This window comes from Plecotus auritus (assembly GCF_963455305.1).
Source record: "Plecotus auritus genome assembly, chromosome: X".
Lineage (NCBI taxonomy): Eukaryota > Metazoa > Chordata > Mammalia > Chiroptera > Vespertilionidae > Plecotus > Plecotus auritus.
In genome coordinates, this window is record NC_137784.1 from 98,987,529 (window position 1) to 99,131,707 (window position 144,179).

At 42.8% G+C, this 144,179-nt stretch overlaps 2 protein-coding genes and 1 long non-coding RNA gene across 4 annotated transcripts; 1 reads left to right on the forward strand and 2 right to left on the reverse strand.

Annotated features, from left to right (window-relative positions):
• Positions 1 to 34,930: 34,930 nt before the first annotated feature.
• On the reverse strand, positions 34,931 to 50,738 carry LOC308239622. Its single transcript, XR_013959752.1, has 4 exons — positions 50,387 to 50,738; positions 49,562 to 49,848; positions 37,694 to 37,819; positions 34,931 to 36,211 (listed from the first exon to the last, which is right to left on the reverse strand). It is a non-coding gene; the product is annotated as an uncharacterized lncRNA (long non-coding RNA).
• Positions 49,562 to 57,067, forward strand: ZBTB33 (zinc finger and BTB domain containing 33). Its single transcript, XM_080652376.1, has 2 exons — positions 49,562 to 49,881; positions 53,575 to 57,067. Exon 2 carries the CDS (start codon positions 53,577 to 53,579, stop codon positions 55,590 to 55,592), a length of 2,016 nt encoding a protein of 671 aa, XP_080508502.1. The 5' UTR covers positions 49,562 to 49,881; positions 53,575 to 53,576; the 3' UTR covers positions 55,593 to 57,067.
• A 1,840-nt stretch (positions 57,068 to 58,907) lies between these two features.
• Positions 58,908 to 119,280, reverse strand: TMEM255A (transmembrane protein 255A). Of its 2 annotated transcripts, XM_080652377.1 has the most exons (10): positions 119,032 to 119,274; positions 112,471 to 112,613; positions 98,665 to 98,727; positions 96,455 to 96,544; positions 91,329 to 91,397; positions 89,817 to 89,888; positions 89,327 to 89,415; positions 78,327 to 78,489; positions 70,691 to 70,834; positions 58,908 to 61,296 (listed from the first exon to the last, which is right to left on the reverse strand). In XM_080652377.1, the coding sequence occupies exons 1-10, from the start codon at positions 119,087 to 119,089 to the stop codon at positions 61,138 to 61,140; spliced, it is 1,050 nt and encodes a 349-aa protein (XP_080508503.1). In that variant the 5' UTR covers positions 119,090 to 119,274; the 3' UTR covers positions 58,908 to 61,137. The 2 variants fall into 2 exon arrangements, with proteins under 2 accessions (XP_080508503.1, XP_080508504.1); XM_080652378.1 differs by lacking the exon at positions 89,817 to 89,888 and having other exon boundaries at positions 58,909 to 61,296; positions 119,032 to 119,280.
• Positions 119,281 to 144,179: the final 24,899 nt, after the last annotated feature.

Here is a 144,179-nt window from a genome sequence, read left to right on the forward strand (position 1 = left end):
GCCAGCCCCAACAGCCACCGATTTTTCTAGGCACAGATTTCCCTGGTCCTCCAGCTCCCGCAAAACGCGCGTTCCTCTCTCCTGCCAGGACCAGAGACCTCACCTTATCGCAGGCGAAATCTGACCTTTCCGTGGTGGAGTGTAGAGCTCCTCTGAATCCACTTGTTTGCGCCAACTGGGGACCGGTGTTCTGGGGCTCGCAGCTGTTCAGTGGGTGCCGCAGTTGTGGATTTTCAGGCTTCCAATAAGCTGCACTTTCCCTTTCAAGATGGCGCAGTCTCTGCGTCCGAGCCCGTAGCTCCAGGAGGGGACCCAGCTGCAGTGAGGGCTGCCCGGTCAGGGGAACCCCGTCTAGCAGTCCCCCACCTTCTCCTGGAGTTTAGCTGTCCCTTAACTTGCCAACAAACACTCCTCATGCGACCCTCAGCTGTTCTTTCTTTCTGCTCCAGGACAAGGCTCAGGACACGTCTGTCTATTCCGCCACCATTTTTTTTTCTCCCCTCTTTATCTACTTTTGTTCATCGGTTTATAATGTTCTTTATATTCCACAAATGAATGAGATCATGTAGTATTTATCTTTCACTGACTGACTTATTTTGCTTAGCATAATGCTCTCCAGTTCCATCTATGCTGTTGCAAATGGTAAGAATTCCTTCTTTTTTACAGCAGCGTAGTATTCCACTGTGTAGATGTACCACAGTTTTCTAATCCACTCATCTGCTGATGGGCATTTAAGCTGTTTCCAAATCTTAACTATTGTAAATTGTGCTGCTATGAACATAGGGGTGCATATATCCCTTCTGACTGGTGTTTCTGGTTTCTTGGGATATAGTCCTAGAAGTGGTATTATTGGGTCAAATGGCAGTTCCATTTTTAATTTTTCGAGGAAACGCCATACTGTTTTCCACAGTGGCTGCACCAGTCTGCGTTCCCACCAGCAGTGAAGGAGGGTGCCTTTTTCTCTGCATCTTCTCCAGCACTGTCGTTTGTTGATTTGTTGATGATAGCCATTCTGACAGGTGTGAGATGGCATCTCATTGTGGTTTTGATTTGCATATCTCAGATGATTAGTGACTTTGAGCACGTTTTCATATGTCTCTTGGCTTTCTGTATGTTCTCTTTTGAAAAGTATCTATTGAGGTCCTTTGCTCATATTTTGATTGGATTGTTTATCTTCCTTTTGTTAAGTTGTATGAGTTCCCTGTAAATTTTGGAGATTAAACCCTTATTGGAGATAACATTGTCAAATATGTTCTCCCATGCAGTGGGCTTTCTTGTTGTTTTGTTGATGGCTTCTTTTGCTGTGCAGGAGCTTTTTCTTTTGGTGTAGTCTCATTTGTTTATTTTATCCTTAGTTTCCATTGTCCTAGGAGCTGTATCAGTAAAGATATTGCTACAACAAATGTCTGCTATTTTGCTGCCTATGGCTTCTTCTAAGATTTTTATGGTTTCCTGTCTTACACTTAAGTCCTTTATCCATTCTGAGTTTATTTTTGTGTATGGTGTAAGTTTGTGTTCTAGTTTCATTTTTTGCATGTATTTGTCCAACTTTCCCAATACCATTTATTGAAGAGACTGTCTTGACTCATTGTATGCTCTTGCCTCCTTTGTCAGATATTAATTGAGCATAATGGCTTTGGTCAATTTCTGGGTTCTCTGTTCTGTTCCACTGGTGTATATGTCTGTTCTTGTGCCAGTACCAGGCAATTTTGAGAACAGTGGCTTTGTAGTATAGCTTGACATCTGGTATTGTGATCCCTCCAACATTGTTCTTATTTCTCAAGATTGCTGCAGCTATTCAGGGTCTTTTTTTTATTCCATATGAATTTTTGGAGAATTTGTTCTAGGTCTTTGAATTATGTCATTGGTATTTTAATGGGGATTGCATTGAATCCATAGATTGGTTTGGATAGTATGGACATTTTAATGATGTTGATTCTACCAATCCATGAACATGGTATATTCTTCCATTTGTTCATGTCTTCCTCTCTCGCTTTTTTCAGTGTCCTGAAATTTTCCGAGTAAAGGTCCTTTATCTCCTTTGTTAAATTTGTTCCTAGGTATCTTAATTTTTTTGTTGCCGTTTTAAATGGGATTGTTTTTTTAGTTTCTCTTTCTGTGAGTTCATTATTGGTATATAGAAATACCATAGAATTCTGAGTGTTAATTTTGTATCCTACATTGCCGAATTCCTTTAAGTCTAGTAGTTTTTTGATGGAGTCTTTGAGGTTTTCTATGTACAATATCATGTCATCTGCTTTACTTCTTCTTTTCCAATTTGGATGCCTTTTATTTCTTCTTCTCTGATCACAATGGCTAGTACTTCCAGTACTATGTGGAACAGGAGTGGTGAAAGTGGGCATCCCTGTCTTGTTCCTGTTCTTAGGGGAAATGGTTTTAGTGTTTGCCCATTGAGTATGATGTTGGCTCTAGGTTTGTCATATATGGCCATTATCATGTTGAGATATTCTTCCTCTATTCCCACTTTTCTGGGAGTTTTTATCAATAAAGGGTGTTGGACCTTGTCAAATGCTTTTTCTGCATCAGTGGCTATGATTATATGGTTTTTATCTCTCAGTTTATTTATGTGGTGTATCATGTTTATTGGTTTGTGGATCTTGTACCATCCTTGCATCCCGGGAATAAATCCCACTTGGTCATGGTGTATGATCTCTCTAATGTAATGCTGGATTCTGTTTTAGAATTTTGTTGAGAATTTTGGTGTCTCTGTTCATGAGGGATACTGGCCTGTAATTCTCTTTCTTTGTATTGTCTTTATCTGGTTTTGGGATTAGGGTAATGCTGGCTTCATAGAAAGAGCTTGGAAGTGTTCCTTCATCTTGAATTTTTTGGAATAGCCTGAGGAAGATATGTTTTATTTGTTCTTTGAATGTTTGATAAAACTCCCCTGTAAAGCCGTCTGGTCCAGGGCTTTTGTTTGTTCGAAGTTTTTTGATTGTTGCTTCAATTTCCTCCATAGTTATTGGCCTACTCAGATTTTTTTTATTCCTCCTGGTTGAGTTTTGGAAGATCATATTTTTCTAGGAATATGTCCATTTCTTTTAGGTTGACCAGTTTGTTGGAATAGAGTTGCTCATAGTATTTTATTTTAGTTTAGTTTATGATTCTTCATATTTCTGTGAGGTCTGATGTTATTTCACCTCTTTCATTTCTGATTTTGTTTATTTGGGTCCTCTCTCTTTGTTTCTTGGTGAACCTGACTAGAGGTTCATCAATATTGTTTATCCTTTCAAAGAACCAGCTCTTGGTTTCATTGATCTTTGGTCTCTATGTCATTTATTTCTCCTCTGACCTTTATTATTTCCTTCCTTCTGTTCACTCTGGGTTTTTCTTGTTGCTCTCTTTCCAATTCTTCAAGTTGCAGAGTTAGATGGTTTATTTCCAGTTTTTCTTGTTTTTGAGGTAGGCCTGTAATGCTATGAACTTCCCTCTCAGGAGGCTTTCACTGTGTCCCAAAGATTTTGGATTGTTGTGTTTTCATTGTTGTTTGTTTTCAGGATGTTTTTAATTTCTTCTTTGATCTCTTTGGTAACCCACTTATTGTTTAATTGTATGCTATTCAACCTCCAAGTGTTTGAATTTTTGTGATTGTTTTTATTGTAGTTGATTTCTAATTTTATGCCATTGTGACCTGAGAAGATGCTTGATATGATTTCAATCATCTTGAATTTGTGGAGACTTTGGCTGTGTCCCAATATGTGGTCTATCTTTGAAAATGTCCCATGTGTGCTTGAACAGAATGTATATTCTGTAGTTTTGGGGGTGGAATGTTCTAAAGATGTCGATTAAATCCATCTGATCTAGTGAGTCATTTAGGATTTCTATTTCTTTGCTAATTTTTTTGTCTAGAGGACTTATCCAGTGAAGTTAATGGGGTATTAAAGTCTCCTACTATGATTGTATTGCTGTCGATCTCTCCCCTGATATCTTCCAGATGTTTTTTTAATGTATTTGGGTGCTCCTGAATTGGGTGCATATATGTTTACCAGAGTTATATCTTCTTCTTGTATCGATTGCTTTAAAATTATGAAGTGGCCTTCTTTGTCTCTTGTTATAGTCTTCACTTTGAGATCTATTTTGTCATATGTAAGTATTGCTACCCCAGTTTTTTTTTTTCATTTCCATTTGCCTGAAAGATATTTTTCCATGCCTTCACTTTCATTGTGTGTGAGTCCCTTGTTCTGAGTTGGGTGTCCCGTAGACAGCATATATATGGGCCATGTTTTCTTATGCATTCAGTCTCTCAATATCTTTTTTTAAAAATATATATTTTATTAATTTTTTACGGAGAGGAAGGGAGAGGGATAGAGAGCCAGAAACATCGATGAGAGAGAAACATACATCAGCTGCCTCCTACACACCCCCTACTGGGGATGTGCCCGCAACCAAGGTACATGCCCTTGACCAGAATCGAACCTGGGACCCTTCAGTCTGCAGGCTGACGCTTTATCCACTGAGCCAAACTGGTTAGGGCTCAATATCTTTTGATTGAAGAATTTAATCCATTTACATTTAATGTTATTATTGACTAGAGACCTGGTGCACAAAATTCGTGCAGAGGCAGGGGGTGCAGGGAGGGGTCCCTCATCCTGGCCAGCACCCTCTTGCAATCCAGGAACCTTGAGGGATGTCCGACTGCCGGTTCAGGCCTGATCCTGCAGGGATCCCTGTGGATCGGGCCTAAACCGGCAGTTGGACACCCCTCTTGCAATCCAGGACCGCTGGCTCCTAACTACTCACCTGCCTGCCTGATTTCCCTTAAACACTTGCCTGCATGCCTGATCACCCCTAACCACTCGCCTGTCTGCCTGTTTGCCCCTAACCACTTGCCTGCCTTCCTGATCACCGCTAACCACTCGCTTGCCTGCCTGATTGCCCCTAACCACTCACCTGCCTGATCACCCCTAACCACTTGCCTGCCAGCCTGATCGCCCCTAACCACTCTCCTGCCTGCCTGATTTCCCTTAATGACTCTGCTTTTTTGCCTGATGGCCCTTAACCACTCACCTGCCTGCTTGATTGCTCCTAACCACTCACCTGCCTGCTTGATTGCTCCTAACCACTCGCCTGCCTGCCTGATTGCCCCTAACCACTTGCCTGCCTGCCTGACTGCCCCTAACCACTCTTCATGACTGCCTGATCACCTTAACCACTCACCTGTCTGCCTGATCGCCCCTATCACCTCTGCCTGCTTCCCTGACCACCCCTAACCACTTGCCTACCTGCCTGATCGCCCCTAACCACCTCTGCCTGCCTGCCTGATCACCCCTAACCAATTACCTGCCTGCCTGATTGCCCCTAACCGCTCCCTAGGGGGCAGGGCCAGCTGGGGCGAGAGGCTGTGGTCGTTCTGGTCTCTGGTCATTCTGGTCATTCTACCATTTCAGTCACTGGGCTTTTATTATATAGGATAGGTACTTGTTTGTAGCCATTTCTGTACTTTATGGCTGTGTTCCTTCTTCCCTTTCTATTTCTTCTTTTTACAGCATTCCCTTCAGAATTTCTTGCATTGCTGGCTTGGTAATGATAAACTCCCTTAGCCTTTTTTTGTCTGCGAAGCTCCTGATTTCCCCTTCAATTTTGATTGATTGTCTTGCTGGATAGAGTATTTTTGGATTTAGTCCTTTGCTTTGCATCACTTTGTATACTTCATTCCATTCCCTTCTAGCCTGATGTGTTTCTGTTGAGAAATCATTTCATAATCTGATGGGAGATCCTTTGTAGGTAACTCTGTGTCTCTCTCATGCAGACTTTAAGATTCTCTCTTTGTCATTAACATTTGCCATTTAATTATGATGTGTCTTGGTGTGGGTCTTTTGGGATTCATCTTGCTTGGAACTCTCTGTACTTGTGTGACTTTTTTCTTCCCCAAATCAGGGAAGTTTTCTGTAATTATTTCTTCAAATAGATTCTCTAATCCTTGCTGTTCTTCTTGTCCTTCTGGCACCCCTATTATATGTATGTTACTTCATTTCATGTTGACCCTTAGCTCCCTTAGGCTGTCCTCCTGCTTTCAAATTTTTCTCTCCAGTTGCTGTTCAGATTGGGCTTGTTTCTCTACCTTATCTTCTAATTCACTAATTCGGTCCTCTGCTTCTAGTCTACTGTTGAAACCTTCCATGACGTTTTTGATTGTAGCTATATCACTTTTGATTTCTTCCTGATTTTTGCATAGGTTGTTGATTTTCTTGTCTATCTGGTTTATGAACTGTATGACGATTACTCTGAATTCTTTTTCTGTCATATTGCATGCCTCCATTTCATTTATTTCCTTTCTTGGTCATTCCTCCTTTTCTTTCCTCTGGGGATTGTTTTGTTGTGTCTCCATTCTAGCTATCACCAGAAGGTCCAAACACCGAGTTGTGGGGGCCTGAGCCATCTGCAGTGGGAGTGTCAAGCCACCCAAGCATCACTGAAGAGCTCCCGACACCTAGACGTGTGGCTCCCGTGGGTCGGTGGGAGCCACGCACACCGAGAATCAGAGTCACCTTTACTCAGTGTGGCCTCGTATGTGCACCTAGAATCAAGGACCCCGCATGTGCTGCGCTGAGCAAGCGTCCTCACAGGCGTGCGCTGAAAATCATAGTCCCCTAGCGCATGCCTGTAGTCAGAGTCCCTGTGTGCATGCACTGAGAATTGAGTGTCGGAGTCTCTGTCACTCAGTGTGGCCTTGCACAGAGAATCAGGGTCCCTGTGTGCATGTGCACTGAGAATTGGAGTCATTGGTGCTCAGTGTGCACACACTGAGAATCAGGGATCCCATGCATGTATGAGAAACAGAGTCCCCGTGTGTGCTCACCAGGAGTCAAGTCACTGATGCTCAGTGCAGTCTCTCACGCGGAGAATCAGGGTCCCCATTCTGCTTGGGGAGCTGGCCACCTGTGTCAGTGGTGAGGCCCAGTCCCAAGCTGCAGGAAACAGACTCCTGTTTGTGCATGCCCAGAGTCAAAGTCAGGTAGCACAGCCACCCTATGCCAGTGGCAGGCCTGGTCATGTGCAACAGACTCCCTGTGTCCACGTGCCCAGAGTCCAAGTCAGGTAGCACAGCCGGGCAGGGGGGAGGCCTGGTCACGGGCTGCGGGAAATAGACTCCCAGTGTGTGCACATCCAGAGTCAAAGTCAGGTAGGCGGGAGGCCCACTCCTGCGCCGCGGGAAACAGACTCCTGTGTGCACACACCCAGAGTCAAAGTCAGGTAGCACAGCCCACACAGGGCGGGAGGCCTGGTCACATGCTGTGGGAAACAGACTCCCAGTGTGTGGACATCCAGGGTCAAAGTCAGGTAGCACAGCTGCCCTGTGTTGGTGGGAGGCCTGGTTGCGCACACGCTGCGGGAAACAGACTTCCTGTGTCTGCACAGGCCCAAAGTCAAAAGTTGCACAGCCACCCTGTGTCAGCAGGAGGCCTGCTCACGTGGAGCAGGTCTAGCAGGTCCTATGCCACTGCAGGGGGCCGACGGGGAGAGGGATGGGCTCTGTGACTCACAGAAATCTGCAGCCGGGATGTCTGGAGTCTTGGTGTCTGTGGGTCTGCAGCTGTGGTAGCAGGTCTTGAAAGACCTGCAGGATCTAACTGTCACTAGCTTACACACACACATACCATACATGTCCATAAACTCCTCTATTGCTCCCTTACTCTCTCACACAATCTCCCTCCCTGCCTTCTTGCTGGCCGCCATCTTCTCCACCAATCCCTAATTGTTATTTTTAATCACTTACGTGGCCTCAGGGCAAGGTGTTTTCCAATAGGGTATGTCTACTGTTTTCCCCCCAGGCAAGGCAAATGTCTATGTGGAAAAGAAGACCTCTGCTGCAAGAGGGAATGACTCAGCACAGAAAATTTGGGATGTCTGCCTTCTGGGCTCTATCCCCCAAGTCCCAATTCTTGGCTTCTGCCCTCACAGCTCCAGTTCACTTCACCCTCCCTCTGCCAGAGCACAAGGTGGGTGGCGCCACAGGGAATTTAATGTGTAGACCCTTTAAGAGAGTGCCTGAATTTTCAGCCGTTACTCCCTGGCAAACAGCACTCCACTGCTTTTCACAGCCAGATGATATGTGGGTACCCTCCTTAGTTCTGGTGCTCTCTGCTGGGGAACCCAGCTTGGGGATGAAATCCCAGAGTTCTCAGTGGCAACCCCCACAGCTGAGATATCTCTCTGGAACTTCAGTTGCTGTCTGTGGGCATCCAGCCAGACCTTTCCTGCCTCCGCCCTCCTACCAGTCTCTATGTGGTCTCCACTTTCGGGCCTCAAGGTATCAGGGTTCTCTGCTGCGAGTTTTCCATTGATTATTCAGGAAGTTTTTCTGTATTTTAGGTGTAATACCAGTTTGTTCCTGGGAGCATGTCCATGCAGCATCCGCTTACTATGCCGCCATTTTTGATTTTTCACATTTTGATGATACTCCTTTAAAAATACTAGATAGAAGGAATAGGTTTGCTGATGGGGGGGGGCACATTTCAGAGAGATCCATAGCTGTGTTAATTTCAAATACTTTTTTCGATCTTGCAGGCTGTGATGACTAACTGGTAGGTCCTGGGATCAAAAGTTGTATCAAAGTGATGTTTGCACAAAGCAAAGGGAAGAAAATCAGGATGGGTTCATGAGCTTTGCTACAGATGCATGTGTGAGTGCAGTGATGGAAATGGGCTGCAGCCCAACCAAGCAGACCCCTGAGATCTGGCATCCTGACACCACAGACTGGGCTCACAGGCCTGGCTCAGGTTGGAAAGTTCTGGAGGAGGTTGGGAGCACTTTCTCAGGCTGGCAAGGCATATGCGGAAGAAAACAAAGAACTTAAGGTTCTGTGACCTGCTTTTCCCCTTCCCTGGGCTAACATCGTGCTCTCTCAGTGGCATGGAGAAGGGAATAGGAGCCTCAAGAAACAAACCAGGGGAAAACGTACTGTTCTCTTCCATTTCCAAACCCTACAGATGAATTTCCACAAGAAGCTTACTACAGGGGTTTCCTCCTTTCTTTTGCTAATGGGACCATTTTGTGAAACAAGTACTGGGAATACAGACCCACTATGAGCCCATGCCACAGCTAGCTGTGGGCTTTGTTTACGTTCATGGAGATGTGACCACTGGTGTATTTGAATCCTCCTAAAGCTTGTTTACACTACATATTTCTGCAGCACAAAGACCACTATTCCTAATAGGGGAGGGAAAAAACAAGGTCTCAGGCAAGAGAGATGGCCCATTGTGTCATTTAACATGTAGATTTTGGAAACTGAAAAGGATTTATATACAATATAAAACCCCTTAACTAGGACATAGAGAAGATAGTCAAATGTTCCCAACAGTTTTCTTTGCGGGAAGAGTTAGCAGATATTCGGAGAGGAAAATGTTCATGATCTCTTACCATGGTAGTTGATTATCTTCGTGAAATGCCTGTTCCACCTCCTGCCTTATGAATGAGGGATGGGCTTGGGACTCCTGGAAGAGTAGCAGTACCTAGGATAACCTGCCATAGTGGACAGCAGCGGCTCCTGTTCAGCGTCCTGACACTGTAGGCAGAGCAGAGTGAGCTGACGTGGTGCTGAGCCCAGGAGGGTTTGTAGGGTGGGTAGGTGTTGTGTGAAGAATTAAGAATGGTTTTGCTCTGGCTGGTGGCTCAGTTGCTTAGAGTGTCTTCTCTGCATCAAAAGAGTTGTGGTTTTGACTCACCGTCATGACACATAACCAGGTTGTAGGTCCCATCATGGTCAAGGCAGGTACAATCTCTCTCTCTCTCTCTCTCTCTCTCTCTCTCTCTCTCTCTCTCTCTCTCTCTCTCTCTCTCTCTCCTGGCACATACTAGTAAGAGGTGTGCACCAAGTGTCAGCTGAAGAGGGGGGGTGGTGTGTTAACTTTGCAGAGGTATTTTAGGAATACGTAAATAGCTTCTGATGCAGTTGAAGTCTCAATGGCATATACTGTTGCATGTGTTGATTTTTTTCTGTGATGACACTGTTCACTATACCAAACCCATCCCTTTCCCTGTCATTGTAGGCTTGGTTTCAGAATAGGAGGGCCAAGTGTTCAATGAGTCAAAGATTATCAATGCTGAGGAATGCACCACCTGCTACTCTGAACCACCTCTACTTTATGGTGTTGCAGAAGCCCTAGAATGCCATCCTTGTCCAGGATCCTGAGTGGAGATCTGTTTGTCTGGTGCCACTGACCCTTATGGCACCCATACCTCCCTCACCTCCTCGGCAGTTGTGTTATTAATAAAAAGGCAAATTCTCAGCTTGTGTTTGTTTGTGTGCCATATGGGACTAGTAGGCTATGTATGGAAATTGTGAAGGGAGTGTCATTTTAACTCAATGACAAGGAGGCCTCCTTTCATAAGATGACCTCCTGAATCATTTTCAGTAAGCCCTGCACATGGCGGAAATTTCCCATGTGCCCAGGGTGAGTTTGCACTGACCCATACCTTCTCCCCAGTTCCCACCATCTTCCCAACTCATCACCACCTGCCCCTTTGGGACCACAGATATGTGCAAATTTGGATGGGGTGTGCCTCCAGTGAGATAAGAAGGTGTTTCCAGACAGGGTGAGCTCCATTCATGCTGACAAGTTCAGGCTGAACACTGGACTCAAAGGGAATCAGCCGAGAAGGCTACTCACAGGGCGTTATGGGAACGTGACCATCAAACCTCCATCCAGTGTGCGCCACAACCCGTTCACCTCCTTCCCTTTTGTGGAGGAGATTGGAAATATTCTGGCCCACGGGTTCTGCTGGCTCAAAAGAAAAGTGAGAAGAGATTCCACCAAGAGGCCCTTCTCCCTTTTCTCCCCTCCCCCCACCAGCCCAGGAAAGCCTATTATCTATCATTCCTTCCTCAGCTCAGAAGCTGCCCATCACGCCTTCAAATGGACCTTGCCCCCCTGCACATCCTGGAGAGAATTCCAGATTCTGCTGCTGAGCACTAAAGGGGAACGTTGGGTTTGGTGCTGCTCAAACCCAGTGTAAGGAGATGGTCTCCTGAGCCGTGTTGCAGAAGACTCACTCATTGGAAGGAAGCAGTTGTACCTTTGCTTTGCTCCCGCTGGCCTCCTTGTGTGGACCTGCCAGGGAGAGGAAAACGGGGTTGGGGGAGTGAAGAGGCCAGGCCCACTTTTTAAAAAGCATTAAGTTCTTCCCAGATGAACTTTTGATTTGGAGTAATAGTTAGCAAACGAGGGTCCTTTAATGGGGTTTTATATTACAAGAGACTAATTATGGCCCAGCCAGTGTAGATCAGTGGATTGAGAGTCCTCCTATAGAAGAAGAGGTCACTGATTGAGGAGCCTGGCAGTAAAAGGGTGAAAATGGTGGGGAACAAGTATCATCATTTTATGGGGCTCTTTCATGCAAAGTACCTTTTTTTCTTCTGGGGGATGCCCGGTCTAAAAGAAAGAAACACCATTGTCTGTCTGCACTGTGGGGATTTTTGCCGGTATGCAGTCCTTTCCCTTTACATTATAGATGAGGAACACAAGCCCAGGGCAGTGGGTTGGCCTGCAAGAAAGAGCATACGCGTTTCCTTCCAGAGAAGTCTAGCCTCTAGTTGGCCGCACCCTCCCCTGGCCCAGTCTGGGTATGTGCAGTGCATACCCAGGCTCAGTCATTCAACACTTACTATCCCCATCCTGCACAGAACTCATTCCTTCAAAGGGCTGAAAACTGAAGTTTTCTCCTCAAGCCTCAGTATTAAGCTTCTGCCCTACCCCCACCCCCACCATCACCATCACCACCACCACACCCCTCAGGCACTCAGTGTCCTGGTGTTCCCTCTTGCACAGCAAACTGCAGAGCCTTGGGAGAGTGATGCAGTTGGTACTCTTCCCACAAAAGGCTGCGTGTGACTCCACTACCACAGCCATCATTTCCTCCCATGTCCCTGCACAGCTAGGCCTGCCACCTGGCAGCACAGTTAAAGAACAGCAGCCTGCTCTGCACACATGATGGAATAACTTTTCTAGGGAAGCAGGCTGATGGCCTGGAAACCTTCATTATGCCAATAGGAATGCAAAAGACTTTCTGGACGCACCTTCCTTTGTGTCTCACAAGCAAGGGGAGACAAGTGATTTAAATGCTGGTATTCAACCATGGGTACCTATTGGCACACCTGGCTCTCCCCAAAGCTCAGAACCCCACCCCCTGCCCCAAAACTGGGGCCTATATGAGAACTGAGGAGTTGGAACATAATTTTCTATTTCTAGCACTAGAACTTAGGTTTTCGGTGGATGAGGGAGTAGGCAAGTAGAGACTGAGAAACAGTCCCTGTTCCATTCTTTGGAACATTGTAGAAAAAGGAGAGTAGCAAAGGATATTTTGAAATCTGAAGTGGGAAAGAAGCAGTGGAGACATAGGGGAAGAACAAAATCCTTGTGGATGGCTGTGCACAGAGTTGTTGGAGGGAGAGGGGGAGGAGGGCCACGTGCAGGGATATGGGTGCTAACTGGAGAGAGATAAAGGAATACCTCAGGTTCATACTTAAGTCCTTCACATCTTTCATAGATCCCATCACAAAGTTAAGCAACAGAGCTGTATTTTCTCTCTGGCTTGCTTTAAGGGTTTTCACCAGGATTGAAATACTCACAAGGAAGGAAGGAAAGTTAAGACAGGCAGTTGGTCTCAAAATGAGACTGTTTCTGGCCTAGTCCCCAGTCCCAACACCCCACATAACGTCCAGGTTCTATTTCGTCGTTCTGACCAGGAGAAATTTGTAAGAATGTCACATGAGTTCCACAGACCCACCCAGTTACACCAAAACCTCAACTCCAACAGGTATTCAGACAGAAGTATTGTAGGTTACTAAATGAGTTCTTAAACATTCTGTTTAATTAAGGATTCACTTTAGCCAAATGCAATATTTTGGGATAGAATCAAACAGGTTAAACTATAGCATACTGATCAGGGATGTTTTATGTTTTCTTCTACCTGAACCATTAGTGGATTCCCTTTCCTCTGCATTGTGTCCTTTTCTATTTGGTTCATTCATGCATCCGTTTATTCTGTCTTAGAATCTGAGGCCATATATAACATGGCAGGAATAGGCACTGCAATATGAAAAAGACAAGTTAACTGTGGATTAAGGTGTCCCTTTTTCAAAGAGAAAGTGATCTTTTCCCTGGGTGAATGTTAAGCAGTCTTTAAACACAATCGCATAAGAATCTGGAAGTCTTGTACTTTAAAAAGCAAGAGAAGTGCACAGCATTAATATGGTCAGAATATCTGTGGGTTTCAATCCAAAGTTTTCAGACTGCCCATCTTTGGTGTGTGTGTGTGTGTGTGTGTGTGTGTGTGTGTGTGTGTGTGTGTTTGTGTTTAGTATATTGGTAAGGTTTATTTATGCTAAATGTATTTTTATATAAAGGTATTTTGTGGAGTGTTTCTTGCAATTTCACAGATCTGCCTTCAGAGGAAGTTCAATTATTTCCTATTTAAAGAAAACTTAAACACAAAAGAAGGCCCGAGTGCTTCTAATGTAAGAGTTCCACAATTAAAATGTCAGTATAGCCCTAACCATTTTGGCTCAATGGATATAGCGTGGACCTGCAGACTCAAGGGTCCCAGGTTTGATTCTGGTCAAGGGCATGTACCTTGGTTGCAGGCACATACCCAGTAGAGCATGTGCAGGAGGCAGCTGATTAATGTTTCTCTTTCATCGATGTTTCTAACTCTCTATCCCTCTCCATTCCTCTAAAAAAATCAATAAGTTATATTTTATAAAATGTCAATATACCCTAAAAGAAATAGTGAATTAAAAAAATTGAAAAAAAGAAAGGAAAAAAAGAAATATTAAATGTGAACCATTTGTCTTTGAATATCACTTGTACCTTAAATGCTGCAAAAAAAGGGAATTCCAGTGAAATGGAGTTAAGCAATGCAAGACCAAGGGGCTATATCTTACTTAGCTCTGTAATCCACTCCTTTTTTCCCGTTTCACACATAGGTGAGAAGTCATAGTTGTTCAATTGTTTGTGGATTCTGTGAAACCAGGAGCCATTGGCTGTGCTTCTAGATGTGGCTTGTTGGCCAACTTTTCCTCACTGTCAGTCTCTCTCACATTCTGCGGATGAAGGTCACAAGACTCAGCAATCATCTCTAGCATAGTCAGCCAACATCCTTAGGGCAGAGTGGGCAGCAGAGCATTCCAGTTCTCCATCAAATCATGAGCTGGTCTCTGCATTATTACCTGTTCCCTCTCTCTTTCACACACACACAGGACCCCCCCCCCCACACACACACACATGCACTGTGAATGTGTCAATCACCATCTCCTAGCTGCTTTCCGAGCCATCCTCCACAATACAGGCAGGGGGCACTTATTCCTTAGGTACAGTCTGTGAAGTTTCCGAGCCCCATACCTTTGAGGATGCACAAAATGGTTTAAATGATGCTGAGGACAGTGATGCTGGTGATGGTAACAAGAGGGTAAATCATGTATGATACCAAGCCTAGGGCCCATTATTAGAAGCTATTTTTCATATCTAGGATATTAATGCCTCCTGGAGCTTGTACAAAGCACATCTTGAAGGGAGAACCATAGAGCCCTCAGTCTGGCTTGGATTTCCTTTTCTTGACAATAATACAATTTTATCCTTTTCCTGAGCAAGCAGTCACGATATATTTCTAGAAAAAGTGAGGAAAGTGGTAAGAACGAGGCAGCAGGGGGAACAGTTGGAAACACATCTGGCTTCACAGCCAGAGCCCAGCACCGGGAGCCCTGAACTTGCTTGGGGGACCTGCAACCAGAGACTTTGGACTGGCAGGAAGAAGAGGACACGGACTCCACTGTGGTGTCCAGAGACCCTGAAGTGAAAGTGCTCTTGGACGCACTAAGCAATGGGCTGGGGTCTAGGCTTGCCCTCAGGCAAGAACTGGTGACTACAACTCTGGAGTCCTTGAACTTTCTCAAGGGGTGCATCGGGTTTCCTGCAGAGGGCATCTGGCCCAGAATACTGTGCACACCCAGCCGCAAGATCCACCTCCTGGCGACCCAGAGAGCATAGCCTCCTCTGCCTTCAGGGTCCTCGCAGAAACCCAGGGCAATAAGTACCCTTGTTTGATCATTTCAGCTTAATTACTAGCCCGTGGTCTGCAAGGACCCAATGTTGGTTCCTGGGACATTCTCCCATCTTTTCTATAAGGGGTCCAGTGGTTCTGTGAGGTCACACCTGGCATTATCCATCTCTCGATGCCCCACACCCGAAATCAGCTTGCACAATAAAGCACAGCCCCTTCCTCGGGGCAGGCACTCTGCTAAAGCCGGGAGAAGTAAGTGGAGATATAAATTAGAACCCTGATTCCATACACCCATGCCGACTACCAGCAGCCTTCTTTCCCATAGTGTCCCTGTTTTTGGCCACGCCCCTGAGGTTTTCCCGCCTAAGCAAGTCCCACCCACCAAGATTCTCCTGGAAGGCGGGGGAGGGGATAAGCCAATAGCAATGGAGTAAATCCGATAGCATAGGCATTGAACTTGCTACAATCCGGTTATAACCGGTGCCAAAGAGAAACAGCTCCTGCAGGCAGCTGGGTTCTCAGGACCAGCACAGTTCCAGGGGGCGCTCTACCTCGGCTGCATTGCAGCCATGGAGGCTCCGCCCTGGGACTACTATGACCTCGGTTTGTGGAGCCCAGGCGAAACTTTCCCCGAAGTGCAAATAAGATCCGATTCTGTGCAGGATGCGGGCCCAGAAGCCGACGAAGAAGCCCATGCTGAGGAAAGAGAGCTGTGCCTCATGAATAACGTCTACCAAGAAGGCGACATCAACTACGAGGCCGACCAGGAAGATGACAACGGCCACGAAGGTAACAGCGGCCACGAAGGTGACATCGGCCACGAAGGCGGCAGAGGCGACCAGGAGCCCGGGCAGCAGCCGGCTGCCATGGCCCAGCTGGCGCCTGCTGCGGGTCTTCAGCACGAAAACCCGAAGCCACGAATCCAACGCCGTAAGTTCACGCAGGTCCAAGTGGAGGAGCTGGAAAGCATGTACAGACACACTCCATACCCGGACAGGATCACAAGGTAAGTGGCATTCTCCAAGAGGCGCCATTTTCTCGGCACATTTTTCTCTGCCCTGCGCCTTCTCCCTTTCTAAGCTCAAAAAGCCACCTGTGCTCCAGGGTTGGGGGAGGGGAATGCCTTCTGCGCATCGGGGAAATATTTTCATACAGTCGTCACGTGCATCAAGTCTGGTTTCTGGTCAGTGGTCATTTTTAAAAATTGTGGTAATGTATACATAATGATAAATTTCGCTATCTTGACCATTTCTCAGTGAGCAGTTCAGTCGCGTTAAGTACATTCATGCTGTGCGACCAAGCCCCAGAATACTTTTCCTTCTGTTTAACGAAAACTGTACACAGTAAACAACTCTGCTGCCCAGGTGCCTCCTAGAAGTGGCATCATACAGTCGTTTTCTTTTTGTGACTGGACTGTTTCACTTAGTATAATGCCCTCAAGTTTCTTCCAAGTTGTCGCATGTGATAGGATGTCCTTCCTTTTTAAGGCTGAATGATATTCCATTGTGTGGAAATACATATTTTGTTTATCTATTTATTTATTAATGGGCACTTGTGTTGCTTCTATGTTTCGGTGAATAATGCTGTGAACACGGGTGTGCAAAATCACTAGGGAGTCACTGTTTTCAAGTATTTTGTGTAGACCCTCAAGTGGAATTGCTGGATCATATGGTGATCCTGTTTTAATTTTTTTGAGCAACTGCTCTACTCTTTTCCATGGTAGCTGCACCATTTTGCGTTTCCTCTAGCAGTCACAAGGATGGCAATTTCTCCACATTATTCCCAACACTTGTTACTTTCTGCCCTTTGATATTAGCCATCTCAGTGGATGTGAAGTGGCATCTTAGGGTTTTGATTTGCATGTTTCTATTGATACATGATGTTCAGCATCTTTTCATGTGCTTCCTCAAGTCCTTTTCCCATTTTAAGTTTTTATAAGAGCAATTTATTGTTACTAATTTTTATTACGATAACAGACTGATAATGTAAAATGTACCATCTTAACCATTTTATGTGGACAGTTCAGTGTTATTAAGTACATTATTCTTACTGTGCAACCATCACTGCCATACATCTCCAGAACTCTTCCTCCTGTAAAACTGTAACTCTATTATGTTATACCCACACAAGTACCTCATGCAAGTGGAATCATGAATTCTGAGTAGCAGTGCACAAAGGTCAAATATTGCCATGTCATCCACAACATTTGTTATTTTCAGATTTAATTTTTTATAGCAGCCATGCTAATGGGATGAGGTGGTATCAGTGTGGTTTCAATTGCATTTATTTTTATGATTAGTGATGTGGAGCACCTTTTCGTGTGCTTAGTAACCATTTGTATATCATCTTTGGAGAAATGTATATTCAAGTCCATGCCCATTTTTTCACCTGGGTGTTTTCTTAGAGTTGTGTTATAGGGGTCTTGACATATCCCGCATATAAACTCCTTATCAGATATATGACTTGCAAATATTTTCTCCCATCCCATGCGTTGCCTTTTCACTCCACTGGTTGTGCCCTTTGGGTGCACAGAAGTTTTTAATTTTGATGTGGTTCAATTTATGTATTTTTTTCTTTTATTGCCTGGCCTGTGTTTGTAAATAAGATTTTTGCAATCAAGGTAAGGAGAATGAGGTTCTCTCAAACAACTGCAATGCCGGATCCTTATTGTATTTCAAATTTTTATACTTGGTTCATCATAGATTTTTGCCTAAATTAAAATAAATGTTTATATTTTTAAATAGCCCATTGAAATTATTTATTATGACTGCTGAGTAGTTGATGCCACCTTACATGTTGTGGGGCAACCACCTATAAAGCAAGCCTGGTGCTGGGAATGACAGAAAAATTTACTTGTGGAGTTCTTGAAAGGAGAATGCAAATTTTAAACAAGCATGAAATGTATATGCATGCATTTCATTTTATTTACCATGCCAAATACTGAGCATCTCTTATTTTCTCCCCTTAGAAGGGACCTTGCGAGACGAATCGGTGATACTGAAGCCAGAGTGAAGGTCAGTAAACCTGAAAAAGTCGTTTGCCAGAGAGCCATCCTAAAGCCTGTTTCAGAACTTGGACACCTTTTTTCTAGATATTCTCACGTTGGTGTCTTTTTCTGTTGACAAATAAGTTTTGCTCTCAGGAATCTTTATGGAGGGAAATGGGATATGTAAACTACAACTTACGGTTATTTCCCATTACCAGACAGAACACAATCTCTTTTATTAAATATCTTTATTGTTGAAAGAATTATAGATGTCTCCTTTGTTTTTTAGAACATAATTTCTTAAAGGGTGAAAAAACATTTCACCAAGTCTGGGTAGAGAATTAAAGATATATTGTTTATAAAAGTATAGATATTTATGTCTATAACCATATACACATATATACATGAATAAATGTATCATTGGGGAGAGGGGAAATTTTCCCCCTTCCCTTCTTAATTCTTCTGGTTGGTCTAACAAGTGCAGTGACACAAGACAGATTAACAGGAGAAAAAAAGGAAGCTATATGTACATAGGGTGATCTCACAAAAAGGCGACATAAGGAAAGGTCCCAAGCAGGCAGCTTTTGTACTGCTTAGAGAAAGAAACAATATATTTGTGAGGAATGGACAAGACAAAGGGACTTGGGTGCTTAATCAGTGAAGATTCCAAGCAGAGTTTGGCTTAGGGGAGTAAATTAGTAAATAATTATTAAAGACTTGTCCGTGTAGGCCTCTGGGTCCTGAATTCCCTATCTCTGGCGATGAGGATGTCTCTTTAGCTCCCGGTGCAGGGATGGTACCTTTCATATGGGGAGATTTATTCCTGCTTTTAGGGGGACAGAGAGAGGAGAGTCAGAGTTTTTTGTTCTTCTTGCACCAGCTCTTTTTCAAGTAACTTTCACAAAAAACAATCAGTATGCCACATCCACATATTTTGGGGCGGCCTGCCTTGATCTCTGTCAGTACATTCAATCAACTTCAATTCTTATCACTGGTGTCCCTTAAGGAGCACTTCCCTGTGTGTGGAGTCATGTTGGGGCTCAGCCTGACTTTGGAAATAGTCAGATTAATGCACAGAGGAGCAGCTTATAAGAATGTCAAATTGTACTAAATTATTTAGAGCCAAGATTAAGCTCTTAGCTAAATCCATGTGTTTATAAATATTGGGGTGATGGAGTAACTTATCCACAGGACGCTCTTTATCGGTTATGTTCAACCTGTGTGCCACAATAATTTTTAAAACATGCAGTACGTCAATATTTAGTCAGGGTCTCTGACCTCCTTTCCCTTACATTGTCATATACAAAACTGACAGCAGCCAGCACAACAGTAGTCGTCTGGTGTGAATGAATCAAAATTATACCTATTTTTCTTTGAGAGATCGGCAAAATATAAAATTTTTTGATGTGCCACAGAATTTTAGTACTTGGTTTATGTGTGCCATGAGATCCAAAAGGTTGAAAATCGCTGCTCGATACCAGCAACTTATGTTTAATTAAGCTGATAGGGTAAGATAGCTTACATGTTTCATCACCTGGTTCAGTTCCTTTTGTTTTTAAGTGTTTAATAAGGCACTGTAAAAAGTCACAGACCCATGTTTCAAATTTCTGAAACCCACTGGTATATCAACCTGAAAACATTGCTAGAATAATGGGGGTGAGAATGGGGGAAATGTACAAGCTTTGGAATGCTGTGTGTAGAATGAAACAAATGAGCTAAAAGTAATATGAATTGAGCTAAGAAGGGTGAAAAGGTTAGAGAAAAGTTACATACAGTCCAAATAGGCCTGGCAGAATCTACACAAGTTCAACTTTATGAATCTATGTAATGCATAAGTGAATATTCTCATGAGGAATTTCTAAGATCTAAGGATTTTTTTCTCCATGTTGGTGTTACTGTTTTGAAGAGGCAAGTTTTGTGGAGGTTGTTTGGTGGTGAGGGGTGTGGTGGGGTGGCCCCATTTCAGAGAGATCCATAGCTGTGTTAATTTCAAATACTTTTTTCGGTCTTGCAGGCTGTGATGACTAACTGGTAGGTCCTGGGATCAAAAGTTGTATCAAAGTGATGTTTGCACAAAGCAAAGGGAAGAAAATCAGGATGGGTTCATGAGCTTTGCTACAGATGCATGTGTGAGTGCAGTGATGGAAATGGGCTGCAGCCCAACCAAGCAGACCCCTGAGATCTGGCATCCTGACACCACAGACTGGGCTCACAGGCCTGGCTCAGGTTGGAAAGTTCTGGAGGAGGTTGGGAGCACTTTCTCAGGCTGGCAAGGCATATGCGGAAGAAAACAAAGAACTTAAGGTTCTGTGACCTGCTTTTCCCCTTCCCTGGGCTAACATCGTGCTCTCTCAGTGGCATGGAGAAGGGAATAGGAGCCTCAAGAAACAAACCAGGGGAAAACGTACTGTTCTCTTCCATTTCCAAACCCTACAGATGAATTTCCACAAGAAGCTTACTACAGGGGTTTCCTCCTTTCTTTTGCTAATGGAACCGTTTTGTGAAACAAGTACTGGGAATACAGACCCACTATGAGCCCATGCCACAGCTAGCTGTGGGCTTTGTTTACGTTCATGGAGATGTGACCACTGGTATATCTGGATGCCCCCAAAGCTTGTTTAGACTACATATTTCTGCAGCACAAAGACCACTATTCCTAATAGGGGAGGGAAAAAACAAGGTCTCAGGCAGGAGAGATGCTCTTTTATGTCAGTTGACATGTGCAGTTTAGGAACTTAAAAGGATTTAATTACAACATAAACCCCATTAACTAGAACAGTGAGAAGATAGTCTAAATCTGACAATTTTGTTTGTTTTCTAAGAGTTGGTAGATATTCAGGGAGGAAAATACTTATGATCCTTACTCTGGTACTTGATTCTCTTTATGAAATGCCTGTTCCACCTCCTGCCTTATGAATGAGGGATGGGATTGGGACTCCTGGTCAAGTAGCAGCGCCTAGGATAACCTGCCATAGTGGACAACAGCAGCTCTGCTGGAGGGTCCTGGAACTGTAGCCAGAGCAGAGAGCTGACCTGGTCCTGACCCCAGGAGGGTTTGCAGGATGGGGCAGGGTGGGTGTAAAGAATTAAGAATGGTTTTCCCCAGCCAGTGGCTCAGTTGGTTGGAAGGTCATCCCCTGCACCGAAAGGGTTGTGGGTTTGACTCACCCTCAGGACACATACCTAAGTTGTGGGTTTCATCATGGCTGGTGTACATACGATATTTTTCTCTCTCTCCCTTCTTCTCTCTCTGCAAATCAATAGAAACGTATCCTTGGGTGGGGATTTAAGAAAAAAAAAGAAGGAAAGAAATTACAGTGGTTACAATGATATGCCTCTTACCTCTAAACTTTTGGTTGGCCAAAGATGTTTTTGAGAGTTTTAGTCAATTGGCATCTGGTTGAGCTGGACTCAACAGTGCTTATCACTACAGGCTAAAATGTCAAGGCTGTGTCCGGGGGTTTCAGCAACTCCCATGGCCCAGTAGACAAGCCACAGACTCCATGACTAGCCTTCCTTGCTGGAGCACCTTTCTAACTCTCAAGAGGTTTCAGAGGACTAATGACCCCTTAGACATCCCTGAAGGAAACCTTCCATCTAAAAAGCCCATAGGTTGCTTCCAATTAATTATGTACTTTGCACAGAAGATGGGAATTTCAAATAGGGAGCCTTTAAACTCATTATGATTTAAAATAGGGCCCACTGTTTACCATGACTAAATTCTCACATGCACAAAGTGACACTATTCCTAGTGAGGAGGGTGCAGAAGCCTGCTGAACCGCTGACAGCTCTCAGGACACACACCTTTCTTTATCCTGCCACCAAGGAATGGTGCAACTATTCCTTGCAGCCCAACCAAGCAGACCCCTGAGATCTAGACCTGCATCCAACACGTGGCAAAAGCCATTAGAAAATTAAAAGTGGGAGTAATGAGCCTATTGCAGCACCTGGCACATACTAGTAAGGGGTGTGCACCAAGTGTCAGCTGAAGGGGTGTGGTGGTATGTTAACTTTGCTGAGGTATTTTGGGAATACGGAAATAGCTTCTGATGCAGTTGAAGTCTCAATGGCATATAATGTTGCATGTGTTGATTTTTTTCTATGATGACACTGACTGTTCACTATACCAAACCCATCCCTTTTCCCTCTCATTGTAGGCTTGGTTTAAGAATAGGAGGGCCAGGGATTCGAGGAATGAGAGATTAGCAATGCCGAGGAATGCACCACCTGCTACTCTGAACCACCTCTACTTTATGGTGTTGCAGAAGCCCTAGAATGCCATCCTTGTCCAGGATCCTGAGTGGAGATCTGTTTGTCTGGTGCCACTGACCCTTATGGCACCCATAACTCCCTCACCTCCTCGGCAGTTGTGTTATTAATAAAGAGGCAAATTCAAAGCATGTGTTTGTTTGTGTGTCATATGGGACTAGTAGGCTATGTATGGAAATTGTGAAGGAAGTGTCATTTTAACTCAATGACAAGGAGGCCTCCTTTCATAAGATGACCTCCTGAATCATTTTCAGTAAGCCCTGCACATGGCGGAAATTTCCCATGTGCCCAGGGTGAGTTTGCACTGACCCATACCTTCTCCCCAGTTCCCACCATCTTCCCACCTCATCACCACCCTGCCCCTTTGGGACCACAGATATGTGCAAATTTGGATGGGGTGTGCCTCCAGTGAGATAAGAAGGTGTTTACAGACAGGGTGAGCTCCATTCATGCTGACAAGTTCAGGCTGAACACTGGACTCAAAGGGAATCAGCCGAGAAGGCTACTCACAGGGCGTTATGGGAACGTGACCATCAAACCTCCATCCAGTGTGCGCCACATCCCGTTTACCTCCTTCCCTTTTGTGGAGGAGATTGGGAAATATTCTGGCCCACGGGTTCTGCTGGCTCAAAAGAAAAGTGAGAAGATATTCCACCAAGGCTACAAAGAGGCTCTTCTCCCTTTTCTCCCCTCCCCCCACCAGCCCAGGAAAGCCTATTATTTATCATTTCTTCCTCAGCTCAGAAGCTGCCCATCACGCCTTCAAATGGACCTTGCCCACCTGCACATCCTGGAGAGAATTCCAGATTCTGCTGCTGAGCACTAAAGGGGAACGTTGGGTTTGGTGCTGCTCAAACCCAGTGTAAGGAGATGGTCTCCTGAGCCGTGTTGCAGAAGACTCACTCATTGGAAGGAAGCAGTTGTACCTTTGCTTTGCTCCCGCTGGCCTCCTTGTGTGGACCTGCCAGGGAGAGGAAAATGGGGTTGGGGGAGTGAAGAGGCCAGGCCCACTTTTTAAAAAGCATTAAATTTTCCCAGATGAACCTTTGTTTTGCAGTAATCTTTAGTAATGTGAGGCTCTTTTAGTGGGGTTTTATGTTAAAAGTGACCAATTGTGGACACCACAGTCACCCTAGGGAGTGACTGCAATGACTGAAGAGAAGGTACAGTGGTGTCATCAGACTTTCCTCTCTGCTGGGAGTTAACCAAAGGTCAGTGTCTCGGTGCTTCTGCGCTCCCAGGGTGAAGGGCGGCTCCGTTTTCTTGGGAAGGCATCCACTCTTTGCCATGGTGCTCACTAATTTTTATCCCTTTCTTCTTCCAACCTGCTCGATTGTGGGTGTCCGATGTCACTAAAGTGGTGTGTGTGTTTTTTCGGGCTTCGGCAGAAAGATGATATTACTAGTGAGAGACCTCAAGCCTTGTGGGGGTATGGTAAATTTGAGAACACCCCACGTATACTCATTTCCATTTCCATTAGATGATTTTGAAGTCAAACTTTCTTAATTCCTAGTGCTGACCAACTTTCCTTCTCTTTTAAACATGAGGTTTCTTGATGCTTTAAGTACTCACCGAACTGCAGGACCTGTACACATATAAACTCTAGGACACCGTCAGACCCAGTCCTGATTTCTTCTCTCTCTGGCCACAGCTGAAAGGACCACATTCAGCCTTCCCAACCTGAGACTGAAAGGTGGGAATAGTCAGCACAAATCCCTCCTTGAACCGTCACCCCCAGTCTGACACACACTCACAAAGAACATTCTTTGGTCATGCTCCGGCTGCCCGAAAGAGAAGAAAACGTGAATCTATTTCCTGTAAGTGGATGGTGTCTTTGTCACATACACGACTTTTTAAACATGACTCTACTTCTTTCCGGTGCCAGACGTATTAAGGTGGTATGGTAGCATGAGACATAAACAATATGCAAAGCATTGCTACATATAATAATTTACCCCTTGCCCTGACCAGTTTGGCTCAGTGGATAGAGCGTCGGCCTGCGGACTGAAGGATCCCAGGTTCAATTCCGGTCAAGGGCATGTACCTTGGTTGCGGGCACATCCCCGGTGGCGGGTGTGCAGGAGGCAGCTGATCGATGTTTCTCTCTCATCGATGTTTCCAACTCTCTATCCCTCTCCCTTCCTCTCTGTAAAATATCAATAAAATATATTTTTAAAAAATAATTTACCCTTGCCTAGGTTTGCAAAGAGAGATGTCTTCTCAAATTAATCCCCCAAATTAACTAATGCCCCAAAGATAATTTATCTCAAAGTAAACTTCAAATATGGCAAAAGCGTAGATTAGAAATTCACTATGCTAATATGAGGAAATAACTTTGACTTTAGAATCTGGCTTCCTGAAAGTACGTTGGCCCTATCCAGGTTGTCCTTGAACATGTTTATTGTGGCTGAGGATTTATAAGCACGATCTTGTAAGGAGTTCAGTAGGTTCAGCATGGAATAGTTGTGTAATAGCTCTGGATGCACTCTTGCTTTCCAAAGTGTTTCACAATAAAGAACACCTGCCAGTGAACTTTCCAAATATTAAGGTGGGAGGTCAAAATAAGTAGGAAGAAGGTGTGAGCTAACTTGTTTTAAAAACTACATTTATGAAAGCTGGATCAAAATTCAGACAAATGTAATGTAATCAGAACCTTGGAGATCTGCCTTGGAAATGCCTGTCAATCAAAAATCCAAGCAACCATTTTATCTACAAGTACATAGAACAAAGGGCAGGGGAAACAAAGGGCCCAGAAACAATTCTTTATGGGGCGATACAGGAGTGTGGTCCTCCAAATAGATGTGAAAAGGGACTTTTTAAAGGAAGAGAAGAGTTACCGTGAATGTATACACAACAGGGGAGTGAAGACCTGAGTTGTTTCAAACAGGAACAGATATACATTTGCCTGAATTCTCATCATGGGCTGTTGTGATGGCCACGGGGCTTGCTCTGAGCACACATGGAACTACCATCTTACCATGCAGTCATTCGGTGCTCATGGGACACCTCTAGGAAATGCTGGGTTTCTGGGAGAGAAATAATGGAGACAACATAGAGCACTTCCCTGGACTTGCTTATTGAGAAGTGCATCTGGGTCTCATTTGACTTCCCATAGCCCAGAGCCTGGACTGGCGTTCTCCAAACCTTGAGTGGGCACCTCTGGGGTCAGTTGCTGTGATAACATAACCTTCATCCTAAGAATGCTGAATGCCATAACTTTTATTTTTATTTTTATTTTTCATTGAAGACTTGCCTTATGCCCCCTCCTCCCATTAAGCCAAGGCAGCAGGGTGTTCCCATGAGAAGGAATCCTTGCCTCAGCCACCTCCTCTTAGCAGACACATACTTATTTTCTTTTGTGGAGCTCTCACACAAGATCACCTTCATTTGGCACATGAGACAAATGGTGAGGGGCCTGGCAGGAAAAGGGTGAATATGGTGGAGCAGTAGTGCAATCATTTTATGGGGCTCTCCCAAGCAAAGTACCTCTTTTTCTTCTGGGGGACGCCCTGGCTAAAGGAAGAAACGACAGTAGTCTGTCTGCACTGTGGGGACGTTTTCGGGTATCCAGTCCATTCCCTTCACAGGTACAGGTGAGGGTTCACAAGCCCAGGCAGTGGGATGGCCTGCAAGACAGAGCATGCAGGCATCCTTCAGAGAAGGCTAGCCTCTGGTGGCCATGCTCTGCCCTCGCCCAGAGTCATCTACATATGTACTGTGCACACCCAGGTGAAGCCCTTCAACACTTATCAGCTCCATCCTGCATAGAGCTGCTTCTTTCAAAGAACCGTTAACAAAAGTTTTCTCCCTAAGCTTCAGCACTAAGTGTCTGTGCCCCTCCCCCCAGGCACTCAGTGTCCTGGTGTTCCCTCTTGCACAGCAAACTGCAGAGCCTTGGGAGAGTGATGCAGTTGGTACTCTTCCCACAAAAGGCTGCGTGTGACTCCACTACCACAGCCATCATTTCCTCCCATCTTCCTGCACAGCTAGGCCTGCCACCTGGCAGCACAGCTAAGGAACAGCAGCCTGCTCTGCACACATGATGGAATAACTTTTCTAGGGAAGCAGGCTGATGGCCTGGAAACCTTCATTATGCCAATAGGAATGCAAAATACTTTCTGGACGCATCTTTCTTTGTGTCTCACAAGCAAGGGGACACAAGTGCTTTAAATGCTGGTATTCAACCATGGGTACCTATTGGCACACCTGGCTCTCTCCAAAGCTCAGCACCCCCCCCCCCGCCCCAAAACTGGGGCCTATATGAGAACTGAAGATTTGGAACATGATAATTTATTTCAGGCCCAAAATATTGGTTTGGGTTGGGTGGGGTTGGAAGCAAGCAGAAACCAAGGAAGAGTCCCTGTTCCATTCCCTGTGAACACTGAAGATAAAGGAGTGAGGCAAAGGATGATTTGAAATCTGAAGTGGGAAAGATGACCTAGTGGCAGAAAGAAATCCATGTCACTGGCTGTGCACAGAGCTTATGGTGGGGGCATGTGCAGGGAATGGGTGCTAACTGGGCACATAAAAAGGACAACCTCTGGTTCATATTCAAATGGGTCCTTCACATCTTCCACAGATCCTATCATGAGGTCATGCAACAAAACTGTCTTTTTCTCTCTGGCTTGCCCTCCTATTACCTGAAATGCTCACTTTAAGGCAAGCATGTCTAACATGGGCCAAATAAACAAGGTTTAAGTTTATGTGTGCCGCAAGAAACCAAAAGCTTCAATTTTCATAGAAACGTAGGTTTATTTTGATAGAAACATGCTGAATACAAAGGGCTGAAATAAATGAGTCATCTATATATATAAAACCCTAATATGCAAATAGACCGAACAGCAGAACAACTGAACAACCAGTTGCTATGATGTGTGCTGACCACCAGCGGGCGTGCGCGGAACCTGGCGGGCATAGGCAGCAGGCAGCAGAGCGTGGAACATGGCGGGTGTTGGCTGCAGCAGGATGGTGGAGCAGATGAGCAGGGGTGCCAGACCAAGGCAGGGCACTGGTTGCTGTCATCAGGGCAAGTGTCTGGTGATTACTGAAAATTCTTTGCTCCTGTGCGCCATGGTCCTGCCCAGCATTTGCACCTGTTGCCAGTGCCCAGCACTGGTCCAAATCGCTCAGTGTCATCAGTGCGTGTAAGTGGCAGCTGCAGGGCCTAATAGCCCCTGAAGACTTCTCCATCTCCTCCTGCTCCTGAGGGGCGATAAGGGCAGCAGCTGCCACTCACACCCACTGATGGCACTGGCCCCGCTCACACCTGCTGCTGGAGCCGGCCCCAATTGCTCCGCGCCATTAGGAGACCGGGGGCTGTGGCAGGAGGGGCTCGGTGGGGGTGCAGAGGATGGGCTGAGATCCATCCCTGTGCCCACTGCAGCCTCATGGCCCACAGTTCCTTTCAAGGTGCACAAATTTGTGCACTGGGCCCCTAGTTGTTAACATAAAATTATAGAACATTTTAATAAAAATATTTTTCTTGAACATTAAATTACCAGATACTGAATAACTGCACAAATTAATAAGAGTAACTCAAATGAACCTATTTTTCTTATTCTCTGAAAGCGAAATATTTCCTGTTGTGCACACCAAACAAGTCAGTCCAAGACTAATGATGTGGCAATAGGCTGCTAAAATATTCGCTGCTAGTATTAGTGGAGAGAAATGGTGCATCTCTGCAGGTAAGCCGAGTAAGGGAAATGAATGCAACACCAGTATAGTAATCAGTCATTAGTGAACATTGTAGTTCATTATTTATAATTATGTATAACAGGATATTGTAAAAATTAAGTTATGAAATTTTTATTAAAACGTTTCTTACATACCCTTACGTTGGCTGGGCTGCAAAAATATTCATTGTGGGCTGCATGCGGCCCATGGGCCATGAGTTTGACATCTTGATGTAGAGTCATAAGCTATGGGAAAGATATCCACTGTGGACATTATGCAGAAGCTTGTTCTTTGTATAATTTGAACTAATGCTAGAGTCTTGGCACTCACAGGTGGAAGTTCAACTTCTAGGACACCAAAAATTCACAAGAAGTAACTATCCCCAACATTTAGCTCAATAGCTGGTGGTACACAGGTTTCTCAAGTGCTGGGCAACAATTATATGAATGTTGATGCAAACAAATATTAAGAAGGCATACAAACAGTGCACCTTTTAAAATTTATCCTTAAAGAATTGACAACAGTGGAGAAAAGTATGGAGTTTCCTTAAAAAACTAAAAATGGAACTCCCATTTGATACAGTGATCCCACTTCTAGGAATATATCCCAAGAAACTAGAAACACCAATCAGAAAGGATATATGCACCCCTATGTTCATAGCAGCGCAATTCACCATAGCTAAGATTTGGAAACAGCCTAAATGCCCATCATCAGATGAGTGGATTAAGAAACTGTGGTACATCTACACAATGGAATACTATGCTGCTGTAAAAAAGAAGGAATTCTTACCATTTGCAACAGCATGGATGGAACTGGAGAGCATTATGCTAAGCGAAATAAGCCAGTTGGAGAAACATAAATATCACATGATCTCACTCATTTATGGAATATAATGAACAGCATAAACTGATAAACAAAAACAGATCCAGAGACAGAGAAACATCAATCAGACCATTAAACCTCAGAGGGAAGGTAGGGGAGGGTGGGGTAAGGGGGAGAGCTCAACCAAAGGACTTGTATGCATGCATATAAGCCTAACCAAGGGACACAGACACCAGGGGGTGAGGGAATGAGTGGGGGGTGGGGGACAATGGGGGGATAAGGACACATGTAATACCTTAATCAATAAAGAAAAAATATTTAAAAAAAGAATTGACAACATATGTGCTTGGGTAGACAGAACTATTTTTCATTTCTGGCAAAAAATAATTGGAAATGCCTGAACTGGAGTTCTGTTTAATGTTTTGGTAATGGTGGTGGTAGTGGTGTTTAGGAACAGTAGGGTGGGGTGGAAATAAGGATCTTAACTCATTTTAGTGGCATTCTTACTTACACAAAGGGGAAATATCTGGGCATTATGCAATGATATGGAAAGATGGTTCTGCTAAGGAGTCATCAGAACAATGAGCCAAGGTGTACTAGTATAGGTAATCACAGGGAAAATAAAACACAGGCTTAAGAACTTAAAAGTATGTTCTCTGGTATATTCCAAATCCCACATTTTTTCAGTTGTAAGCATTTAATAATGTTCCCAACTCCAGGAGACTTCTCTAGTGGTAGGAGGGAACCTGCTCTAGGCTGAGGTATACTAGGGTTGGGCGGAACTTCCTGAGTCACTAGGAGAGTGCAGCAGTGTTCTCTGGAGCATGCATATCATGCCTGTCAGAACTAATAGAATGGGTCAACCTGGATGGATGATGATGGATTTTTTAACGGAAGGGGAGCCAAATTTGCCACCACCAGATATGCTACTTTGGCATATTTACTATTTTGAATTAGCTACTTGAGAAACAATCATTACAAGAAGGACACTCTGACCCTCCTCTGACCCCTGAAAGGAGGAAATAAAGCTCCCATATGAAAGGTACCTTCCCTGCACCAGGAGGTTAGATCCCCAGAGATAGGGAATTTAGGGCTGAGAACTGTACAGCTTTTCTAAAACACTGTTTTTATCAGCTGATGAAAGGCACATCAATGTAGAAAAACCTTTCAGAGGCAAGTGCACAACTCACAACTGTGTGGACCCCTAGCTATCCCATTGGATGGAGCTAACTGCTTAGAAGTCTGGCTTGAACTTGTGGCTGGTGTACTGTTAGGTCTGATTTCCTTGCCTGACACCTGTGGCACTCCTTCTCCAGCACCCACTCATGGCTCTTCCTCACTACCCCTTGGCTTGCAGTCCTGTAAGGGACCCTGTGCAGGAGACACGGCTGTGGGCTTATGAGTGGAGCTGCCTGGCTGGCACCCAAGTTAATCCAGGCAGGGAAAAATGGTGAAGTTCTTCTGAGTTTGGTGTCCTCAGATGCCCCTTGAATAATAGAAGTCCCCAATTTTGGACATTTTCCTTCCTGGTAACATTTACATGCAGGCATCTTTGTGGTAGGTGACCACTTACTTGGATTGGCATATATCCTGCTAATGGGGCAGGCAGAAGGCTACACTACTTTTGGAGCAACCTAGACAATATCAGCTCACAAGAGCCTGGAAGTAACCAAGGAAAGCCAGAAGCCTTATGCCCACTGTGACCACTTAAGGCTGTAGCCTGGTATAGATAAAGTAAGGGTTCCCAGCAACTACAAATGTCTGAGGTAGGAAAACAACACTGTATTACACTGGCCTTCTTTAGACTACAATGTAGGGCAAAGGTAGGTTTACAGTTGTTCATATGGAAAGACATGCAGGTTATGCCTGGCCTTCGTGGCTCAGTGGTTGAGCATTGACCTATGAACCAGGAAGTCACGGTTCAATTCCCAGTCAGGCCACATGCCCAAGTTGCAGGCTTGATCCCCTTTGTGGGGTGTGCAGGAAGCAGCTGATCAAGGATTCTCTCTCATTATTGATGTTTCTATCTCTCTCTCCTTCTTCCTTCCTCTCTGAAATCAATAAAAATATACTTTTAAAAAATGCAGGTTATGATTATTACAATAGCTTCATTAACTCAAAATGCAACTGTATACATATTTTTGCCCCTCTATATATACTCACGTAGAGAAAGGATTTTAAAACCTAAAATTGGTGAGCAAAAATGAGGAATCAGGCAGGGAGAGGAGGCCCACAGAGTCTCAGTCCATAGATTGTGAACTTCTAAAAGGACTAAATATAATGTAAATTCCATTACTAGGATGCTGAATACACTGTGAGGTGTGTTTTATTTTTATTTTCTAAAAAATATGTTTTTATTGATTTCAGAGAGAGGAAGGGAGAGGGAGAGATAGAAACATCAATTATGAGAATCATTGATTAGCCTGCAACCTGGGCACATGCCCTGACTGGGAATCCAATAGTGACCTCCTGGTTCATAGGTCAATGCTCAACCACTGAGCAACACTGGCCAGGCTGGACTGTGAGGTTTAATTTACTCTTTTTTAAAAAAAATAATTGCCAGGCACTTAGGGAAAAGCCTTTTTTTGTGTGACCCCCACCTCCACATTGTTGCTGTTTTTTTAATTAATTCATTTTTATTGAGGTATAATTGACATATCAATATATATAAAAGCCTAAATGACCGAATGACCAAACAACTAAATGACCAAATGACTGGTCAACTGGTCGCTATGATGTGCACTGACCACCAGAGGGCAGACGCTCAACGCAGGAGCTGCCCCCTGGTGGTCAGTGCACTCCCTCAGTGGGAGTGCCGCTCAGCTGACTGACCCGTCCAGGCAGCCCACCAACCCAGTGGCAGCCACTCCCTCCCTCAGGAGTCCTGCAGGTCCAATCTCCGGAGAACAGGCCAGGCACCAACGGACCAGCACCGCTGTCATGATCCCGACAGTGCCACCATCCTCCTGAAAGTTGGCCTCGGGCACTGTGGCTGCTTCCCCTCTCTAGACGCTCCGCAAGGAAGAAACAATATAAAAGCGGCTGCCAGGTGGCTCCCAACAACAAGCGCTAACATCATTGGGACAGATCTGGATCTCGGGTGGGCAAGGGTGTCCTGGCTCACCCCACCCCCCTCAGGACGGGCACCAGACATAGGGCTCATGGCTGGCGAGCACTGCTGCAGTGGTGCGAGCCTCTCCCAATCAGGACTCACTGGGCAGGAGCCCGCAGCAGGCGCAGCAGGACTGGAAGGGGGGGAGCGGCAGGCAGGAGCAGCAGGCAGCGTTGGGCTGTGGGTTTTGGCCCAATCCCCACAGGCCACGCCGAGGGACCCCACCAATGCACGAAATGTGCACCAGGCCTCTAGTAACATTATATTAGTTTCAACATTGATTTGATATTTGTATGTATTATAAAATGATCCACCACTGCAATTCATTAGTCACCATACAGTTCCAGAAGTTTTTCTTGTGATGAGAACTTTTAACAACTTTCAAATATGCAATAATTTAATTAACTGTAGTTCCCATGCTGTATATTACATCTCCATGACATTTATTTTATAACTGGAAGTTTGTATGTTTTGACCTCTGTCACTCATTTCTCCCACCCCCAAGCCCCCACCTCTGGCAACCACCAACCTGTTCTCTATATCTATGAGCTTGGTTCCTTTGTTTTTTAGATTCCACGTGAGATCATATAGTAATTATCTTTCTCTGACATTTCATTTAGCATAAAGTCCTCAAGATCCATCCATGTTGTTACGCCAAGATTTCATAATTTTTTTATGGCTGAATTATATCTATACTAGAGGCCCGGTGCACAAAATTCATGCACGATGGGTAGGTCCCTCAGCCCGACCTGCACCCTTTCCAATCTGGGAGCCCTCTCCAATCCAGGAGCCCTGACGGCTTAGGCCCACTCCCCGTGGTTCTCTGCTCTCTGCGGGGCCTGGCTGCTCCACGCCCACTGCACAGAGGCTCTCTGCGGCCGGGGCAGGACGCTTGCCTCGTTGTGGGCTTGATCCCCAGTTGGGGGCGGGCAGGAGGCAGCCGACTGGTGATTCTCTCTCACCAATGATGTTTCTGTCTCTCTTTCCCGCTCCCTTCCTCTCGGAAATCAATGAAAATATATTAAATTTTTAAAAAAGAAGAAAAATGAATTTTAAAAAAAGCGAAAAACAGCCATTCTCCAGATCATTGTCCCAACCCCTTGAGATTCTGCCTCCTGGCAAGTGTGGACAATTTGGCTCAAGTAAACTCGTAAAAGTTCTCTACAGGTTTGAATGTTTTTACATGAACATGACGTATACACCTGCTGGTTTCTGAGGGCGAGGCAACAGAATCAGTCCAGGAGGTCTGCTGTGAAACTGTAGAGGAGTCTGTTTTTGCTGTCAAAAGCCAGGTCACCCTTAGAAAGAATGTAGAAAACCGGAAATGGGATTTACAAAGAGAAAACAGACAGAAACAAACAGAGGGATGCTCCCGCACTCTTTTCCACCCAGACAGGCCAGTTTCTCAAACATCCTCCCTCCCTGAAGTTGGTGAGCTGCAGCCTAAGGGTGGGGGAGTCAGAGAAGCCTGAGGTGAGGTCCGAGGTTCTGACATCACTGGAGAGCTTTCTGCATTTGAATGAATCCTTGGAGTGAGATCCATTGGAATGAATTGCCCTGACCTCCTCTCTTCCCGCTTGCTCCCTAGGCAACCCCTTACTCCCGGAGCCCAGGATCTGTCTGCTCCTAGCTGCCTCCCCTGAACATGCTGGGCACAGGTGGATCCAAGAGAGTGGGCACTGCTCCCCACAGCGGTCCAAGGGACAGTAACACCCAGCAACGGCGGGTCCTCAGCCTCCCTCCAGACACAGGAGGAAAGACAACCTATGCAGCAAGCCTAAGGGATGCCCAGGAGGGACTTGCTTGCCGAGCTTCCATGTAGAAGGCCATGCATGCACACTACCCAGAGGCCCTCCGGGGCCGGGGCGGGACGCTTGCCTCGTCACCATGGTGATGAAGCAAGCGTCCGGCCCCGATCGCTCCGTGCTCACGGCCCAGAGGACTGGGGGACTCCAGCGGGGCTGAGGTGACTGGGCACCGCTATCTTGTGGCTATGGGCGCCACCATCTTTGTGACAGAGTGATGGTTAATTTGCATATTACCCTTTTATTAGATAGGATATATAAAAGCCTAAGCGACCATTACAACAGAACAATCAGAATGACCAGAACGACTGTTGCTATGAGGCGCACTGACCACCAGGGGGCAGACGCTCAATGCAGGAGCTGCCCCCTGGTGGTCAGTGAGCTCCCACAGCGGGAACGCTGCTCAGCCAGAAGCCGGGCTCATGGCTAGTGAGCACAGTGGCGGTGGCAGGAGCCTCTCCCACCTCTGTGACAGTGGTAAGGAGCAGTGAGCACAGCAAGAGCAGCAGGAGCAGCAAGAGTGGCAAGAGTGCGGCGAGAGAGTGGTGCTTGGGCTCCTCTCCAGCCACCTGCCGCTTCACACACTGCTACATCCCTCGGGGGATGTCTGACTGCCGGGATCAGGCGTAAACCCCCAAGGGGTCCTGCATTGCAAGAGGGCGCAGGCCAGGCTGAGGGACACCACCCCCCCCGCCCCCTACAGGAATCTGTGCACCGGGCCTCTAGTATATATAGAATGTGAATATTAACCTTGTTCTAAAATGCCTAGTTCCACTCCCTTGCCTTAGGAATTGGTGATGGAATTGGGATCTCCTAGTTGGGGAGTAAGGATGGCAGGGACCTAGGGTACGCCTCCATCCCAGGCAACATCACCTTCCATCTGGAATCCTGAACCTGCAGCTAGACTCAGGTTAGCTAACAGTGTCCTGAATCCAGGGTAGGCACATGCAAAATTGACAATGGTATGCCTCTTTCCCTCCTGGCTGGGCAGAAATTGAGTTTTAATAAATTTGAACCTAGTTTGGCTAAACTTTTCTTAGCATTAAAGGCTAAAATACCAAAGCAGTGTTCAGAGCTTCAGCTACTCTCATGTCCCAGCAAGACAAGTGATAAACATACTTGGCCCCCTTGCCAGACCACCATTTTAACTCCCAAGAACAAGCATGTCAAACTCAAAGGCTAACATGGGCCAAATAACAAGGTTTAAGTTTATGTGGGCTGCAAAAATACAAAAGCTTCAATTTTCATAGAAACATATGTTTATTTCGATAGAGACATGCTGAATACAAAGGGTTGAAATAAATGAGTAATCATTAACATAAAATAATAGAACATTTTAATAAAAAATTAATATTTTTTCCTTGAACATTAACTTATCAGACACTGAATAACTGCACAAATAAGCATAACACAAATAAACCTATTTTTCTTGTTCTCTGAAAGCAAAATATTTCCTATTGTGCACACTACACAAGTCAGTCCAAGACTAATTGGCTGCTAAAATATTCGCTGCTAGTATTAGTGGAAATGGTGCGCTTGCGTGTAAGCCATGTAAGGGAAATGAATGCAACACAATTATAGTAATTAGTCATTAGTGAACGTTGTAGTTTGTTATTAGTAATTATGTATAACAGGATATTGTAAAAATTAAGTTATGAAATTTTTATTAAAATGTTTTTTACATACCATTACATGGGCTGGGCCACAAAAATATTTGTTGTGGGATGCAACTTTGACATGCAGCCCCTGAACAACAGATGAACAGATTACTCAGACACAGTTTGACTATGAAAGAGAGGGCTAAGGGGCTCCTGGCTCTAGTGGCCAGGGCAGCCTCTATTGCCTGCCTCGTTAGGCCTTTATTGGAATTTTTATCTTTAGCAATAATCAGTAGGGTGAGTAATCTTGGGAGGACACATGTGTTTACATTGTACTCTAGGCAAGGGCATCCAGGGATTAAACATAAGGATTCCAGTAAACACCCGGGGGTCTGCACATACACAGACTTGTTTGGAAAGGTCAAGGAGTTATTAGAGGTGCCAGCTTTGACATTCCCCAAAATCTCCCCTAAGTTGGAATTCTCATAAGTAGGGCAGAATGTCCTATTTTATCAGAATGTCCTCCTTACAACTTTCCAACCAAGTCTCTTGTGCTCCCACATCTCTCCCTTTTTTGTTTTGCTGAATGTAGAAGACAGAGGGAGGTGGTAAACTTTCTGCTTTGGAATGCCAGGGTCCTCAAGGAGCATTTACTGTTGGCGTTCCAATTTTACAGACTATAAAAAAAGAGCAATGGTTAGTTATCTGGAATGCATGGAGTGTGAGTACGCTCCAATAATTGCTCAGCCTCTGCTGTCAGCTTCTTCATTATCCCCCATGTTATTCCAGGGGCTGTGTGGGTCTGGGAAAGGCACATCGTTCGTGGTTGCAGAGTCCCCAGGCTCAGACTCTTCATTTCTAGAAGAGGATCGATCCCATGCTATGCCATGGCAGGGTTTAATCAGGCGAGGTGGAATCTACAGTGGCCCTGTGGGAGTAGAAACACACGCATATCCTATCCCCCATGTTAATAGTTCATTGGTCCTATCCAGTTATTAGTGTCCACATCTTGCCACAAGACTTGTGGTTTCTGAGATGGGGTTATTGAGATAAAGTACCATTCTACAGAGGATTGAAAATGATAATTCCGATTTTAAAAAATTAAAGTCCTTGGTTTAAGGAAGATAGGATTTACTAGATGGCTCCAAATTGCTATTCAACCCTCTCAATTTCCCTATTCTACTTGTCTTGGCTTACTGGTCTGTCATTTATACAATTTCCTTTCTGTATTTCTCTTCACAAAATTCTACAACTTTCACAAATCTTTCTTCAGAAACCTTACAACTTCCAGAAATAACCAGCTTTAGAATCCACTTTCTTTTTCCTTCAAAATGTATCTCCATGCCTCATGCTTTATTATACCAAAGCTATAATTTCTTTCTAATTAGTTAGAATTCTTAACCCTTAGAAACCTTAAGTTTTAGGTGACATGTAAGTAATGAACATTCCTCAGATTAGCAATACATTCACATTTTAAGAGATATTTCAAATAAAATACAAGATATTCATTAATAGATTCAAATCCATCCTCTAGATTCTCCATATGAGGCAAATCAGATGAATTAATATTTCAGTATACTGTTATTAAAAAATACCTAGATATTTAATAATTTTTACTATTTAATTAAGCAAACTCTAAAGTTTTAAGTTACCAAACACTTTGGAAAACTATGTTTAGGCATATATAATTACCACTGAAAAAGCTTTATCATATATCCTTCATTTTAGTTATATTTATTTTGCCTTAACAACTTTGAGATTTTAAAGCCAATTACTATTACCTAAGGCATTTTCTTGGCAAATTTTGTAACAGGGATAACTCATTGGCTTTCAGTGGCTTTAATGTTAAAGTATAATTTTTTTTTTATAAAAATGGGAGTGCCCCCCATGCTATTTCTGCAGCCTGCTGGAGGGCATTTATACAAGTCTAATCCTCCTAGGAAAAAGACTTGAGGGGTTCAAATGATTATTTCCCATATTTTTTCTTTTTGAGCCTTCCCACACAGGAGATGGAGGATTAGGGGCCTTAGGTACTACAGGCTTTACAGGCTCTACTTCAGGAGGAGGGGGCAGTGGTAAATCCTCCTAGCATTCTCTAGGCCTTTGATCCTCAATATGAAGTGGGCATAGTGCAGCTCAAAGAGCCCACATAGTTAAAGATGACAAAGGCACTCCTTTTCCCTGAGCCTGATTTCTCTTTAAATTCCTGCTTACTTGTTCCCAGAGATCAACATTTAATGTTCCATCATCAGGGAACCAAGGATTATAAATTATAGGCACCATTTGCTTTTAATAATTTTTTAAGTAACAGAGATGTTACTCAGTGGACAGTTGCTGTCCCACCGTGAAATCTTAGCTGAAAAACAATGCCCTCGAACTTGAAAATCCCAAGCGGGCTCCAATGACTTACTGTGCAGTTACTTTCGTTTCCTTCCTCTTCATTTTTGAGGGTTCTGCCATGTCTTGTTGCATTCCTTGGTCCTCACTTTCATTTCCTCACACAGGCCACCACCTTGCTGGGGCTGACCAGGAGCCCCTGAATGACAGATGAACGGATTAATCAGACACAGTTTGACTGTGAAAGAGAGGGCTAAGGGGAACCTGGCTCTAGTGGCCAGGGCAGCCTCTATTGCCTGCCTCTTTAGGCCTTTATTGGAATTTTTATCTTTAGGTGCAATCAGTAGGGTGAGTAATCTTGGGAGGACACACGTGTTTACATTGTACTCTAGGCAAGGGCATCCAGGGATTAAACATAAGGATTCCAGTAAACACCTGGGGGTCTGCACATACACAGACTTGTTTGGAAAGGTCAAGGAGTAATTAGGGGCGCCACCTTCAACACTCCCCTAAGTTGGAATTCTGATAACAGGGCAGGTGGCCTTCCATATACTTCCCTTTTATCAGAATGTCCTCCTTACAACTTTCCAACCAAGTCTCTTGTGCTCCCCAACAAGGATGAAAATGGCCTTTTCAAAGAGGGGACTGGTTCTCTCAGTATGACTTTGAAAGGGGTTGAGGTTTTACCATGCCCAGCTCCCCCTGTCACCAGAGTGACACTTTCTCTAGTGAGGAGGTAGCGGAACAGCTGGAAAGCTGATAGGCTGCTTTCAGGATGCTAATATTTCTTTATCCTGCCTGCTACCAGGCAAAGTATTAACAGTAAAGACACAGTGCAATTCACTAGTTAGTCTTGCATCTAAAACCTGGAAAATAATTAAAGAATATTAAAAGTGGGAGGATAGAAACAAAGCAATAAGCCTAGTCCAGAACTTGGCACATAGTTCACTCTCACAAAGGGTGAGCTGAAATTAGAGAGCACAGTATTAACTTTCCTAAGATATTTTAGCAATAAAGAAATAGCTTCTCCCATTGCGATTTAAAATCTCAATAGCATATAGATTTGCATGCTGTGTTTTTTTATATTAATCGTTCAATATACTAAATCAATCCCCTTTTTCCCTCTGATTGAAGATTCAGTTTAAGTATAGAAGGGCCAAGTGTTGGGAGACATCAGAGATGTTCTCAAAAATATGTCTCATTTACTATGGGTCACTCTGTCATCATAATCTTGGATGGACCCTATAATGACATTTTTATTCTGGATCCCAATTGGAGTTAGGTACTCTGGTGCCATTGCTGCCTAGAATACCCATGTCTCCCATGCCATTCATGCCTTGTCTGTCCTTGCCTCCTCATCCGTGCTTTCCTTTGGCTTGACTTTGACCTAGCATGGGTCCCTGTCTCAGCATTCATTTTGGAGTCCTTATCTTCCAAGGTATGTGTATTCTGACAGTTTTCCAAAGTATTTTTCTGCCAGATTCAGATTCTTCATAGCACATCATCAAGAGAAGTTTACCAATTCCCTATTAAATGAATTGAATAAATGAAAAAATCCATGCATTGTGTTTTATAGGGCATGTTTTTGTATTTTCAATAAAGATGTGAATTCTTTGCATACATGTTTTTGCGTACCAAGTGGGGCTGGTAGTGTATAAATAGGAATTGCTGAAGGATAAGATGAGGCCTCTTCTTGAGGTGAGATCCCTGAGTCACTACAAATAAGCCCTGCACTTCTTGGATACATACATGTGCAAAACGAGGCTGGGTAAATCTCTACTGACAGAGCATTGTGTTGCAAGTAGAGGCAGAGCTCCACTCATGCTAAAGAGGTTAGATACAATCCTGGACTCTAAAGGAATTTTCCTAAGAAACTACTCATAGATATTTATGGTAAAGTGACATCCAGACATTCATCTAGTATGCTCCAAATTCTGTTCACTGCCATCCATTTTTGTGAAGACCAGAGGGGAACCATTCTGATCCAAAGGTCCTGCTGCTTCAAGAAACTCAAGAGGAAATTCCACAGGGCTAGAAAGACAGTCTTCTCCCTTCCCCCACCACAGGAGCAATATTGTTGCGCCTTCCCCAGCTCTGAAGTGACCATGACACCTTCAAATGTGTATTTGTTTCATTCAACATCCTTGAGAGGACCCTGGTTCTTGATGATTACACTAAAAGTGAACCTTTTAGTGCTGCTGGAAGCAAAAGGAAGGAGATGGTCCCCTGATTAATATTCCAGCTTAATGGATCATTGAAAAGAAGCAGTCAAACCTGGTTTTCTTCATGTTGTCTATATCATGTGAAACTGCCAGGCTAGAAAACAACAAAAATAAAAATGGAGTGAGATAAGAATTGAAGAATTACTGTTACCATTTTTAAGGCACTGTAATGGTATTGTGGTTATGTTTTAAGAAGAAAGAATATCTTTTAAAGGAACATGCTGAATTGTTTTAAATGCAATGATATCTGAGATTTGTTTCAAAATTAATTGGGCCATGGCAACTTCCCACAAGTTGATAATTTTTCAAGCAGGGTGACGTGTACATGGGTGATCATTACACTATGCTCTGTACGTTTATATATATTTTATATTTCCCATTACAATTAAAGATAAAATCTTGGCCATCTGTGTTTCTTCCTTTCCTTCTTTTTGGCTCTTTAAAAATTTCCTTTTGGCCCTGGCTGGTGTTGCTCTATGGGTAGAGCATTGGCCCGGGCATCAAAGGGTTCCAGGTTCAATTCCTGATCAAAAGCATGTATCTGGGTTGCAGGTTCAATTCCCTAGCCCCGGTCAGGGCAGGTGCGTGAGGCAAGCGATCAATGTGTCTCTCTTGCATTGATGTTTCTCTCTCTCTTTCTCCCCCTTCCCCTCTTCCCTTCCACTCTCTCTAAAAATCACTGGAAAAATATCCTCGGGTGAGGATTAACAAAAAAATTCCTTTTGTATCTTAATCTGCAAATTAAAACACGTTATGATTTTTTAAAATTTACCTCTAAACATAATACCTTTGAGCAGATACATATGCTTTTGCTGTACCATTTGTTGTTACAAATAAATTCATTCATTCAAACACTTATGTCAGGAACCATGATAGGCACTGGGAACAAAGAACCTAAAGGCATACTAAGTAAAACAATCAAACTATTCCCAAAAATTCAAGAGGAGGGAAGACTCCCAAGCTCATTTTATGAGGCCAGCATTATCCTAATTCCAAAACAAGATAGCTACTACAAAGAAAGAAAATTATAGACTAATATCCCTGATGAACATAGATGCTAAAATCCTCAACAAAATATTAACAACACATAAAGATCATACACCATGATCAGGTGGATTTTTTCAGGAGATAAAAAGTTGGTACAATATCTGCAAATTAATAAACATGATGCACCACATTTAAAAGAGGATAAAAGCCATATGACTGAACACTACATCAAGAAGACATAATACTTCTCAATATATATGTACCTAATCAGGGAGCACCAAAATATATAAAGTAACTACTTAACAGAACTAAAGGGAGAAACAGACCAAAACACAATCATAGTTGGGGACCTTAAGACTCCATTGACAGCTCTAGACAGATCATCCAAATGAAAATCAATAAAGATTGATCAACACATTAGATCAAATGGACATAACTGACATTTACAGAACCTTTCATCCCAGAAAATCATATACACTCTTCTCCAGTGTACATGGAACATTCTCAAGATAGACCATATTTTGGGTCACAAAACTACCTTCAACAAATTCAAGAAAACTTAAAATATAGCAAGCATATTCTCTGACCACAATGCTTTGAAATTACAAATCAATTGCAAAAGGGAAGTAAAGAAACCAACAAACATGTGGAGATTAAACAACATACTACTAAAAATGACTGGGTCAAAGAAGAAATAAAAGGTGAGATCAAAAGCTACATAGAGATAAACAAGAATGACAATATGACATATCATAACTTCTGGGATGCAACAAAAACAGTAATAAGAGGAAAGTTTATATAATTACAGGCCTATCTCAAGAAACACACACAAAAAAAAACCAAGTAAACAACCTAACATTACATCTTAAAGAACTAGAGAAAGAAAGAAAAAAGCAACCCAAAGTCAGCAGAAGAAATGAAATAATAAAAATTAGAGCAGAATTAAATGCAATAGAGAAAAAAAACTATACAAAAATTAATACAACAAAGAGCTATTTCTTTGAAAAGATTAATAAAATGGACAAATCCCTGGGTAGACTCACTAAGGAAAAAAGAGAAGAGACCATATAAACAAAATTAGAAATGAGAGAAAAGTCACCACAGATATCATCCATACTAATAAAAGCCTAGGTGGTCCTCACACCCTCATGTGACGCCCTCACGTCATCACAAGATGGCTGCCACAAGTTGGCCATCACAAGATGGCCACCACAAGATGGCCGGCAGGGGAGGACAGTTGGGGGCAATCAGGCAGGCAGGGGAGGGCAGTTGCAGGTGATCGGGCTGGCAGGGGAGGGCAGTTGGGGGCGATTGGGCCAGCAAGGGAAGGCAGTTGGGGGCCATCAGGCTGGCAGGGGAGGGCAGTTGGGGGCAAGATCAGGCTGGTAGGGGAGGGCAGTTGGCGGCCATCAGAATGTCAGGGGACAGCAATTGGGGGCGAGCAGGCCAGAAGGGGAGGGCAGTTGGGGGCAACCAGGCCTGCAGGGGAGGGCAGTTGGGGGCGATCAGGCCCCAGGGGAGGGCAGTTGGGGGTGAGATCAGGCCAGCAGGGGAGGGCAGTTGGGGGCCATCACGCCGGCAGGGGAGGGCAGTTGGGTGCAATTAAGCCAGCAGGGGAGCAGTTAGGTGTCAATCAGGCTGGCAGGGGAGCAGTTAGGGGGCAATCAGGCCGGCAGGCAGAAGCGGTTAGGGGCAATCAGGCAGAGACAGGCAATCAAGCCGTTAGGAGTCAGCAGTCCTGGATTGTGAGAGGGATGTCTGACTGCTGATTTAAACCAGCAGTCAGACATCCCCTGAGGGGTCCCAGATTGGAGAGGGTGCAGGCCAGGCTGAGGGACACCCCCATGCACGAATTTCATGCACAGAGCCTCTAGTTGATATATAAAGGATCATATTAGAATATTATGAAAGACTATATGCCACCAAATTCAATAACCTAGAAGAAATGGATAAGTTCCTAGAAATATATAACCTTCCTAGACTGAATCATGAAGAAGTGAAAAATCTAAATAGACTGATCAGCAGTGAGGAAATAGAAACAACCATCAAAAATCTCCCAAAAAGTAAAAGTCCAGGACCAGGTGGCTTCATTCTACTAAACATTCAAAGAAGAGTTGAAACCTATCCTTCTCAAACTCTTCCAAAAAACTGAAGAAGAGGCAATGCTTCCTAACACATTTTATGAGGCCAAGATAACCCTGATACCAAAACCTGGTAGATAAGACAAAAAAAGAAAACTACAGACCAATATCTCTGATGAATACAGATGCAAAATATCCTAAACAAAATATTAGCAAATTGAATACAACACTACTTACAAAATAATACATCACAATCAAGTGGGGTTCATTCCAGGGCCACAAGGATGGTTCAACATATGTAAATCAATTAATGTATAGACATTAACAAAAGAAAGGATAAAAATCATATGATCTTATCACTAGAAGCAGAAAAAGCATTTGATAGGATGCAACATCCATTTATGATTAAAACACTCAATAAAATAGGTATAGAAGTAAGTACCTCAACATAATAAAGGTTATATATGACAAACCTTAAGCCAACATCATACTCAATGGTGAAAAACTGAAAGCTTTTCCTCTAAAATCAGGAATAAGACAAGGATGCCCACTCTCACCACTCTTATTCAACATAGTTTTGGAAGTCCTAGCCAGAGCAATAAGGTAAGAGAAAAAAATAAAAGGCATCGAAATTGGGAAGGAAGAAGTAAAAGTGTCATTTTTTGCAGATGACATGATTCTGTACATAGAAAACCTAAAGACTCCACCAAAAATCTATTAGAAGTAATAAACAAATCCAGTAAAGTTGCAGGTTACAAAATCAATGTACAAAAATCCACTGCTTTCCTGTATACTAAGAAAGAAACTTCAGAAAAAGAAATGAAAAATTCCTTTCTCCATTGCAATCAAAAGAATAAAATACCTAGGAATAAACCTAACAAAGGAGTGAAATACCTATATACTGAAAACTACAAAGCATTATTAAAAGAGATTGAAAAAGACACATGAAATAGAAAGATATTCCGTATTCATGGACTGGAAGAATAAACAGTTAAAATGGCCATATTACCCAAAGCAATATACAGATTTAATGCAATCCCCAACAAAATCCCAGTGTCATTTTTTAAAGGAATAGAACAAAAAAAATCATCAGATTTGTATGGAACCATAAGAGACCCTTAATAGCAAAGCAATCCTAAGGAAAAAAGAACAAAGCCGGAGGTATCACACTACCTGACTTCAAATTATACTATAGAACTACAATAATCAAAACAGCATGGTATTGGCAGAAAACCAGGCACACAGCTCAATGGAACAGAATTAAGAGCCCAGAAATAAAACCACATGTATATGGGAAGATAATTTTCAACAAAGGAGCCAGAAACACACACTGGAGAAAAGAAAGCCTCTTCAATAAATGGCGCTGGGAAATTGGAAAGCTACCCACAAAAGAATAAAACTAGATTACAGTTTGTCCCGTGTACAAAAGTTAACTCAAAATGGATTAAAAAGGGCATGTACCTTGGTTGTGGGCACATCCCCAGTAGGAGGTGTGCAGGAGGCAGCTGATCGATGTTTCTCTATCACCGATGTTTCTAACTCTCTATCCCTCTCTCTTCCTCTCTGTAAAAAATCAATAAAATATATTTTAAAAAAATTATAAAGAACTTATAAAACTCACCCTGGACAGTCAGTCTGGATCAGTTATTTGAGCAACGTCCCATGCACAGAAGGGTCTCTGGTTTGATTCCCAGTCAGGACACATGCCCAGTTTTTGGGCTCAAGCCACAGTAGGGAGCGTACAGGTAGGTATTTCTCACATGGATGTTTCTCTCTCTCTCTCTCTCTCTCTCTCTCTCTCTCTCTCTCTCTCTCCCCCTCCCTCCCTTCTTCCCTCCCTCTCTCCTTCCCTCCCTCCCTCCCTCCTTCCCTCTCTCCCTTCTTCCTTCCCTTCCTCTCCCTGTTCCTTTCCCTCTTCCTCCCCCCTCTCCCTTTCTCTGTCTCTCCAAAATCATCCTAATACCAAAACTAGATAAAGACAACACAATGAAAGAGAATTGCAGGCCAATATCCCTCATGAACATAGATGCCAAAATCCTCAACAAAATCCTAGCAAATCGGATCCAGCACTACATCAGAAAGATCATACACCATGACCAAGTAGGATTTATCCCAGGGATGCAAGGATGGTACAATATCTGCAAATCAATAAACGTGATACATCACATAAACAAATTGAGAGATAAAAATCACATAGTCATATCAATTGATGCAGAAAAAGCATTTGACAAAATCCAACACCCTTTCTTGATAAAAACTCTCAACAAGGTGGGAATAGAAGGATCAGACCTCAATATAATAAAAGCCATATATGATAAACCCACAGGTAACATCATACTCAATGGGCAAAAACTAAAACCATTTCCCCTAAGAACAGGAACAAGACAGGGATGCCCACTCTCACCACTCCTGTTTGACATAGTACTGGAAGTATTAGCCATTGCAATTAGACAAGAAGAAGAAATAAAAGGCATCCAAATTGGAAAAGAAGAAGTAAAGCTGTCCTTATTTGCAGATGACATGATATTGTACATAAAAGACCTGAAAGACTCCATCAAAAAATTAATAGACTTAATAAATGAATTTGGCAATGTAGCAGGATACAAAATTAACACCAAGAAATCTATGGCATTTCTATACACCAATAGTGAACTTACAGAAAGAGAGACTAAAATAGCAATCCCACTTACCATTGCACCAAAAAAAATTAAAATACCTAGGAATAAACTTAACTAAGGAGGTAAAAGACCTATACGTGGAAAACTATAGGACACTGAAAAAAGAGATAGAGGAAGACGTAAACAGATGGAAGAACATACCATGTTCATGGATTGGTAGAATCAACATCATTAAAATGTCCATACTACCCAAAGCAATCTATAGATTCAATGCACTCCCCATTAAAATACCAACAGCATATTTCACAGACCTAGAAAGAACTCTCCAAAAATTCATCTGGAATAAAAAGAGACCGCCAATAGCTGCAGCAATCCTGAGAAAGAAGAATAAAGTAGGTGGGATCTCAATACCAGATTTCTAGCTGTATTACAAAGCCATTGTTCTCAAAACAGTCTGGTACTGGCACAAGAACAGACATATAGATCAATGAAATAGAATAGAGAATCCAGATATCGATCCAAACCACTATGCTCAATTAATATTTGACAAAGGAGGCATGAACATACAATGGAGTCAAGACAGTCTCTTCAATAAATGGTGTTGGGAAAATTGGACAGATACATGCAAAAAATGAAACTAGACCACCAACTTACACCATACACAAAAATAAACTCAAAATGGATACAGGACTTAAACATAAGACGGGAAACCATAAAAATACTAGAGGAATCCACAGGCAGAGAAATCTTAGACATATGCTGAAGCAATTTCTTCACCCATACCACTCCTAGGGCAATGGAAGCTAAAGAGAAAATAAACAAATGGGACTACATCAAAATAAAAAGCTTTAGCACAGCAAAAGAAGCCATCAACAAAACAACAAGAAAGACCACTGTATGGGAGAACATATTTGCAAATGTTATCACTGATAAAGGTTAAATCTCCAACATCTACAGGGAACTTATACAACTTAATAAAAGGAAGATAAATGATCCATTAAAAAAAAATGGACAACAGACCTAAATAGAATCTTATCGAAAGAAGACAGAAGGAAGGCTAAGAGACATAAGAAAACATGCTCAAAGTCACTAATCACCAGAGAGATGCAAATCAAAACGACAATGCAGTACCATCTCACACCTGTTAGAATGGCAACATCAACAAATCAACAAACGACAAGTGCTGGCGAGGATGCAGCGAAAAAGGAACCCTCATGCACTGCTGGTGGGAATGCAGACCGGTGCAGCCACTGTGGAGAACAGTATGGAGTTTCCTCAAAAAACTAAAAATGGCGCTCCCATTTGACCCAGTAATCCCACTTCTATGATTATATCCCAAGAAACTAGAAACACCAATCAGAAAGGATATATGCACCCCTATGTTCATAGCAGCACAATTCACCATAGCTAAGATTTGGAAACAGCCTAAATGCCCAACAGCAGATGAGTGGATTCGAAAACTATGGTACATCTACACTAAGCTGCTATAAAAAAGAAGGAATTCTTACCATTTGTAGCAGCACGGATGGAGATGGAGAGTATTATGTTAAGTGAAATAAGCCAGGCAATGAAAGAAAAATACCACATGATCTCACTCATTTATGGAAAATAAAGAACATTATAACCTGATGAATAAAAAGATAGATACAGAGGCAGTAAAGCACTGAACAGACTGTCAAATTATAGCGGGAAGGCTGGGGAGTGTTAGGAAGGGGCACAAATAGATCAAAGGACTTGTATGTATGCATATAAGCACACCAATGGACAAAAGACACTGGGGGGTGGGATGAGGACATGCGACAGGGGTAGGGGAGGCTGGGGCAAGGTCAATGGGGGAAAAATGAGATATATGTACTAATATATGTAATACTTTAAACAATAAAAAATATTAAAAAATAAAATTAAAAAATGGTTATTAATCTGCTAACTAATTTTGTTAAGTACTCAGTTGCCAGGAAAATACTATCTGTTTTACTTTCTTTTATAACAACACACTCCTACTTCCCATGAAATTTATTTATATTAAACATTGAAACTTTTATAATTTTAAGTCCTAGTTTAACAAAACCAGTCTATATATATAAAAGGCTAATATGCTAAGTGTCCAACCGTTCGACCTTTTGCTATGATGCACACTGACCACCAGGGGTCAGGTGCTCAATGCACAGGCATGGAAACATGGAACAGACTAATGAATCTCAGAGGGAAGGGGGAGGGGGGAGGGGGGATAAAATTAACCAAAGATCTTACATGCATACTAGAGGCCCAGTGCACAGATTTGTGCACCAGTGGGGTCCCTCAGCCTGGCCTGCGCCCACTCACAATCCAGGACCCCTCGGGGGATGTTGGATTGCTGGTTTCAGCCTGATCCCCACAGGCCAGGCCGAGAGACCCCACTGGTGCATGAATCCATGCACCAGGCCTCTAGTGATGTAGTAAGTCCCACATAGTTTGTTTTCCTACAATATAAAATCTTGGAGAAGTAATGGAGTAATTTCATGTGACTTTCTTATTTCCATGTGAAAATACAACTGTATTACACTACTTTGATGCTTTACTATGTGGCTTTACTTTATTGAGGAGAATGTAGAATAGATTGGGGATGGATAGATGGTGATATTCTTGTCTGATTTCATGTTGAAGAAAATTAGATATAGTTAGATCTGTTTTAGCCTGATGGATATTTTCAGTAAGGTTTTTGTAGGAAAGAAGCACAGAGATTCCGACTGAAAGATAAATAGGTGCAAATTCAAGTTTTTGGAAACAGATGCAATACTATCCTATACATATTTTTTAAAAAGAAAATTATACCCATGAGTCCTTTCATTGTCAAAGAAAAAAAAACTACTATTTTGGTTCCTTAGTTGAATATGATCATTAACCAACCTAAAGGGAAATATTTTACTCTCCAAACACCAGTCCTGTTGCTTCCTTCATCATGGTACTCAGTTGGAAGTGTATTATGAGAGGATTTTTTAAAAATTACCACAACTATCCGTAGCCGGTTTGGCTCAGTGGATAGAGCATCAGCCTGTGGACTGAAGGGCCCCCCCCGGGTTCAATTCCAGTCAAGGACATGTATCTTGGTTGCAGGCTCCTCTCTGGCCCAGGGCCCTGGTTGAGGTGTGTGCAGGAGGCAACCAATTGATGTATCTCTCTCACATCGATGTTTTTCTCTCTGTCTCTCCCCCTCCCACTCTCTCTATAAACCAATGGAAAAATATCCTCGGGTGAGGATTAAAAAAAAATTACCACGACTCATTTATTCATTCATTAAACAATTACTGAACACCTACTATGCAACTGACACTAAAGCCCTCTGAGGAGGAAATGCTATGTAAATAAAAATAATAAATTAATAATGCAAGTGTTATTATTCATCATTCAAGGTACAGCTCAGCTCAAATGTTAGCATTCAATATGCTATTCCCTTCTCTGTGTTCTATACCTTGTACAAACACTTTGGTCCACGTTTGGTGTCTATCTACTGAGCTCTTTGAAAAGATAGAGACTTGGCTTATTCCTGTTTGTATTCCACAGAACCTAGCATAAGATTTGGTACAGATAAAACAATGTGGTCAGTAAACGACAGTTGAAATGAAGGAATTACAAGTACTGCATCATTTAGTAGTCAATTAAGAAGCTAGTACTTGTCCTGACACTAGATTTATTTCTTAAGAATAGTTACTGTAATGTAGTTATTACCCTACAACTTGAATTATCATTAAGTTGATGAAATCTATTTAATTTTATTTATTCAGATTATATTTCAAGGTGGTTTTTATTATCTAAGAAACAGGCTAATAGAGCAGTTCCAAACTTGCTGAAGAAATGAAACCCGGATAGCCTCTCAAAGTTTTTACGCCCTAGATGATTAAACTGAATTTAGATGAAAGCTTCTAGCTTCCCTTGCATGCTTAAGGCTCCTCAAGACTACATTACCCTATCTTTCCCTTTCCTTTTTCCCACCCTTTCGCCCTCCGGAAAGGGCCGAACCTTCCAAGGACTTCCCAGGCTTCCTCTGCCCACTTACGGAAGGAGCCGAAGACAGAGAGAGGAGCCAGAGCCGCCCGCCTGGAGCCGGGACCCTTCCGGAAAGACCCGAGTGCACTCGGAGGTGGAAGGCGCCTTCGACTCCAGCGCTTCGCCTACGCGCGGTGCCCTCTGTCGGCGGACCTGGGGCAGCGGTTGCAGCGGTGGCGGCAGGAGGCGGCAGCCGCGTCGACGTCGCCCAAGACTGGAGCGACGTTTAAAGAAGGAGCGGAATCGCCGCGGAGTCTGGCCTCTTGTTGTTGGAGGACTCCCACCCGTCGGCGCGGCCTGAGGAGAAGAAGTAGCGACGCGGAAAAGCAGGTAAAGAGCCGGCCTGGCCGGGGAGCGGCTAGGGCCGCTCTGCTTCCTCCGTCCCCGGCCGCGCCTGCGTCTGCTTCCTCCTCACTTGAACCAGGAAGCGGCCGAGTTGGAGGCTTCGCTCCTCCGGCCCTTTCTTTGTGTGGGCCCTGGAGTGAAGGAGGGGGCGACCCGGGAAGGCCGCGGTGCGGTCCTCTTCGCCGTCAGGGGCCCGAGGGCTGCGGGTGCCGCGGGTAGGCCCGGAGCGTGGGAAGCCTTCCACAGAGGCCCACTTGGCGTTTTCCTTGCCCCATAACCTGCCTTTTTGTGCCTCTTTTTCTGCTCCTTGTCCCTACTTTGTTTTAGAGCCTTTCTGCCGGGCCCATCCTCCCCTTCTGTCCCCTTCCCAGGGCATAACAATGCCGCCTGCTCGGCCTTATCCCCTCCCAGCACCCCCACCCTCCTCTTCGCCACCTTCTACTTTCCCCAGCTAGCCTTATTACCCCCGCTTTCACTGTGCTGATCCTACCTCTGTCTGTATTTGCGAAACGCTGCCCTTTCGCGTGAAAGGGGGTTAAAAACCTTGGTTGCAGCCAGCTGGGTGCAAATGGAGAAGGGGGGGTGGAGGAAGGAAGATGGGGTTCAGCTGCTGTTGGGAGCCGCGTGTCGGTTTGTTTCACTCCCTTGCGGCAGATGTCGTTTCTCGCTTTTCCACCATCACTTGCCCTCCCCTCCACCCCCCCGCCCCCAGTCAGGGATTTCTCTCCCAGTGGTCGGAATGGCTTTTCCACAGTCAGATCGCAAATCAGACCGGTTTGTGCTGTTCCTGGGCCCACCCTAACGGGGAGGAGAGAAAACCTAAACAAAATGAAACCAAGTCCCAGTGTCATCGGGACATGCCCACTTCACGCATTCCTCCATTGGAAAAAAAACCATTTGCAAATGACAAAAATTGTGGGACCCTATTCAGAAAACCCATCTATCCACTGAAAAGTGACTTCTTTCGAAATCCCCATATTCTGAAGCCCTGGTTGCTGGCTCGCTGTCCAAAGGTCACCCTTTCTGATGAATGCCTAACCTGGAATTCCTTGGTACTGTTAACAAGCAATGCTTTGTTACTGATGATGATGATTTAAGTCCTTGATCTCTAGACTCTTCACTTACTTTTTTTAAGCTATAATTTTGAAATATTGAGAAGATATTTGAGATGCCTCTGTCTTCCATGTGTCCAGGGTGTCCCAAAAAATGTATACACATTTTAACAGCTGCTAGCTATTTTGGTAATTCTAAAGGGAAAGAATATTAGCAATAAAAGTATTTCTTTACCAAAAGTACTTATCAGCTAATCTATACTAATAAAAGGATAACATGCTAATTAGACCTGGAGACCTTCTGGACGTCCTTTTGGTCAAAGCCATGGTGGTGGGGCCCAGGCAGAGGTGGTTAGGGGCAGGAGGGGAGGGCAGTTGGGGATGATCAGGCTGGCAAGGGGGGGAAGTTGGGGGTGAGAAGGCCGGCAGGGGGGGCAGTTGGGGGCAAGCAGGCCAGCAGGCAGAGTGATTAGGGGTGATCAGGCTGGCAGGCAGGTGAGCGGTTAGGAGCCAGCGGTCCTGGATTGCCAGAGAGATGTCCGACTGCTGGACGGACATCCCTGGAGGGGTCCCAGATTGGAGAGGGTGCAGGCTGGACTGAGGGACACCCCCCCATGCATGAATTTTGTGCAACGGGCCACTAGTTTATATATATTTATACTAGAGGCCCGATGCATGAAATTTCGTGCAAGAGTGGGCCTTCCCCCCCCCACCCCCCCCCCCCCGCCGGCTGCCTCTGGCACCCGGGTCCTGGGCTTCCCTCGTAGCCCTGGCTTCATCAGGAAGTTCGTCTGGAAGGACGTCTGGTCTAATTAGCATATTATGCTTTTATAATTATAGATACTAGAGGCCCAATTCATGAGATTTGTGCACTGGGGTGGGGAGGGTCCCTCAGCCCTGCCTGCATCCTCTTGCAGTCCAGGAGCCCTTGAGGGATGTCTGACTGACGTGGAGGCAGGAGAGGCTCCTGCCACCGCTGCTTTGCTTGCCAGCTTTGAGCCAGCTTCTGGCTGTGCGGCACTCCCCCTGTGGGAGCACAGTGAGCATCTGCCCCCTGGTGGTCACTGCGCGTCATAACAACTGGTCATTCCGCCATTCGGTCAATTTGCATATTAGCCTTTTATTATAGGATTAGAGGCCCGGTGCATGAATTCGTGCATGGGTGGGATCCAGCTGCCCCGCCCTGATTGGGGCTGGCTGGGGGGAGGGCCCACGGGAGGTTGGCCAGCCCTGCCCCCAATCATGGTCAGGGGGGCGATCGGGGGTGGGGTTGGTTTGGGGGAGGGGCCACAGGAGGTTGGCCAGCTGGCCAGCCCCGCCCCCGTTCGGGCTGGTTGGCCGGCCACAGTGCACGTCATAGTGACTGGTTGTTCCAGTCATTCTGGTCACTTGGCTTTTGTATATCTAGATTTTATTATATAGGATAGGATAGGGTGTCCCTGAAATATGTATATATAATTTAACAGCTGATAGCTCAATTTTGAAAATGAAATGTATTTTAATAACCATTGCCTTTATAATTATTCAAAGTGTTCATATACATTTTGGGGGGACACCCTATGTATTTTAACAACTCAGCATCATTGTGACTGGGAATATCTATTAAGATGTGCAAAAATGTTTTTTACTGACGCTATTTACTGACATCCCCCCATTTTTTCTTGAGCAATATCCACTGTTCCAATAAGCTTATTTTCATTTTCACTAACTCATTTGATGTGAGAATGTTCTCATACCAATGCACATAGTTCTTTACTAACAAAATGTTTTTGTACAAATAGGCATTAAGAAATGGTAAACTTTTCCTTTATCTTACTTTTTATAGTAGCATCTGTTGATTTCATTTGGCACTCTTTGTAACATTCCACCTCTGGAGATTGTAAGAGAGGTGAGGGGAAGGAGGAAGGGAATGAAGAAAGGAAAGGATAAGAAAGGTGTTTACTGGTTTATCCTGATGAGGCATCACAATTTAAATAAGAATAGAAGAATAGTGGGACGTTTAGAGGTAATAATTGTCAGTGCTTGTAAATGCTGATTTAGTCATTGGCTGCAGGGAGTAGTTTTTGAATATGTTCTTAAAGATAAGTTAAAATTTAGGAAGAGTATATATTGCAGACTTGGTTTTGTATACACCAAGCTTATCAAACTTGTGGCCTGCGGGCCGCAAGCTTTTCTGACATTTAAATCATTCATTTACAGGTGAAATAACTTTTATGTGTTCATGATGAAGATTTTTCTTTAAAAAGTTTTAAGATAGCTAAAAATTAATTCTTGACTCTTCTTGAGAAAACAAAATTGGAACTAAGAAAATTAATTCTAATATTTAAAAATTGCTTAGTGGTGATGCATGTATTTGAGATGCAAAGGAAGAGATTACTGTTCACATCTGCAGATCAGTTTAAAACTTGCTTGTCTCTTCTCAGGGGGAAGTCATGAGATCTGACACATGGTCCAAAACCCAACCCATATGAACAATTTATATAAAAGCCAAAAAGTTATGCCAAACTTTGGTTAAAACTTGAACAAAGTATTTAATGATGCTGTAGCTAAAATTCTGAATGGTAAAATACTTTTGCTTTTCTTTCCTAATCTTCTTTCATCCCTACCTTCTCCCTTTCTCTAATAGGCATGGAGAGTAGAAAACTGATTTCTGCTACAGACATTCAATACTCTGGCAGTCTGCTGAACTCCTTGAATGAGCAACGTGGCCATGGACTCTTCTGTGATGTTACCGTTATTGTGGAAGACCGAAAATTCCGGGCCCACAGGAATATTCTTTCTGCTTCTAGTACTTACTTCCATCAGCTCTTCTCAGTTGCTGGGCAAGTTGTTGAACTAAGCTTTATAAGAGCAGAGATCTTTGCAGAAATTCTCAATTATATCTATAGTTCTAAAATTGTTCGAGTTAGATCAGATTTACTTGATGAGTTAATTAAATCAGGGCAGTTGTTAGGAGTTAAGTTTATAGCAGAGCTTGGTGTCCCATTGTCACAGGTTAAAAGCATCTCACGTACAGCTCAGGATGGTAATTCAGAAACCTTACCTCCTGGTTCTAGTGACAAGAACCTTGAAGTACAAAAATCAAAAGACGAAACCCAAGATAATGGGGCAACTATAATGCCTATTATAACAGAGTCTTTTTCCTTATCTGCTGAAGATTATGAGACAAAAAAGATTATTGTTACTGATTCAGATGATGATGATGACGACGTTATTTTCTGCTCTGAGATTCTGCCTGCAAAGGAGACTTTGCCAAGTACCAGTGCAGTGGCACAGGCCCAGCCTAATTCAGGCTCTGTTGCTATTTCAGATGTTGCACCTTGTGCTAGCAATAACTCCCCCCCTTTAACAAATAACACACCTCCTCAGAAACTTCCTACTCCTGTGAATCAGGCAACTCTGAGCCAAACACAAGGAAGTGAAAAAGTGCTGGTATCTTCCGCCCAGACACATCTGACTCCTAACATCATTTTGTTAAATCAGGCACCACATACTACGCCACCAAATGTCAGTCCTTCACTTCCAAATCATATGTCTCCTTCAATCAATTTACTTGTGCAGAATCAGCAGACAAACAGTACTGTTTTGAAAGGAAACAAGGCCAATGACGACGAGGAGGAGGAAATTATAGATGATGATGACGACACTATTAGCTCCAGTCCAGATTCGGCTGTCAGTAATACATCTTTGGTCCCACAGGCTGATACTCCCAAAAATACCACTTTTGACGGATCACTGGTACAGAAGATGCAGATCCCTACACTTCTGCAAGAGCCACTTTCCAATTCTTTAAAAGTTTCAGATATAATTACTAGAAACACTAATGATCCAGGTTTAGAATCAAAACATCTAATGGAGGGTCAGAAGATCATTACTTTAGATACAGCTACTGAAATTGAAGGCTTGTCAACTGGTTGCAAGGTTTATGCAAATATTGGTGAAGATACTTATGACATAGTGATCCCTGTCAAAGATGACCCTGATGAAGGGGAAGCCAGACTTGAGAATGAGATACCAAAAACAATTAGCAGTGAGCCAGCAAACAAACGTATGAAAGTAAAACATGATGATCACTATGAGTTAATAGTAGATGGAAGGGTCTATTATATCTGTATTGTATGCAAAAGGTCATATGTCTGTCTGACAAGCTTGCGGAGACATTTTAACATTCATTCTTGGGAAAAGAAGTATCCTTGCCATTACTGTGAGAAGGTATTTCCTCTTGCAGAGTATCGCACAAAGCATGAAATTCACCACACAGGGGAGCGAAGATATCAATGTTTGGCTTGTGGCAAATCTTTCATCAACTATCAATTTATGTCTTCACACATAAAGTCAGTTCATAGTCAAGATCCTTCTGGAGACTCAAAGCTTTATCGTTTACATCCATGCAGGTCTTTACAGATCAGACAATATGCATACCTCTCTGATAGGTCAGGCACTGTGCCTGTAATGAAGGATGATGGTATTGGATATAAGGTTGATGCTGGGAAAGAACCTCCAGTAGGGACCACATCCACTCCTCAGAACAAGCCAATGACTTGGGAAGATATTTTTATTCAGCAGGAAAATGATTCAATTTTTAAACAGAATGTAACAGATGGCAGTACTGAGTTTGAATTTATAATACCAGAATCTTATTGAACTCCTTTGAAATATCAAAGTTTTGGTTTGGATTAAGGGGCAGGGCTTTCAGAAGACCTATAAAACAAATTAAGAAATTTTATGTGACACGTCATCTGAAGGTAGTTTAGTTGGATTATTTGTTGATAATTTTTAGAAGCAAATTATTCTGAAAGTTTGTAGAGATTGAGAAGTCCCACCCCCAAGTATCTGTTTATATAGTTAGCTATCAGCTCATTTAAAAGGGGCAAAAAAAGCTTGGAGAGATAGTTTCCAGAATAGAATTTGAAGCAGTCTGAATGTTTTTTGAAGATAACTGGAGTTCTTAGCATACCCTAGTATATCTTAAACTTTCCCCTTCTATGTTAGCACTTTACTGCTCAATTCTCAATTTTCTTAATATTGAGACTATAAATGTGTGTTGTGTTTTGTATATGGCATAAAAAGTAAACAAGAACTTCTGAAGTTGTTCTGGAAATTTTTGAAACAAGGTTCCGCGTGGTTGTGTGTTCTGCTAGTCCAAATGGATAGCAACCTCCTGCCTCCTTCCATGAAAATGGCCATGCAGTCAAGTCTCATCTGAAGAATTAGTTTTAGCTAATTAGATTTAAATCTTGCTTTTATTGCCATAGTGAAAAAGACTTTGGTGGCTGGACCTTTGCTATGTGGTAAAAAAAAAATACTAATCTCTAATGCATACAGGAGGCGATGAAAAGTTCTGTTGCATTATTTTTGAATTTTTACTCTTACATGTTAGAGGCAGAGTAGAAGTGATTGGAGATTGCCTTTTTGCTCATTATGGTTAAAAACAGTCCCATGAAAATTTTCAAATTTTGAATATGCAAGCCACCAAAATAAATCTTTAATTCTATATAAATCTTTATACATGATAGGTTCCAGAAATGAGACTCCTACATATTTTGGGTAGGAGGCTACTGGCATATATTTTTCAATGTTCATATTACTTAGAATCTCTAATAGGAAGTTTTCATTTGAAATAGCTGAATCAGTGATCTAGTACTTTCTTATCAGCAGGACCTTTTAGGTTTTTACCCTTTCGAAAATAAGTTCCATTCCATCTGCAAATTGCTGCAATGTTATAGCAATCAGAAACTATATATGGAATGTAATATAGGCTTGTTGATCCCCATTTATCTTGAGACCAGTAAATACCACCTTTCTTCCTTTTTAAATGACACATATTTAAACATTTAGAAAATAAAGTCAAACTTATTGAAGTGCTAAAACTAAAAGGAAGCAGGTTGGAAAATATAGCCTAGCATTTACAACAAGATTAACTTGTTGAACTTCTGTAAATGACTTTGCAAAGAAAAAATTTTAATAGATACTGAAAAAGATTGTTGTGCATAGTTATTAGTCATGTGTAACTTTGCTTAAGTATTTCTTAATTCAACATATTTTCTTTCTCCTTAACAATGTATTTTTAAAAATAGTCTATTTCTTGACTTCAAACTTAAATAAAGCTTTAATCGTAATTTCTCATGTATACATCATTCTTCCAATGGTAAACTAGATTTAAAGATAATGGTTTCAGTGTTTCTAAAGTTAGTAGCTGAGGGTATCAGGCATCAGTATTTGCAATAATACAAGGAGAAAGAAAAAGTAATCTGTTGCTTACCGAGGCTTAGAATGACGTACATCTGTTTTCTGTTCTGTGAGTCTATACTGTCAAAAACCATTTTGTAAACTAATCTTTGGAAAATTTTAAATTACCTTATAACTCAAGACTCGGCGATCTCTGGATTCACAATATTTACTTCCTTTCTGTGTAGATGTTGATAGCATTACTCTTTGGCTATAGGTGTATTCTGAAATATTTCACCAGTTAGACATAATTACTCTACAAGTATGAGTGATACTGATGCCAGCAGGGCTTCCAGACTTTTTAGACTTAAGTGCTCGGTAAATTAGTTTGTCATCATAAAACTTGGTATTTTCTACAGGCTATTATGTCAAACCAGGAATTCTATAATGGAACACTATCCATTCTGAGTAATATGGATATTATTTTTTGCTTCTGCTGTGCTTTATGTAAATTCTGAGTCTGAGATTTAAACTGTGCCTACTGAAGGTATTTTCCAGAGTTTGGGGGGAGGAGGAAAACCAGAAAATTAAATTGTATTTTTGCCAGAAGACTCTTACTTGCATGTATATCAGAGTCTTCAGTTTTTTTAGAAATTTATTTGAAGTTTGGAATTCATGTGGAATATTCTAGTAAAGGGTTAAAACCCTTTACTCCCAGTATTTATTAGGTTGGAAATCTGCAGCAAGACATTATATAAAACTTATTGTGGGTTTTCTTATTTTATACTTAGTTTTCTGGCTATTGAACACTTTTTCTTTCAAGTTGGCTTCAAATTTGGTTCTGGGATAAATTACCCATAAATATTCTAGATGGGAACTATTTGAAATAGCAATTTGTTAAGATGTCAGAAAGTGGAACTGCTCAAACTAAGCAAAAATGTTTAAATGATCATTATCATTTTGGTGGTAATTATTCCCCACATGCAACTACTATGAGGAATTAATGCTGCATTGTTTCCTATTGTACCAAAAAAGATAAAACAAATGGTAAAAATGACCCAAGGTATTTTGTATGGTCAAGGCATGCATATTCTAAAAAATTAATTGCTATTCAACAGCATTGGCTTCCTCACCTCTGTCAATCATATGAAACCTTGTTCATTTTCACCTAATGCTGTAATATTCATACTTGTACAATCTTCCCTATCATGACTTTTAAGTTCTACATTTCAACTGTTATCTGATATTAGTTCGTAGATTCATATGGCAAAAATAAAACGTTTTGTGATTTTTGAGTGCATTTTTTTACAAGACTATCTTTCAGAAGTTATATAGACCTTTATATTCTGTTGTTTTTTCAATTTTTTGTAGCAGGAGATTGGAGCTATATATCTGATGACAGCAAGACAGAATTCTTCATTAGGTTTTATACATTGGTTATTTGCATGCCCAATGTATCTTGAACCCTGAGAGTCAAAAGTGAGTCGGTTGCTGTCTGTCACTTTAGAGCAACAATTTTCAACCTTTTTCATCTCATGCCACACATAAACTAATTATTAAAATTCTGTGCCAATCTGACAAAAAAATAGGTATAATTTTGGTTCATTCACACTGGACAGGTAGTGTGTTAGCTGTTGTCAGTTTTTTTATTTGACAATCTAAGGGAAAAGAGGTCAGTGTCCCTGACTAAATAGGTACTGCATGTTTTAAAAATTCTTGTGGCACATGGGTTGAAAATCACTGCTTTAGAACATTTGTGACACCCTTTGTAGATTCCATGAGGACGTATGTAAGTGGATAAGGAGGAGGATAATTTTATTAATTTGAAACATCACAAAAGCAGTCAGGATTTCCAACATGGCAGTGATAAAGATTTTAAGCAGCATCCAGTTTATAGGTTCTGGATTAATATTTTAATATTTCATGCCCAGTTCAATACTTTAAAGCAGAATTAGGAATAAAGCAGTAAAGATTACAAAATGCAGTTAAGGTACATATTGGAAATACAAATTCCTTCATTACAGCAAATGTTTTGCAAAAGAGTAAAGCAGCAAATATTAATCTTTTAAGGTAACATGCACTTCATGTAATTTGATGTAATAAAAAAGAAGCTGCTCAAATTAAGTGTTACAAAATCTGTACTGTTTCAAGTTATTTTGTAAAGTAAGAAAAATACATAGAAATGAGTCATAGAATCTTAACACTAAGAAATGTGATAAATGTAGGATATACTGTGTAATGATGCCTTTAAAAAATTAAATACATATTCACTAAAGCAAAAGGTAAAGTGTAATAGCAAAATATTTCATTGAATATTACAAGTTGATACTTGCATTGTAAGTCAATTGGTTATTAGTTCCTTTTTGAAATCCAATAGAATTTTAATGTGCTCAGAATTATAGAAAATAATAGTAATTTTATATAACAAAAAGATTATAGTTTTTCAGATTTGAAATCTGGATGAGACATCATTCATGGTGCTGAAAATTAAACTGAATGTCTTGCAAACATTTACTGTGGACAGTGAGTGCACTTGTTGTGCCTTGATAATTCTTGATGGCTAGGTGTCTGCAAGGTAGATGGGAGCACCAGCATTTGCCTGCTACCTCTAATCCATCAAGTCAGGAGGTAGCTAAATTGGCTGGAAAAATTTCCAGTATGTGTTCTGTTTGCAGAACTGTCTAATTAGGTACCCTCCTATAGCCCCTGTATTTTTACATGATACAAGTCTAGGGTTATCGATCTTTTTTTAAATCAATCCTCAGGTTAACATAAGATTGCAATGAAAGTGTTTGTTTTGAAGTGAAGGCATGAGTGCCAAAGTGTTAAATCCATCAGGTTGATGGTTTAAAGCTATGCCTAATTAAAAGAACTGTACAAATACCTACCACAATGTGCCAGATGGATTTTTAATCTACAATAACACAATAATTTGTCAAGTTGGCTACATTTGAGGTTTTGCAGATTTAAAGCGGCATTGTAACACTTTCATAATCTTGAACACTGTCATAATTGGTCTCAACAGAAACGGGACCAATAAGAGCAGTAGCATTAAAACAGATGATCTTTTGGGGTAGGGTGCAGGATACGTGCGGTTTGCTAGGGTTGAAGCACAATATTTGAAGATTAAATAGTCACAAAGATTAGTAACAATTCATGTCACGACCCAAGAACCTAATCTAGCATTTTAATTCTGAATTTAACCATAAGATTTATATTTGTAGCAAATGTATTTTGTGATACTGCAACATGTAGTAGAACCACTGTCTCCTAAGTTATCAGATGTATAACAGATCTCCTTAAAATATCTCACATGTTGCTCTCTATGTATTTCAGTGCTTCTAGAACTATCAACCCTGTTCCCCACTACTTGAATGGATATTGCACTTTTCCCTTTGGGAGGTACCAATAACAAAAGCTGAGCTGAATGATCACGACAGCCATTTTTACAATACTCATAGAGAAGGAAAAGATATGGGCAGCTTTTTACAACATCCAGACACAAGTAAACTAAATCCTAGTCAGAACTCTCTGTATTGGAACTACTGTGTAGCCCCATCATCTGGGAAATTTTCCTTAGGAACTGACTTTAGTAGTAGGGAAAGATAGGGCCTATAAGCCAGGTACTTCAACCGAGGTACTAGGGTGGCAATCTGCCAAGGGCTTGAGGACAACACTCCATTTACATAAAATGAAACAGATGACAACCACACTTTAGCTGAATACAGAGGCAGAGCCATAGGGTAATACAGGTCCAAACATGACAAGCTTCTTGCTGGGCTGGCTTCCCAGCCTTGCTTAGAGCATGTGCACTGTTCTTCATGGAAGTCCTGGGTTCAGCCTAGCCACCCCTGTTCGGCACTGATAACAAGCTTCATTCCTATCTTTCCCTAGCCTGGCAGGCTGTTGTAAAACTTGAAACTATGCATAAGAATCACACTTGAAATTGTGTACCCTATACACTTCCACTAAAGCAGAAATACAAAAGCCACAATAATCCCAATAGCCAGCAGACATTCCTCTAGGGGCTGTAAGGTGGTGGCTTTTCAAAAGGCGGGTAGTAGGGTGGAGAGTAACGGGGTGGTGCACTGGAGGACCACATGTAGCTGGGTGAAGGAGAGGCAGACTGGGGCTCATCAGAAAGTCCAGAGGGAGGCGAGGGTGGAAAGATACCAGAATGCTGTGTAACGAAAATAAAACAACATCAGTTTGGGCAGTGAGGTTTAATTCCCCAAAGTCAGTTATTTAAAAATGAAATTTGTTTCTGTTTGGAACAACAAAGAGCTAAAACCACAAAGTTAATGAGGGGCATGAAGCTGGGCTGGTCTCACTTTCTCTTGGTCACTCAAGCTGTGAAGCTCATGCAGAGATATCTTGGACTGCTCCTACCCCTCTTGTTGAACCCCTTTTCCATGTTTGTAACTCAAGCCTTCAATACCTCTCTCTGAGCTATGCATCAATAGCTATCTTCAATAGCATCCCAACTAGTCTTCAAAAAGGTAGTTTGGGCCTTAAGAACATTTGATGTTGTCACTAATACAAGGGGAAGACTTTGCTATAAGAATATATCACAGAGCCTATCTCATAAAACAAAAAGTAAGGTCAGAGAGGTTAAATGGCTTTCTTGGATCTGTAGTCTTTTTTTTTTTAATCCTCACCCACGGATATGTTTTATTGAGTTTTAGAGAGAAAGGAAGGGAGAGAGAGAAACATTGATATGAGAGAAACATCGATCAGTTGCCTCCCGTATGCACCCTGACCAAGGATCAAAAACCCGCAACTCAGGTATGTGCCCTGACTGGGAATTGAACCCGCAACCTTTTGGTGTATGGGATGATGCTTCAACCAACTGAGCCACCCAGCCAGGGCTGGATCTGGAGTCCTAATCTAAGTCCAATAATTTCAATTTCATCTTAACTGTGACCCACCCCGCCCCAAGAACAGGGTAGGTGGGAGAGAAAAGAACAAAGGCATGAATAAGAGGGTGGAGCAATATGTCAAGTTGCAGAGACACTGAGGATTCCATTTTACTTTGTGTTGTCTAACTGGTGGTCTTTGAGAAAGGAGATTTGGATTTAAGAAATACCAAATGAATTAGCATGTTAGGTGTCATTTGCCCCTTCTCTTTCCCTGGATCCTAATGATTTTCCTGCTCTAAAAGAGTTGGCCTGTTTTGTTCATTGCTATATCCCCCAGAGCTCAGAACAGAGCTTGGCAAGTAGTAGGTACTCAATAAATATTGAATGAGTGACTTATAACGTCAGGAGTATATAAGATGAACTTGGCATGTTTTTTAAAAAATGATATCTATTTTCAAAGAATATGGTCACATCTCTTGGGGATCATTGCCTTGCTCCAATGGTGGAGCATGGCTGAGACCTGAAGGCTAGAGGAGGCTATAGGGATGGCAAGAGGCAAGAGGTTAGTTTTAGGCTCTCCAGAAGAGCAAACATAAGCCAACACACAGGGCTGGAGAATGGTCTCAACTCTAGGAGGAGCCATTATACTTTTTTAAAAAACCCACTTACACCAAAATTTCTCAAGAGTTCAAGTACTGTTTGGAGAGGTCACACCTTTACTTTGTTCAGCTGGCCAGACTCTGAGTAGATCATGTCTTTTTTCCAGGCCTGGAACAATCTAGAGTCAGCCTGAGACCAGTTGGCTGATTCTCCTCATCCCCAGTCCTGACCACTGCCCAGGTTCCTAGGCTTTACTTGAGACACTGAAATATCTGTCCCTTACCACTTAATATTAGGACTGAGAAGAGACTAGCTGCAATCTTCCTCCTTCCTCTCCCACCCCACCCCTTACCAGTATTTCATCTTGAATGAAGGAATGACAAGTTCATACAACCTGCAAAGCTGTTCAAGGCAAAACAACTTGAGGCAGTGGACTCAAGCCAGATTCCTTTCTAAAATCTCATTTTTTTCCTCCCTCCAAGAGAATATGTATCAGTATGGTGAATTCCCTAGTTTTCTACTCTGTGTCCCAGAACTCTTTTTCCTTCTCTCCCTCCTTCCTCTTCTGCTGCTTTCTTCAACTGGTAACACTGTCCTCTTAACCAGAGAGGAGAGCAAAACCCCACCAGGGACCAAATCTCTGCTTGGGGGTGTGGTACTACTCTGCCCTTTGAATTCAGCTCTAGGATGGGTAGAGTCAGGAGACCATTTTCATGTGTTCCCAGCCACAAAAGGGAGGGGCACATTTCCTACAGTGGAGCTAAAGGCAGTTCTGTCCTGAGAGGCATTTAAAGGCTTCTGTGGGCAGCAGCTGCTATGGGTGGCAGTTGTATACTTTGATAATAAAAGGGGGTGCTACAACAGTCTTTGGTTTTCACTTCCCAGTTTCATGTTTGGGAAGTATTGAGGGCGGGGAAGAGGTGGGATGATTCTCACTTCCTTTGAGGATGCTGGGAATCTTAAGGATAAAATTGAAGGGCTCTTGGCAGAGCTACAGGGCTCATTGGCTGCAGTCCACACACTCCTGGGGTTTGAGTTGTTGGGTGTGGGGAGGAAGGGCCCACAGTACCAGTGCATAGTTTCCTAGCAACAGGCAGGCACCTTGGGAAAGATCTGGCTTTGTTGCAGCTGAGGAGCTGGCCTGGTGCATTTTGGTTCCTGCCTAAGAGTCGACTTTACTAGTGGGACAGGCAACTCAGAAAGAACAGAGCTTTGAATCCTTGCACACCACAAAGTATGAAAACCATCTAAAGAGCCTACTGCTAGGCCTAGTTGGCTAAAACTTCCCAAGCTGCTTCTTATAGGTTGGGGTGCCTACAGGCTGATAGCGCTATAAGAGGACCAACACCTTTTCAGGACACACACAGATGTCTTGCATCTTTGCCTGCCCCCTCTCTGCAAGATGGCTGACCCATACTCTACAAGACCAACCTGCATTTCTGTCACAGTGGGCTTCTCTCTTCAGAAGTACTGGGAGGTAGTAACTCAGAAAATAGCCCTGGCACTGACCAGGTGATAAAGGTTACCAGCAAGAGATGCTGTGTTTCCAGGGGGAAATCCAGAGTCTCCTGGTCTTTGCATTCCCCCTCTATTTCTGCCCAGAAAGAAAAGCCAGGGGAGACTGAGAGAAGAGGAGCTAAAAAGAAGAGGAAGGAAAAGAAAGGAGAGGTCAGAAACCAGAGAAAAGAGGACAATAAAGGAAAACCTTGGCAGGAGGAGGGAAATAAAGAGAAAAAGTTGAGTGGTGGCCGCAGCAACACCTTCTAAGGCTCTCAGCAACCTGTGCTATACACCGCCTCCCCCAGGAAAGTGAACCTTTCATTAAATGGGTCCAATTTATAATGGGTCATTTTTCACGCCTAAGATGAAATCTAGTGTGTACCCTCCTGTGGTTAAATAAAGAGCATAAACAGAGGTGCTTACAGTTTTCATAGGCTTAGACTTTTGTTTTAAGCTAAACTTGGCAATTCACCAAATGGACAGGAAACAGATCAGTCCATGGTTAGAATAAAGCAGGGGGACTTGCCCAGCAGCTAGACTGGGAAGTATGGCTGGAATCCTTAAGTGGTTTACATAAAACTACACTGGATTGACTTTCCCAGGAGAGGTAGAAACTGATGCTTTTGACCTGACAGACTTTGGACTACTTGGCTGGAGCTGAAGGACAGGTAATGGGGAAATGAGTGCAAGGGGCAAGAAGAGTGAGTATTGGGGTGATGAGCAGGGAGGCAAAGGTAGTCTCAGTTTATCTCCTTCCTGCCTTGAGGGATGGGTATTTCATTAGAAACAAGGACACCTTGGAGCCCAATGTTTGAAAGAGTCCTGTTTCTCCAAGCTCAGCTCTCACAGAATCCTCAGGGCCAGCTGACCAGACCCAAGTGCCTGCTCATGTCTGTCCACAAGAAATGTTTCCCAAGCTTCCTAATTGGACAGCTACCCAGCAAGGGCATGACTTTGAGGGGTTCAATCAAAACCCTATAAATCTCTTTTCTCTTCCTTCAATCAGCTTTGGAGTAAAAAGGAAGCAGAAGTCTTCAAACTTTAAGTCACCAGAATAGTCCTATTTGGAAATGAGCAGAATGGAGAAGTCATCCAGAAGAAAGTCTAGAAAGGTCAGTTTTCCTGATATGATTTGGGCCCTTTTATAATCCGAGAAGAGCATAGGGAGCTCTGGCTTTTTTGGGGCGGGGAGGTGAGGTCTGTGCTTCTGGTGGTTTTATTACAAGAGCTAGTGTACATTTTGCTGACTGCTTTCTGTTTAAATTTTTTTTAATTTATTAATTAAATGAGAGAGAGACTTGTGTGCTCTCACCTGGGATTGAACTCACAGCCTTGGCACATTGGGACGATGCTCTACCAGTGGTCGGCAAACTGCGGCTTGCGAGCCACATGCGGCTCGCGAGCCACGGTTTGCCGCTCTGTTGACTAATGAGTTTGCCGACCACTGGGATAGGGGCTTAATCACAAGGAACAACAACAGCCTGTAATTATTGGAATCCAGAGTCTAGGTCAGTGGTTGACCACTGACCACTGCTCTAACCAGCTGAGCTACCTGGCTGGTCAGGGCCTGACTGATTTCTATTTATCTGAGAACATAAGCAGATGTTTCCCCCATCCTTTTGGCTTTCTTGGGTAAAGACTGGTATTTTCTCCTATGAAACATAAGGGAATGGAATTTAGTGAACACAAAAAAGCTCAACTCAAACACTAGAACAAAATACCATTTAAGTTCTAAAGGGAAGCAAATCACGTAACATACCCCTCATATCCCCATCATACAACTATAAAGTCTCCAAAAGGGAAATACAAAAGACAGTTTGAACCTAGGGAAAGAACTAGGAGAGTTATGTGTCCCAGTAGCCCCTGCAGTGTTGAGCAAATTAATAATGTAATAAGAGACCCTTTCTGAGTCATGATTAGGAAGCCCATAATTTAAAAACCAGTAGAAATATAAATATCCTAAAATTAACTGGGGGAAAGATCTGTGCTGTGTTCAAATGTACAGCTTTTCCAAAGAACCCCAAGCCAATCTCTCAAGTCAGACCGGGATACAAACCCTGGCTCTTCCACTTAACATCTCTGTGAGGTAGTCACTTTCTCCATGACTTTCTCCATCTCATCTTTAAAATGGCAATGACAAGGGTATTTTTGTCAAAGGACTAAGCAAGATGATATATGTAAAACACTTCTTAGCATAGTGCTTGATACATAGTAAGTGCTCGATGTATAGCAGCTGTTATTAAAAAGTAGAGTCCTCAAATCCCTGGAGGCCCTGCTATGAGCCCATAGTGTAGGTCTGGGTAAGGTGGCTAGATTTGGATCCCTGCCCAGCCAGTTGCTCAGTGGATTGAGTGTCATCCCATGGACCAAGAGGTCTCCAGGTGGATTCCCTATCAGGGCACATGCTCAGGTTGTGGACACGATCCCCAGTAGGGGGCATGCAGGAGGCAGCCTATCAATGTTCCTCTCTCATCAATGTTTCTATCTCTCTCTCCTCCCTCTCTATCTAAAAATCAATAAAAACATATTTAATAGATTTGGATCCCTTTGCTGGGTTAGATACCCTGTTTTTGGGTTTCCATAGCACTCTTGGTAATAGTCTATTTACTTTTTTGTCCCCACTGATGTCCCCTATCACCCTCTCAAGTCTATAGATTGTCTCATTCGTAATGCAGAGCCTATGCCTCAGTTTCTCTATCCACAGCTCTTAGCACAGTGCCTGGCACATGGGAACACAAAGTAAACATTAGCTGAACTGAAACCAATAGCTTGAGTCACCACTGGCATTGCCAATCTTGCCTTCCCCCTGGAGTAGTGTTTGAATGAGGAATGATGGAGAGATGGCTCCATACTCTAAGATAGTGCTTCCTATCTTAGAGTTTGCAGCAACCATCACTAGGGAGATCATTGTTCCTACTTAAGGGGCTCATTATAAAGTGAATATTCCTATAATCAATATGTTTTACTTTGATATAAAAAAGTGGAGACGGCCTCTTCATTGAATTCATGTGTTGCCCCTCTATCTCAGGATGGCTTTTTATTACAGGGGCTGAAGAGAATGATGACCATCCTCATGTTAGCTTCAACATCCTTGCATTCTCTTAAATGATTCCTTTTTTTGCCTCCATTACAACTGAAATTATCTATGCATTTTTTAACATACCTGTGTTTTCTGGTTTACATCATCTATTTAGGTAATAAGTTCCCTGAATTACCTGTGAATATGTAGGTTTTAAAACAATTTCTAACATTATGTTTTCCAAGTTTTAATGGACACCTCCTTGTTCTAGTATTGTATTTTATAACAGTGAACAAGTACATGCTCACACTATATGTACAGTTGTCCCTTGATATCCATGGGGAATGGTCCCAAGACCCCCCACAAATACCAAAATCCCCAGATGCTCAAACCCTTATATAAAATGGCATAGGACAATGCAGACATATCCGCAGATTCCCAATCACAGATAGAAAATACTGTTCTCCAGCTGTGGTTGCTTGAATCTACAGATGCAAAAGTCTGAGATACAAAGGGCTGTGTCTTTATTGAAAAATCCATGTATAAGTGCACCTGTGCAGTTCAAACCTGTGTTGTTCAAGGGTCAACAGTATTACTATTGCAATGTGGAGTGCTAGACCTCCCCAAACAGTATCTAAACCAAACAAATATATGATTTATTCAACTATAGGGGGTTTTCTAGTTTCAATTATTTTGTTAATCTGAACCTAAAATTAGGTTTCCCAAGGGTTTTGAATTTCTAAACTAGCTGTTTAACTGGAAGCACCCCAAACACTCTTGCTTTTATGTCCCCTTGGAGCATTTATGGGCTCTTAATCAATAGAAGTAAATTCATTATGAGCCTCCCTTCCTTCAAAGATATTGCCTTTGTTTCTCAAATTTTGAATTAACCAAATTTTAGTGCAATTCTACTTTTCTGTGGCCAAGTTTACCACCACTGAAAATGCCTAAAGGATCGTTTCATTTGTTTTCTCAAAGTACTCTGCACACAATGAATCCCTTTTAATTAAGAGCCTTTTTTGGTTCCATTTTTCTGTACTTAGTCTCAGCTCAAAAGGAAATAGGGAAAGTGCAAATTTGGAGAGAAACCAAGATGGCGGCATAGGTAAACACCTAAACTGCTGCCTCGCACAACAATTTAAAAACTACAACTATAAAACAAAACGGATATCATCCAGAACCACAGGAAGGCTGGCTGAGTGGAAATTCTACAACTAGAAGGAAAGATAAAAGCACACTGAGACTCAGAGGAGCTGCAGAAGGCAGAGGCACGCGCGCGGAGAGGGCTGGCAACTGAGTACGCGGCTGGCTTTCTCAATCAGGAGGGAGACAAAAGCTCCCGACTGCTCTGAACTCCAGTTCCGGGTGAGACTCTGGGGACCCAGACTCATTCAGGGAGAAACTGGACTGTCTGGCAGCAGGCGAAACTCGAGGGCAGCTTTCTCTCAGAGGTGCTTGCAGCCATTACCGTGGGACACTGAGACCCAGGGGCCTCTTAGGGCAGGGCTGATGGGAAGCCATTGCTGTCTGCTCCGCCCTGAAACTCTGCCCCATCCAAGCTGAGCACAGAGGCTTTGGCAAGTCTTGTCTCATAAGGGTGTCTCCAGCACAGAAGTTCTCCCAGCATAGACACAGCTGATCCTCACAGCCAATTGGCCTGGAGGTCAATTCCTCCCAGGGATACCAACAATAATCAAGGCTTAACTACAACAAGACTGTGCATATAGCCCACAAAGGGGTGCACCAAGAGTGTCCACCTCAGGTAACTGGGGAGGCTGAGCCACTGGGCCCTATAGGACACCTAGCACACAAAGCCACTGTATCAACTCAGGGAAGCAGCCAAAATGTGAAGACAAAGGAACAGGTCATAAATGACAGAAATGAAGGAAAGCAAACTACTGGATATAGAGTTCAAAACCATGGTTATAAGGTTTTTCAAGAATTTTCTAGAAAAGGCCGATAAATTTAGCGAGACCCTCGAAGATATGAAAAAGGACCAACTAGAAATTAAGCATACACTGACTGAAATAAAAAATATTATACAGAGATCCAACAGCAGACAAGAAGATTGCAAGAATCAAGTCAAAGATTTGAAATACAAAGAAGCAAAAAACACTCATCCGGAAAAGCAAAAAGAAAAAAGAATCCAAAAATATGAAGATAGTGTAAGGAGTCTCTGGGACAACTTCAAGCGTACCAACATCCGAATTATGGGGGTGCCAGAAGAAGAGAGAGAGCAAGATATGAAAACCTATTTGAAGAAATAATGACAGAAAACTTCCCCCACCTGGTGAAAGAAATAGACTTAAAAGTCCCAGAAGCGCAGAGAACTCCAAACAAAAGGAATCCAAAGAGGACCACACCAAGACACATCATAATTAAAATGCCAAGAGCAAAAGAAAAAGAGGGAATATTAAAAGCAGCAAGAGAAAAACAGTTAATTACCTACAAGGGAGCACCCATACAATTGTCAGCTGATTTCTCAACAGAAACTATGCAGACCAGATGGAAGTGGCAAGAAATATTCAAAGTGATGAATAGCAAGAACCTACAACCAAGATTACTCTACCCAGCAAAGCTATCATTCAGAATTGAAGGTCAGATAAAGAGCTTCACAGATAAGAAAAATCTAAAGGAGTTCATCACCACCAAACCAGTATTATATGAAATGCTGAAAGGTATTCTTAAAGAAGAGGAAGAAGAAAAAAGTAAAGATAAAAATTATGAACAACAAATACATATCTATCAACAAGTGAACCTAAAAATCAAGTGAATTAAAAACCTGAGGAACAGAATAATCTGGTGAATATAATAGAATCAGGGGCATAGAAAGGGAGTGGACTGACAATTCTCAGGGGGGTAGGGGTGTGGGGGTGCGGGAGGAGACTGGACAAAAATTGTACACCTATGGATGAGGACAGTGGGGAGGGGGTAAGGGCAGAGGGTGGGGTGGGAACCGGGTGGAGGGGAGCTATGGGGGGAAAAAAGAGGAACAATTGTAATAATCTGAACAATAAAGATTAAAAAAAAGAAAGTGCAAATTTGGTAACATTATTCCTGACTTCTTTGATAATAGGACAGCAAAGGAGAGGGGGGAGTTATAAAAATATTTTCTCTGTGTAGTCCTAGTTAGGAAGTCTGGAGAAAAAGAAGGGATTATTACAGATTTTATTCAAACCCTTGTGTGGCTCAGAATGTCCTTGTGCTAAAGATCAGGACGAGGCCTCTTCCTGTGGCAGAGAAATAGAAAATGCGACTGTTGGACAAGGGTTCATGGTGAGGTACTAATGAGTACCATCTTCTCCTTGGTGTAGATCAAGGCAATTTGAGATACCTTGATCTTTCTCTCCTCTGTTCTTCCATCTCTCTGTTTTTTCTCCTCTTATGTCTTTCTCTCCCTTCCCATCTATCCTATCTTTGCATGCTTACATAGTCCTTATGGTAGTCACTGGTATCCAAAGGCTGCGAAAAGCCATCAGGGACAGAGAGCCTAGCTACCTCATACATATTAGGGAGGTTCTATGATTAAGGAGAGAACAAGAGAACATGAATGAGAGCAAGGGTAATGGAGAGTTCTTTTTTCTCTCAAAACATACCTGAAAGTCATAAGCAGAATATGGTGGCAGGTGAGGAGGGCTATGGTAGTAGGTATTGTAGGATGCCACTTGGGGACGAGCATAATAAGAAACAGTCGGATGGGCATTTTCAACAGAACAGTTCAGTGCCGGGAGAGTTGGATTCTGTAGAAAATAACACATTAGAAGCAGAATTAAAGTTCATCACTAGGAAAATGGTTAAATAAACAGTGATACATCTATACTACCGAATACCATGCAGAGATAACCATTATTGATAAACAATTTAGTGACAGAAAACGTTGTCCAGGATATGTTGTTAAATTAAAAAAAAAAAATAAGCCACTGGCAAAACTATAGAGACAAAGATCAGTGTGGTTGCCAATGGTTGGGTTGTGGGGAGGGATTAGTAGGAGGAGCATAGAGGATTTTTAGCGGAGTAAAAATACTCTATATGATGTTACACTGATGGATATGTCATTATACATTTATCCAACCCCTAGAATGTACAATACCAAGAGTGAACATATGGTAAACTATGGACTTTGGGTGATAATGATGAGTCAATATAGGTTCATCCTTGGTAACAAATGTACCACTCTGGTGGGGGATGTTGATAATAGGCTATGTATGTGTGGGGGCATGGGTTATATGGGAAATCTCTGTATCTTCCTCTCAATTTTGTTGTAAGCCTAAAACTGCTCTAAAAAATAAGTATTTAAAAAGGAAGCCACCACATCTAACAAATCACTACATGGAAATATGAAAATATCTGGGAGATACACAATGGACTGACTCAGAATAAATTCTTTCCAAAATAAAAAAAAATAAATAAAAAGGAAGCCACCATGTTATATTTATATAGCATTATCCCAATTTATGTAAAAATAAAGACCCAAACAATTATATATGAATATATATTTGTAAATGGAAAGAAATTAATCTGGAAAGATTCACAACAAACTGTTAACTGTGGTTATCTCTGGGAAGGGGAGTAGTAGTAGGTGGTAAATGAGGACTCTTCACTTTCTGTTATATAGCCAGAGTTTTTACAACTAATATGAATACTTGTTTAATTTCCTCTCAGCTTATTTTGAAAAATTCAAACCTATAGAAAAGTTAAAATTATTTATTTGTGATATTTTAAAAGAAAAAAAAAAAACAAGACCCAAAATACACAATGTCAAATAGACACTGCTCTTGCTATGATAAAAATGTGATGGGTCACAAAGGGATTTTAAGAGTTGTGAAGATTCTGGTAGATTCTAATCCTTTGAAGGAGCTCCCACGTAGACATGAAGTGTATTTATTTCTCATCAGCTCTGCAGGCTGGAGGCAAAACCCTAGCAGTGAACAAAAACCAGGAAAGACCAAGCAGAGTATACTGATTATTTTTTGCCAACAAAATAATGCAGAAAAAATTAAATACCATTTTAATATAATGATGTGTATAGCCCTTTAAATGTTAAGGCTAATCTTGTCCCGGATGGGAGTCCTGCTCTCAACAGGGCCAAAGCATTGCTAAAGGAAGTCACCACTGCTCATTAGTTCCTAAAGAGGATTGTGATTTGTATCTTTTGAGGGCCACATGGGTCAAGGTGTGGGGCAAATATTTTTTCCATTTTTTATGTCATTGAAACCTCCATTTGTATGGATAATCAAGGGCTGTTTCAAAATCAATGTGTCTTGTTTCTGGTACACATCCTAGCTAACAAAAGAATAATATGCTAATTGACCATTATTCCTACACATAAGATGGCTGCCCCCATGTGGTCAAAGATGACTGCCCCCATGTGGACACAAGATGGCCACCACAAGATGGCCAACAGGGGAGGGCAGTTGTGGGTGATCAGGCCAGCAGGAGAGGGCAGTTGGGAGGGACCAGGCCAGCAGAGGAGAGAAGTTGGGGGTGACTGGGCCTGCATGGAAGGGCAGTTGGGGGGGACCCAGGCCTGCAGGGGAGAGCAGTTGAGGGGTACCAGGCCTGCAGGGGAGGGCAGTTAGGGGTGACCAGGCCTGCAAGGGAGGGCAGTTAGGGGTGACCAGGACTGCAGGGGAGGGCAGTTAGGGGCAAACAGGCTGGCAGGGGAGCAGTTAGGCATCAATCAGGCTGGCAGGGGAATGGTTAGGGGGTGATCAGGCTGGCAGGCAGAAGCAGTTAGGGGCAATCAGGAAGGCAGGCAGGCGAGCAGTTGGGAGCCAGCAGTCCTGGATTGTGAGAGGGATGTCTGACTGCCCGTTTAGGCCTGATCCTACCAGTAGGATTGGGCCTAAACGGGCAGTCGGACATCCCTCAAGGGGTCCCACATTGGAGAGGGTGCAGGCTGGGCTGAGGGACACCCCCCACCCGTGCACAAATTTCGTGCACCGGGCTTCTAGTCCTATATAATAAAAGGGTAATATGCAAATTGACCCTAACGACAGAGTGACCCGAAATGACTGGTCGCTATGATGCACACTGACCACCAGGGAGTTGGCCCCTGGTGGTCAGTGTGCTCCCACAGGGGGAGCTCCGCTCAGCTACAAGCCAGGCTGACCTCTCCCGCCTCCTCAGCAGCGCTAAGGATGTCCGACTATAGCTTAGGCCCGCTCCCCATGGGGAGCGGGGGAGCGGGCCTAAGCTGGCAGTCAGACATCCCTTGAGGGGTCCTGGACTGCAAGAGGGCACAGGCTGGGCTGAGGGACCCTCCGAGTGCACAAATTTTCATGCACTGGGCCTCTAGTATACTCCATATTAATAGAAAACAGAAGCTTACTCTCAAGTGATAAAAATGTGTGGGTAGGCTTTGGCAATGGCACAGGCAACCATATTGGGGTGTTGGCAGGGGAAACTCCCTTATAGCAAGTTTCAACACAGTTCTGTTGCTCTCTTCCTTGGTGTGGGTTACTGTTTACATTTCTAGGAGGCTTGAAGAGCTACAAACCTGTCATTATGATGCAGCTCCCAGATAACCAGAGGAATGTTTGTTAGCCTCTCTCATTTGTGGGAGAGAGCTGAGATCTTGGATCCCAAGGGTTTGTTCACTTTACAGAATAAGAGTGCTCAGAAATGCCCCTACCTCTCCACCAGAATTCTAAGAAGAAATTTCATCCCTGAGGAAGTCCCAGAAATTATATTCCCTAGGCCTTCTGTCAATTAAAAAAACCCACCCTCTATAATCAAAAGAGATATGACTAACCAAGGTGGATTGGATAGTCATTATCCCTCTTTATCAGAATACATACTTATACTTGGGTGCTAATGCTTTGGGTACAATAGCATGGTTTATCTAATACATCATAATAGATCAATGGTTCATTGTGTACTTTCTCAGAACAACAACAAAATACTTCCAAATATCTTTCCCAACTGTATAGCTAACATATGGCCAATTTTGATTCTTGATGTAGTAATTAATTAAACAAATAATGCATTAATTATTTGTATTGAGTTAAAGAGTTAAGAAGATAAATAGTATTTCTATAACTTGGCATCCAATTACAGTATTTCTAGATTCAATGCTTTATCATTGTCATTACTTTGTTTTCATAGATTTCTTTTCCTAAAAATGAAAGGTCACCAATGAAATCTCAATAATATCCACCAATAAACAAAGAAATAAACAAACACACCCTCCAGCTCTTGCAAAGTGAAACTAGTTCTTCTATGCAAATAAATTAAGCCTAACCAGAGAGAAACCATCACGCAATGTAAACTCTATCTATAAAAATTTTTTTGTGTGTGTGTGTTTACCAAGTCCAGGGAGCCAGCATAATCTTTGAAAAGAAGTTGATTATTATAGAGAAAGAAACACAGACAAAATATGAGAGGAAGATTGAATGAGCACTGAAAAGCCACAGAGAAGAAAGTTAAGAGTAGAGGACAGATAGAGAAAATGAACAGGACAAAAAGATAAGGTGAGGGATTGAAGGAAGGTGGAGTGAAGAGTTGGGCAGGGAAGAAGCAAAAGAGATGGCCCCAAATAAATGGCCTGGTTATGTTTTAAAGCAGTAATTCTGATTTTACAATAAATTTAAATATTTTTTCCATTTTCCATGTCATCGACACCTTCTCCATTTGCATGGGTAATCAAGAGCTGGGCACTGTCTCTATTTGTGTGTGTATACAGGAGTGTGTGTATTTCTATTAAAATTTCTGGAGTTTAAGCTATGAGACCCCCATTACTGATCAGTAGCTTTCTAAACTCCAGTGCAATAAAGGCTGCTAGCTAGCACAGGAAACATTGAAAGCAATCTAGTCTGGATAAAGCGGAGTCTGTTCTGAGACAATAATTGCGGACTTTGGAAAGAATGCCACTTTTATTCCTCCCCACTTTACTCCAAACCAGAGACAACTATTAGGAGAAAATGACAAGATATTATCACTTTTGAAAGATTCATTTCTAATCCTTATAGCTTTGGTCAGCAAATACTTTATCAAACATTTCTTTAAGATCCTTTTAACCAAGCACCTCTGGTCAGGGAATGAAGTCGTCCTTTTTCCTTTCAAGATCCCACAACTCTGGAAATGGTGGCTCCTAGCTGATCCTGTTGAGGACTGCCAGCTCACAGCCCTTGGCTCCTATCCTCACTCCCTAGGGAATGGCTTTCATCAGCCAGCACCCCTGAGTCTCTGTGCGGACCTCAGGGCATTCCACTCAGAGGGAAGGTACATCATAAGTCACTAGCCACATTTGGACCTAGGCTGTGGATTTTAGTTAGGTTCATTTGGTTGATGTTCCAGGATTTTATATATCATGTATAATTTTAATACAGCGAGCTAAGTAATTCTTCCATGGTGGCCCCATCTTACACTCCTATTAGTATTCTCTCACCTTATGAATCAAATATCTTGCCCCCTGATCTTTGCTTTCATCTTTTGTTTTCCTCACTGGTCCTTGCCTGAGTTCTTGGGCTTGGTTGGCATTTGATAATGAACAAAATTTCCCTTGCTCTCCTCTTTACTATTGAAGAAGCTCCCAATAGTTGTAAACAACTTGCTTTAATTTTTTGAAATTAAAGCATCGAAACAAAAGAGGTAATTTCTGTTAAAACCCTTGTAGAATTAGAAAAGGCTATCCAAATGCTAGTTAAGAGAAGCTGGGATGGAGTAGAAAGAGCAAAGGCTCTGGCATCTGAGAAACCTGGGCTTCAGTCCCAGCTCTGCTGTTTAACTCTGGGCAAGTCACTTGACCTCTGTTGGCCCTTCATCTGTGAAATGGTGGCAGTAATACTTACTTACTTCACAAGTTACTAGCAGAGCGGAGAAATTAATTGTGCAAAAGTACTTCATAGAAAGTAAAGGGCCATTGCTGCCACCTGAGGACAGACCATCAACAACCCCCCTTTTCCCCCTAGAGAGCCAAGGTCACAGTGAAGTTATGAATCAGAAATAAACCTAGACATCAATGGTCCACTGAGTCTTGACAGGGGTCCTTGCTGGGAACCCCATTGAAACTACGAAGTAGCCACCACCCACTCCATTTGTGCCCATGTCTGAATGCTCTAGGAATGATTCAGAGTACTTTTCACACTGGTCCTCACGACCCATCTCCTCAACTCACCAACCTAGGAGCTTCTCCACCAGCCAGCCTATTTTATCCGCTTTCACCTATACCCTGGGGAAATTCTTCAAGAACAAAGGATGTTCTTTTCTCCAAAAAAAAGCCCCAACCCAGAAACAGTTTTTCCGCTCTACACCCAAAGTTCCCTCAGGCCGAAACAGGAAATCCTTCTCCCTCCTCCTTCTTCCTCCTCCTTCTACCTCTGAGGGCCCCACTTTGTTGATGCTTCCCCCACTCCTCTGTGCTTGGGCTTTCCTGAATGGGAGAAGGGGCATGGGAATGAGAAGTGCACATACAAAAGAGAGAGAGAAACAGACAGACAGGCTGGGCATGAGCAGGAAAGGATTTCACTTGACATAGGGTCACCAGCAGGAACACTCAATGCTTCCAGTCAGCCTGATTCTGCCAGGGATTTGCTGCCCAAAACTGCAGAGTTTTTCGTTAGCCCACCCTTCGTTTTCCATTACGCAGCCTTTTGACAGTTCAGAGTCAAATTACAAACTGCCTTTCAGGTTCTTGTTCCTCAGGGACCCCAAAATGGGACAGAAATAGCCAAGGGCCTAGAGGCTATCTGTCTCATTTCTGGGGTCAAAGGAAAACCGCTTTTAGGTACAAAATAATTCCCTAAACACATGAGGGACATTCCTTTAAAGCAATGGTACGCAGCCCTGACTGCAGATCAAAATCACCTGGGATTCAATTTAGACCATTTAAATAAGAATCTCTGGAGGAGGGGCCCAGGAATCTGGGTTTTTTAAGCACCTCAATTGATTATATTCTCATAGGAAGCCAGGAGGATAATCAGTTCTAAAGCTATCTACACTAATAAAAGAGAAACATGCAAATTGACCATCACTTCGTGATGCCCACCAGCCAATCAGGAGTGAGTATGCAAATTAACCAGACAAAGATGGTGGCGGCCCTGCCCCCCCCAGCCACTCTGGGTCTCTGGGCAGCACACATGCAGGCGCAGAGCAGCCAGGCAGGGCAGGACACCTGCTATGAGGAGGAGGGTGGGAGGCGGAGGGAGCTACAGGAGCAATGCTCCAGCTGGAGCGAAGACTGAAGGCTCTGGCCAGAGCGAAGGCCTGGGTCTTGGGTGCTGGAGGAAAACCAGTGCCGGCAGCCAGGGGAAGGAAGGCCTATTGCACGAATCTTCGTGCAACAGGCCTCTAGTTATCTCTATAATTTGAGATCAAGGTTTATTAAATAAGCAAATAAAAGCTTAGAAATGCTTTAAAAACAAAAAAAGAAAGGAGCCCACTATTATGAAGCACCTACTGGGTGCTGAGTCCTGGCATGCCTTTGCAGACACACACACAAAGATGAAAAAGAGTTGAAAGAGAGGTTAAGGAATGTGGGAAGGCTGAGATTGAGGTTAAGGTTGAGGTTGAGGACAAGACCTGGCAAGCAGTTTAGCCCATGGCTGGCTCTTCAAATGCAGGGGGGTGAGGGGGAGTAAAAAAAGGAGTCCAGATACTCTTTCTGGAGAAACTCCAGGATGAAATTCCTGAGAAGGGGAAACTATCATTATTCTTACCTATAGCTAAAAAAACACACAGGAACTGGGTATAGAGGGGCAATGGGGGAAAAAAGAGGGGGGCATCTGTAATACTCTCAACAATAATGATTTTGAAAAACCAACTCTTTCCTTCCATCTCTCCCCAAGTCTGTTGGGGAAAAACTACCCTAAAAGATTTCTGCTAAAAGTGTGTTTAGGGTGTTGGAGAATTTGAAAAGGTTATCTATATAAAAGCATAATATGATAATTAGACCGGACAGCCAAATGACCTTCCAGACGTCCTTCTGGATGAAGCCAGGGCTGCGAGAGCCAAGCCCCTTGCATGAATTTCGTTCATTTGGCCTCTAGTATTTACATAACCAGCATGACCCAGAAACTTGATAATACCCTCCTCTCCCTCCACCCCAGAATGTGCCATAAGAACACAAGCAACTCATGTTAACAAGAAATATTTGCAGATGTTTGAAGGCAGTTACATTCTTGAAGCAATTGCTTCTGATTCCTCCCTTCAAAACATGCCCATTGTTCCTTACCCCAGCCTGGCTCTCGCCCCCAACAGGGGCCTCTGTGGAAAGGGAAGACCCTTCCTTACCATGTCCTTAAAGCCTCCAAGGACAGCAGCAGTGATGATGCCCAGGAACAGGCCAACGATGTTGAGGATGGTGGCAGACCAGAGCAGGTGGTAGAGGTGGATGATGTCCTGGCAACTGCTGACATCGATGTATTCATAGTACCCACCAGTAATTTCCACCCGGCTGGACAGGGAGAAGCACACTTCAGTCAGTCCCCAGGGAGCAGGTTGGGCCCTAAGGCTTTGGCTACCACCCAGCTCAATGGAAAACAGGTTAACTATCATAAGGGACATCATAGGTATGAATGCACTTGGGGAGCAAGACACTATAATAAATCTAAGTGTGATTGCTGTTTATTAAAAATCAACAATGAAAAACTACTACCTGCCAGAGAAACAATTGTTATCACTAACACTAATCCTAGATGACATTATTGACACTTGGCAATATGCCAGACACAGTGCTAAGGATTTTACATATGTGAATTCATTAAAACTGAGCTAATATGGCAGTTTACTAGTCACATGTGGCTATATAAATTTAAATTCATTAATATAAAGTAAAATTTTTAAAATTCAGTTCTTTAGTCTCATCAGCCACGTGTTACATGCTCAATAGCCACACTAGTGGCTGGTTACTGTGCTGAACAGAGCAGATTACAGAACATTTCCATCACTGAATCAAGTTCTATTAGACAGCACAGTAAATCCTTAAAATACTCTGTGAGGTAGGTACTATCACTTCATCCCTTTTTACTGATGAAGAAACTGAAGCACAGAGAGGTTAGGAACTTGCTCAAGTCATAAGAGGTAGGGCTGGGATCTGAATTCAGGCTTCAAAGATATCAGTGTTTCCTTTCTCAAGACAAAACAAAACATCAACAGCCCTAGCTGGTTTGGCTCAGTGGATAGAGCGTCAGCCTGTGGACTAAAGCGTCCTGGGTTCAATTCCGGTCAAGGGCACATGCCCAAGGTTTCGGGCTCAACTCCCAGTAGGGGGCGTGCAGGAGGCAGCTGATCAATGATTCTCTCTCATCATTGATGTTTCTATCTCTCTCTCCCTTTCCCTTCCTCTCTGAAATTAGTAAAAATATATTAAAAAACAAAACACCAACAAACAAAAAACAATGTCCCAATAAAGAACTACAGGTGAGTTGCTGAACAAAACCTATCATCTCCTTGGCGAGGTCTTCCCTGACCATTCTGTTTAAAGACAACCCCCGCCCCACCAAAGCTCAGTCATTCTCTATCACATTACTTGTTATGGACTGCATTGTGACCAAAATTCATATGTTGAGGCCCTAACTCCCAATGTGAGTGTACTTGGAGAAGGGCTTGTAGGAGGTAATTAAGGTTAGATTAGTCATAAGAGTGGGGCCCTAATCCAATAGGATTGGGGGTTTTACAAATAGAGAGAGAGAGAGAGAGAGAGAGAGAGAGAGAGAGAGAGAGAGAGAGAGAGAGATCTCCATACACAGACTTCAAGAAGACACAGTGAGAAGGCTGCCATCTGCAAGCCAGGAAGAAAGCTCTCATGGGAACCCGAGCATGCTGGCGCCCTGATCTCAGACTTGCAGCCTCCAGAATTGTGAGAAAATAAATATCTGTTGTTGAAGCTACCCAGTCTCTGGTATTTTGTTATGGCAGCACCTGTGCTTGACGTAGTTGATGCTACATAAATACCTGGTGAATGAATTAAATGAAGTTCCTGTCCTCCTGGATGTGGCAAACTAATTTACAACTTGACCACTGGAAGCAATAGTGAATCTAAAACACTGTGATTCTTGCCCTAGCCGGTTTGGCTCAGTGGATAGAGCATTGGCCTGCGAACTAAAAGGTCCCAGGTTCGATTCCGGTCAAGGGCTCATGCCTGGGTTGTGGGCTCCATCCCCAGTGGAGGGGCTTGCAGGAGGCAGCTGATCACAATGATTCTCTCGCATCATTGATGTTTCTATCTCTCTCTCTCTCTCCTTCTTCCTTCCTCTCTGAAATCAATAAACATATATTAGAAAAATAAAACACTGTGATTCTTAAAATGAAAGTCAGAACCAAATGCCCTGGCATCAAGATGGTTATTACACGTGACTCTCCTGCTATAAGAATGCTGAAAATGAAAAAGGGAAACAAAACTAAAGGTTAACCTTCAGAATGAATCAAGGAGGGATTAGTCACACAAGAAAAGAGTTCAACTTGGGAGATGAATTTATCTTAGGATTCTTTAAAATCAATGTTTCTCTAACAAATTGAAATCAGTGTGGTTACAGGACAGCCTGGGTCAGAATCATCTGCATTTGTGTGTATGTGTGTCTGCCTGTGTGTGTCAGTACGTTATTTGTGTGTGCCTATGGGTGTCTTTGTGTATGATCATATGTCTTTGAGAAAGAGCTAGTTAACACTCAGATTCTTAGGCCCAGCCTCAGTCCTACTGAATTAGGCAGAATTGGGGGGAGGGGGTGGTGAGGCTCAGGAATCTGTGTTAACATGCTCACTGATGTTAGAGAACCACTGTTTTACATAGTAAGCTGCCATAGTGGAATTTTAAAGGTATTTCAACTCATCAGAATTTTAATTGGATTTAAGTATTTTCCAGAACATAATTGAAGAGACCATCCATAAGCATACATTGAGTGTCTTCTGTTAGTTGGCACTGTACTCAGTCCTGGGGATGGGGTAGGGAGGACACACAGATTACTTAAACTCAAAAAGGCACAGTTGTACAGGGACTATACCCTGGAAAGGATAGGCCTGGATGTAAGGGAAAGTGTGGGCTTGTAGGGACCCAGGAGAGGCTTCTGACTGCCCCCAAATTATCTATGCCTACCTCCTAAGACACTGAGGGAAGGCTGGCAGTACATATAGATAGGCAGTATGGCATAGCAAACTCTGGAGTAGGACTGCATTTGAACCCTGGCTCTGTCACTTATTTGTGGTCTGACCCTGAGCAACTTTCTTAACCCTTCCGGGCCTATGGGATTTAATTAGAGAATGTATGAAAACAGCACTCCAGCACATAATAAGAGCCCCCACCAAAACATGCAGCTATATATTTTTTCCCTTCTAAGAGCCAGCCACTGGCAGCAAGATTCAACTTTGAATCTTGTTCTTAAAGGCATTAACACTTTAAAGGTACAGGCAACCACATGGTAGATCAGCAGTTCGTTTAAAAATATTCAATAATTGTAGAGAATATATGTTTGGTTTCTGTTTGAGTGGATTCAGTAGCTATTGAAATATTTTTTACTGAACTATGAAGCAAAAGACCGTTAATACTTAGATCTGGTTCAGGATTTAGCAAATTAGTGTGGTTTGTTTCTGTTTGAGATTTATGGTTCCATTTGGTTTAGTCTCTGGAATTGCAGAACTTCCTCTGGAATTTCATCTTTTGCATTCTCAGCACTCCTACCCTCAAGCCTCCATGGCTGCAGGGATCCCCTGCCAGACCCTACCATTGCCTGGTTTAGCTTCCTAAAACATTTAAAAAACTAAGTCATTCATTTAATCAAAACCCTTCCATGGCTTCCCATTACCTTCAGGAAAATGTGTCCAAATTCCTCAGTCTGCCATAATCTGACTCTAAAATGGAGTTCACACTCCAGCCAGGCTGGAGTCCCCAACTGGCCTTGCTGGGCACTTATTCCAAAATTTGCTCAGATTTCTCCCCCTGTGGTGCAAGATACTGCCTTCTATTCTCTGCCTATCCTAATCTCTTCCACTGCTCAAAACTTCAATAGTCACCTCACTAGGGCTTTCTTCAAGGACTCCAGTGCCAATTATTAGCCTTTTCCCTGGACTCCCATAGCCTCAGAGAGTCTGTTTTTCTTTTTTTTTTTTAATCCTCACCCGAGGATATTTTTCCATTGATTTTTAGAGATAGTGGAAGAAAGAGGGAAAGACAGAGAGGAATATCTATGTGAGAGAAACACATCGATTGGTTGCTTCCTCCTGCACGAGACCCAACCAGGGCCCAGGCTGGGGAGGAGCCTGCAACCGAGGTAAGTGCCCTTGATCAGAATCAAACCCAGGACCCTTTGGTCCGCATGCTGATGCTCTATCCACTGAGCCAAACTGGCTAGGGCAAGTCTGTTTTTCTTAATTTGCACTTTACATATGTCAATCATTCAGTTATTCATTTAATCCAATGTCTATTGAGAGCCCACTCAGTACTGAGTACTGTGCTGGGTACTGAAGCTACAACCAAGCCAAGGTGGACATGATGTCTCTGTCTAAATTGTAATCTCTTGAGGGCAAGAGTGGTCTTTTACCTACATTTGTTTCTCCCTCACTGCCTTGCACAGTTGTAGAAATGTTATAGGTCATCAATAGGTACTTGGTGAATGGATTAACAGTTCAAAGACTGATCATTGCATTGATCATGAGATTGATCACTCAATAATGGGTTCTCATCCCCTTGCTGGGTGTACCTGTGTTTTGGACCCCATTTACCCAAGTAGGAGGCAACAGATCCTGGATAAGGCAGAAGGGCATGCTTCTGCTCTTTGATAAGAGCCTGGAACCATATGCCAACTCTTGATTGGCAGGCAATAACAAGGGCAGCCTCTGTGCATCTCTCTTTTACTGCATGCATTCTGTCTAATCTCCCACCCCTTCCCACAATCTCCCTGGTAAATTGAGTTCCTTAAGGGTAAAATTATGTTTTATTGAAAGGTATTCTTCTAGAATAGTCTCAGGCACATAGTAGGAGCTCGATAAAAGTTTGTCAAAGGAAGAAATGAGTGAAAATAAGCTATCATCTTTCATTTTACTACCAGCTGAAGCAGTTCACAAACCACCCCCGCTTCCTTTCACTTCCTTTAAGTTATACAGTGAAAACCAGTGATATTGACTTGGCCTCTCCAAAGCTGAGAAAAGTGCTCTGAAAGGCTGCTACTGAGGAGCTGTGTCCTAGAGAAAGCCACCTTCCTGCACAAGGCAAAATGAAATAATCTATGTTTGCTATTAAAACCTCACTGCCCCTGACGTCAGAGAAGGTCTGTGGCTTTGAGGGGACAGTAGCAACTCTGTGTTTCCGTAGCACTGAACAAATGACTGCCTGATGTGTTTGTTCCCACTTTTTTTTCTTGGCCTCCTTTCCAGGAAACGGACTGAAGGAGCTGGCAATTGATTAAAAATAGGCTTCATGTGAGGAAAACCAATACGTATTTGACAAAATTAAAGACTCTGAGCCCAAGAATGCTTGCAGCTCGCTATATTTAGGCCTGGAGTTTAGGTCTCTTCAGCGCTGGCTGGAAAAAGCCTTGGGTCAAGGTAAACTTTCTCCTCTATTGTAGGATCATCACCTCTTAAGTCTCATGGTCTTGATTTATGACCTAGTGTGACGGTTTCCTGATGAAGAGCTTAGTAAGTGCTTTTCTAGTGGCCCTGCCCTTGGAATCTTAGCATGACAGACTTTGGAAAGGGCCTTGACTGCTGCCTGAGGCTGGTCACCAGGCACCAGGTAGGTGTAAACCATTTCCAGGTTTGAAGATCTTTAAGAGCAATGTCCCCATGACCCTCTTAGTTGCCTAGTCCCATATTTTATTTTCCTGGCAAAAAGGATGTTCCTCTTTTTGTTCCTTTTCAACAAATGTCACTCCCTTTTCTTTTTTTTTTTTATTGATTTCAGAGAGGAGGGTAGAGGAAGAGAGAGATAGAAACATCAATGATGAGAGGGAATCATTGATTGGCTGCCTCCAGCACGTTGAACCGAGCCTGCAACCCAGGCATGTGCCCTTGACTGGAATCGAACCTGGGACCCTTCGGTCCACAGACCAACGCTCTATCCACTGAGCAAAACTGGCTAGGGCAATGTCACTCCCTTTTCATCAGGGTTTTACTCATGCCTGGGCCAGTGCTGGGTGGAGCCTGGGATATAGATAACATGAAGTCATGTTTACTGCCTTTAGCGAGCCCAGAGTTTAGCACAGCTCCTCATAAATTCCTTTAGAACCTTGAAGATAATACTAGCATAACTTGCTTTTAAAAAGTTAGAAAGTCAGCCCTGGATAGTGTTTCTCAGTGGTTAGAGCGTCAGCCCACACCCCAAAGGGTTGTGGGTTCGATTCCCAGTCAAGGGCACTTACATACCTAGGTTGCAGGTTCTATCCCTGGTCATGGTCTGGGGCGAATGCAGGAGGCAACCAATCTGTGTGTCTTTCTCACACTGATGTCTCTCTCTCTCTCTCTCTCTCCCCCTCCTTCCCCCTCCCTCTTTCCCTCCCTTCCACTCTCTCTAAAAATCTATGGAAAAAATATCCTCGGGTGAGAATTAACAAAGAAAAAAAGAAAGTCAGTTATTATGAAGATTAGATTTGACAGAAAGATAAACTGGGCTTGAGTCTCCACTTTAAAAAAAAAATCTAAGGGCTCAGCTAAATGGAATTTAAAGTAGGATTTAGTTTACTCAAACCTTCATCAGAAATACACCTAATTGCAAAGAGAAAGGTGTGTCTGCAAGGAATTGCTTCTGAGCCTCCTCAGTGAGCCTCCTGTTTAATTCTCAGGCCCTATTCTGGCCAGCTTCCAGCTGCCCCACCCCCCCACCCCCCCCCCTCCCCAGGAGGCCTTGAAGCCGAAAGGAGAGGGGAGCAAGGAGGAGAGAAGAGGCTGTTAAGAGGAGGGAGGAGGAAAAAAGAGAGGAAATGGCAGAGCAGGGGAGGGAGGGATAAAGAGAGGCAAAAGGAAAGATAGCAACAGAACCCCAATTCCCCTGGGACCTATTTTACATTCCTTTGATCATTTTTGGAAGGATGGACTCAGGAAGTACAATTATAGCCAGCTCTCAATCACTGCTGCTAGGAGGGAAGTCCTTTACAAGTGTTAGTTATTATTATAACATGAATAATTAAACCTCCCAGATAATCCCCAAACCTCATTTGAGTTTTTAAGTTTCCTTTCCTCCACCAAACCTTTTAACGAAATGAGACTGGTGCTAGCAAAGAAGGTAAAGGACTGGTGTGTGTTCACCCCTTCTCTTCCCTGCCTCCAGTCTGTCCATCTGTCTGGTTTTAATCCTCAATTTAGAGAAACTACCCCGCCCCATACAGAAAGCAGAGAATGTGAGTGAGGAGGGGGCCTGCATCCATCTGACCCCTCTGGATCTAGCTCCATTCAGACTTCTTCTGCCAACTCCCCCCTTCCTCCCTCCCTCTCCTGGCCCTCAGCACTCCTGCACTGAGAGTCTAAAGCAGTGGTTCTCAACCTTTTTAATGCCGCGACCCTTTAATACAGTTCCTCATGTTGTGGTGACCCCCAACAATAAAGTTATTTTCGTTGCTACTTCATAACTGTAATGTTGCTACTGTTATGAATCGTAATGTAAATATCTGTGTTTTCCGATGGTCTTAGGCGACCCTGCTAGCGGTTATCAACCTGGTTGTGACCCACAGGTTGAGAACCGCTGCTGTAGAGCCTAAGACCATCGGAAGACACAGATATTTACATTACGATTCATAACAGTAGCAAAGTTACAGTTATGAAGTAGCAACGAAAATAATTTTATGGTTGGGGGTCACCACAACATGAGGAACTGTATTAAAGGGACGGCATTAGAAAGGTTGAGAACCACTGGTCTAGAGAAACTATGTGCATGGGCAGGAATTGGCTGACACACCCCACAGGCAGGGCTATTCACTTATACTCTGTATCTTTTGCTCATGCATTCCTGTCAATTTTACTTTCTAAATTGCTCTTGAAAGTGTTCCTTGCTGTCTATTATCTCCAAAGCAACTTAATCCAGGATCCATTCTCTTTGGTCTAAACTCTTGCAGTGACCCCCTAGCTCAGTGGTCGGCAAACTCTGTTGACTGAGTTTGCCGACCACTGCCCTAGCTCCTTTCTAAACACTCAAATCCATTTTCCATGCTATATCCTCCAATGGATCCCAATTGTTTAGAGTTAAGTCCAAAGGCATTTCTATGGCCAAGGAGCCCTCCATAATTTGACCTGTGACTACAACTCTGCTCTTACCACCTACCCCCTTGTATAACTGTATAAGCCCACCCCCACAATTCTTGGTAATAATTCCCAACTTCCACCCACTTTTAGTTTTTTTCCTAACTTCCTATTTATCCTTTAAGTCTCAGCTTCCACATCAGCTCCCCCTTGACACTGCACCCCCCAGCAACTCTGACTTTCAGTCATTTGTGTTGCCAGTATCCCCAGTATATCCACTGATTCCCCACCACACTTATACTATACTAGAGGCCCAGTGCACGAAATTCATGCACGGGGCGGGGTTGTCCCTCAGCCCAGCCTGCACCCTCTCCAATCTGGGACCCCTCGAGGGATGTCCGACTGCCCGTTTAGGCCCAATCCTACTGGTAGGATCAGGCCTAAATGGGCAGTCAGACATCCCTCTCACAATCCAGGACTGCTGGCTCCCAACTGCTCGCCTGCCTGCCTTCCTGATTGCCCCTAACTGCTTCTGCCTGCCAGCCTGATCACCCCCTAACCACTCCTCCGCCAGCCTGATTGATGCCTAACTGCTCCCCTGCCAGCCTGTTTGCCCCTAAATGCCCTCCCCTGCAGGCCTGGTCACCCCTAATTGCCCTCCCCTGCAGGCCTGGTACCTCCCAACTGCTCTCCCCTGCAGGTCTGGGTCCCCCCCAACTGTCCTTCCCTGTAAGCCTGGTCACCCCTAACTGCCCTCTCCTGCAGGCCGATCGCCCCCTACTGCCCTCCCTTGCAGACCTGGTCCCTCCCAACTGCCCTCCCCTGTTGGCCATCTTGTGGTGGCCATCTTATGTCCACATGGGGGCAGGATCTTTGACCACATGGGGGCAGCCATCTTGTGTGTTGGAGTGATGGTCAATCTGCATATTACTCTTTTATTAGATAGGATAGAGGTCTGGTGCACAGGTGGGGGCCAGCTGGTTTGCCCTGAAGGGTGTCCTGGATCAGGGTGGGGGTTCCCTTGGGGCATGGGGTGGCCTGGGCAAGGGGCCTGTGGTGGTTTGCAGGCTGGCCACGCCCCCTGGCAACCCAAGCAGAGGCCCCGGTATCTGGGATTTATTTATCTTCTACAATTGAAACTTTGTAGCCTGGAGCGGAGCCAAGCCTTCTGCTTGCTCCGTGGCGGCAGCCATTTTTGTTGGGATTTATTTATCTTCTATAAGTAAAACTTTGTAGCCTTAAGTGGAGGCCAAAGCAGGCCAGGGCTGCAGAAGCTTGGCTTCCTCCATCACTGAGGGCAACCCTAGCCTCCTGCTCTCTCCAGCTCTGTGGCTGCCGCCATTTCTGTTGGGATTTATTTATCTTCTATAATTGAAACTTTGTAGCCTTAAGCGGAGGCCAACGCAAGCCAGGGCTGCAGAAGCTTGGCTTCCTCCATCACCGGGGGCAACCCTAGCCTCCTGCTCTCTCCAGCTCTGTTGCTGCTGCCATTTTTGTTGGGATTTATTTATCTTCTATAATTGAGACTTTGTAGCCTGGAGTGGAGGCCTGGGCCGGCAAGGGCAGGCGGAAAGCTTGGCTTCCTCCATTGCCGGGGAAACCCAAGCCTCCCTTCTGGTCTCTGTGGCCACAGCCATCTTGATTGGGTTTATTTGCATATTCGCTCCTGATTGGCTGGTGGGCATGGCTTATGGGCGTGGCTTGTGGGTGTAACAGAGGTATGGTCAATTTGCATATTACTCTTTTATTAGATAAGATTGCAATCAATTGTTCAGGTATCTGTCTTCCCTACTAGCTTGTGAACTCCACAGCAGTAGTCTCTGTATTCCTAGCTCCTTTTAGTTTTGAAAGAAAGAGTAAATGATATTTTCACAATTGGAGGGCAGAGAGCCAGAATGGTTATAGCAGAAATAGCACCAATTCTTCTCCTGCCTCAGGGCCTTTGCACTTGCTGTTCTCTCTGCTTGAAAAACTCTTTCCCCCCAGGTATCTACTTGGGTTTCCCTCTCACATTACTCAGGTCTCTACACAAATGTCACCTCCTCAAAGAGGCCTTCCCTGGATACTCCATCTAACACAGCACACACATTACCCTCCTGTTACTATCTATCTGCCTTTCATGCTTCTTTTTTTTTTCCAGTGCTCTGATTAATACTTGGCATGTTATACAGGGTGGTGTAAAAGTAGGTTTATAGTTGTGAGTACCCAAAACACGAAGTTTATTCTTCTATAAATATTTTTAAATTATTGTATTATTTTCCATATGAACAACTGTAAACCTACTTTTGCCCAACCCTGTATATTCATGTTTATTGACTGATTTCCCTAATAAAATAGAAGCTCCAAGAGGGCAAGGATTTTTGTTTTGTTTGCTGCTGAATCTCCAGTGTCTAGAATAGGACCATGCACAGAGAAAGTACTCAATAATGACTTGTTAATCCTCACCCGAGGTTATTTTTCCATTGATTTTTAGAGAGAGTGGAAGAGAGAGGGAAAGACAGAGAGAAACATCAATGTGAGAGAAACACATCAATTGCACAAGCCTCAACCAGGGCCCGGGCCAGGGAGGAGCCTACAGCCAAGGTACGTGCCCTTGACTGGAATCAAACCCGGGATTCTTTGGTCCGCAGGCTGGCACTCTATCCACTGAACCAAACTGGCTAGGGCAGTGGTCAGCAAACTGTGGCTCGTGAGCCACATGCGGCTCGCGAGCCACGGTTTGCCGCTCTGTTGACTAATGTGTTTGCCGACCACTGGGCTAGGGCAACTTGTTCAGTATTGTTCAGCTTTGACTTAGAACTGTGTTTGACCCTATCTCTATCATTTTCAACTTCTGTGTGACCTTGGGCTAGTTGTCTGTGTCATCTGAGCCTCACTCTCATCATCTGTAAAATGGGGATAATAATTCTACAGACATCATAGACAAGAATGAAATGAGATCAAATATTTAAAAGCACTTGACATGCTTCCTGGCACAGAGAAGGCAGGTAATGCATCTGGGCTGAAATCTGGTAACTGACCAGTGTCTTCTACTTCTCTGATCCCTATGGCATGCCCTTCCCCCATCCTAGACCTTCTATCATCCATTGTGATCAAACCAATATTCCCATGCCTGGAGGCTCCACTCTTACTTGCCACAGTTGTAGAGGTCACAGCAGAAGCAGGTGTTGCCCCGGATGCGAGGCGTGCAGAATCCACGGCTGAGGTGAGGGCAGTTCACCTGAGGGCACACAACAGTGAGGAAATGAGCTGGCATTGCATGGGAGTCAGGACCCTCTGGGATTGGAAATGTGAGTTAGCGACTGATGGAGATGGTAAAGATAGCTGTGAGATGAACACACCAATGCACAGGAGGGCTGGGCAGGGGACTGGCTGAATTGTGTATGAAGCAAATCACCGTGTAGCTGGGCTCAAATCCAGCCTCAGCCATGCCCTCAGTGCCCCATCCCTGAAAGGTGGAGATGGAGAGGAGGAAGGATGGATGGAAGAACAGGCAGAAGAACAATTAGACAGTAGGAAATGAGGATATGAAAGGGGAAGGCAAATCATGGTATAGGAAAGGGGACCAGATGGGAAGGAATACAGAGGGACTGTCACATGCACTCTGAAGTACAATGGTACCTCTCTAGCTGCCTGGGTAAGGTTCCTCATAACCCTCGTGGAAGGAGAATTTTTGGTTGAGGAACTTATGACCTTATATAGGAAAAATAGGATTAGGGGACCAGGATTATCAGTGAACCTATGGAAGTTATTAATTAACATTTTTACAGTCACCAAATTAACACAAGAAATCAATGACAATGAAATCAAGACAAGAGCAATGACATTTTACCCATCTTGATCGGCAAATAATTTTAAAGATTAATTTCCATTTACTCTTGTTGATAAGAAATTTTCCAGACTCTCTCCCACATATAGATGGATATATAGATGTAATGAAGTGCTTGTAAATTTGTTCTGTTGTGTTATAGAGAATATTCATAGTAAATGAGCATTCATTTTCATCCAAATGCTCACGGCCTTTCTGATAAGCATACATATTTCTACTCCTCCCTTCTAACCTGAGGATAGTTAGAAAAATGGTAAATTTGTAATTGGGGAAAGAAAAAGAAGGCAAGTGGGTGGCAGGGCCATTAAAAAAAGTATTTGCCCAGATGCCTTGGGAGCAGGGCTATCACTTTGCCTAACTCCATAAAATATAACTTCACATTATATTTTATATAGAATGGCTTCCCCTGAAGTTGTGCAATGCAGTGGTCATTTTATATCCACTCGTCTTTCTTTTCTCCCAATCACAAGTTTAAATTTGTTCTAACTATTGGGGGGCGGGGTGCGGGGGCTGACTTTCAATTTAGATATTAACAGAGAACCAAAGTGTCAAGGTTCCTAGAAGCACACAGTAGGGTTTCCTATGAAAGTGATCTCTGGGTTTGGGAAGGGCTATTATGTACTGAAATGGAAGCTCTCCAAAAATGACATGGAGCCATGCTTCACCTCACTGTCCACCACCTCTAGTTCTGCATGAAAGGACATGGAATACAAGGAGAGCTGTATGGGTCAGTGGAGAGAGACTCTCCTGTACCCAATTCAAACATTATCAGACTGGCCTCATGAAAGGGGCCAGGCTAACAGTCCGGCCCACCCCAGAGCCTCCAAGGGAACTAGGCCTCTCAATTACCCTCATTTGACTTCCTGACCCCTCGTGTGTGGGGGACGCAGTATCTGCCCCCTAGTCTAGGCCTAGTGCCTTGGTGGAGCTCCTGATTTTCTTCCAGCTTGGGCACCTGAACCACAGGCAACTGAACCATTATCCACAGAGATGGGGGAAGACCCTACACTGTGGCCTCTGTACTCTTATCTGTTTCTCTAGGAATCAAAGCCACAAACTGAGAGGCTGCCTGCAGGGGCAAAGGGGTAGCCTGTGTCCATAGAACAAAGTAAATCTTATTAGGCCTCATGAGGCTCCAACCTATGACCATAACCTTATTAGCACTGTGCTCTGATCCGAAGAGCAAATCAAATATAGATACCTAGCAGCCAGCCTTAGGCCCCTGGAAAGGAGTAAAAGAAAAAGGTTTTAGACAGAACAGAAGACTCCCAAAAGGTAAGACATATAGCCTCATTCTGGCTCACCTCCTCAGCTTCCTTCTGGGATGTCTTGGGGACATAGTGGCACCGGTTAGCGTAGAGTGGTTTCAGATCCTATAAGTGGAAACACCAAACCAAAGGGGTTTTGGCTTTGGAAAATAAAGCAGCAAGTGGTCTGATGGGTAATAAAAGATTTGAAAGCACACACACACACACACACACACACACACACACACACACACACCCCTGAGAGAGTAGGCAGTGGGTTGAGTTAATTAATCTAAGAAGACTGAGAATGTGAAGATCAGATAAAAATGTTCTAATAACTTCTTTCAATTGGGCCACTTGGTTAATGGGAAATTAGGAAATTGATTGAGAAATGGGTTTCCTCAAATTTCCTCTCTCATTTTATTCCTAGTCTTTTTCTTCTTGCACAGAGTTCACAGGGACTGAGCTTCAAAGCTCCAGGTTATTGCAATATCACACTCCTAAATGATGGGGAGAGGCTGGGGTTGGACAGCATAGCTCTAACAATGAGGTCTCATTATCGCCTGAGGACAGGACCCAGGACCGGGGCTGGCTGACATGTACACCCTGCTGTCAGAGCCACAGCTTTTCCAGAAGGAAGAGCTCAGGAAGCAAGCCCCAGGGGGATGGGCAGCTACTGAGATTTTAACTCACCTGAACTATGAGCCATTTTCACAAATTAGATAAAGACAGAGAACTCCAAAAATACCGCAAAATCCCAGAAAACTAACATGGGCCTTAAGAACAGATGATTTACCCACTGGCTTGGCCAACTTCCTAGTAAGGAAGCTCTCAGGCACGGGGTACAAGGGGTGAGGGTTGGCGTAGAACAGATAGACACAATGCTGCCAGGAAGCTTGCAGGCAGGGGATGTTGTTCACTTTCAGGGTAACACTAAACATCCCCTGAGTGGTAGGGGGCTTGGGCCAAAAGCAGGTTGGGACAGGACAGTCAGTTTATGCAAACTGACCTTAAGGGTTTGGCCAAAGCACCCTGGCAATGGGAGTTTACCAATTGCTTCCCACCCTGCCCCCAGTTCTCTCAGCATTTCCAATGATCCTGGTGGCTGCTTTTTCCCACATATGTGATTTAGCATCTCCTGTTCTTGGCACCCCAGTGCCTCCTGTCTCCGAGCCTCCATACCATCAAGGACCTAGGACTTTCCATCAGCTGCTTCTACATAAACCTCCTGGCTGCCCAATGTTCTAAAAGTACATTGTCCTATTGCCTTAGCCTGGAGTTGGGCTGGAAAGGAATGAGAGTTCTCATGTTCAAACCCAGCAGGGTTTATTTTCCATGTTCGGGTGATAGCAGAAGTCATTATTATCCTGTGGAATGGGAGACTTGATGTGCTTGTTGGTCACAGCACTCCTGACCTCCTGGTTCTGCAAAAAGCATTCAGCCACCAAATGCCCTAAATGAAAATACACATATGCGATGGCTGCCCATTTGGTGTTTCTGGTTGTTATTCTATATTGAGATCCCAGAGGAAGAACAAGCCTATGCAATTGAGAGGTAAGGAAAGCTCATTCAGCCAGGGCTTAGCAACCTTTTTAATCTAAAGGATCACCATCTCTGGAGTGAAGGGATGGAAACAGATACTGCTTTGTGGTGAATATCTGCTCTGTGCCAAGCCCTCTTAGGGCATGTACACACCCATGACTTCATATTGTCCTCATACTTATCCTGACAGATAGGTTATTATTATATCCATTTGGAGAAGGAGAAACTGTGACACAGAAAGGTAATATGACTTTCCCATCCAGTTAATGGCTATATTTGGGGGAGGGAAAAGGGAGGAATTAGGAGATGAGAGAGAAAAGGAATAAGAAACATTTATAGGGGTGTGTAAGAAAGTAGGTCTTGAGAAGTTCATATGCCCCAAGCCAAAAAACAGGGCAAGATGACATTAAAGGGCTTCAAAAACAGGAAAAGCTAGCTTTAACCCATTCAAGCGATACTAGGGTCAAGATGTACCTTTAATTTAAACTAGCCAACAGATATCAATATAGACGAATAAAGCCTCATTCCTCAAAAGTTTCTGGGTGTCAATGAGGACTGGCAGATGTCTTAGGACAGGTACAGTGGAAACACAAAGGTTTTCTTAAAGATTCATCCAGCCTATCCCAACCCCCTGAGTCAAATGTGCTACTTCAGGCCACTATCTGTGGGAGTTACACAGAGCCTGGAGTCAAAGGCAGATAGAGGTCATTAGAGGAAACTTCTGGTAAATATAATTTGGATTTTTACCCATTGCCTTTGACTGAAGCCAGTAATAAAACATGAAGTGTTTCCAGCAAATGCAAATCAAACCCACAATCAGATACCACTTCAAACCCACTAACCCACTAGGATGGCTAGAATTAAAAAGTCAGACAATAACAAGAGTTGACAAGGGTGTGGAGAAACTGGAACACTCATACATTTGCAAGGGGAATGTAAATTGGCACAGCCACTTTGCAAAACTGTCTGGTAGTTTCTCAAAAGGTTAAATATAGTTACCACATGATTCAACAATTCCATTCATAGATATATAGCCAAGGGAAATGAAAACATATGTCCATACAGAAACTTGTACATGAAAGCTTATAGCAGCATTATTCATAATAGCCAAAATGTAGAAATAACCTAAATGTCCATCGGCTGCACAAACAAACTTTGGTATATCCACACAATGCAATATTATTAGGCCATAAAAGGAAATGAAGCACTGATACATGTTATAGCATGGATGAATCTTGAAAATATTATACTAAGTTAAATAAACCAGGTCACAAAATACCACATATTGTATGATTACATTACTATGAGATGCTAATTAATATAGGGAAATCTGTAGCGAAAGTGATTAGTGGTTGCATAGGAGTGGGGAGTAGGGGGATGGGGAGGTGACAGATAAAAGATATGTGTTTTCTTTTGGGGATGATGAAAATCTTTTAAAATTGATATGGTGATAGTTTGCACTAACTGTGAAGACATAAAAGTCACCGAATTGTGTACTTTAAATGGATGAATTATATGAAATGTGAACTACATCTCAATAAAGATGTTTAAAAAAATTAGGAGTGAGAGGAGGGAAATGGAGGAAGCCATTTTAGCTCATGATGCCATCAAAATCTACTGCAGGCTTCTTAGCCACAAGGTCTATGTTGCCATGGAGACCGCCTTAGAGTGAATACTGTTTGTCAAGTGGGAATAATAATGCCTGCCCTACATACCTCACAGGATTGTTGTGGGTCTCAAATGAAATAATAGATGTGAAGGCACAATGAAAAGCTACATGCACTACACAAAAATAAGGCATTATTGTTATCAAGATGGTTCCTATTGAATACACAATAGCATGCATATTATGATTGAGTGCAACCATGCTACAAAAATAGGTATGTGCTCTGAAGGTAATATGCAAAAATGATAATAATTGGTATATGAGAGTGATAGGATTGTGGATAAGTTCCTGATGTGTCATTTGCCTTTTTAAGAAGAAACCGATGAAGAACAAGATGGCTGCTCTCAGCTGAAATCAAAGGGGATGGATATGATCTACAGGCCTACATTTATATCCTGGCCCTGAAAGAAAACTGGGCAAAGGGCCTCTCTCTCCCACCTTTTTCTTTTACCCCTTCCCAGAAATTATTTTCAGAGATGCCATTTCAGAGACTGCTTGGGTGGCAGCACTGACCATATGAATTCCTCTAATCTTGGCAAAGAAGGAACTAACTGTTATGTCTGGGAGGTGGGCCCAAGAACAAGTTGAAATTGAAATAATAATGTTGCAAATTATAATTTTCCATATACAACCATACCTATGACACTCCCTCAGGATGACCTGCACTATTAGCCCATGACTGAAATGAACTTAAATATCATCGATCCACAGAAGATCCCAATAACACAATTTTGCTCCAATTCAATTGTTTTAGAAAAACAAAACAAACAAACAAAAAAAGTCAAACTAGTTCATGAGATGTTTTCATTTTTGATGCTGGTTCAGTTGGAATCAAATGACTATTTGAGTTTGTTGTGGGGGCTCAGTTATTTGCTGTGGCTTGACTTTTGTTTTGGGCCAGATCAGAACTACACTATGACTTCCCTGGGACTTAGATCCTTTTGCCTTTGTGGGCCCCTTCCTTCTTCAAAAAATATTGAAAATTATATTTTATTTATATCTTATTATTTAATTGCTGTATATCCATATTATATGAAAACTTTCTTTTGACCTAAATGTGCATCATTTTCTTCTGATTTGAAAAGAAATAATATTTTTATGGGCCCCTGAAAATAGTGTGGATCACAGGCACTTGTGCCTATTGTGCCTAATGGAGAAGTTGGCCCTAGGCCAGATGTCTAGAATTGTATGAAATAGAAAGTGCTGAAAAAGGGAAATGGAGAAAGCCATTTTAGCTCATGATGCCATCCTCTCCTAAGGAGAGCCACATAGGAATGCTCTGAATCCTAGGCTTCCCCAGAGAATAAGCACAGATTTGGGTTTCAGGAGTAAAATGGCCTTTTTCAAGGCACAGATTCTCCAGAGTAGGAAGCATTTGGCATCTTAACACCAGGACTGGGCTCTGAATGGAGGCTTCTAGTTCTGGGACTTTCCCTAGACCCCAATCACATCTCTACTCTCTAATAACTGCTGTAGTTGAAAGCAAAGTTCAGGCATCCAAGAAAAGGTGGTCTGCTCTTGTTGCTATTGAAGGAGAGAGAGGCCATCTACTGAAAACTTCAAATCTCTCAGGAAGTTATGTGGCTTCCTGCTCTTCTCTCCCTACCTCCTCTTTACCAGCATCAGTTCCAAGCCATTCCCCTGGTCCCACTGCCCTGTCTTTGCCTTTTCAAATCTCACCCACATGCCAAAGGCTTAACTCCAGCCCCACCACCACTGGGAAGCCTGCCCTGACCTCTGAAGTCCAAGATAAACCACTCTGGCACTTAGAGTCTATACCCTCAGCCTGGATTCAGTTCTCTAGATGCCCGTGTGTTCATGGGTGTCCTCATCTTGACTGTCAGCTCTTTGATACGGGGATCCTATCTTCTCTCTCTTCTGTTCGCCTCAGGGCACTCAGCACACATCCAGCACAGAGTTAGTGAAGCCTTGCTGTAGAGCACACTTAAGTTAGACCAGGACTAAAAATACTCACAATGTGTCTGGCAGCAAAGACCCCATCGACTATGGCACAACAGAAGGCTGCAATCACACCAAAGCTGATAAAGACGATAGAAGCCACCAACTGTGAAGGGAACAAAACAAAAGTGTCTGTTAGCTTTCCACTCTTGCTGCTTCTGGAGACTAGATTATCCCCAAGAGACTGCCAGACAAAGCAGAACTCTGGCTTGCCACTCCATGAGGATGCTCTTTGCAGCCATGCAGGATTAGTGGGAGCTGAGCAAGAGCAAGGCAGAGAAAGGGCCAATGAAGCACCATTTACATTTTCAGAGCAAATAAAGAAATTCACTCTGTGAGCACCAAAGAAGAGGCTTGCTGGTATCCAACATGCTGTCCATGGCAGAATTTGACTGTGTGACTCTTCCATTCTCAGATTCAGAAAAATGTTGGACCTTTGACATCATGTAGTCCAACTCTCTATTTAATTTATTGTGAAATTAGAGGCTCAGAGAGGGAAAGTGGTGTGTGTGCCCAGGATCACCATCTAGTCCACACAAGAGTCTGGTGCCCACCAACTCCTAGTCCAATGTTCTTCCCAACCCCTCATAGTGGGCACTGATGACTACAGAGATGATTCTGAGGCCTTGCATAACCCTACATGGTCTTCTGCATCATTGAATAAAGAGAACATTCAACTTAATACTTAAATGTCAAAGACATTTTACAAAGGTTGAAGCCTCTGACACTGAAGCCACTCTGTGGTGCATATGAAAAATTTCAAGTAAGAAAAACGTTTGCTTGAACTAGAATGCCCTATTCTCTGACCTAGTTAGACAACAGAAATATTCCTAATAATTTGTCTTCCATTACAAAGGTGGTAGGGCGTAGGTGTTTCCAGGGGCATGAATAGGTGCAGCCTGAGTCCACCATCTACTCGTGTTGACCCTCAGAACTAGATAGATTCAGCGTTTTTCTTCCTTGAGGTGTTCGGGGGATAGAGGGGGAAATAGCATGGCATTAAGCAGCTCTCCAGGGAGAAGGAGGAATCAGAGCCAAGGCCACCCTAAATTTCTCCCACCTCAACAGGCTAGGGGGAAATGCTCATCTCCTTTGGGAGTTGTTGAGAAACCTCTCCCCATAAATCTCACTTCACAGCACTAAGGAGAATTGGTAAATAATGGATGAACAATGTCATGAAATAGGAATTATTAGCTATGCTATGATCAACTCTACAACTAAAACTCCCCTATTATTTTGAATAATTTAGGTCCAAAGTGCAAACACAACTGGCAGGGGGGAGTCCAGATGAAATGGAAAACAAGAACTATTAGAACTCCACTGAGGGCGATTCCCCACATTGCTGGGGGAGAGATATGGTTAGAGTTCTCTGTCCCTAGAGCTATTACATTATCTGATTAAACTTGCTGTTAAATAGACCCCATTATCAAAGTCAAGATGTACAGAGACTTATACTGGGGGAGCCTAATCAGTCCACCATCTGACCACTCACCAGGCATCTTGATTTACAAGCCCTATGAAACTATTATATGATTGCAATTCAGTCTATACCTTCTTCTCCTGCCCTTTAGGAAGCTTTCTCAGACTGAACCAGAAAAATACAACAGCTTGCCCTTGTGGGACATAGAACTTTCTAAATTTTAACTCCTGTTATATATGCTCATCCTCCCTTTCAAATTTACAACATACTTAGTTTTGAACTACAGATAATGGAAATACTTTAGGGCTCCATAATTTTATTTTGTCTTTTATGTGCCTCAAGTATATTTGTTCTCTTAATCAAAGTACCCTAGATTATAACTTCTTAAAAGTGGGAGCCGTCTACAAAAACTTCTTCAAAAGATTATACATCTGAGAGAAAGATGTGACAGTCACCAATAATCCAGGGATGTGGCAATGAAAATCAAAGAAGCAAAGGCATTTTAGGCGAGGATAGTTGCCTGACTGGATAGGCTGGGGCAGTCCTCTGGGAGTGAGTAGGAAAGCTAAGGGCAAGATCCAAAATATTGTATCCCTGTGACTTGAGGAAACTAGCTAGGCCACTGAGGGAGCATCAGACAAGATGAGAACAAGTCCCAACCACAGGGTCACTGAAAAACAAGTTCCCTCGAGGCTTAGGCAAAAAGGCAAAGTAGCAGTTTTTTTTTGTGTGGCCCAATTTGGGCAACCTTAAGAAATGTGTTACTTTCAGATGAAGAACTTGATTCTATAGTAATGAAAACTTACCATCTGCCGTTTGTTCTCAACGAGGTTGGATCCGATGATTCCAAGGAATGATCCGAAGCCGAGCTGTAAAGCAACAAGGCACACATAGGATGTGGGGAAATGGTCAGCCTGACCGCACAATCATTCAGCTTCTGGATATGATTCATGTTAATGGAAAGTGACTGGGGTATAGATGCTAAAACCATATGCAGTCGTTACTTACACAAATAAAGTGTGTGCAATAAAAGTATTTCTCCCACCAGTTGCCAATTTTTCCTTGTACAAAGGAATCACGCCTAAAAAGAAACGTATCTCCCCAAAACTAAAAGTCAACCATAGCTTTTCAGAGCCTGCTAATTTCAATTTCAATATCCATTACCTAGCATGTAACTGGTGAATCAGTAAGACACATATAATGGGAAAAGCACTTATTATATTCTGATCTGTATCCTTTTCTTTTTAAAGCAACCTTCCAATCTGATGTATGAATTACAAAATAAAGGTTTGAAATAGCAATTTTTGATGCATCTGGCACACTAATAAAACCCAGGAAGTACTTTAGAAAATAGCAAGCACCTTAACCTAAACTTTTAAAAAAAGAATAATATTTTTGGAAGCCTGTATTTGTGGTTGACCCACTGCAATTTATGTTAGCACTTATTCACCTCTCCTTCCATCTCTGCTTCATTTACGGACAGAAAGCATTCATTAAAGAACGTACAGAAATGGCAGCATAAAACCCTGAAAAACAATTTCCCTATCTAAGTGGCTGGGATGATAGTTCGGTGTAGCAGATCTCACCTTCGTCTCAGTTCTGCCATTAGTGGACTGAATTTGCCAGTCTCAGCTGAAAATGATCACTAACTGATAGCTGTTGATTGGGATGAAAATGAAAGAAGTAAAAAGTGGTCAGAATGGACCAATAAACCTTAACACGAGTTCAGTGATGTAGTTACATATTTCTTTAACCTCACTAGTGGTCTGGGTTTCCATCTGCAGCCTTACCTTGGCTCACAGGGGCATCTATTTCAGTCCAAGGCCCTAAACTTTACACGTAGGCTTGGAAATCGAATGGACCCATGGACTGGGCAGGAGTTTGGTGGGGCAGTGTAGGGGTACTGTGTGGTTGTCTCAGAAACCCAAGAATGAAAGAAAGGAATGAATACAAATGTACAAAGACACACTCTGAAGGGCCACTCAGCCAGAAAACCCTCTTGGGAAATAAGTAGAAACTGAAGGTCATAAGGTTGTACAGATCCCATGCCATCCAAGACTCTACTAAGAACATCCTCATTCAACAGCTAAACTATACCTATCTCCCACCTGGTCTTATTTTAAAGGTAATTAAAAAGAGTTGTCCTAAAATATACTGATTAAAACCTGGTTATTTAAAAAAATATAAAAAACCTGGTTATCAGACTAACTTGGCTTCTAACCCCAGCTTGTGTTCCACTTATGTTTGTGCAATCTTGAACAAGCTAACTGACCTCTCTAAACCTCAGCTTCCTTATTTGGAAAACAGTGATTGTAGTAGTGGTCCTGTTATAGGACTTTTGTAAGGATTAAACAGGATGATACAAAGAACTTTGCACAGTGCCTGGTACATAGTAAGTACTCAGTAAATATTAATTACTCTTCTAGTAATTATTATTACTGTTTTAAAAAATTAACTTTTGAGTTCTAACCTGATTTGAGCTAGAAAATTCTACCATTATTTGCTGTGTTCCATAGTAGACTTGTGTTCTATCTCATTCGCCCCTCCAATATGTTTCACAGCTTTTATTTTTTAGGAAGGACTCCATGAATAATATGTGCTTATGGAACTATGGGCCACTTGTGGACATTGAGAGAAAGTTGGAGGCATCTTCTTACATGGAAAATAAATGCTTTTACTGAGTAGTTCAGTTTCCTCAGGTATTCACTGAATGTCTCCTGAACGCCAACAGCAGTCTGCCTTAAGATGGGAAGCAAAGACACTAGCTATTTCTGCACTCTCATATGGCTAATGGCAGTGACCAGAAGAGGTGGGCTAAAGTCTCAGGGAATTGACTGGCAAGACAAGGCACTCTGGGACTGGAAATCCCAGGCAAGCCAGTTACTTCATTCAGTTCCCTCATGTATCCTTCCATTCCATTCTGTTCTACTCCAACTCATCCAATTTTCTAACATTCACTGAGTATTTTGTCAGATAAATAAGAAGTTATGGCCCTGACATCCAGGAACTCATAATCTAGTGAAGGAGATTCAGACTGTGGGTTAAGGACTACAGGTATAAACAAAGTGCGATAGGAGCAGAGAATAATTCATTTTTTATTATATCCCTGGCTCTGTTACTTATAAATTGTGTGGCCTTGGGCTAGTCTCTGAACTACTCCGTGCTTCATTTTCCTCATCTAAAAAATGGGACTCATGCCCTGGCCAGTTTGGCTCAGTGGATAGAGTGTGGGCCTGCGGACTGAAGGGTCCCAGGTTCAATTCTGGTCAAGGGTATGTATCTTGGTTGCAGGCACATCCCCAGTTGGGGGGGGTGCAGGAGGCAGATGATCGATGTTTCTCTCTCATCGATGTTTCTAACTCTCTATCCCTCTCCCTTCCTCTCTGTAAAAAATCAATAAAATATATTTTAAAAAATAAAATAACAACATAAATAAATAATGGGACTCATGCCTGGCCAGCATGGCTCAGTGTTTGAGCATCGACCTATGAACCAGAAGGTCATGGTTCTATTCCCGCTCAAGACACATGCCCAGATTGCGGGCTCAATCCCCAGTGTGGGGCATGCTGATCAATGATTCTCTCTCATAATTGATGTTTCTATCTTTCTCTCCCACTCCCTTCCTCTCTGAAATCATAAAAATATATTTAAAAAATAAAATAAATTAAATTTTAAAAATGGGACTCACAATGTTACCTATAATGCATGGCTACTATGAGGATTAAATGTGATAAGGTACAGGAATACTTTGGAGACAACAACAACAATCAAGCCGGTATCTCAATAAAGTCAGTTGTAATCTATTTGTTGGTGGAGGTTCTTGCCTTCAATTTGTAAAACATGCAACATTTGTGAAGCATAATAAAGCAAAGTGCCATAAAATGAGATATGCCTGTGTGTAGTGTGACTTGCATAAAGGAGGCTGCTAAATACATGGTAGGTCTAAGATTTCACAGAGGAGAAGGCATTTTAACATGAGCTCAAAGGATAGGTAGATTCACTAGGCAGGAAAGTAATATCTTTTGAGTCCTGGCTGGAAGAATTCACTCACCTGGATGACAGGTTGATGAACTCAGCAGTGTTGATAAAACTACCATACCTTTGAAAAGTATTTTAATTTTGAGAATTGCTTGCCCTCCATTTTGGTCATAGTAATGTTATGGAGTTTGGTAGTGCTCATATCATTCCCATTTGACAGAAAGGAAAATGGAGGTCTAGAGCATTGTATGGACACGTTCCCTCTTGTAGCAAGTTATTGGAAGGGCCAAGACTAGCCCACAGGTCCCATGAGGGTTGGGGTACTTTCAACCATGCTTTGCTGCATTTGTGGCCAGTGTTTGTAAGTATAGTGACCTTTATAGCTGCCCCCCCCCCCCGCCCACCCCGGAAGAAGTTCTCTCTAGGGATGGAGTGAGAAGTCCTATTTGAGGAAGAGCTGAGGGGTTGAAAGCAAAGAAGGAAAAAAAATCAACAGAATTTCCTGAAAATGGGCAGCTGCTTCTAATCAACTGTTTGCTCTCCTGAAGCCTCAGAAAATAAATCTCTAAAGAGAACCCTTGTGCACTGTTGGTGGGAATGCAGATTGGTACAGCCACTGTGGAAAACAGTATGGAAGGGCCTCAAAAAATTAAAAATGGAACTGCCTTATGACCCAGTGATTCCACTTCTGGGAATATATCTGAAGAAACCCAAAACACTAACTTGAAAGAACATATGCACTCCTATGTTTATTGCGGTATTATTTACAATAGCCAAGATTTGGAAGCAGGCCAAACAACCATCTGTAAATGAGTGGATAAAAAACTGTGGTACATTTACACAATGGAATGCTTCTCAGCTGTAAAAAAAAGAAGGAAAATTTACCCTTTGCAATAGCATGGGTAGACCTGGAGAGTATTTTGCTAAGCCAGTCCAAGAAAGACAAATACCACATGATTTCATTTATATGTGGAATCTAATGAACAAAATAAACTAAGACAAAATAGAAACAGTCTCACAGATACAGAGAACAGACTGACAGCTGTCAGAGGGGAGGATGGGTGGAGGGCTGGGTGGAAAAGGTGAAGGGATTAAGCCAAAACAAAAAACACCTCAGAGACAGACAATAGTATGGTGATTACCAGAGGGAAAGGGAGGTGGGGGTGGTAGAAGAGGGTAAAGAGGGGATAAATGGTGATGGAAGGAGACTTGACTTTGGGTAGTGAACACACAAAACAATATACAGATGATGTATTATTGAAACCTATATAATATTATTTACCATTGTAACCTCAATAAATTCAATAAAAAAAATAAAAAAATTAATTAACTATTTTTTAAAAGGAAGGTAATCTCTGTGGTCACCCCTTGAGAACTACATGGATTCATGGAACACTCAGACCTTTGGACCTCCAGCTTGATTCCCTATTACATGAACAAATAACCAGTTTGCTTTATTTTGGCTACCCTCTACTTGTCGAAGAAAAAAGATAAATCATTAGAAATCAAAGTCAGAGTGTCAAGTGCTCTTTTTGGGCTGGACCCTATAACCTATGCCTATTTCTATCTATTGCCCCACAGACCCAGTGCTGAAGCTCAGAAGGATTAGTCATTCAATACACAGATATCAATTGGACACCTATTCTGTGGCAGGCACTGTGATTTGGAGTCCAAGAGGCGGGAAGGGGTGTGACACCAAGACCAATAAGATTCAGCTTCAGGAAATGTAATTAGGTAAACTGGTCCACAATTCCTTTCCATTATCCTGAAATCCACAAAGCTCTTAAAACCAAAAGGGTTCTTCATAACTAACTTGGTAGCAAAACCAGACTTTAAACTGACATGAGGTGTTTTTTTAAAAAAAAATCATCTTTATTGGCTTAGTGTAAAAATTCACAGTTTATTGTAGAAATATGAAGGTGCTCAACTATGGGGTGTTCCTTACGACCCCACTGGGATGTTAGATAACATATGATATATGCACTATATTGCTTTCTAAAATAAAAAAGTCTAAAGTCTAAACACATCTAGCCCGAACCAAGGGTTCAGATAAGGGATTGTGGACCTGTATAAACAAAGCTAAATGAGAATATAGTGCAATATCCCACAAAGCAGGATGCAAGAATTTTCTAGCAATCACTAGTAGTCGGAATCTATGGTAAGTTCAAAGACAGTAGACATCACTGTGGACCCTAGTAGCTGAGAAAGGTCCCTACTGTGTCGTTAAGTTGGGATAGGACAGAGCATTTAGATATACAGAAAGAGAAAGCAGGGTGGATGTTCTGGGCCAGGGGTAACCATGAAAATGACAGTATTAAGGCAGAAAAGCCCAAGTCATATTCAGGGGACTGTGAATTAACAATTTTGGCAGAAGAGAGGTCATGGGAAACCAGGCCAAGGGCATCTTGCGAGAGCTTTGAATGAGAACACTCAAGAAGCAACAAGGAACCAATGAAGCTTAGAACCTTCTGGCATTATAAGTCTTATCTAGCAATCAAGTTTTGTGTTTCATCTTTATTTATTTATTTTTTTATTTATTAATTTTTTATTATTTTTTTAAACTTTTTTTAATTTTAATAAATCTTTATTCAGATTATTACAATTGTTTCTCCTTTCCCCCCCCATAGCTCCCCTCCACCCAGTTCCCACCCCACCTTCTGCCCTTACCTCCCCACCACTGTCCTCATCCATGGGTGTATGATTTTTGTCCAGTCTCTTCCTGAACCCCCCATACCCATTTCCCCCTGAGAATTATCAGTCCACTCCCTTTCTATGCCCCTGATTCTATTATATTCACCAGATTATTCTGTTCCTCAGGTTTTTAATTCACTTGATTTTTAGGTTCACTTGTTGATAGATATGTATTTGTTGTTCATAATTTTTATCTTTACTTTTTTCTTCTTCCTCTTCTTTAAGAATACCTTTCAGCATTTCATATAATACTGGTTTGGTGGTGATGAACTCCTTTAGCTTTTTCTTATCTGTGAAGCTCTTTATCTGCCCTTCAATTCTGAATGATAGCTTTGCTGGGTAGAGTAATCTTGGTTGTAGGTTCTTGCTATTCATCACATTGAAAATTTCTTGCCACTCCCGTCTGGCCTGCATAGTTTCTGTTGAGAAATCAGCTGACAGTCGTATGGGTGCTCCCTTGTAGGTAACTAACTGTTTTTCTCTTGCTGCTTTTAATATTCTCTCTTTGTCTTTTGCTCTTGGCATTTTAATTATGATGTGTCTTGGTGTGGTCCTCTTTGGATTCCTTTTGTTTGGGGTTCTGTGCGCTTCCTGGACTTGTAAGTCTATTTCTTTCACCAGGTGGGGGAAGTTTTCGGTCATTATTTCTTCAAATAGGTTTTCAGTATCTTGTTCTCTCTCTTCTTCTGGCACCCCCATAATTCTGATGTTGGTACGCTTGAAGTTGTCCCAGAGTCTTCTTACACTATCTTCAACTTTTTGGATTTTTTTTTTTTTTTTTTTTTGCTTTTTGCTTTTTCTGTTGAGTGTTTTTTGCTTCTTTGTATTTCAATTCTTTGACTTGATTTTGGTGTTCCTCTAGTCTGTTTTTGGGTCTCTGTATAATATTTTTTATTTCAGTCAGTGTATGTTTAATTTCTAGTTGGTCCTTTTTCATATCTTCGAGGGTCTGGTTATATTTATCGGCCTTTTCTAGGATATTCTTGAAAAGCCTTATAACCATGGTTTTGAATTCTATATCCAGTCGTTTGTTTTCCTCCATTTCTTTCGTTTGTGATCTGATTCTTTGATGCCGCATTTTCACTGCTTCCCTGAGTTGGTAAGGTAGATTTGTGTGCTAGGTTTCCAATATGGCCCAGTGGGTCTGCCTCCCCAGTTAACCTGAGGTGGACACTCTTGGTGCACCCCTTTGTGGACTGTGTGTACAGCCTTGTTGTAATTAAGTCTTGATTGTTGTTGGTATCACTGGGAAGAATCGACCTCCAGGCCAGTTGGCTGTAAGGATCAGCTGTGTCTATGCTGGGAGAAGTTCTGTGCTGGAGACGGCCTTATAGGATTAGACTTGCCAAATTGCAATAGCCTCTGTGCTCAGCTTGGATGGGGTGGAGTCTCAGGGCGGAGCAGACAGTCTTGGCTTCCCAGTCAGCCTTGCCCTTGCGTGCACGTGCGCGCCTTCAGACCTCTGCCTTCCCCGGCTCTCGAGTCTCCGCCTGAGAGTCCAGACTCCCCCCTCAAGAGCATGGGTCCCCAGGGGCTCGCCTGGGACTGGGGTTCACTGCAGTCAGAATTGGGGCTCAGTGCAGTCAGGAGCCTCCGACTCCCTTCCACTAGAGAAAGCCTGTGGCAACCTCCGCAGCCTTTGTGCGCACTGGCACGCGTGCGCCTTCAGTCCTCCGCCTTCCCCGGCTCCCGAGTCTCCACCCCAGAGTCCAGACTCCCCCCGTAAGAGCGTGGGTCCCCAGGGGTTCGCCTGGAACCGGGGTTCAGTGCAGTCAGAACTGGGGCCCAGTGCAGTCAGGAGCCTCCGACTCCCTTCCACTAGGGAAAGCCTGTGGCAACCTCCGCAGCCTTTGTGCGCACTGGCACGCGTGCGCCTTCAGACTTCTGCCTTCCCCAGCTCCCGAGTCTCCGCCCAAGAGTCCAGACTCCCCCCGTAAGAGCGTGGGTCCCCAGGGGCTCGCCCGGAACTGGGGTTCAGTGCAGTCAGAACTGGGGTTCAGTGCGGTCGGGGGCTTCCTTCTCCCTTCCGCCAGAGAAAGTCAGCCAGGCTCTCAGCCGCCCTTCCTCTCTGCGCGCACAAAGACCCTTTGCCGTACCTCCAATTCTCTGTGAGCTTTTCTCTTTCCTTCTAGTTGTAGAATTTTCACTCAGCCAGCTTTCCTGTGGTTCTGGATGGTGTCCGTTCTGTCTTTTAGTTGTAGTTTTGAAATTGTTGTGCGAGGCAGCAGTTTAGGTGCTTACCTATGCCGCCATCTTGGTTTCTCTCTGTGTTTCATCTTTAAATGTACTTACTAAAGTAGCAACTTTAATTTAGAATGATCTTATATTTTAGAAACATTTTCAACAAGAGGTGGACAAAAATTCTGCCTAATTCATAATAAAACACCAAATCCCACTATCCAGAGCTCCTTGTATTTCCAGAGCATTCAAGTTAGTCAAAACTTGGTTGGCTTTATCAAGACTCTTTACCTGTGAAGCTCAAGTCACACTGGCCTAATGAAGGTTTCTGGGCTATTAATTTTTTCTGAATGATCCCTGTTGTCCCTATCTCCTGATTTAATTTTCAATTAACTGACCCCACAGCCCCCAAAGGAAATGGAGTAAAAACTCCTGTGGTTTTTTTTTCTTTCCTGAAAGAAAACCCAGGCTGGTGTGGGCCCTATCAGTACAACAGCTGGGGAGAGGGCTCAAGGATGAAAGGCTTTCTGCACTGATCCGGTGGCCAACTCCATCTTGTGGGTTGCTTGGGAAACACATTTAAAGGCCTCCCTCTTCTGGATCTAAAATTACAGAATTATAGGGAAGGTGCAGGTTCTCTCCCCTGCCTTTTTCAGTTTTATACAACCCAGGCTCTTGTTTTTTTAGGCCTCCAGAGTAGAAAGTTCACCAAAACTCTTTTGGAATAGGATGTCTGAAATATGTGAAGACAGTAAAAATGCTAAATTGATGCCTTTCTTTGGGGATTTTAATTTTTTTTAATTGTACAATTCAGTCTGTATAGATGAGTATAATTTTAAAGATGCATGTGTACATGTGTGTCTTAGGGTGATGATACCACATTCTAGCTCAGGTGAGTATCTAACACTCTATCATAATGCACCTTGTTGTACAAGGGCATCTCTTTTGGCAAAATAAGTATGCCCCAGAAAAGTTTCACATGACTTAGAGTTATGCAAATGTTATTATATTTTAAAATGCTCAAGATCTCAATATTTAAATGAATTGTATGGTAAGTCTTCTTTCTTTTAATCTAATAATTGCTCCCTAATTTATCTGTTTTTAAATTTAACTTCTCATATATTGTTAACACATTTAACCAGATTCCAAAACAGCAGGGTTCCAAATAACCTGAAAAATTTTCAGTCTATCAATAGCATTTTATATTCAAAGTGACCAATTTGACAGTATAAATCTTAAAATGCCATATTACGCTCATTCTGGTTTTATTGCTAAGCACACTGTATTTATTGTTTTAGTTGCTTGTCCACCTGAATTAGACTTCCCTGAGGTGTTCATTAAAATGCATATTCAGCATGTCTTACTCTTTCAATCAAAGGTTAGCGCAGGAAAAGAAAGCTCAGGTCCTAGAGTCCCACCCAGACAAACTAAATCAGGATCTCTGGGGGTAGGGAGCAGAGCTCTGTATTTTCCACATGTTCGCCAGGTCATTTCTATGCATGCCTAGGTGGGGAAACTACTGGCTTGGAGTTTATATAGTACCTCTCTAATAGCCAAACTATTCAATTAGTGAAAGTGTCCCATTCCTGGACAAATCTTGATTCTCAGGCACTTACTGTTTCACAGGTATGAATCCTAATTGTATTTGTTACAACATGATCTGACCTATAGACTCAAATGGATTTTTCTGCTTTTCAAACTGTAATCTTTCCCCTTCGCTTTCTATAATTAAGACCCTTTAAAAATCAACAGGAACTATAAGAACAACTTTTTAAAGGTTAAACCATGGGGCACACTGTCTATTAAAGATGGCTCTCCTATTAACATTTCCAGATTAGCTTTTAGTGAAGAGCACACACAGAGTCACACGCCCCCACTGCTTCAACTTGTAGCTCTAGCTGAACATCAGGTACTCAAATAACAACAATCATGCACCCTCCTTCTTTTGTTAATGTATTCCCACCTAGCCACCCACAGATCTTCTACAGAGAAAGTTCATAGCCACCCTTCGTGAATAGGAGTTCCTACTCTCAAATCACATGGAAAATGCTTTTCCTTCATCCATAGAGAGTCTGAATCTTGGCTTAAGCATTATTAGCTCATCAGTAAGAAATATTTCACTAAATGCAGCTACCTGAAACACACGAAGTCACACAGACCCTAATATTGCTTTTCTAAGCCACCAAAATGCAATCTTCCCTCCCTTTCCTACCCCCCACCCCACCTTGCTTGTGTTTAAAAGTAAAATCCAATTCTGCTGACGACTGGTTTTCTTGCCTCACCACAGGAAATGGACTGGGTGAGTTCTCACATCATATGTTTAACAGAGGGCACCAAACTGTGTCTGTGGGACACCTGCTCTTGGCTGGCTAGGGGAGCCCTGCTGGCCCTAAAACTGTAAAGCCACACCCCCAGGCCACCTTCAGCTCCTGGGAGTCCAGCCCACATCATGCCCTAGCTTTGCTAGTGCTCTTGAGGAGGCTGACTATGGAATTAGTGACCTAGGCAACAGGCATCAGGCTTGTTCACTGCTGGCTTGTCAAAGGCATCCATCTTTTACCCCTTTCCCTCTCTTTGCTTCTCTCTCCTTTCCCCACCTCTCAAAAGAAAAGAGAGAGAGGAAAAAGAAAATAAAGAAAACAACAAATACATCTGACCTCTTTGCTATCCTAAAAATTATATATTAAAAGAATGATGCGCCCTGGCCGGTTTGGCTTGGTGGATAGAGCGTCGGCCTGCGGACTGAAGGGTCCCAGGTTCGATTCTGGCCAAGGGCACATGCCCGGGTTGTGGGCTCGATCCCCAATAGGGGGCATGCAGGAGGCAGCCGATCAATGATTCTCTCTCATCATTGATATTTCTATCTCTCTCTCCCTCTCCCTTCCTCTCTGAAATCAATAAAGAAATATATATTAAAAAAAAAGAATGAACCATCCTAAAATACCTTCCTGTTTTCCCACAATTACAATTGGGAATTCATTTGATATTGAAAATATGATCCAAATTCTAGAGTTAGGTTTTGGGGTTTAACAGCAGTGTGTGTAGATCCAAATGAGATTTTGTTTGTTCTTCTTTCCTTCCCCCCACCCAGCTTTATTGAGGCACAACTGATAAATAAAATTGTATATATTTAAAGTGTACAGTGTGATGGTTTTATATAAAATGAGGTTTTGTGTGCCCTGGCCAGTTGTTCAGTGGTTAGAGTGTCAGCCCTCGGACTGAAGGGTTGCAGGTTTGTCAAGGGCACATACCAAGGTTGCCAGTTCCCTAGCCTGGTAAGGGCCAGTGGGGGAGGCAACCAATCGAGGTGTCTCTCTCACATAGATGTTTCTCTCTCTTCTCTCTCTCTCTCTCTCTCTCTCTTTTCTCTCTCCCACTTTCTCTAGAAATCAATGGAAAAACATATCCTTGAGTGAGGATTACAATAAATAAATAAATAAATAAATAAATAAATAAATAAATAAATAAATAAATAAGGTTTTGTATGTAAAGAGCGCAGCAGTTTCGGAAGTGGATTGCATGCACCCTGGGAGTGGGTAAAACAATCCACTGAACTATGGAAAGAAACTATTTGAACTCTTGTTTCCTATTTGTTTATTTAAAATAAGAAACGAATTTAGTGTTACAAATATTCAATAAACAGACTGTCATTGGCACCCTCCTCAGTGTGAATATCAGACAACAAGGTGAGCTACCCCGAGGGAGGAGGAAAAGTTCCAAGCAGCAAAGGGTTGATGGTGGAGCATTTTATGTGTGACCAGACTGTCTTATCTAGTTTAACTAGTAACTAAATTAGTCCCAACAAAATGGACAAGTAGTTCAGAAAGACTCCTGCTGAGAAACCACAAATTGAAGATGATCCTAATAATGTAAGCACAAGCCAGCAATAAGAAAACAATAGAGTTGACACTTGTAACTCTTAGGATGAACTTTTTGTCAGCCACATGGTGAGCGCAACATTAAAAAACAATGATGTTCACTGGTTGAGTGAGCTTCAGCCCATGAACCAAGAGGTCACTGGTTATATTCCCAGTCAGGGCACATGCCCGGGTTGTGGGCTCCATCCCCAGTGTGGGGCATGCAGGAGGCAGCTGATCAATGATTCTATCTCTGTCCCTCTCCCATCCTCTCTTCCTAAAACCAATAAACACACACACACACACACACACACACACACACACACACACACACCTATATAATAAAAGCCTAATATGCTAAGTGTCCGGTCGTCTGTTCAACCAATCAAAGCATAATATGCTAATGATATGCTAAGGCCGCTCAACCACTCCCTATGATGTGACTGACCACTAGGGGGCAGACAGTCGACCGGTCAACCAGTCACTGTGATGTGCACTGACCATCAGGGGGCAGATGGTCCAACAGGTAGGTTAGCTTGCTGCTGGGGTCTGGCCAATCGGGACTAAGCAAGACAGGCCAGACATGCCCTGAAGCCCTCCTGTGGTCCCTCCCCAGCTGGCCAACCTCCCACATCCTCCCAGGCCCTGATCGTGCACCTGTGGGGTCCCTCGGCCTGGCCTGCGCCCTCTTGCAATCCGGCTGAGGGGGGACCCCCCCCCCCCGTGCACAATTTTCATGCACTGGGCCTCTAGTATGTATATAAAAGGCTAATAGGCTGTCTGATCGTCTGACTGGTCACTATGACGTGCACTGACCACCAGGGGGCAGACGCTCAATGCAGGAGCTGCCGAGTTGTAGTGACTTGGCAGCAGAGGTTCTCAGGTGATGTAGCCCAAAACCAGAGAGGAGGGAGCCTAATTCCTTGTGGGGCTGGGCGATTCCATCTTCTGCTGTGGGTTATGTTGTTTCTGGGGCACTGTCAGCCTCAAATCTGGTTTACTGCACAATTGCGTTTGCGTTCTACGCCCTGTATGACAGCAACTTTGCAGAGTGCCTTCTCGTACTCTGGGACCCCTTGGGGGATGTCGGAGAGCCAGTTTTGGCCCAATCCCCGCAGGCCAGGCAGAGGGACCCCACCTGCTGGAGGGACCCCGCTCACTCTGCAGATGCTGGGGAGGGACCGCAAGAGTTTGGCTCTAGGGCGTGTCCAACCCCACCCAGTTCTGCCCCACTGGCCACCTTCTAATTAATTTCAATGTGCACGAATCCGAACACTGGGTCAATAATGCAATGGCAATCTAATCATCTGGGGAGAAGTCAGTCAAAAATATTCAAAATTATCTAGTGGATTATCTGAATAAGGATTTATAGCCACTATCTTAAATGACAGACTTCATGTGACATGCATATCATTCTTTGCAATTTAGTTAGTATTAATATAAAGATGTTAAAATTACTGTTGATTTCACTGTATCTAAATTTTGAATGTCCACTTTGTATATTTTATAAACATGTACATAATTTATAAAAGAACAAATATAAGTATTTTAGGAATAAATATTCTACACATTTTTCCTGATAGGAGTGCAGGATCACTTTGGATCACAGAGTGTCAAGCTGCCAGGGTCCTTAGATTTCATGTAAGATCAGGAGACTTCTATTATATATTGGAAAGCAGATGCCCAGAGAGGAATGCTCCAAATCACACAGCTAGTTAGGGATGGAGATGCTTAGTCCAGTGTTCTTAATGAGCTCAGAGTTGTCTTTGTATATACATATAGAGATATTTAAAGGAGGAAAACTGAGCAAACACTAGAAACTCAAACCGAATTGAAAACTATTGAAGTAGAACCCAAATGTCTGTAGCCAGCAAGCTACTGAGACCCACCTATGTCTTTTATACTTACAATAACTCCTGGGTAATAACCTCCAACAGTCACATTCTGGGTCCTGGTGGTTGCAGCAAGGCCCACCGTGAGAATTAACACGGACACAATCAGCAAAGTCACGGTGACATAGATAGAGTTTCGTTTCCTCCTATTGAAGGCTCCTGAAAGTACACAGAGAAACTGAAATTGCTCATTTTGACTTGGGAAGAGATGGACACAAAGCAAAAATCACTAGTAAAGTGTTTCTTTCCTATTCCAACTGGTAACTGGGGTTATCTCTGGGGCGTGGAATTGTGGGGAAGAAATGGAGCTTTAGATTTTTTTGGCAGTCATCAGGTGCCACATTCACAATAAAAAATATATATATTTCCATTTTGAAAATAAATAACAGAAGAAATATTACCAGTTACATAAAAACAGCAAATTTTTGTGCTTTCAGCACTCTATAAAAGATGTGTCATACCCACTTAGTAGAGTGTTTTTTAGTCTAAATTATAAGGCATATGATAAATGGGAAGTGTGCATGTGGAAGTATTAAATGAAAGTATTTTAAAGCCAATGTGTGACTAAGAAGGGCTTTTTTCATAAGCTGGAGATATGAAATTTCATTTTCAGTGTAAATATCAGAACCAAGCTAGGAACTGGGATTTTTTTTCATTTATTTCTGACATTTGCCACCTCATGTATAAACTTTAAAATGGTGTGTTAGCAAGATTTGTCACATAACAAATGTGTGTAATAAAGTAAGTGTTTAGAGGCCATTAGTCCGCAAAGATATGTATCAGGGGAGGTAGATGGGGAGGATTATAACTTATACACATATAAGCTTATGTGAGGATGACATAAATATAAATGACAATAAACCTGTTCTCCTACTCAGTGCTTATCAGACATGATCGTGCAAACCAATATTTTTTTCGAAAACAGGCTTGTTAAGTCAGATAGAAAAATGGTATCTAGACTAGCTTTTCAATTTAATTTTTTTTAAAAAGGTCGAGCACTGGAGCACTGCTCTATACTCTGCATGCATTTCTCTGACCTGGGGAGGGACTCTCAACAGGAAATACCAGGCATGAGTTATCCTATGAGAATCTAGCTCTCTAGTGAAGCAGTGGAGAGCCTTCTGATGGGGTCGCCCACCCAGTGGCTTTACTGTTATTTATGGGCCTAAAGAGGCCTCTTGGGTCTGTTCATTGAATCCCGTCATTGGGGAGGCCTCACTGCAGCCTCAGGAAGCTGCTGCCAAGTGAAGCTGCCTAGACTGCACCACTAAGAAGGAGGGGAGAGAGGGGTTAAGGAAAGAGGGAGAGAGGGAGAAATTGTTGGGATTCAAGAGGCCTGGTGGTGGTGAGAGGGAGGGGTGGTTGCTGACCCTTCAGCCCCCAGCAGACATCCCCTTCTATAGGGAAGAAAATCGTCAAGAGTGCCATTCTGGATTAGCCCCACCATCCATCTTGTTTTCCCTAGTGCAGTCCCTGCAAGGCTCCAAAGGAGGTGGGAGGGGCTGGCGGTCTCCCCTGACATCAGCCTTGAAAGTGAGGGGCATGACTCATTGGGGTCATTTCTAATAGGATATTAGTCTAAGACTACTTTACATTGAAATGTAGAAGTGGCATGAGCATTTATAGGCACCCACGCTGCACCCTATTGCACCTGGGGAGGAGAGTAAGGAGAGTTGGGAAATGAGGCTCCCCTCTAGTGGTGCCTAACTCCAGCCTACACGGAAAAACAGAAAGGACCACTAGAGACATCTGTGACATCAGGGCCCTTTGTGTGAAAGGGCTATTTTGGATGCAAATGGCAAGCAGACTGATGGTAAACAGGATGAGCAAGCCTGGGAGAAGCCAGACTACAAGTGGTGCGGATAGAGGAGCAGGACTTATTTCATCTGTTTACCTTGAAGGTTAGTTATCCTTCCTATGAATTTTGAGGGGATTGAAATGATTCTCTAAACAAGGGCCCCTACATCTATTCAATAATAGATACTTCTCTGTGAATCTTCCAGTTGGTTTCACAGAGGGGCTTTGAACTAAACTTACCAACATCACCTCCCATTCCTGTCTGCCTTTCTCCTTTGTCACTCATACCATCTCTGCCCAAATTGGCAAAAGAGAGTAAGGGAAACATCTAGATATACCAAGGTTATCTTTGTTACACATGAAAATGTCTCAACACCTCACATGTAACCTTAGAGACTTAATTGGGGGAGTGTGTGTGTGCATGGTCTTTCTGATTTTTTTTGTATCACTCACCTGCTCCTTCCCCAAATGGCTTTTGATCCTATTCACAGCCTTTGGGTCTCCTTTGCAAATATCACTCTGACTCTTAAAAGCACAGGAACCAGGTCAGAAAAGTGACTCAGCAAACCACACGGTGTCATTTGAAAATCTATTTTTTCCCCCCTGCTTTAGAACCTGAATTGAAAATCCAGTCAGCTGAGAAACCCAGGCAAAGATCCTAGAGCTCCACCGGGGCCTTGCCTCTAGTTAGGATTTGCTTTGGGTAAAATTCCTAAGAAAACTCTCCCATCACTAGGTTGAATATCTATTCTCTGTCCCCTCCTCCTCCCACATGTCACTCCTTATTTTACACTACAAGGACCATACTTGTGTAAATGAAATCATTTCTAGTTGCACTTGGGGAATGGACCATTTTAAGGAACGCTGGGGGTGAATCCTTTTGAAAAGTGTGAAGAATCATCCCTCCATTTATCTTTAGTGTTAATTTGACTTAAAAGTCACATCTACTTAGAGCAAGTCACACCTTTTCTCTGAAGGTGTGGCCCGGGCTTCTAAAAGGCAATTCATGTGTCTGCTTAGGACATTTTCCTGGTGGTTGTTTTATTTTGGAAAGTAGAGCCCTGTTCTTATTATAGTACTATTTGGGACCTGTTTTAGATGTTCCTATAAACAGAGGATCTGATTCCGAATATGTCTAGTAAATGAACAAATCAAAAAACCTCAAATACCACTAAGTACTTAAATAAAGCAGCAGGTACTTGAAAACAGTGCTTATCACAACGTTTGATACCTAGTGAGCAGTCAATACTTGTTGAATAAACAAGAGGCAACATCTCAGAATTGCTTCCTTTCTAATAAAAAAGGCCATGGGTGTGTGTGTGTGTGTGTGTGTGAATAAATATGGGTTACTTTTATGGAATTGATTTTTTAAAATAGGGTACACCTGATGGCTCTCCAAAACTAAAAGCTTTCTTGCCAACTAGTGTCACAACCCCAATGTCTCTCACTAGCCTGTCTACTTGGTGCCCAGCATATTCCATTTTGAATAACAACAACCTCTCCTGTGACTGACAGCAATAGGAGAGTCTGAAATCCCGTCATTGGCATTGCCTGCCCCCACCCCCCTCGGTCTGGGCAGCCTCCCTGCAGAACTACTGCAGCCCTCCTTCTCCGCAGTGCCCCACCTCCACTCCAGATTCATGAGAACCAGTATGCTCAGCTCTAGAAGCACCCAATTATTTGCTGTCTCCACCCTTTCAAGTACAAGATACAGCTCCTGGTCAGAGTCCCCCCACTCCATCCCCACACTGCAGTTTCCGAATCTTGGTTTCCCTTTCTCTGAAACCTGTTCAAGTCACCTCCTCCAAGTTTTTCTTGGCCAAGCTCACTCTACTGGAATCACTCATTATTTCATGTCTCTATGTACCTTACTCAATAAGTATATTAATTATAACTGCTACAATTATAATTGTAATTGTGGGTCTGGTCCACAACTCATCTGATGTCCACCAGTTTCAGGGTTATGTATCTGACAGGAACCAAGATGTGGGTTGCCAGTAGGTAGGGTGATTGTCTCTGCTACTTGTGTTTTACCTTGTACATGTTCTTGATTACCCTCTTGATTATAAATTATGTAATCCCAGTGCATGGAGGATGGGGGGCCAGCATCCTGTCTTGTGCACTAATTTGTTGTTGTTGCTGACAGACTAATTTTCGAGGCTGATCTTTTGAACTGATTAGGATTTGCTTACCTTAGCTTTGCCACATGCGGGGCGGGGGGGGGGGGAGGTCACAGGAAGTGCCAGCCTTGAGCATCCATGGAAACAAGTGGCTGCCCACAGAAGATCCTCAAGGCTCTGCCAGTCTCCCAAACATTTCCCTAAAGGCACTGAAATCCCCCCCACCCTCATTAGCAAATCTTTGACCAGAGACACCCACCGGTGAGTTACAAAGTGTTATCTGGGAGGGAAGGAGTGCCCTGTTGTAGTAGAGGTGCCTTAGCCGCTGGGGGTGGTGTTGCTAAAAGGGAAAAAGGGGTGCTGGGAAGGGATTAAGGGACGCTGGAGTCAGATTACCATCTTTCTATTGCCAAGCACTTTGCTCAGCTCCAAGCTATGGACTAACCATTCATCCCCAGGCAGCGAGTAAACAAATAACTTAGCATATAGTGCAGGCACCTTGGTTCAGTGTATCTGTGTTTTAAATTTTACTGTTTTGGCTGTGGTTGTGTCTTGCCTGTAGGGAGAATCCCCTCAGAAATGCTGCCCTTGGAGACTGACCCATGTACTCCCCTTCCACTCCATGCAAAGGAAGATGGTGTTGCCAGAGCTAAGTGGGAGTAGCTCCTAAGTAGCCTAGACTCCCTTGTCCAAAGTGTGAAAATTCATGGTTACCACTCCACTCAGGAATTTGCTGGCGCCCGGGATCTGCGGACTTTCCAAAGAGGGATGCATAGAGCATACTCCTGCTCCATAAGGGATCCATGATTCTTCTCCCGCAGTATCTGGATGAAGCCCACTCAGCTTCCTGTTGCGCAGACCTTTCAGGAAATGCAAGATTGGCCGAGGGCCCCTGGGAGCCCAAGAATCTCTTCATTTTGTTCCCCAACCCACAGAGCAGTGTGCCAAGTAGCAACATTTTAAGCCCTGGGCTACTAACCTGTCTACTCCTCCGCAAGCGGATGGCCAGGCACGAGGGAGAGGGTGGGCTGCTTGGCAGGTGGTTGTGGTGGCTGCAGGCAGAGTGCTGCGGAAACCCCCACCCCGCAATCCCCTTCCCCCTCCCTCCGCCCTCCTGCGCAGCTGCCTAGAGTCTGGGAGCCAGGGCAGCTTTGGCGCCACAGCTGGCCAAGGTGAGGAGTGCATTGTGTGTGCGTGTGTGTGCGTGTTAGGGAGAGAGCTGGGGGGAGTCTGGTACTGCTGGGTTCTGGTTCGGACCCAAGTTCTTGGCCTCATTTGTATCACGTTACAAATAACTATGCCCTTTTAAAAAAGCAAATTATTATACTGAATATGCAAAACCAATAAAAATATGGATCTTTCCCCCATCTAGGAGACTATACTTTATGAGGCCCCTCCAGTGAACTAATTCTGCTGAGACCTAGTCTTTTGCCAGCAATAGGAAGCTCACAGACTGGGTGCAATCCTCTCCCACCCTTCCCCTCCAGGTGTTCCCGCAAATTCTTCGGAGAAGACCTGAGCAGACTGGATGGCAGGAATTCAAGACGGAGGGATTTTGCAGAATGCAAAGTATGTTGGAAAGAGAGAATTCTATTTGGTTAAAGTGTATTTGATGCGATTTTTAAGATTAGGTGGGATCAGGGTTTAACAATCCCCTCCCGCTCTCCTGGGCTCCAAATTAATTTCTACGCCCAATGAAATCATAGGGCTTGGGAAGGTGCCTAACAGCTGAGAAGAACTGGGTTTGTGTTTTGTTTGTAACTATGAGAAAGCAGCTTTGAGGGGCAGCCAATTTAGTGCCTGGAGGTAGCCATCCCCCAGTTTTGATGAGGAAAGGTGTTGAACCAAATCAGGCTAGTTTGTTCCTGCCCCACCTCTATTCCACCCAGAGAGGGAAACTGCGATTTCAGAAGATGCGCGGGCTCGCGTTCGATCTTTCTCGTACTCTCGCCCCCCCCCCAACACACACACACACACACACACACACACACACACACACATTACATATCTTGTATTTGGAGCAGAACAGGAATCAAATTCAAGAAATGTTGATCCTGCAACTGCAGACGGCAGGGCTGGACTGTCTTGAGTGATTCTTCAGGAATTCCCCTCCCGCCAGCCCCACCTCTTTTCTTCCCCAACCCGCCCATCCCCCAGGGTTGCGCAAACCTCCCCGTCAGAGAGGTGCAAGTCAGTCTCCCTCCCACTACAGCTCTGAATTTCAGGGCAGCTTCGATGGAGTTGGGAGGGGGCGCGGACCCCGCTTCTTCTAATTATTGTTATTATAGAGCTCTTAGAAGTGACGCGGACTTTGCAAAGAGAGACCGTCGAATGGAAAGCGAAGGCGCAGGTTGCAGGGAACTGTTTTGATCCCCAGACAGCTGGGATTTACCACCGGCTGCAAGTCTGTCGACACACTCACACCCACACTCCGGGCAAGGAGATTCCCAAGCTAGCAGGGCGCTCCAACCTCAGCGCTTTGCCCCCTCCCCCGCTGGGCCGCTCGTCTGGGGCTCTGGTCCTAGACCCAGAGGCTGGGGCGCGAGGACCCTCTCCTTAACCCAGCTCCCCGCCTCTCCGGGCAGTCAGGGCACTCCCTGTCCAGAAGGCAGTGCACTCACCCCTTGTTGCCGCCGCCTAGGAAGAGCGGCTCGACTTACCCATAGAATCGGGCAGAGACATATCGCTGGACCGCTGCTGAGTCAGGGACTGATGCATGGTGAAAGCTGCCCTGTTGCCCTGGCCAACGAGGCTGCTTCAGGCGTCCCTGGCTCAGGGCGCCCCGAAGAGCATCCTACTCCTCGGCAGCCGCTCCCCCTCTCTCTCTCTCAGAGAGAGACTGCCTGGGTTTGCGAGCTGCAGCTCAAGTGCCGCCTCCTCCTCCCCTCCCTCCCTCCTCTTCTGCCTCCCTCTGGCGAGGGAGGCAGCAGCATTGGCGATCCAGCATTGGTGTGCGCTTGCGCAAGACCCCCCTACGTCCTCCTCGACCCCCCCCCCCCATCCTAGTTATCCACCTCCCAGCCTCCCAAGCCAGACAGGGAGCTGTTTTTGCCCCTTGGGGCCAAGGCTGCGCAGAGAAAGAGGGGGAAGCTACAGCCTGGGACCAAATGGCCTTCTCTGTAGTTTGGAGAGAGGGTCTTGGGCAAGCATCGTGTTCTAGGATTTATAATTGGGGAGTGGGCAGAGTCTGAGGTTCAGAGCTGAGGAACACACACACACACACACATTTGTGCAGGTTTAGACTTAGTGCTTCCAGAATGACATAATGGAGCTGGACATGATCCAGAGAAGGGCCACTCTATAATCAAGGGGATGGAGGAGGGTGGAGGGGACTGCCATATGAAGATAGATTAAACAAACGCAGACTCTTTAGTCTAGAAAGATGAAGGCTAGGAAGGGATGTGACCAGAGTGTATAAAATTATGCAGAGATGGGAAGAGGGAACACAGCCTTATTCACATCTGAGAATTCTAGAACCAACAGCATCCAAGAGCTAGAAGGAGATCCAGCTAAAACAAATCTGACTCTGTATCAGCTCCCCAGTTTGTGCTTTTGTTGAAGCAGCTTTTAAGTCAAACACCTAATTTTCTCATCTTAGCAGACATGCAAGGCAGAAAGAGGAGTTATCAAGAACCCCATTTTATAGATGAAGAACCTGAGTCTCAGAAAAGGAATGAAAATTTCCTGTAGTCACTCAGCTAGTAGGTGGAAGAGGTGGGATTTGAACCCAGTTCTGTTGGACTCCCAGGTTAGTGATCTTCCCACCATGGCAGCTGAAAATAAATATTACTCTATATGCCATATTAAAAACCCAAGGAATTCATTAGCCCCAAGAGGTGCAATAGGATGAAAACATAAGTAGCTTTGGAAAGAGTGATAAAGTCATGGCTGAGAGATCCACTGTGGATTGTTAAGGAAAACTGGGGATGAGATGGGAATGTCCCTAATCTTGGAGGACAGCCAAGTCCTTCTTCAACGCGTCCTTTCGGACCCCATTAGAATATTGGGCTGGGAGCACTATGTTGTCAGCCCAGAAGCGTGGTTCTGATGCCCTCAAAACAGTCACAGAACAAGATGAGGCTTCCTTGAAGTGCCCCAAGACATCTGCCTGGTGGCCACAGGAAGTGGAAGGCGAGGGAGGGGATAACAGTGGGTGCCAGCTCCTTTTGGAAACTCAGCTCTGTGCATACCAGGGAATTGACCTTTTTTAAGGCATCCATCTGTCCCAGTGAGAGCTCCCAGGTTCCACTTGCCAGGTTTCCTTCCAACCACCTTCCCCTGATGATTGCTTGCAGCCTTTTCTCTGTGACGCACCCCCCCACCACCTCACACAAAAAAACCCATCTCAGAACTGAGCATAAAACTTCTGAGAGTTGGCCGAAACCGGTTTGGCTCAGTGGATAGAGCGTCGGCCTGCGGACTGAAGGGTCCCGGGTTCGATTCCGGTCAAGGGCACGTACCTTGGTTGCGGGCACATCCCCAGTGGGAGGTGTGCAGGAGGCAGCTGATCGATGTTTCTCTCTCATCGATGTTTCTAACTCTCTATCCCTCTCCCTTTCTCTCTGTAAAATATCAATAAAGTATATTTAAAAAAAAAAAAAAAACTTCTGAGAGTTGATGAAGAAGAGTAGTTGTTTTCTCCCAGCTCTGGTTTGCTAATCTACTCTGAGACTTTGTTTCCTTTTGCAGGAAATGGAACCAAGGGCCCTGGCCCTTTCCCATCTTCCAAAGGAAGAAAAGATGCTTCCTGAAGGTTAAAAAGGAAACCCTTTGTAAAGAACTTGGGCACACCCCAGGGACCAGGCTGAATGCTGTGTCAGGTATTATTAGCAACTCTACACTATAGATGTGGTTTAGAAATCTGTGATATATGTCCTAGATAGAGATGAGATGTTGTAGAAATGTATGTCTTAAGCATGCTTGGCCTATGTGTCCATCTCCATGAGCTGCACAAAGGCAGAGAGAAATCCCATATTTGCACTCTTGCCATGTTTGTCTTCAGGTCTGTTTACTTATCTCTTCCTCCCCCATTCTAAATATCTCATATATTTAATGTAAAAAACTCTGACAATCAGCACTGAATTCTCAGGAGTACTTCATAATTAACTGATTTTGTTTCTGTGAAAGTAGCCTGGAAGAAAAGAGGGTTTTATACAGGTTGGAAAAAACTGTTTTATACCTTCTTTAGAGATTTTTGGCTTCCCTAAAGCAACCATATAGCTAGAGATCCCTAAAGAAGCCAAATAGAAACTTGTTACCATGCTGATTTCAAGGGAGAGAATGAGGTCTTTTCATTTTAGAGATAAGCACATTACTCATCAATTGACACATAAGGCATATGTAATTTGACCTTTGTATTCAAAGCCATATACTAGTGAGGTGCCCTTAATGGGGGTGAGCCTTGCTTTATGCAACATCTGTATTACTGAATCCTGTGTGAATATTAAAAGCTATTTTAGAAATTGCTACAGGATCTGGCTATTTAAAATAACTATGTATATTTCCTTTAGACTCTCTTTTGAGGTACCTTATGGAACTTGGAACACAGCAGGCTCTTAGTCAAGTTAAAAATGACTTTGAGTCCAGTGGTAGTGACAATAGCAGCAGCTGTGGCAGCTCAGAAAGTAGTAGCAGTCTTCTCCCCAGGGATTGTATGCTTGTTTGGACAGAGGAGGAACTGAGATAAAGGGAAGGACTAGAATAGGAACTGGGGTTGTTGGGGGGAGACTCACATTTCAACCAAGCCTGGCACAAAGACCCCCAAAAGAAAGTTTATTTTAACTCAGAATGAGCTGGGCAATTAAAAAGCAAAGGCAATTTTTCATGAGCTCCATTCTGATTTTATTCAACACATGTGGATTTGCTACATTAATAGACTCATAGCAAAACTGATCAATAGGCAAGCCACCTAGATACAAGAACAAGAGAACAGGTGTTTCATGCCAGTGAGGGCTACTATAACACACACACACACACACACGCACACACACACACACACACACACACACACACACACACACACACCAGCCATTGTCTCTCTAGCCTGATTATTCTGATTATCACCACCCACCTCTCAGCTCCCAGAACTGAGTTGACCAAGTATATAAAGGAAGCTTCAGAATAATGGAGAACCTCAAAGGGTCTAAACAGCCAAATTGAGGTTGGAGTTGTGCCTACTGGACTACTTTAGGTTAATGCCTGGCACCCAGTGCTCACACCACAAGCAGCTGAATTTTAACTGAGGAGAACTATGGTTGATGGTGCGATTTCAACCACGAAGCTTGACTGGTTCCCATCATCAGCTGGTTATTTTCTGTGGGTACCAGGAAAATCGCCACTGCATCAGGGAGCAAAACTGGTATTTGTCTTTACTTTGTTATTGTTTCCTTCCTATTCTGCAACCTGCTTCAGTTACCAAACACTATATCGTAAGTGTTTTCCAATATCAGTAAGACATTTTTGATGACATGATTTTAAATGGATGGAGCATCATTTATTTACCATTCCCTATTATTGAATATTTTAAAGGTTTTTAATTTTTCAACATTATAAATAACACAATGAGCTAAATCTTTGCATCTTTATTACCATAGTATACCATATTATGGTGGAATTATTGGTTCAAAAATTCCAAATATATTTTTCTGATGAAAACATTTTTTCAACATGTACATAGTGAAGTGTCTTAAGTGTACACAGTGATGCCTTTTTTTACATATACGCGCCCTTTAACCGTCCAGATCAAGATGCTGAACCTTTCCAACATCCCAGATGGCTTCTTTGAGCCCCCTTCCCAGGCAATAACCCTCTTAGAGATAAATGATATTCTGATTTTTATCATCAAATCCAAATAATTTTAAGGTTTTTAATACATATTGCCAAATTGTCCTCCAAAATGTTTGTAGCAAAGTACATTCCCACCATCAGCAAGTGAAAGTGCCTGGGTCCTCACACCCTCTTGGCTTTACCTGCTAAAGGAGATGTGTTAATACTTAAGACACACCTAGTTACAGTTAGAAACAGGCAGGGCCAGTCAAGAAGCCAAACTGGAGTTCAGCTGGGCACTAGGCAGCCAGTAAGAACCACAGATCTAAGAGCCAGAGGCTGAGTGCAGTCCCAGCAGGCAGGCAACACTATGTCATAGTCCACAAGTCCCTTAGAGACCTGCAACTTAGAGATCTCAGTTGTTTTCATTGTCCTATTCATTATTGGTCTCTGTTGCATATACCCAAAGTCTTCTTTTTATATGGCTATCAAAATTTCTCTAATGATCACTTAGTTATGCTTGGTATATAGTAGGCACTTAAAATACTTGGTGAATATATGGCACTTTTAATCTTGCTTTATTCTGCTTACTAGAATAAAACATGACATTGTAAAAATTCCCCAAACTGCAGAGATGCACAGTGCAGCAAGTTTATCCTCTCCTCCACAATGCTTCTCCCCAGAGATAGCAACAATTTTCCAGTTTGGAATGAATTTTTCCCAAATTTTTCTCCATATGTACTTTTACTTTTATTGTGAAAGTTAAATACTCCTTTTAAACAATAAACTTTTTCAATAATAAAATACATTTTTGTTAAGCATTGTAAGTTGAATTTAATAGCTTTCAAATACACCATATCAAAGTCCACCTTAAATCAATCAAACTGAACAGTAGTTCATTCTTGTACAATAAAACTCCCTCCAATTTATATTAGGATACCTACCTTGCTTTTATGGACAGGGGATGAAAATTGCATCTTGTTTCTGATCATTAAAGCGTGATGAAGAACATCAGGAGAACTATATGAAAGTGAATATAAATTATTCTGATTTTAAAATACATTGTTTGGAAACATTAACAAAAACATCAAAATGATACAGTTATACATCTAGCAAATTCTTGATAGGCAAGTTCAGAAGAACAATCTGTTTCTTACTACGCAAAGGAGGTAGTTTCTTTTTAAGATCAAAGTCTTTTTTTTTTTTTACAGATTTCATATTTTCCTAATTTGAAGGCATAAAATAGCAACAGAGAACAATATTTAAAAAGGCTAGATAATGATTTGGGGAATTTTAGAATGAATGCAACAGAGGTTTATAATTACAAATGTTAGGCATAGAGCGAGGTCAATCAATGAATAAGCAACATATTTTATACAGTAAACTATGTATTGAAGCAAAAATCTAAACAGAAAAATCACCACATGTATTACTTTTTAATTAGGATAAAAGGGCAGGAGATGAGGATGAGTGGCCTTAAGCCCACAGGAATGGGTTGGGAGATCACAGTTTAGAGAGAGAGAGGTTTACCTGCCAGAGATGGCGGTTGGTGATGATAGGATTCAGTTAAGCTGTAACTACCCTGTTTCCTTCCTCTAATTAATTACAGAGCTCAATACATCCTTTCCCTTTATCACCATAAAAAACGCTCATTAAACACCTAATTAGATGTGGCATTGTTATAGGCAGGGTGTGTGTGTGTGTGTATGTCCAACTGCTTGGTTCAGGTTTGGACTAGAGAGGATTTCTGCATTCAGTGGTTTCTGGGAAATCAGTAGATTTGCTCCCAGTTCAAACTACTCCACAAAGCCTGTACAAATGTTTACACTCTGTGACCCAGTAATTCCACTTCTGGGAATCTGTACTAAGGAAAGAGAAATCTGGACTACAATTTGTGTGCAAGGATGTCTATGGCAACATTATTTAAAATAAGGATGAAAATTGGAAAAATACCGTGTAGTGCCCCAAATTAGGGAAATTATTAACTAGATGACACCACAGCCAAAAGATGCATATATTATATACAGCTATTACAACCATGTTTTCAAGTGGTAAGGACATAGAAATATCCATAATGAGGTAAAATGGCAGGCTAAGGACTGCATGTATAGTTTGGTCCCAATTTTTGTTTAAAATTGCATATATATGCAGAGAAAAAATGAGGAAAGTCATGAAAATATTTACTTTATCTCTGGGAGGTGGAATTACGGGTGACTACATTCTTCATTTTTTTTCTGTATCTTTTAAATATATTCAGTGAGCATGTATTATTATTAAAATTAGGGGAAAAAAACTACAAATTTCATTTTGTAAGTAAACAAGTGAATGTTTCATTAATTGCACTCTGTTCTGCCTGAGGGCTGCTCAGGACCCACTTCCCACCTCTCTCAAGTTTCAGGCGATATGTCACCTCTCTCAAAGGAATTTGTATTACTCTTTGTATGATTAAAGCTTATTGGCGCTGGCAGGTGGGCAAGTACTTTTTCTGGTCCAGCTCTTCCTATGCCCCTGGAATTACACCGATAGGGGGCTGTCTACTCTGTGGATTGCTGGAAGGGAACAGCTTTCTGGGAAACTAACCTGTCTGGGAAGATAAAGAAGTCTGCCTGGGGTGGGATGATGGGAATTTGAGGGACAGATAGAATAGAGAAAAGGATAAAATGAGCAACTTTATTAGAGAGGATTTTTTTTGTAAGATTGTATTTTAGTGTTTTGCTGTTTAAATACTTGCATTGCAGTTCAATTGGACCTGTAAAAAGTTCTATTGAAGGTGACATGCATTTAACTTCATGTCTGCCCCTCAGCTCAGCTCAGGAGCCCAGAATCCTGCTATAACGAAGAGGGTGCTGTTCAATAAAGGCAGCTGTCCTTTAACAAACAGCCAATAATTACAAAAATAAAATATGCATCTAAATTTCAAAGAATTACAGACATATATAAATTAAAAAGTGAAAGTCTTTCCCTCCCCAATCTCACTCCTCAGAGGTGACCTCTATTAAAAGTCTGGTGTATATTTTCCCAGACTTTTCCACTTTTCTTATGCACATACAACAAATATGTGCATACACACAGAGTTACACACATAGGTATCTTAAAAAATGGAACAAAACTATAAATATTATCCTGTAACTTAACCTTTTTAAAAACCCAATACAATCATTGTAATGGGCATATTTCCATGTCACATATATAGATTTACCTCATTTTTTTTTTAGCAGCTGCATAACATTTCATCTTGCAGATGTTTCAGACTTATTTAATCAAGCCCCCGTGGTTGGACATTTGATTTAGTTTGTTTTTCATAGCTACAAGCAATACTATAATAAGCATCCCTGTACATATACCATGGAATCAATTTAAGGGGAAATCTTTCCATCAGCTGTGCATTACCTAACCATTTGCAATTAGTTTCCTGGGCTCTTGAGAACAGATCTTAATGGCTATGCCAAATGTTCTGTAATGTCCCAAATGGTCAAAAGCATCCTTTCCAATTAAGTTGCAGTCTACTACACACTGCATTTTAAATGACATTATACTTTAAGGACAGGACACAGTCTTACATTACTGATACAGTGTTATAATGCTCTTTATTCTAATTACCTGGACTTGAATGGTTACTGCCTAAAGAGAGTGGGCAGCCAGAGGCTTTTAGTACACATCAAGGGCAGCCCAACCCAGGGGAACACAAATATGTTATCTTTCCGCCTCCATTTACATCCAGCATCTCTCCACTACTTCTGGCAAGAAGACTCAACTAGACATAAGGCACTTTATTTGCCACCTACCGGCTTGGGGGAAAGTAATAGGGGAGCACCAATACTAACATCTGTATTGAAGACCAGGCTGCTTTCCACTCTTCTCATCTCCCCATCTTCCCCCCCTTTACTCAGGTGTTCATTGTCTCCACAAAGCCTCCTGGTTGTTTGCTGACCTTTTCTCTGACACCCTACTTAGAGGTGACCTCAGCCATTGCCTGCACTCCCATCAAAACACGTCTCTTTTTAGAATTCTCAGTTGCCAGTATTAAATTGTGTATGTCGGAGAGTGCTTAAGGCTTGGCATCAAGAGACCAATTTCTAGCCCCAGGCCTTTGAGCAAATCAATTAATCTCTCTGAGCCTCCATTTTGACATCTGTAAAATGGGGATAGTAATAATAAGTTCTTCACAGTGTTGATGTAAAATGAAATGAGATAGCATATGGAAAAGTACATTAAAAACAAGGAAAAATGCTCTGTGATTATCAAGTTCCATTATTATTTATGGATTCTCTCTTCCAGATAAATGTTTTATTTGATTTTTAAAAAACAGAGGATTTCTGGACACTACAATGTTTCAACTGAAACTGGGAGGAGCGCTTATTACAGTAAAAATGGCAGGTGGTGGAGCAGGCCCGTGGGGAAGCTATTCTAAGACGTGGAAACCCTTCTAGACCTTCAATTCACATATGTAGGGGGTTGCTGGCACCACCAAGACAGAAGGCTGGCCAGAGTCCCCCAAGCAAGAATGTCAGAAAGCTCTCTAGAGAAGAAGAAGATCAGTTAGAGGGGGCGAGGACAATATAGATTTCTGTGGGCTGGCCCAAGGACCTGTCCTCTCTAAGGAGATGTGTTCTAGCAACTGTTTGGTGTATTTTTAAAGGTCAGAGAGGCTTTGGCTCTATAGGATGGAGTGGCTGTGACACCTGATTAATGTCTGTGTAGTACTTTCCAGAATGAAATTTAATCAGCAGAATGATTGCAAGCAGCTGCCTGAAGGAAAACGATCCGGTTCTAATGGTGGCTTGTTTGATGTGTTGGCATTGTAGTAGGGCACGTACATTATTAGTCCAGCCCAGGGGGCCCCAACTGGGACGCTGGATCAACTAGTAAGGAAATGCAGCAAACAACAGCAGACCCTCTATGGCCTCATGTAGGATCATCACTATCATGTTGTCAGTTCCTCCTCACTTCAAGGACCTTTACTGTCAATCTCCCTCCCACCATCAGAGTCTTCCCTGTCAGATCCTTTGACCCCCTCCTATCATTATTATCTATTCCCTGAGCCCCCTCAGATCCATCACTCTTAAGGAACCCCCAGCTTCAAGACCTTCACTCACAGCTTCCTCCAATGCACTGACACATATATTCAAGCATACAGCGCCCCTCTTCCCACAGGTGTTCTCAACGCTTAAGTGAAATGAAAAATGGCCTCTCCTCACAAAATGACGGGAGTCCCCTGGTCTAATTAACCCTTCTTGGCCTACTTTTCCATCAGAAACACAGGGATTATTATACTGACTTGCAGAAATTCTGTAGTCGGTATTATACTCCCTAACAGGTAGAACATAAGCAGAGACCTAGGTAACTGCTATGTCCCATCACTCAAAAGACATGGTGTCCTTTATATTCAAGCTGACTATGCCTTCCTCACCAGGTTTTTTTTTAAAAAATAAATCTTTATTGTTCAGATTATTACAGTTGTTCTTCTTTTTTCCCCCCATAGCTCCCCTCCACCTGGTTCCCACCCCACCCTCTGCCCTTACTCTGCCCCCACTGTCCTCATCCATAGTTGTACGATTTTTGTCCAGTCTCTTCCTGCACCCCCACACCCCCTTCCCCCCTGAGAATTGTCAGTCCACTCCCTTTCTATGCCCCTGATTCTATTATATTCACCAGTTTATTCTGTTCATCAGATTTTTTATTCACTTGATCTTTAGATTCACTTGTTGATAGATATGTATTTGTTGTTCATAATTTTTATCTTTACCTTTTTCTTCTTCTTCCTCTTCTTAAAGAATACCTTTCAGCATTTCATATAATACTGGTTTGGTGGTGATGAACTCCTTTAGCTTTTTCTTATCTGTGAAGCTCTTTATCTGCCCTTGAATTCTGAATGATAGCTTTGCTGGGTAGAGTGATCTTGGTTGTAGGTTCTTGCTATTCATCACTTTGAATATTTCTTGCCACTCCCATCTGGCCTGAATAGTTTCTGTTGAGAAATCAGCTGTCGGTCATATGGGTACTCCCTTGTAGGTAACTGTTTTTCTCTTGCTGCTTTTTAAAAAAATATATATTTTATTGATTTTTTTACAGAGAGGAAGGGAGAGGGATAGAGAGTCAGAAACATCGATGAGAGAGAAACATCGATCAGCTGCCTCCTGCACACCTCTTACTGGGGATGTGCCTACAACCAGGGTACATGCCCCTGACCGGAATCGAACCTGGGACCTTTCATTTTTTTTTAATTTTTTAAAAATATATTTTATTGATTTTTTTACAGAGAGGAAGGGAGAGGGGTAGAGAATTAGAAACTTCGATCAGCTGCCTCTTGCATACCCCCTACTGGGGATGTGCCCACAACCAAGGTACATGCCCTTGACTGGAATCGAACCTGGGACCCTTCAGTCCGCAGGCTGACGCTCTATCCACTAAGTCAAACTGGTCAGTGCTCTCTTGCTGCTTTTAATATTCTCTCTTTGTCTTTTGCTCTTGGCATTTAATTATGATGTGTCTTGGTGTGGTCCTCTTTGGATTCCTTTTGTTTGGGGTTCTCTGCGCTTCCTGGACTTGTAAGTCTATTTCTTTCACCAGGTAGGGGAAGTTTTCTGTCATTATTTTTTCAAATAGGTTTTCAAAGTTTTGCTCTCTCTCTTCTTCTGGCACCCACATAATTTGGATGTTGGTACGTTTGAAGTTGTCCCAGAGGCTCCTTACACTATGTTCATATTTTTGGATTCCTTTTTCTTTTTGCTTTTCTGGTTGGGTGTTTTTTGTTTCTTCATATTTCAAATCTTTGACTTGATTCTTGGGATCCTCTAGTCTGCTGTTGGATCTCTGTATATTATTCTTTATTTCAGTCACTGTATGCTTAATTTCTAGTTGGTCCTTTTACATATCCTTGAGGATCTCACTAAATTTCTCAGAGGTTTCTAGAAGATTCTTGAGTAACCTTATAACCGTGGTTTTGAACTCTATATCCAGTTGTTTGCTTTCCTCCATTTCTGTCATTTGTGACCTGTTTCTTTGTCTCCGCATTTTGGCTGCTTCCCTGAGTTGATAGAGTGGCTTTGTGTGCTAGGTGTCCTATAGGGCCCAGTGGCTCAGCCTCCCCAATCACCTGAGGTGGACACTCTTGGTGCACCCCTTTGTGGGCTGTGTGCACAGTCTTGTTGTACTTAAGCTTGGATTGTTGTTGGTAACACTGGGACGAATTGACCTCCAGGCCAATTGGCTGTGACGATCAGTTGTGTCTACGACGGGAGAACTTCTGTGCTGGAGACACCCTTATGGGGCAAGACTTGCTTCAGTGGGGCTTTGGTGCTCACTGAGTCTGCCCCCTAAGTGTGTCCCTTATGGATCTGAAGAGTTGTAATCTGGATGGCCCCTCTCTGACCCCTGGGTACACTGGCTCTTGGATCTCCAAGGAGGTGCAAAGTCAGCCACTGCCTGAGGCACCCAGCAGGAGCTACAGAGAGATCTGCAGATTCCCCTTCTTTGTTTGGGGTTTGGAGGTTCCCAGATGAGGCCTAGCTGTGATGAAGCAATGCAAGCTTCTGTGGATGAAGCAATGCAAGCTTCTGTGGAGCCTTGGGCCTTCTTTTGGAAGTTCTGGCGCTCTCTGACCCAGCTGCACTTTGTTAGGTAATTTTAGATTGCAAAAGGCCAGGCCATTCATATGCAAAAGCCTTTGCACACAGCTTGGGTGGGGTTGTAAATTGGGTGGGGCGGGGTCTCAGGGAATCAACAGGGCAGAGCAAACAGCAATGGCTGACCTTCAGCCCTGCCCTAAGAGGCTCCCAGGTCTCAGTGTCCCACGGTAATCACTGCAAGCACCTCTGAGAGAAAGCCACCCTCGTGTTCCGGCCCGATGCCAGACAGTCCAGTTACTCCCTGTGTGAGTCTGGGTCCCAAGAGTCTCGCCCAGACCTGGAGTTTGGAGCAGTCAGGAGCTTGTGTCTCCCTCCTGATTGAAAAAGACAATAGCGACTCAGTTGCCAGGCCCTTTCCATGTGCATGCCTCTGTACCTCCGCACTTCACTTCTGCACCTCCTCTGAGTCTCAGTGCGCTTTTCTCTTTCCTTCTAGTTGTAGAATTTCCACTCAGCCAGCCTTCCTGTGGTTCTGGATGATGTCCGTTTTGTCTTTTAGTTGTAGTTTTGAAGTGGTTGTGCAAGGCAGCAAGTTCAGGTGTTTACCTATGCTGCCATCTTAGTTTTTCTCCCCTCACCAGGTTTTGTAGTTTGAGATGTTTCCCAGTAGTGGAGATAGGTTGAATGAGCCAGTCACACTTTCTTTCATATTTTTGTTTCCCTTTAGTATGAAAAACTTTCATGTAAGCCTGCCAGAGTATACCCCAGAATCACCACAAGGATCTAATCCAGGATGACAGCTATGTTTGTAATTAAGGCCCCAGTTTACAGTGAAAGGGTAGTCTTTGAGGACCAAAGGGACAAAAATGGATATGGCTGAAACAACTCTCTCTCAACTCAAATAAAAAACTCAGCAGTTTCTTCTCTCTGGGCAAGATTCCTAGGTTTTGCCTGAGGCACCACCCCACAGCCCTATGTATGAAATAAATTTGGAATCCAGGAACAAAAAAACTGACTAGTGTTTCTGGCCACATTAAATTGTGTATGTGTGTAGGAGGGTTTGGAAGTGGAATTGAACCATAGAGGGTAGAGATGGTATTCAAAGTTAGAAAACACCATGAATAGTATAGAAAAAACCATTATTGAACACTTTCAATGTGCCATGTCCTAGAAATAAATAAGATTCAGATCCTGCTCTCAAGGATTTCACAGTTAATTGGGAGAGAGAGATTTATAAAAAAAAAGATAATTTCAGCACAAAAAACTAAATACTGAGAGAGAACTAAGAAGGGGTTCCTAACTAACCCAGGCAGGAGGAATACAGGGAAGTAGTGCCTGATTTAAGTATTAAAAGATTTACCCATTCATTCACTCATTCTCTAGGATATAAGTTCTATGAAGTCAGAGACTTGTTTTGTTCACTGTTGTAGGTCTAATGCCTTAGAATAATGCATGGAGTATGGTAAGAGCTCAATAACTATTGACTAAACTAGAGGCCCGGTGCATGAAATTCATGCACGGCGGGGGGGGGGGGGAGTCCCCTCAGCTCAGCCTGCACCCTCTCCAATCCAGGACCCCTCAGACATCCCTCTCACAATCTGGGACCGCTGGCTCCTGACTGCTCACCTCCCTGCTGGCCTGGTCGCCACTTACTGCCCCCCCTGCCGGCCTGGTAGCCCCCAACTTCCCCCCTCTGCCAGCCTGGTCACCCCTAATTGCCCCCCCTGCCGGCCTGGTCGCCCCTTACTGGCCCCCCTGGCAGCCTGGTCACCCCTTATTGCCCCTGCTGCTGGCCTGGTCACCTCTAACTGCCCCCCCCCCCCACTGGCCTGGTCGCCCCTTACTGCCCCCCTGCTGACCTGGTCTCCCCCAACTGCCCCCCCCTGCCGGCCTGGTTGCCCTCAACTGCCCCCCCACTGGCCTGGTCGTCCCTTACTGCCCCCCCCCCGCCAGCCTGGTCGCCCCATGCAGCCTGCTATTCAGTCGTTTGGTCGTCCCTCATTAACCCCCCTGCCAGCCTGGTCCCCTCATGCAGCCTGCTGTTTGGTCATCCATCAGTTGTTTCAGTCGTGACGGGCCCTGGCTTTTTATATATTAGGATGAATACATGCCCACTATGTGCTAAGTACTATGCTCAGCACTTGGGATACATGGGGAAAGGGTGATAGAATCAAGAAAGATTACTTTAGGCTTCTGGCTTGAATACAAGGATTGGTGTTAATTCTTTAAGTGCTTCGTAGAATTCACCAGTGAAGCTCTTTGGTTCTGGAATTCCCTCCTCCTCCTCCTCCTCCTCCTCCTCCTCCTCCTCCTCCTCCTCCTCCTCCTCTTCCTCCTCCTCCTTCTTCTTGGAATATTTTATTACTGACTCAATCACTTTACTTGCATATATCTGTTCAGACTTTCTATATCTTCTTGAGTCAGTTTTGGTAACTTGTGTCTTTCTAGAAATTTGTCTATTTCCTCTAGGTTATCTAATTTGTTGACATACAATTGCTCAGAGTATTCCTCTACTTTTTTTGTAAGATTGCTAATAGTGACCCCCACTATTATTGTTGAATTGTCTATTTCTCTCTGCAATTCTGTCAGATTTTGCTTTATATATATGGGGGAGGGGTTTCTGTTTTCTGTGTGTATATATTTATAATTGTTATAACACCTTCCCTGACTTATTGACCCTGTTATCATTATAAAATGTCCTTGCTCATCTCTAGTAACAATTTTGGTCTTAAAGTTTATTTTGTCTGATACTAGTATATTCACTCTAACTCTCTTTTGGTTACTGTTTTCATGATACAGTTGACCCTTGAACACAGGTTTGGACTGCATGGGTCCACTTATATGCAGATTTTTTCAATAAATACTGTAAATGTAGTCTCTTTTCCTTATGATTTTCTTAATAACACTAGAGGCCCGATGCATGAAATTCGTGCAAGGGGCTCGGCCCTCACAGCTGCAGCTGCTGGCCCTTGCAGCCCCAGCTTCATCCGGAAGGTCATCTGGATGGTCATTCTGCTGTTTGGTCTAATTAGCATATTAGTTCTTTATTATATAGGATTTTCTTTTCTCTAGCTTACTTTATTGTAAAAATACAGTATATAATATATGTAACATGCAAAATATGTGTTAATCAACTGTTTGTTATTGGTAAGGCTTCTGGTCAATAGTAGGCTCTTAGTAGTCAAGTTTTGGGGGAGAAAAAGTTAAATGTGGATTTTCAACTGCATGAGGGATTTGCACCCCTAACCCCCACATCGTTCAAGGGTCAACTGTACATTCTTTAACTTTCAACTCAATTGTGTCTTTGAATCCAAAGCATGTCTCTCGTGTAAGCATATAATTGGGTCATGCCTTTTAATCCATTCTTCCAATTTCTGTCTTTGGAGTGTAGTGTTTAAGCTGTTTGACTTTAATGTAATTACCAAAAATATAGGATTTATGTCTGCTATATCGCTTTTTTTTTTTTCTGAAAATCCAGTTTATTTCCATGTTGTGGACAGATCCAGTCAGTGTGATCAGTTTTTCTGCTCATGTAATAATTTATCAAAATGCTTTTGTTTTTTCCCTAGCTGGTTTGGCTCAGTGGATAGAGCATCGGTCTTCAGACCAAAGAGTCCTGGGTTCAGTTCCTGTCAAGGGCATGTACCTTGTTTGCAGGCTCCTCCCCAACCCAGGCCCTGGTGCAGGAGGCAACCAATCAATGTGTTTCTCTCACATCAATGTTTATCTCTATCTTTCCCTGTCTCTTCTACGCTCCCTGAAAATCAATGAAAAAAAAAATATCCTCATGTGAGAATTAACAACAACAAAATGCTTTTGTTTTTTACATTTCATGTCTTTTTTGCTCATCAATTCCTCCATTACTGCCTTCTTTTGTGTTAAATTGATTGTTTTCTAGTTTATAATTTTATTTGCCTTGTTGTTTGTTTTTCTTTTTTTACTATATTTTCAGTTATTTTCTTTCTTTATTGTTGAAAGTATTACATGTGACCCCTTTTCTCCACCATTGACCCCCTCCAGCCCGCCCCCGCCCCTCACCCCAGGTCTTCAGCACCGTATTGTCTATGTCCATGGGTTATGCATATATGCATAAAGGTATTTGAATGATTATCTCCCACCCACTCACCCTCCCCCACCTTCCCTCTGAGATTCCACACTCTCTTCCATGCTTCCATGTCTCTGGATCCAATCCGTTCATCAATTTATTTTGTTACTTAGATTCCACATATGAGTGAGATCATGTGATACTTATCCTTTTCTGACTGACTTATTTCACTTAGTATGATACTCTCCAGGTCCCTTCGTGCCATCTCAAAGGGTAAGAAATTCGTCTTTTTTACTGCTGTTCAGTATTCTGTGGTATAAATGTACCACAGCTTTTTATCCACTCATCTACTGATGAGCACTTGGAACGTTTCCAGATCTTAGCTATTGTAAATTGTGCTGCTACGAACATAGGGGTGCATACATTCTTTCTGATTGGTGTTTTGGGATTCTTAGAATATATTCCTAGAAATGGGATCACTGGGTCAAGTGGCAGTTCCATATTTAATTTTTTGAGGAAACTCCATATTGTTTTCCCTAATGGTTGCACCAGTCTGCATTCCCACCAGCAGTGTACTAGGGTTCCCTTTTCTCCACATCCTCACCAGCACTTGTCATTTGTTGTTTTGTTGATGGCAGCCATTCTGACAGGTGTGAGGTGATACCTCATTTTCGTTTTAATTTGCATCTCTCTGATGATCAGTTACTTTGAGCATTTTCATATGTCTCTTGGCCATCTGTATCTCCTCTTTGGAGAAGTGTCTATTTAGGTCCTTTGCCCATTTTTTTTTTCAAATTTTTATTAAGGTATTATATGTGTACATATCTTACCATTGCCCCCCCCCATCCCACTCCCATACATGCCCTCACCCCCCAATGTTTTGCATCCGTTGGTTACTCTTATATGCATGCATACAAGTCCTTCAGTTGATCTCTTATTTCCCCCACCTCTCCCTAACCTTACCGCTGTAATTAGACAGTCTGTTTGATGCTTTACTGCCTCTGTAACTATCTTTTTGTTCGTCAGTTTATAATGTTTTTCATTATCCCCAAATGAGTGAGATCATGTGGTATTTTTCTTTCATTGACTGGCTTATTTCACTTAGCATAATGTTCTCTAATTCCATCCAGGTGCCTACAAATGGTAGTAATTCCTTCTTTTTTATGCCTTTGCCCATTTTTTAATTGGATTGTTTGCCTTACTTTTGTTAAGTTGTATGAATTCCTTATATATTTTGGATATCAACCCTTTATCTGATGTATCATTGCCAAATATGTTCTCCCATACAGTAGGCTCCCTTTTCATTTTGTTGATGGTTTCTTTTGCTGGACAGAAGCTTTTGCTTTTTATTATTTATTTATTTTTTAAATATATTTTTATTGATTTCAGAGAGGAAGGGAGAGGGACAAAGAGATAGAAATATCAATGAGGAGAGAGAGGGTCATTGATCCGTTGTCTCCTGCACGCCCCATACTGGAGACCAAGCCCACAACCCAGGCATATGCCCTGACTGGGAATCAAGCCGTGACCTCCTGGTTCATAGGTTGATGCTCAACCACTAAGCCACACCGGCCAGGCTGTGCAGAAGCTTTTTATATCACAATACCAGATTTCAAGTTATACTACAAAGCCACCGTAGTCAACAAAGCCTGGTACTGGCACAAGAACAGGCATATAGACCAATGGGACAGAACAGAGACCCCAGAAATCAACCCAAGCCATTATGCTCAATTAATATTTGACAAAGGAGGCAAGAGCATACAATGGAGTCAAGACAGTCTCTTCAATAAATGGTGTTGGGAAAATTGGACAGATACATGCAAAAAAATGAAACTAGACTACTACTTTATTCTTATACACAATAATAAACTCAAATGGATAAAAGACTTAAATGTAAGTCATGAAGCCATAAAAATCCTAGAAGAAGCCATAGGCAGCAAAATCTCAGACATCTCTCTTAGCAATATGTTTACGGATACATCTCCTAGGGCAAAGGAAACTAAGGAGAAAATAAACAAATGGGACTACATCAGTTATTTTCTTTAGTGGCTTCCCTGGGGATTGCAATTAACATATTAACTTATAAAAACCTAGTTAAAATTAATGCTATATTAATTTCAGTATTATTCAAGAACTCTGCTCCAACATACTTCCTTTCTCTGCTCCCTCCTTTGTGCTGTTACTGTCATACAAATCACATCTTTATACATTGTATGTCCATCAACACAGATTTGTCATGATTGCTTTATGCAGTTGTCTTTTAAATCAGAAAGGGAAAAAAAGAAAAATGTATACAGTCTGGAATTAATATTATGTGTTGCCTTGACATCTGGTAAAATTGGGAGTGCCTCAAATGGCCTAACTGCAATTTCACCTCCCCATTTTGCTCCCACATATAAGGTCCTCTAGCCAAACAGCCCTCCTTATCATGGAGACCAGGTACAGTGTCTGCTTATCCCTGAGTAGTGGTCTTCAGTTTTCTGCCAGCCCATAGAATTATTTAAATAAGCCAATCAAATTCTCCCCCAAAGGGTGTCCCCATTCTCTTGGTACTACTAAGCTTGCCTCCCACAGCCCCTGGTTGTTCACTCTGTTTTCAAGTGCAAACCACTTGTGGGTCTTTGTGACATGCAGTATTATCATCTTCAGGGCTGTGAGTACATGTGACTAATAAACTGTCAGCCCTGGCCGAGTAGCTCAGTTGATTAGAGTTCTTCCTGATATACCAAGGTTGTGGATTCAATCCCCAGTCAGGGCACATACAAGAATCAACCAATGAATGCGTAAATTGTAAGCGGAACAACAAATCAATGTTTCTCTCTCTTTTACTCTCTCTCTCTCTCTCTCTCTCTCTCTCTCTCTCTCTCTCTCTCTCTCTCTCTCTCTCTCTTCCTCTCAAGTCAATAAAAAAGTGCTGTCAATCTCATCTGTCCAGTATTTGGTGTTTAGTGGTCCCCATAACCCTAAGACAAGATCTCTCCCTCACCAATGGAGTGAAGAGGAGGAAATAAAAAACAATTGGCATCATGAACAGGATGAACCAACCATGACCAAGGATATCTGGTCAGCATTAATTATTTGCTAATGGCTAATTAACTGGTTCCATGATATGGCAAATGCTGTCTGGGACAGAACTGCCAATTGCTGGTGGTCTTGCACTTTGGTCTGCATGGCATTGTGTTGTCTTTGCCAGGTATTGTCATCTCTTTTCACTCTAAATGCTCTAATCCTCAAACCAAAAATTGCTGCTAATTGACTATATCACATCAGGATATGCCATTGGGTTTTGCCTGCTTTTGGCTGGTGGTCTCTGAGGCTCTCGCCTGTGAAGGTAGTACACACAGCATCTTAGCCAGTTGGCACTTGAGTCTCAGTTACCAAGGGTGGGGCTGTAGCTCTCTGGTCATTGTTTCTAGCTTGGGCAGCCATGCAAACCTTGTTTGTAATTTTACATTTCCAGGACAGCCCCGGGGACACCTCTTTGTGAAGTTTGTGGAAAGGAAGGAGATAACCATCCTGGGAAAATTAAGCATGGCACCCAAGTTGCCTAATAGTCATTGTTGTTCAGGCAAGGGTAGCATCCTTGCTTCTCTCCTGTGTTGCGGCTTCCCTTGCTGCTGTCATGTATGCTTTCCTGACCCCCAAAGATATTAATGTGCACATCCTCAGTGGCCCATGGCCCAGGTACTGATGATTTAAAAGAAATGGGAAGGAGTATTTCATACTTAATTACTCTCTTAATGCATAACCCGTAGCCAATGCATCTAGGCTTTGCCTAGAGCTGCTGCTTACCAGCTCACCAAAGGGCTAATCTTGTGATCATGGGGCTTGATAGATCCCTATCCATGCTCTACATAGATGAAATGATTTTACTGGATGTGAACTTCGAGCTTGGGAAGATTGACTGGCATTTCCTTGGAGGAGGAGGCAGCTGCCTATGAACCGCTGACCCTTTTCCAATAACCATCAGAAGGTCCACATCATAGGAAATTGGGCAATGACAAAAATTGAAAGCAATGGCTTTCTGTGACTAGAAATCTAAATTATTATGAGGGAATTTGTAGAGAGAGGAAAGAGGGGGAAAACAGAAGCCCCTGTTGGGGAAAGACTGGGGCCATAGTAGAATTGTGGACCCAATGCTCTGCTATGCCACTCTGCTTCTTATGCTTCCATGGCAACAAAAAGCTTGATCCTCAAGGTTGCAGGAAAAAAGATAAAATTGAAACAAAAGTCCACACTGACACAATTGGAAATACAAAATTTACTAAAATAATTTTGCAGCAAAAAGAATAAAGGGCACTTTTGCATCTCTACAACATAGGTTCTGAATGAATTTCAACATTTGCTGAAATGCACCAGTTGGCAAATCTTCATGGTCTTAATCAATATTGAGGCTCAAATTACAGTTATACCTGGGGACATATTAAGTTTAAACAAGGTACCCTCTATAATCTTAAGGGACTCACTGAATATAAAATAGAAGACAAATAGATCTGCCTCACCTTAACCTTCAGAATTATTATTTTGTCTAAATTTCCCATGGTCATAGCAATCATTACTGTAAAATATCTTGTAGTGGGCATAAACACTCTGACCCAATGAGTAATAAATTAAAGTTAAACTAAGTATTTAGCACTTACAAACTGACTAGGTTAAATAAGATGCCATGGATCCCTATATTAAAGTTTTAATATGGCCTAATGTAACTTAAAACAGGGCCTTCAAGGATGAAAATTCGTAATACTTAAAAACATTAAAGTTATTATCCCCCTGCTCCTTGATTGAACATTCCAATTGGTGTGTTCTTAAGCCTGGCAAGAATAAACTGTGCCTCACAGTGAATAACTGAAAGCTTAATGCTGTGGTCCCATCCACTAAGGCCCCCACATCCAATACCCAGTATTATTTGGATTACTAATTTCATACACTCAGCAACTCACAAATATTTTGTTATTATCTATTTGGATAATATATTCTGTTCAAAAGCTTCTCAAGTACAATTTGGCTTTACCTCCAAAAAAGCACCTTTACCAGGCTAATCCTGGGGTACCTCAGCAGACTTGTAATTACATACAGTCCATGACTGCATCCACCTTTCTCTAGGAACATAGATATGACATTACATTGATGACATCTTCCTCCAAGGAGTTTTATTTTACACATATTAAGGACATATAAATATTTACACAGGAACTCAGAAAGGGAATAGAACATTGCTCCATACATAGTGCAAGGTCCCACCTCCTCTGTTACATTCCTAAAATTATTTGATAAACTGAGCCCTGTTCCATCTCTGACACTGTTAAGGAACAGCTATTGAACCTTTCCACACTCACAATGTTAATATAAGTTCAACATCTTTCAGGATTTTTATTTTTGTTTTTAGTTCTGGAGGTACCGTATTTGTCATTTAAAATTTTTACTTAATTTCACTGGTGCTGTTACTTACAAATTAACCCACCTTGAATAGGGTTTTCTCCAATAATAAGCTCCAGAATCTGTCCAAATTGAAATCAGCAAGCATTCCTGTTAGTGTCCTCAAGACTACTTCGTTGTCACTTTAGTAACCTCCTTTCATGCCTCCTGCAATCTCTAGGCTACCTATGGTGACCATAAGTTATAGCCTTCTGATGCAAAAAATTATCCTTCATAGTCCTGCACTATATATATACCATTAAGGCAGAAATTGCTGGCCACATACTGAAGTCTGAACATTGAGGCTCTTACAGTCCTTTAGTGTGTGACTTTCCATACCCCACTGTCCATTATGCCTTGTGTCATGGAGGCAGTACCACACAAGCACATCACAGCTATTGAGACCTCCTGCCACAGGAAGGAGCCAAACCTGGGCTCTTTAGCAGATCTCACCTACAGGAGAGGTCATCTTCTCTATCTTCAGTCACTTGCCAAATGCCATGAAGCTGGAGGAGGTCAATCCTCTCCCAGACCCTTGACTACCTGGGGACCCCTTTAGGACCAACACTGGGAGTTCATACACTTTATAGATGGCATTGCACTTCATACTTGATAGAGTTCAGTAGACAGTTGCTGCTTTTCATCCCTTAAACAGAATGTCTCTGAAAAAGATACCACACAAGAGTCAGCAAAATTGAGTTGGCCACACTTCAGGTAGTCATTTTAACATTGGATGCCTTGGCAAAAAGATAGTCCCATGTGCAAATATTTACAAAGTCTTGGGAATCTCTTGTCTCATAAATATAAATCAAGGTCACTTATGTCTCTACATGTACTAAGGCCCCAATACTGATAGTGACAAAGGCCCTCATTTCACTTCTCAGAATCCACAATGCTGGCTCTTAAAGGAAATATTCAGTGGAACTTCCACCTCTCTGATAGGCCTTGGGAAGTTGGATTAATTGAAAGACACACTGAGCTCTTCAGAGAACTCTTATTTAAAAGTTTCAAAGTGGCAGATGGATCCCCCACTGGGTGTCACAATTACCACAGGCATTGATTAATCTAAATTTCTTGCCCCTGGGGACATAAACTCCCTATATCAATGCCACACAGGTCCTTCAAATGCCCTTATTGACCCCAAAGGGAGACACCTTTAAAGTTAAGGTTTTGTGATGATCACCTTGCCATGCAGCCCTTTTCCTTCTGGTCAAATGCCTACTTCTCTTCCTAGAGAGGCACTTCTACTCCCTAAAATCTCAGCCTTAACCAAGATTTAAATTGATGTCAAAATGTTCAAGTGGTCAGTTGTGACCTGACCTAAAATTAATATTAAATGCTGCCTTGATAGCTTGTAAAATCAGGAGGGCCTTAAATAGCAAGTTCCCCTCCTCATTCTGCTCCCATGGACAATGTTCCCTTAGCCAAAAACTCTCCTTACCAAAAACTCTCCTTATCACGGGGACCAGACACAGTTCTTGCTTATCCTTGAGTAGCAAGACTCAGTTCCATGCCAGCCCATGGAGTTATTCAAACAATCACATACTTCAGTGGGAACCAAGGGTAACCTCTCCCTCTTGATACTATGTTTGACTCCTTCTGACCCTGCTTGTTTACCATGTTTCCAAATGCAACCCCCTGTGGCCCTTAATGGCCCTCCTCTGGGCTGTAAGTATATGTGGCTGATAAACTGCTGTCCATCTCATCTGTCCAATGTTGGATGTTGGATGTTTGGCCATCTCTATAACCCTAGGATGGGGAATCCATTCTTCATCAATGATGTGAAAAGGAGATGATCAAAACAAGAAGTTATAAAGAAAAAAAATTATGTTGTCTTTTATATTTACCTATTCAATCAGTTTCTTTATTTTTTCATGTGGATTCGAGTTACTACATAGTGTTCTTTCACTTAAGCTTAAAAATCTCCTTAGTATTTCTTGTACAGCTTGTCTGCCAGCAATATATTTTCTTTATTTTTTGTTCATCTGGGAATGCCAGTCTTTTTTTAGCTGACAGTCTTTTTTTGTTTCAGCACTTTTAATATGTCATCTTACTGTCTTCTGGCCTCCATTATTTCTGGTGAGAAATTAGCTGTTAATCTTGTTGAGCAACCCTTATATCTAATGAGTCACTTCTCTCTTGCTACTTCTAAGATGACCTCTTTTTCTCTGTCTTTTGACAGTTTGATTTTGATTTGTCTAGATGTGGATCTTTTAACATGTATCCTACTTGGCTGTATTTTTAGTTTCTTGGATGTGTAGGTTCATGTTTTCTTTTTTACATATGTAAAATTTGGGAAGCTTTCTGACATTATTTCTTTTAAAAATATATTATTATTGATTTCAGAGAGGAAGGGAGAGGGAGAGAGAATCATTGATAGGCTGCCTCCTGCACACCCCACATTGGGGATCAAGCCCATAACCCAGGCATATACCCTGGCTGGGAATCAAACTGTGACCTCCTGGTTCATAGGTCAACGCTCAACCACTGAGCCACGCCAGATGGCCCTGACATTATTTTTTCAAATATACTCTTTGTTCCATTCTTTCTCTCTTTTCCTTTGTGCCTATGCTTGGTTGTATCCAACAGGTCTCTGAGGATCCAGTGTGTGTTTTTTCTTTCTGCTTCTCAGGTTAAAAAAACCTAAACTGACCTATTTTTAAGTTCATTGATTCTTTCTTCTGCCTGCTCAATTTGTTGTCAAATCCCTGTAGTGAATTTTTCATTTCAATTATTCTACTTTTCAACTCCATAAATTCTATTTCATTTATTTTATAATTTCTATCTCTTTATTGTTAATCACTACTTGGTAAAATATCATTTTCATACTTTGCTTTATTTTTTTATTTTTTTAAATATATTTTATTGATATTTTACAGAGAGGAAGGGAGAGGGATAGAGAGCTAGAAACATCAATGAGAGAGAAACATCAATCAGCTGCCTCCTGCACACCTCCCACTGGGGATGTGCCCGTAACCAAGGTACATGCCCTTGTCCGGAATCGAACCCGGGACCCTTCAGTCCACAGGCCGATGCTCTATCCACTGAGCCAAACTGGTTTCAGCCATACTTTGCTTTAGATCTGTTAACTTGGGTTCCTTTATTTGAGCATATTTAAAACATCTCATTTAAAGTTTTTGTCTAGTAATTGCAAAGCTTGGCCTTTCTCAGGGACAGTTGTTCTTATTTCTTTGCATGTAACATAATTTTTTTTTGAAAACTGGATATTTTTCTATAATGTAATGTGGTAACTGGAAATTAGATTCTCTCTTATGCCAAGGGTGCTTTATGTTTTGTTTTGTTTTGTTTCTCTGTTTTTATTATTGTTGCTGTTCTTTGTTTCATGACTTCTGAAGTAATTCTCTGAAGTGTGTATTCTTTGTCATGTGTGACCACTGAGAGTGCTGTCAATCTTCTATTTTTTTTTTTAAGCTGGGTAGTTGTTTCCCTCTGGTATTCGTTTTTTTAAACTTTCATTAAAGCTACACAATAACATTTTATGCATCAAATTTGTATGTAATCAGTATTAAAAAGAAATGAGCTATTCAGCCATGAAAATACATGGAGTAACGTAGAGTAGCCAATCTGAAAATGTTATATACTGTATGATTTCAACTATATAAAATTCTGGAAAAGGCAAAAGTATGAAAACAGTGAAAATGTCAGTGGTTTCTAGGGGGAGGGAGGGATGAACATATGTACCACAGAATATTTTAGGACAGTGAAACTATTCTATATGATACTATAATGGTAAATACATGTCATTATACACTTGTCAAAATGCGCAGAAAGTACACGCCATGAGGGAACCCTAATGTAAACTATGGACTTTGGGTGATAGTGATTTGTCAATGTAGGCTTAACTATTAAAACAAATGTACCACTCTGGTGTGGGATTTTGATAGTGGGGGAGTTGTGTGTGAGGGTAAGGGCAGAGGACATATGGAAACTATACTTTCTGTTCAATTTTGCTGTGAACCTAAAACTGTTCTAAAAATAAGGTCTATTTAAAAAT

What these genes read in the sequence shown, in the direction of transcription:
- ZBTB33 (XM_080652376.1), top strand. Translation starts at nt 53,577, where the DNA reads ATGGAGAGTAGAAAACTGATTTCTGCTACAGACATTCAATACTCTGGC.
- TMEM255A (XM_080652377.1), bottom strand. Translation starts at nt 119,089, where the DNA reads ATGCATCAGTCCCTGACTCAGCAGCGGTCCAGCGATATGTCTCTGCCC. An exon ending in TCTTTGCTGCCAGACACATT is followed by an intron (nt 91,398 to 96,454) that starts GTGAGTATTTTT and finishes TTCCACTTATAG; the next exon opens with GATCTGAAACCACTCTACGC. An exon ending in TTGGAGGCTTTAAGGACATG is followed by an intron (nt 70,835 to 78,326) that starts GTAAGGAAGGGT and finishes TATTTTCTACAG; the next exon opens with AATCCAACTCTCCCGGCACT.